This window comes from Scyliorhinus torazame, chromosome 2, assembly GCF_047496885.1.
Source record: "Scyliorhinus torazame isolate Kashiwa2021f chromosome 2, sScyTor2.1, whole genome shotgun sequence".
Taxonomy (NCBI): Eukaryota; Metazoa; Chordata; class Chondrichthyes; order Carcharhiniformes; family Scyliorhinidae; genus Scyliorhinus; species Scyliorhinus torazame.
The window spans coordinates 78,653,256-78,797,434 of NC_092708.1; the positions used below are offsets into that span (position 1 = coordinate 78,653,256).

Genomic DNA, 144,179 nt, shown 5'->3' on the forward strand with positions numbered 1-144,179 from the left:
ACATAGTCGAAGTGTGACAGAGCTTTCTTAACCTGCTGTTCAAATTTGTTTTGTTCAAATAGTCTACTGTTAGCTATGATTCCAAGGGTGGCACGGTGGCACAGTGGTTAGCATTGCTGCCTCAGAGGGTGGCACGTGGCACAGTGGTTAGCATTGCTGCCTCAGAGCTCTAGTCTCTCCCATAAGTGGAAATATCCTCCCGCTATCATCCTCTCAAATCTCCTCAGGATCTTATATGATTCAATCTCTCATTCTTCTAATCTCCAGAGGATATAGGCCCTACCTATCCAATATTTATTCGTAAGATAAGCCCTTCATCCCAGAGATGAGTCCAATGAACCTTCCCTGAACTGCTTTTAAAATAACAATAGTTTTTTTTCAATTAAGGAGGCCAAAATTAAGAACATAAGAACTAGGAGCAGGAATAGGCCATCTGGCCCTTCAAGCCTGCTCCACCATTCAATGAGATCATGGCTGATCTTTTGTGGACTCAGCTCCACTTCCCGCCCGAACACCATAACCCTTTATTCCTTTATTCTTCAAAAAACTATCTATCTTTATCTTGAAAACGAAATTGTACACAGTATTCCAGATGTGTTCTCACCAAGGCCTTGTACAGCATCAGTAAAACTTCCCTACTTTTATATTCCATTCCCCTGGCAATAAATGCCAAAATTCCATTTGCCTTTCTAATCACTAGCTGTACCTCCTTCTAAATATGGGTAATGAGGATATTTCCATCGTCTACTGGAGCTGATTGGAGACTTTTGGTGTGAGAAACAAATTTCCAAAAGAGTTGGTTATAGATTGTCTCTCCGGAGATTGCTAACTGTGAGTTGGGATAGAAGCCATTCGGCAGTTGAGAATTGTACAAATGTTCACCATGTCTGGATGCTATGGCATTGGTTAACCTGATGTCTCTGCCATTTCTTATCTTTGCATGTCCAAATGTTTTTCGTGTAAAGATTGTCTAATTATGCATTTGGTTATGTCATGTTCAACTTGCTACTTCTGACCCTGGAAGTCTGAAAATTGAACAATTATCGGGAATAAAACAATTAAGGAAAAGTAATTTTTTCACTCAAGCTTTTCATTAACAGGGGCAACCAAATGCGGTATTCCAATGTTCCCCTTAAATATCCACTACATTTCCAGTGATGGCGAATGTCGGCCATCTCAGTTATTTAAAACCCTCATTCACATAATAATAATCTTTATTGTCATAAGTAGGTATACACTAACACTGCAATGAAGTTACTGTGAAAAACACATAGTCGCCACGTTCCAGCACCTATTCGGGTACACAGAGGGAGAATTCAGAATGTCCAAATTACCTAACAGCACGTCTTTTGGGACTTGCGGGAGGAAACTGGAGAACCCAAAGGAGACCCACGCAGACTTGGCGAGAACGTGCAGACCTCTGTGGTACTTGTGAGTAATGGGCTCTTTACAGATGAAATAATTTATAACTCTCCATCACAGGCAATATATTGTGCATTTACTTATTCAGTCAATGCCAAATTGAAATTAAACATTTGTTTGAATGGTTGTGCCATATTTCTGGGTTATCAATGGATTTATGACCTTTATGCACCCAACATTTTTCCTCCAACACAGGCAGACATCTAAATATAATCAGATAAAATGATTCACAATTGAAATGTTATTATATGGAATAAGGTGAGGTAAACAATAAAGTTCGATTTGTTAGAATTGTATATAACAGACTGGCAGAATAATATCAGAATAATGGCTGAACTCCAGACATGGCATAAATCATATATATGAATTCACAAAAGTTACATTGTGCTTGTTTTGATGTGACCTTAACAAACGATTAAAAATATACAAAATTACCATTGTGATATCGCTAATTTGCGGTATGTTTTTACTTCAAGGTGCTCAACTGAAGTACAGCAAATAGCACACGTTTGATAAGTTAAGGATATTCTTCACACTGAATGTGAATTATCCAACAATCAGAATTGAGCAAGAATTGAGTTCTATGTTACACTGCACTTTATGTTAATTTGCCATTTCAGACAAGTATAACATTGCACACAGTTCTGTTTTACGTCTAGCTGCCCTTGTCTTGTTAAAGTGATAATCGGTCAATAGGAAATTATATTTCTAATTAATCAATTTCTTTATTAGCAGCAACTATAAAAAAAATGAACACATGCCAGCGATAACGGCACAGCTGTCACAGCTCGACAGGACTTAACAGATGCGCCAGAATAATATTTTTATTCTGGTTTAATCAACCAATATTTGTTTCCGGTGAAGTTGAAGTAAAGCGAGAGTCCCCCCAAAGCTCCGGGGATTCCCTCCTGACGGTTCTGATCCCAAATTTCAAGTAAGTTCGATGTTCCGCCATTCCTGGATCTCTGCACCTTTGCTTTATTATTATGATATGGATGTATTTTGATACGTATTAATTGGGAAATGTGTCGGTATAAAGAATTCAACCCTTAACAAAGCTACCGAAAACTGTCCACCTTGTGAATAAGCAAATATTGCAATCCCTTGCATTTCCCCAACAGGTTTCAATACAAGATCTAAAGGTGCCCTCTATACAAATCATTTCCATACGCAATTTTGGAGAATTAAACTGCTTTGTCGTCGTCGCCCCCCCCCCCCCCCCCCCCCCCGCATTGAGCCGCACACGTCCTGTGCAATTCTTAGTTTGCATTTACCACTCAGCACAAAGATTTGTAAGGATTTTGCCGTCGACCGTTCATAACATTGCACAGAAACAACATATTAAAAAATAAGGCCACAGAAAAAAATGTAAAAGGATACCATTGGATGATGATAACCAAAGGATGAATAATCAAAAGAGAAGAAAGTGAATATCTGACAAAAGGCAAATTCGTAAGGGGCAGCAGAAAAGAACAAGGGACAATAAATTCAGAAGTATTGAGGTAAATTCAATACAAAAGCAATTGCTTTCACCAGCGTAAAGTAGTGGGAGGCTTGATGGAGAAGCTTTGATAGCCAATGCATGGCGGAGATTTGTAGCCACTGTGTAGGTGGATAAGCAAAACTTGTCTAACAGAGCAACCCACAATGCAATTTGAAGACAAAAAGAAGTTCGAAAAAACCGAATTGCAAGATGTAAACCTTTCAAGACTGAATATATCGCGTTAGAGCAAATACACTTACTGGCAAATCAATACCAAATAAATTAGCATCAACGTTTTAACAATTTTCCTTGCTATTTTTGTACAATTGTTTGGGGGAGAGCAAGATACTAAAATAAAATAAATTCTGAACCGCAGACTAATTTAAGTAGGTCATTATAAATTAATAACTGGTGCAACACAATGTTTAGATAATGTAGTTTCAAGGAGAATGTAATTACACAACTTCCATGGAAATTGAGAGGTTATATTGTTTTTTCTTAATTAAAATTTAGAGTATCCAATTAATTTTTTCCAATTAAGGGGCAATTTTGCATAGTCACTCCACCTACCCTGCACAGCTTTGTATTGTGGGGGCAAAACCCATGCAGACACGGGAAGAATGTGCAAACTCCACATGGGCAGTGACCCAGGGCCAGGATCGAACCTGGGACCTCAGTGCCATGAGGTAGCAGTGCTAACCACTGCACCACCGTGTTGTCCCAAGAGGTTGTATTGTTATGGAATCACGGTCTTTGTATTTGGCAGCATGGTAGCACAGTGGGTAGCACTGTTGCTTCACAGCTCCCGGGTCCCAGGTTCGATTCCCGGCTTGGGTCACTGTCTGTGCGGAGTCTGCACATTCTCCCCATGTCTGCGTGGGTAACCTCCGGATGCTCCAGTTTCCTCCCACAAGTTCCGAAAGACATACTGTTAGGTGAATTGGATATTCTAAATTCTCCCTCTGTGTACCCGAACAGGCGGTGGAACACAGTAACTTCATTGCAGTGTTAATGTAAGCCTACTTGTGACAATAATGTTTATTATAACTGAGGAGAAGTATGAATGCAGGAAGACAATATGAAAAATCTCAGAAGTTAAATACCCCAATTGAGCCCATTTTTCAACAGTTCAATGCTATTTCATGATTTTATCCAATTAATATATACCTTTGGGAAATATATTAAACCTAGATTTAGGTCCACTTTGTGGTGGTTCCAGTGATCTGATCTGGTCTGTTGTTGACATAACAACAGGCATTGCAAAACCCTATGGGAAGTACCTTGCGATGTTCTCCAGAATGCAGCTTCATTTTTCTTAAAGTAACGTATTCCAAAGATCATCTTTGCCCTCCAAAAGCGAATGGAGCAAACTGTAGAAAACAAATCAAACTTTGCATCCTGCTTTATTCTTTTTAGACTAGTCCTTTGCACTGTCGCGATGTCACAACGTTCTCAGTAACTCATAAATCATTGTTACATGGAACATCCTGTTGGTCACATTGAATACTTTAGGGTGTACTTTTTGCCCTTAAAGCTGTTTCTGAAATTCTTTACCTGGGAGCCCAGGCAAATATGGGGAGCATTCAATAACCCTGGCTTGCAATTTTTCAACTGGGGTCATTATGTTCTCCTTGTGAAAGGGATAAGAGAAAGCAATCTCGCATTTTTTGTAAAACCCTGGTTAGGAAATAACGAGGAACACTGCCACACAAGATCGTACAACACAATCTCATTACTAGTTATGTTTAAAAAAAATACTACTGGACCGATCAGCGACACATACCTAGCAGTGTGTGCAAGTGTCCAGTTCAAGGATAATAGGGACGCATAAATTTATTGCTGAATGTTGGATGTTGTGTTTCTTAGTCAATTCAGCTAAAGTGGACCTGATTACCATTTTTCTTCCCAAGCTGTTTAGCTCCTGTTTCTGAAACCTCTCATTCAGGAAACATTTATAAACTAATTGTTAAATATCAAATAATTATATTAAGAATTTAATATATGTGTTGCCGTCGCTGATGCATTTTGAAAGTCTCTGAAATAAATCAAGATCTCTGTTTTATTTTCGCACTGTGGTTTGTTAATGCTAGTGTGCTGTCAATAGATCTCTATCTAACATTCAATATTAGCATAGCACCACCCATACTCTGGATAGAAATGAAAGAGCTCTCTGTAATTATCCTAATTCAAAAGTCTGTAAAATTGCTCCTTTGATATTATACTCATTAAATCTCACACAGGCAGAAAAAACAAACCTATCCGGCTGGCAGAATAGTCAGAGCAAATAACAGATGATATCATGCGGCTGTAACACAATGGCCCATTTCAAATCTGCTTAATCCCTCATGGCTGATATTTCAAAAGTTTTTTTTTAATTTCACACAAAGCAGGGAATTGGAATGAATGCAAGGTTACATTTGCGTGCTGAGCTCACAGTTGATTGCTGGCCTTGAAACATGATAATTTGCGTTCTGGCACTAATTCTGCACTTACATTTGATATTATGGTGCAGTCGAAGAATTAAATAAACATCCATTTGTAAGACTTGGGACTTTGTCCAATGAGAAAGGTTTCAGGGAGGATTAAGTGGCAGGTAAAATTAGAAAATAAAATAACTGAAAAGTTACATTGACAGGTGTGGAAAGAAGGTATGTGTCCACTGGAAATATAATTCACACAGGAGGAGCGAGGCTCACATCCACAGAAAGGTTAATTTTAAATAACAGAGAGTCCAATTTCTCAAGCACCAAGAGAACTGGAGGACTTTGTTCAGTTTGTTGCATGAAATAGACGAGGTGTTGAAACTGACGCGTTATCAATGTTGGGCTCTCTGATTCTGCTGATCAGGAGACTCGGTCCATTTTGAGCTCTGGGCTGTATTCCCATGCCACTGGCGAGCCAAACAGGCCAGGTCAATGCAGGTAGCCTGACGACTGACCGAGTTGGCAGAAAGATAGACCTGGAGGGACGATTGCGACAATGGAATGGGGTGGAACCCAGGAGGAGCAGTGGCTCACATTACTCTCGTTGTGACTTGGGCCTGCACTCCTCCTGCACTGGGCCCCACAAAAGTAATTTAAACTTACCCTTTTGGAACCTCTTCTGCCAGATAGGTCAGTAAAACAAGGCGGAGTCCGCATGGCAAATGTGCCACCAGAATTACACATGACGCCCGATATGTGCCCATTATTCGTGTTAAAATAAGCAATGCCTGAAAAAGATGGGTGCCCTGAGGGTGGTGGGGGTGGTGGTGGTTGGGGGGGGGGGGGGCAGCAGTTGGTGTAAAGCATGTGATGAGCCATATCTGGTCCCAACCTCCCCAGAGGGCCCGAGTTAAAATCCATTCACTTCTCACCTTTCTGAAGATGATATAGCTCGTTACCAACCCACAGGGAGCTCTTCTGTCCTTTATGCGTGCACAACAGATAGTGAGCAATGGCAAACCACAAGACCATAACCATAAGACATAGGAGCAGAACTAGGCCACTCGGCCCATCGAGTCTGCTCCACCATTCAATCATGGCTGATATTTTTCTCATCCCCATTCTCCTGCCTTCTCCCCATAACCCCTGATCCCCTTATTAATCAAGAAACCGTTCAGCAACAATGTGGAGCCCAATCATTTGTCATTGACTCTTGGCCAGTTATTTACATTTGCAAGGCAGATGGTAATTGCTGACATATGTCCGACTCACAGACTGCGTTCAAAGTTGATTATTTTTTGGGGGAAACAACGAATTTCAATTTGGTACATCAAAAACAAACACATTGAAGGAATAAGACAGGAAGGGAAGGGGAACAGAAGAGGTGGGGAACAGGTGGGTGTGTCCGGCCTCTTTTTATTGCCTTGTATGGAGGAATGGATAGAGTGCTCGGGGAAGCTGGGTCCCTGGCTGCGGCAACAATGTCCTTGCGGGTTGTGGCCTCAAATGCCCCTGACCCTGCTCCCTGGACATATAAGGTAATATCTGGAATCGGGTCATCCAACACGGTTTCAATGTCCTGCCAATCCCACCATGGCTCTAGACTACCTACTTGGGGTCAATTCCTGCTCTCCATGGTTGTGGTGGTGGTGTGGGGGGGGGGGGGGGGGGGGGGGCAGGTGCTGCCTCCCGGGTCAAACCAAGGGCATCCGAATGGATACAATATCTGCATCTTGATATCGCAGGAAGAAAACTATTTATGCATCTTCAGAGAGACCACTGTCTGTGTAAAGTGTTGTGGACACTGTGTCTGGCAGTATAATTTAGTCTGGGCCACCAGTTTGTCCTGATACGTGTCCCTGGTCAGTTGAAAATGTCTTTATTTTTTCAAATCTAATCTGAACCTCAGTGGTGGCGCCTTCGGTCAGAATTTATCTTCTTTCGTCCTGATATTCTCCACCCCGCCCATGTTCCTGCCAACCTGAAAGCTCCACATGCTGTTCTACATCACGATTGGTTACATTTTACTTACAAACAGATATACAAGAGATGTCTGAAAAAATCCTTACAGAGGACAGGGGAAGCAATAACTTCCAGCTCCATTTCATTACCTTCGAATTTCCTCTTCTATTACTTACTTGCATGTCACCCTTCACCAGTTGAAACTGACCTCTCACAACTATATGCTCTATTCTGTCTTGGCCTGAGCTTCGCACCCAATATCCTCTCCATCACAAAGAAAAATGACCCATCTTCGCTCTTGCCTCAGCCAACCTTCTGCCAATGAAACCTTTGTCAACTCCAGACCTAACTATTCTAATGCTCTTCCATTACAGGCCAGTGAGTCTAACATCAGTGGTAGGGAAATTATTGGAAAAAATTCTGAGGGACAGAAATAATCTCCTCTTGGAGAAGCAAGGATTGATCAAGAATAGTCAGCATGGCCTTATCAGGGGGAGATTATGCCTAATAAATTTAAATTGTTTGAGGAGGTGACTAGGTGTACAGATGCTTTTAAAAAAATTTAGAGTACCCAATTATTTTGTTTTTCCAATTAAGGGGCAATTTAGCGTGGCCAATCCACCTAACCTGCACATCTTTGGGTTGTGGGGGTGAAATCCACGCAGACAAAAGGAAAATGTGCAAACTCCACACGGACAATGACCCAGGGCCGGGATCTGAACCCGGGTCCTCAGCGCCATAGGCAGCAGTGCTAACCACTGCACCCTGTGCCGCCCCGACTAGGTGTACTGATGAGGACAGTGCAGTTGATGTAGTCCACGTGGACTCCAGTAAAGCTTTTGACAAGATTCCGCCTGGAAGACTACTCAAGAAGGTAAGAGCCCATGGGATCCCGGGCAATTTGGCAAATTGGATCCAAAATTGGCTTTGTGACAGGAGGCAGACAGTGATGGTCTATGGTTTTTGTGACTGGAAGCCTGTCCATTGGTGTATCGCAGGGATGGTGCTGTGTCCCTTGCTGTTTGTTGTGTAATGATCTAGACGCGAGTGTGGAATGTATGATCAGTATGTTTGCAGATGGCATGTAAATTGATGGTGTGGTAAAGAGCAAGGAGGAAAGCCTTAGATTACAGGATGATATAGAGTGGCTGGTCAGATGGTCGGAACAGTGGCAAATGGAATTTAAACCTGAAAGGTGTGAGGTGATGAATTTTGGGAGGACTTACAAGGCAAGGGAATACACAATGAATGGTAGGAAGAAAGGAAGTTCAAAGAGCCAGAGGGACCTTGGGGTGCATGTCCAAAGATCCCTGAAGGCAGCAGGATAGGTAGATAAGGTGGTAAAGAAGTCATATGGGATACTTGCCTATATTAGCCGAGGCATAGAATATAAGAGCAAGGAGCTTATGATGGAGCTGTATAAAATGATCATTTGGCCACAGCTAGAATACTGTGTGCAGTTCTGGTCACCGCACTATAGGAAGGATGTGACTGTGCTTGAGAGGATTGCCTGGGCTGGAAATCTCAGCTGTGAGGGGATCTGGTTAGGCTGGGGTTTGTTTCCTTGCACCAGAGAAGGCTGAGGGGGACATGATTGAGGTGTACAAAATTAAGAAGGACATTGGATTTGGATTTTGTTTATTGTCACGTGTACCGAGGTACAGTGAAAAGCATTTTACTGCGAGCAGCTCAACAGATCATTAAGTACATGAAAATAAAAGAAAACACATAATAGGGCAACACAAGGTACACAATGTAACTACATAAACACTGGCATCGGGTGAAGCATACAGGGGTGTAGTGTTAATGAGTTCAGTCCATAAGAGGGTCATTTAGGAGTCCGGTAACAGCGGGGAAGAAGCTGTTTTTGAGTCTGTTCGTGGGTGTTCTCAGACTTTTGTCTGATGGAAGAAGTTGGAAGAATGAGTAAGCCGGGTGGGAGGCATCTTTGATTATGCAGCCCGCTTTCCCCAGGCAGCGGGAGGTGTAGATGGAGTCAATGGATGGGAGGCAGGTTTGTGTGATGGACTGGGCTGTTTTCACAACTCTGAAGTTACTTGAGGTCTTGGGCCGAGCAGTTGCCATACCAGGCTGTGATGCAGCCAGATAGGATGCTATCTATGGTGCATCTGCAAAAATTGGTAAGAGTTAATGTGGACATGCCGAATTTTCTTAGATTCCTGATGAATTATAGAGCTGTTGTGCTTTCTTGGTGGTAGCGTCAACGTGGATGTACCAGGACAAATTTTTTGGAGATGTGTATCTCTAGGAATTTGAAGCTGTTAACCATCTCCACCTCGACCCCGTTGATGCACAGTACTTTGCTCTTTAGTGTGTACAGTACTTTGTTCTTTAGTTTTGCTGGCATTGAGGGATAGATTGTGTCGTTGCACCACTCCACTAGGTTCTCCATCTCCTTCCTGTATTCTGACTTGTCGTTATTCGAAATCTGGCCCACTATGGTCATATCGTCAGCAAACCTGTCAATGGAGTTGGAACCAAATTTTGCCACGCACACGTGTGTGTACAGGGAGTATAGTAGGGGGCTGGATACGCAGCCTTGCGGGGCCCCGGATTGAGGACTATTGTGGAGAAGTGTGTTGTTTATTCTTACTGATTGTTGTCTATCGGTCAGAAAGTCAAGGATCCAGTTGCAGAGTGAGGAGCCAAGTCCTAGGTTTTGGAGCTTTGATATGAGCTTGGCTGGGATTATGGTGTTGAAGGCAGAGTTGTAGTCAATAAATAGGAGTCTGATGTAGGAGTCCTTGTTGTCGAGACGCTCTAAGGATGAGTGTAGGGCCAGGGAGATGGCACCTGCTGTGGAGGTGATGCGCTTCATGACCAACCTCTTGAAGCATTTTGTTACGACTGAAGTCAGGGCCACCGGACACTAGTCATTGAGGCACGTTGCCTGGTTCTTCAATGGGACCGGCATGATGATGGTCTTCTTGAAGCAGGTGGTGACCTCGGAGCGGAGTAGAGACAGGTTAAAGATGTCCGCGAACACATCTGCCAGCTGGTCCACGCAGGCTCTTGGTGCACGACCAGGGATCCCGAACAGACCCGTCGCCTTCCGAGCGTTCACATTCAGGAAGGCCGATCTGATTTTGGAAGCTGTGATGGTGGATATGGGTGTGTTATGGGCTGCTGGGGCACACGACAGCAGATCATTGGTTTCCTGCTCAAACCGAGCATACAATGCATTGAGTTCATCGGGGAGGGGTGCGCTGCTGCTGGAGATACTGCTTGGCTTTGCTCTGTAGCCCGTTATGTTTTTTAGGCCTTGCCACAACCGCCGAGCATCTGTATCGCTAGTTTGTGACTCTAGCTTGGTCTGATATTCTCTCTTGGCAACTCGGATGGCTTTGCGAAGGTCGTACCTGGATTTCTTGTATAGGTCAGGGTCGCCTGACTTGAACACCTCAGACCTGTCCTTCAGTAGGGAGTCAATCTCGTGATTGAGCCATGGTTTCCGGTTGGGGAACGTACGTACTGCTTTCTTTGGCACAGTCATCCACACATTTGCTGATGAAGTCTGTGACGGTGGTGGCGTACGCATTTAAGTTAGTCACTGAGTTCTTAATTATGGACCAGTCCATTGTCTCTAAGCAGTCACGTAGGAGCTCTTCTGTTTCCTCAGACCAGCACTGCATGACCTTCTTAGCTGGATTCTCCCGCTTGAGTTTCTGCTTGTATGCTGGGAGAAGGAGCACCTTCTTATGGTCTGATTTCCCAAAGTGCGGTCGAGGGATGGAACGGTAGGCACCCTTGATTTTTGAGTAGCAGTGGTCAAGAGTGTTGTCGGCCCTGGTGAGACAGGAGATGTGCTGGTGGAATTTTGGCAGTGCACTCTTGAGGTTGGCCTTGTTGAAGTACCCGGCCACGATGAACAAGGCCTCCGGATGTTCTGTTTCGTAGTTGTTTATAACTGTGTACAGTTTGTCCAGCGCCTTTTTCACTTCTGCCTGGGGTGGGATGTGGACCACTGTGATAATGGCTGAAGTGAACTCACATGGAAGATAGTGTGGGCGGAACTTCACGGTCAGGTATTCCAGGTCCGGGGAGCAGTAGGTCACCAGGGTCGCGGCATCCAAGCACCAGGAGAAATTGATGAGGAGGCAAACCCCTCCACCCTTCGCTTTGCCTGATGACGCAGTGCGGTCCGCCCGGTGAATTGAGAAACCTTCAGGTTGTATTGGCACAGTCTAGTGAGGCGGGGGTGAGCCGTGTCTCTGTGAAACAGAGCACACAGCAGTCTCTTACTTCCCTCTGAGAAGTAAGTCTGGCGTTAAGTTCATCCAGCTTGTTTTCGATCGGATGTACATTTGCCAGGAGTATGCTGGGGAGAGGAGTCTTGAAACCATGTTGCTTCAGTCTCACCTGCAGACTGCCCCATTTCCCTTGCTTGGCGGCTGCCACTGGATGGTCCCAGGATCCGATGGGAGAATCAGCCCTTGTGGAAGGTAGGTGGTCGCATCTGGCGGGGGCCGGGGCGCTGGCGGAGACCAGGGCACTGGTTATGCTTCCGGGGTCGCGTCTGGCAGGGTCCTGGGCACTGGTTGTGGTAGTGGGGTTGCTGGGAGCGCATGTTTGCGTTCCGGTCGGTTGATAAGCATGGGAATACCTTGCGGCACGTTCGGGTCCTTGCGCGGGGTCTCCGTCGTGTCGGGGGTCCTGGGTTGCAGGCAGGAGCTTCTTGAGGCAGGTTGGATTGGTCCTGCGTTCTGTTCCCTCCTTGGGCGCTCCTGGGATCGGGTCTTGGAAAATCCACATGGATTTTTCTTTCCTCCATCTTCAGGTAGGTCGGGTTGCTGGGCAGGCCTCTCCTGGTCGGGTTGCTGGGTGGGCCTCTCCAGGTCGGGTTGCTGGGTGGGCCTCTCCAGTTCGGGTTGCTGGGCAGGCCTCTCCAGGTCGGGTTGCTGGGTGGGCCTCTCCAGGTCGAGTTGGTCATGTCTTGCAGTCGGGAGCTTCGGGGACTGGACCCTGGCGGCTGGCGTCAGTTCTTAGGCCGGGCCGGGCGCTCCTTGGTCCAAGTCGGGGCCAAATCGAGGTCGGTGCCTCACTTCCGGTTTGGGCCTCATCCGCGTCCAGGTCAGGTCGGGTCAAAAGGTCACCACGGGCCTCGGAGGATATTCAAACCTGCAAGAAAAGATTAAAGAGAAAGGTTAGTAATAATGTTAGTCTTGAATTAAATTTTAAAAGATTAGAACTATTATAAGTGAAAAGAGGATCTGTTCGGGAGAGCTCGCAGAGAGTTGCCACACTCCAGCACCATCTTGCTTCTACCAACATAGATAGGATAGATGGGAAGGTACTTTTCTCCTTAGTAGTGGGATTAATAACAAGGGGGCATAGATTTAAGGTAAAGACCAGGAGATTGAGAGGGCATCTGAAGAAATACCTTTTTAACTAGAGTGTGGTGGGAATCTGCAACTCATTGCCTGAAGGGACGGTAGAGGCAAGAACCTTCACAACATTTAAGAAGCATATTGATGAACACTTGAAATGACATAGCATACAAGGCTACTACTGCCCAAGTGCTGAAAAATGGGATCTGGATAGTTGCAAGATGGCCTTCGCAGACATGATGGGCCAACATAAGACCATAAGACATAGGAGCGGACGTAAGGCCATTCGGCCCATCGAGTCCACTCCACCATTCAATCATGGCTGACTTCAACTCCATTTACCCGCTCTCTCTCCATAGCCCTTAATTCCTCAAGAAATCAAGAATTTATCAACTTCTGTCTTAAAGATACTCAACGTCCCGGCCTCCACCGCCCTCTGTGGCAATGAATTCCACAGACCCACCACTCACTGGCTGAAGAAATTTCTCATCTCTTTTCTAAAGTGACTCCCTTTTATTCTAAGGCTGTGCCCCTGGGTCCTAGTCTCCCCTGCTAATGGAAACAACTTCCCTACGTCCACCCTATCTAAGCCATTCATTATCTTGTAAGTTTCTATTAGATCTCCCCTCAACCTCCTAAACTCCAATGAATATAAACAGGCCTCTTTCTGTGCTGTAAAACTCTATGCCTGTTCTTCCACCCTCTATAATTGTTGGCTTAGCTGATGGACTGGGACAGTGATATGCAGAAGGTATTACAGACAAGCCAGGGGAGGAAAATGGTGTAGAACTAATGGATCAAATGGGGGCAATAGGAATTTGGATCCCTTTCACCTGCCCCATCTGTTGCCAGATGCCAGCAAGCCCCAGCACCCCAGTGCTCAACCACACCTAAACCTCACACTGCTCACATCCCAAGGCCCACCTCAAATGTTAACAAATGTCAAGACCTAATTTTTCCGATTCCAGGACTACTTCATTGCTCCAAGAATGTCCCCAGACTTCTTCCTGTGATTCTCAGACTTCTCACAAACCTTCCTCCATCACTCGCCCAGAACACTGGGATATTATTATTGTACACTCCAAAGCCCGAGATCCCATCTCAGTACAGGCAGTGTAGATCCCTTGCTCATTGTTTCTACGTACACCCCTCACTTCAGATAAGCGCACTGACTCTGATAATATTGTTGGACATAACACCCATTCACCATAGACAATCAACTAGCATGTTATAAAAGAACTTGTGTGCATAGGAGTGCAGTGTAATTGCTTTTCATTTAATGCATTCTACAGATAAAAATGTGGCTCAGGTGGTTAATGCAACAATGATAGAAGGAAATTGAGTCTCCTGACAAAGATGTTCTTTGTTTAGTCCGAATCAGAAACCAAAAACGCTACCAAAGTACCACTATATTTTGCTATGCTTTGATCAGAACTACTTATAACAAAAGAACTAGAACAAAAATAATGAGTGCATAATCTCCCTCCCCCTTCATAAATGTTAAATGCTTTGTTGGAACAAACTTTAATTTTCATAAATACAACTGAGACAATTGTACTTGATGCTTATTTTGTTATGATTTTTGTTGTACCTGAAGGTTACATAATACTGAAATTCCATAAATCAATCGGCTATTTTTCTAGCAAAAATTAATTTTGCTGTCCGACTACACCACAAGGTGTTTCAGAATACTATTCATTTTTGAATTTTTTTTTCTGGTTTACTCATTTTGATTACCTTTATGAAACAAATCTGCCTGCAATCCCTCTTGGAACGAATCTATGTAACATTAAGCTCAATATTAAGATAACTTAACAATCTTTGTTGATGACAGCCAATTATTTTTTCACTCAATTAATAGATTGTTGATTTGTATATAGTTGTAAAATACAATTATCAAAAGGAATATTTTCTACCTATTCGGATACAAATGTTAAGTTTAATCAGGGCTGACCTTGCATTGATTTCCTTTGGGCCCCTTTTTAAGCCAGCTGGTAACATCTTCCTTCCAACTTGTTATACTATTGCAAATCGCCTTTTGTCACTTTTACCTGTCATTAGCATCTTGATCCTATGTGTCAGTTGAGGAGTCATTTTTAAAAATTGATCTTTAGGCCATCTTTATATTGTTCAAACTGATAATGCAATTTACTAAGTAGCAGCTCACAGTACAATATGTTTTTGGGTAGTCCAATACCCAGTATTTAGACTAATTGGCCAGGCCACCTTAGTTGTGCCTTTAGTATAACTTCTATTATTGGCATAATTGCTCTTTGAAGACATCAGTATCTGGAATCTTGTGCCAATAGTGAATGTTCTTTTTTTATTGCAAAAATATACTTTATTCATAAAATATCTGAAAGAACATTACAAACATTTCAAAATGGCCACCGCAGAAGGTGCAATAATATTCAGGTTTTCTACAGATCACTTTACACACTCAGGTGCTTCAATACAACCAGAAAACATTAGACATTTCAAAATGGTCAATGGTCTTTAGGTTGCCCACGAGATCATGTTGTACTCGGAGATACTTCAGTACAATTGTGATATATTTAATGAGAGTCATGCATTCGAGTGGTTCTGTTCAATTTGCAGCCTTGGTGAACGATGGCTGAAAGGTCTTTTTCCATTGCACCTCTTGTGGAGGATGCCCAAGCTTTGGTGCATCCTTTAGCATGTAGTTATTGTTGAATTTTTATGATCGCTCAGGCAACCTAGGTAGAAGTGATGAGTTTTCTGATTTGACGACTGGAATGGTCAACTATCGCATGCATCCAGGAAGAATGTGGTAACTCGTCATTTAGTAGTACAGAATTTTAGTACTGTATTGCTGAAAAAGACATGCCAAGCTTTTCAGCTTGCACTCATCGAGATCACTTGCAACTGAAGAAACAACAATTTATACTGCATGAGAGTGGGCTGATTTGTTGGCAAGTGGACTGAGGCATTGCCATTGAGAATCCAGCATGGACGAGTTGGCTGCCCAGCCTTGCTCAAATTCAAACTGGATAGGTCAACTCAGATCGGTCAGGGCATTGCTGTACAAATGAACCAGGAAAGTAATGTTCTCTACCCCTTTTTCATCTAAAGGAAAGCTTAAAGTGTGCATGTTTCTTCTGTCTGCAAAGGCAGGGCCTTGTGCGTGAATAGATGTGACTTCTAGCATGTGCAAGAACAATTGAGCCCCTCTAGTCTGCTTTGCCATTTAATATCATGGCTGCTGTGATTGTAACCTAAAATGTGCATTCTGTATACTCATGAGGTACCTCTGCCTTAAAAATATTCAGACTCCTTCCACAACCTTTTCAGGAAGAATTCATCGGAGTTTTAAATGGTAACATCTTATTTTTAAACAGTGACACCTAGTTCTACATTTGCCCAAAGAGGAAACAGCCTCTCGACATCCACCGTGTCAAGATTTCTCAGGATCTTGTATGTTTCAGTCAAGTCACCTCTTACTCTTCTAAACTCCAGCCGATAACAGGCCTAGCCTGTCCCACATTCCCTCTCAAGACAACCCACCCGTTCGAGGTATTCGTTTGGTAAACCTTCCCTGAACTTCTTTACATCTTTTCTTAAATATGACTAATGCTGTGTACGGTACTCCAAATGTGGTCTCATTAGTGCCCTGTACAACTGAAGCATAACCTCCCAGCCTTCGTATTCAATCCTCCTCCCAATAAATAACATTCGCTTTCCTAATTATTTGCAGTAGCTGCACATAATCACATCTAATATTGGACATTATGTTTTGAGTTTTGAAAGAACAGGCTTGGTTGGGTTCGGTCAGTACTTTGCCTATTACGAACAGCTGACAGCAAGTGCTGTTTGGATATGATTTGCCAATTGCCACACAGTCTGTAACACCTGGTGTTACACTGGCATTAAAATTCATATACTACATTGCTCATTGATAGGTAGAATATTACTGTGGGTGAGCATGTTTGACTGCAGCATTCCTTTAATGGAGAACACCACTCACATTACTACAGCAGAGTAACAGCATACAATAGCTAGTTTCGCCCCATTGCCCAAACTTTTGACACGTTTCCAGCATAATGGAATCTAAACTGGGCACTTTTCAGGAGCAAACGTGCTAGCATTCGGTCCATTTATGTGTTTGCACAATATACAACAAGCAATGATCTGATCAGGATAGCCATTATCCCACAGGAGGGCTTTGTTGCATCTGTTTTAGGACCAAGCTTGCATAGCGAGTAAATAACTTGGGTCCTATTAATGAGGTTGACAATCAGGCCAATCTAAGGTGAATTTGAGCACAAGATGAAGCCCATTAATATATGCAAGGAAGTTCTTATAAACAGCTCCAGATATAGTGAACAAAACGAAGCAATCAAACCTTTCCTCAAAGTACTAGTTGCAAAATCTGTCATTGGGTTCTTTATATGGTCAATATTTTGGATTCCTACAGTTCTGCTCACTAAGATTAGCCATATCAGCAACCTCATTAGTAGACCTTGTTCACTGTACAAGGTACTGAGAAAGAACCAGCTTATGAACTAATTGTCATATAATGTGCAAGTTTAAAAGGACAAACAAATTGGAGAATGTGGACAAATATCAAAGAAAACCTTATTTCAAATATATTTTTAGAACTATCTTGTTCGACAGGCAAAAGATTGAGATTGCTAGATACCCAGTAGGGAAAGTTGGCATCTAGTTGGACTACTTGATCCCATGTTCTTCTCTCTGTGCTCAAAGATTTAAGGATCATCCTCAAAATACTGTAGTTACCTTAATTCTGTTGTGATTTTTCACTGTCCTGTTTGCGTTTAGATAGATGCAACAGATTTGAACAGTAAAATTCACTGGGCGATCCCATGTGAGGTAATTAAAACAAAGGTAAAGTGACCACAAATACAACTTTTGCATGAGAAAAATAAATCAGCTAGTTAAAAGAGATTCAATTCCAACAGATAAGACATTGGGGTAACTTAATGTATCAAAAGGTCCTAAACAGGGTTAGCAGTATTGGTGGCAAATGATCTTAGTACTGGACGACCATCAAACCAGAGATAAATGGAAAGCGAGAAAGATCAGGATGGTATTAATTAAACAGATGATCACATAATTCTCTGCAAAGAGCATGTCCAATTATTATAGCAGATTAACCAAATCAAAATTGGCAAGTATTTTGGGAACAATGCTTAGGTAGGGAAGCTGGCATACACTGTTCACTGCTGAAACAAATCAATCAAACAGTTAATTTTGATGCATGACTCTTATGGCAAGAACGTTACTCTGTTGTTTGACCATTGCTGGTCTGGGAACAAGGACAGCGAGTGAATTAGCATTTATACATTGTCACAAAATGCTTCACAGCCAATAGAAACATTTAATGTTTAATGTAAACTAACTACAAAAACCAATTTTCACACTAAATCCCCCAAAACAAATGTCAATAACCAGATAATCTGTGTTTTTATATGAAATGAATTGAGGGGGTAAACATTGGCCAGGACATCAGAATCTCTCTGCTCTTTATTATTTCTTGAATATGCTTTTGAATATTTTATGTGCACGAGGGCAGAGGGGGCCTATATTTAACACAAGTGAAAGTACCTTTGACAATGTAGCATTCCTTCAGTACTGCAGTGAAGCTTAGAACATGTGCTCAAGGGCAGGATGTTCTGTGGGCAGAATTTTCTAGTCTTGCCCAAAGCCAATAGGCTTTTGGCTGCCTCTCCAAATTTCTCACTTGTGATGATTTCCCAGTACAAGTCTCTAAACCCGCCATCTTCTGACTGAGAAGCATTGAGCTATGACTGACATTAGCTGGTACAACATTAAGTCATCATTTATCATTCAGTGTTTCGGATCATCAAAGTCAGGAAATAGACAAGCAAATTCACAGACCCTGATCCTTCCTTACCCATAGAGAAGTTCAAGAATTTTAGATAAAATATAACTAACCAATACCAGATCACAACTTCTGTTCAAAGTGCACAATGATCTCAAAAAAGTTGTGCTTGATAAAACTTTACATATGGACACATTTCCCATCCTTGACATTTTAGAAATGTCAGTTTACCCAATGTCAAATTCTGTATCAAAATAAAGACAGTGTACAGAAAAATTCCAAGAACAGAAAATGCTGGAGCCACAATAGAAATTAATCTTTGAATTAAATCACCCAATTAGACTTTGCAGCATTAAAGCAACACAGATATTTTGGCAGTAAAATACTTTTAAACAAAAACACATGTCCCTGCCACATAACAAACGTACTCCTTGCCTGCAAATATCAATTCAGCTTTAGTTGTTAAGAATGCTGTAATTTGCTTAAGTTCAGAAAATATATTTTGCAATCAATTTATTATACAACAGATTGTTTTGCACAGTAATAACTGGTTTACTCAGATCATCTTATTGTGTAATTGATATACAAAATTCTCATTTGTGTAAATTACACAAAAATAAACTATGAAATGCATTCAGTTCCATCTCCTGTTCCTTGGATAAGTAATGAATTGAGGCCATCAACTGGAGGAACACAGCAAGTCCACTTTAGATCCCTGGTGAATCCATTCAGGAAGCCCCTTTGGATTGCAATAACACTTCATTTTTACGACACTCCTGCAGATTAGAGCAAATTAAATGTTAAAAAGAGGCTCAGTGCTGTAAAGAATAAATTTGTTTATAAGTACATGGCTTTATATTTATAGGACCTGACAGTTTGGAAAATGTAATTATCTGAAATGAATTTGGTCAGTGATAACATAGACCAGCGTGTTAAAAAGATTTAACTTATTTTCCCATCATCCCCAATATGTTCCCGTGCCATACTAATCATTCAACAAAGTCTTTTAGTCAGCACAGTGGTTAGCACTGTTGCTTCATAGCTGCAGAGTCCCTGTATTCGATTCCCGCTTGGGTCACTGTCTGTGCGGAGTCTGCAAGTTCTCCCCGAGTCTGCGTGGGCTTCCTCCGGGTGCTCCGGTTTCCTCTCAAGTCCCAAAAGACGTGCTTGTTGGGTGAACGGGACATTCTGAATTCTCCCTCAGTGTACCTGAACAGGCGTCATAGTGTGGTGACAACAGGATTTTCACAGTAACTTCATTGCCGTGTTAATGTAAGGCTACTTGTGACAATAATAAAGATTATATTATTATTGTAATCCTTCATAAGTCCTGTGACTTTATTTTCTCTCACCATGTCCAAAATTGAGTGTTTTGGTTCAGACTGCACATTACTTTCCTTCTAGTTATTGGATCATCCCTATTCAACTTTGATGAAAATGGTCAACTAGTGAAGCCAACTTCTCCATCCCGAATCTGAAGGAGAGTAGGTGCCTTGTAAATATTGGAAAACGTATAAATGGTCAGTGTTTTCTACCTCAGTCACTTTTTTGTTTTTCAGTGCAATACATTAGAGGGCCCGGTTTAGCTCAGTGGGCTAAACAGCTGGTTTGTGATGCAGAACAAGGCCAGCAGCGCAGGTTCAATTCCCGTACCAGCAGCTGAGAATTTTGAATTCTTTCCAAAATTATTCCCTCTAATCATATTAACTATGCAAATAGACATTACAGCATTATTGCAATTTGACAAAAGCTGATTTAGTTTACTTTTCCATAATATAATCTTTTGTTCCTTTGAACATTAGGGGCTGGTTTAGCACAGGGCTAAATCGCTGGCTTTGAAAGCAGACCAAGGCAGGCCAGCAGCACGGTTCAATTCCCGTACCAGCCTCCCCGAACAGGTGCCGGAATATGGCGATAGGGGCTTTTCACAGTAATTTCATTTGAAGCCTACTTGCGACAATAAGCGATTTTCATTTTCATTCACCCACTTGCAAATGCTTAGACATTTGACCAAAATTACCTCTTTAAATTCTTTGACAGTTTTAAAGTACAAACGCTGTTTCTCCAGCAGTTCAAGGTACTCATCATTCAATTGATCACGTCTCATTTTGTTTTCTTGCTTTTTCTTCTCCAACTTGGGATGGTGGGAATGCAAGAAAGAAAGAAAAAAAAAAAGAAGAAAAAAAAAAAATAAAATTCAAAATTACAAGCAATCAACTTTGTAATGAGGATTATATTACATTTACAACTGCAAAAGAATCAATTAAATATGGATACTATGGCACAAAAACAGAAAATACTGGACAATCGCAGCAGCATCTGACAGCATCAGTGGAGCAAGAAGGGAGCTAACGTTTAGAATCTAGATGACTCTAATTGAAGATGTAATGGACAAGTCATTTCATGTTTGTGCATAAACGTACAAACTAGACCTACAAGATAAGGACACGGAGTTAATGACCAGGTATTCTCAAGGTGGTATGAATAATCCACAGAAGCTGTGAACTTCAATCTCCTTACAGAGCATTCTGAAACAGCATTTTCTTCCATGTGCGCACTCTTGATAAAAAAAAAAAACTGCTGCTGGTCTTCACCTGCAGCTGACTCTATCAAAGTGTCTTTTAGATACTCACAAGAAGGTGGCTAGCAGAATGGGCAGACATGACAGAAAAAAAAATATCAAGTGATGCATTATCACAGAAGAGGCAAGGGGAAGCAATATAATTGAAATGGTACAATTCTACAGAGTGCACCAGAACAGAAGGACCAGTGGGTCCATGTGCATAGATCTTTAAAAGGTGACAGGACATATTGAGAGTAGAGTAGTTGGCAAAGCATGAGAAATTTTGACTTCATAAGTAGAAGTACAGAATACAAAAGCAGGAAAGTTATGCTAAACCTTTATAAAACTCTGGTTAGGCCTACAATGTATGCATCACTTCTACATTTTATGGAGTGTGTGAGGCCCTTGAGAAGATGTAGAGGGGATTTACCAGAATGGTTCCAGGGATGAGGGATTTTAGCTACAAGGTTAGGCTGGAGAAGTGAAGGTTGTTCTCCTTGGAACAAAGGAGATTGAGGAGAGATTTGACAGAGCTGCAGTTCAGTTCAGGTAGACAAGGAAAAGCTGATGGTACAAGGACTAGGGGAACACAGATTTAAAGTTTTGAGCAAGAGATTGGGGGGGGGGGGGGGGGGGGGCGGCGCGAATGAAGAAGTACTTTAAAAAAAAGGCAGAGTGTGCCAACGACCTGGAATCCACTGCCAGTGAAGGTGATGGCAGCAGAGTCGATGAATTAAATCAAAAAGAAATTGGTTGGGCACTTGAGGATAATAAACCTGCAGGAGTATGGGGGGTCTACAGTAGAGGAATGGGACTGACTGGACTGTTTACGGAGAGGCTGGCTTGAACCCACTGGGCTGATTGGCCTTCTGCACTGTAATGACTGAATGTGACTTCTTAATTATTCAGATGCATATTATTTGGTTCAGATGCCCCTTCAGTTCTGATATTTCATGCAAATCTTTATCCTTCCAATAAAGCATAGTCATTATGCTCTACACCCAACTTTTGCCTAGTTTTCTTCATCCCTGCATTCAACAATCCTATAATCGTTTTCAATTGTACCATCTAAATGTGGGACCTCTTTACCCTTTTTGTTTTCTCCAATGCCCATTTTCCCCACCAAATGGAATAGCTGAAAATAACAGGATTATTACCTTCATGCGATTCTGTTTAATACCTTCCACAATCTGTTCCATCTGGCGCAAGAACTGATCTCGAGCAGTAGTAGCAGCCATTGCCCTGAAAAATATTTTTAAAAAGTAGTTTATGAAAATACTGCACAGTTGTTCTTATTAGTGTATCTTCACATCCATACACTTTTTAAAAACCCTTTGGGGAATAGTGGGGAAAGAATTTCCAAGCTGATTATCAGCCTGTTGAACCACGTCGAACGCTCCTTCAGTGGAGCAAGCTTTATTTCTCTTCCTGTTTCTTCAAATGTAGACATTACTCTCCAGCAATTGAAATAGCCAGCTTCCTACATTGGTAACACTAAGCACCAACCTCAAAAAGACACTATTCGTCAGCTTTTCTCCAAATCATGGTTGCCCTGTGCTGAAAGATTGAGCTGGTTTGGCCGATAATCGTAGATGATGAATGAAAAGTGTTCTTATTGAAATACCGAGGGGACCTGACAGTCCGGGTCCGAGTTAGACAGATTTTTGATCGCCAAGGGAGTGTTACTTATTTTTCTTTTTAAATTTAGTGTACCCAATTCACTTTTTCCAATTAAGGGACAATTTGGCGTGGCAAATTCACCTAGCCTGCACATCTTTGGGTTGTGGGGGCGAAACCCACACAAACACGGGGAGAATGTGCAAACTCCACACGGACAGTGACCCAGAGCCAGGATCAAACCTGGAACCTCGGTGCCATGAGGCTGCAGGGCTAACCCACTGCGCCACTGTGCTGCCTGCCAAGGGAGTGTTATTGGGAATTGTGGAAGAAGGTGGTGGTGTTCAGTGAGGAAATTGGACAGCCAAAATCAGAACAGTCACAATCTTATTGAATAGCAGAAGAGGTTTGATGGGCCAAATGGTTTATTCCGGCTTCTATTTAGGAATTTATGGTATATTCCATATTTACTTAGACCAGAAATAATCCAAAGGAACTATTTTAAGAAAGAAGTTTGGATTCAAAGAGGGGAGGAGAAAGCTAAGAGACGACGATTAAGAACGCAGCCAATACTTTCTTCCCATTCTTTCTGCCACACATGACAGCAAAAGTAATGACAATATTAGAACAGGAAGGGGATTAGGAGTAGCACAAAGTACATTATCTACACAGTATGGAAATAAAGGGAGATGATCATACAGTACAGGCATGGCCAGGTTTGCAAATCTAAGTTTTTGCAATTATGCCAAATTCACCGCTGTGAAACAGGTAACTGAATGAAAAAAAAATGCCTCACTTAAGTCATAAATCAAAGGGGATTAATTTATTAGGCTGATGATTAATTGGATAATTCAATTGAATCCCTATGAGTCAAAATTGATAGAAGTTCTAATGTAGTACACTTTTACGCTAATATATTGAGAACTACATTATTTGATAATCTCATGGGATTTGACATTTAATTATGAAAATGCATACAGAGGACATCATGAGGATAAACATCTCCAAGAACTATTCAATTATTTCACTAAAGCCAGAAACGAAAATGGGCACACGCCTATTGAAAAACTTTTTTTTTGTTTTTGGAACAAATTTCCTTGAAAGCTTGAACATGGTGTATTTAGGAAGCACACTACAAGCAAGCCTATTGACTCAGAAAAAAATGTTTCCAAAGCATGATTAATAAATGAACTTTTAGAACCTCAGCAAAGGTACAAAACAGTGTACCCAACTTGCATGGTACTTACTGTTGAAAGTTATCATGAATTGAATTCAACAGGTTAACCTGGTAAAAAGAAAGTTGGATCAGTCCTTCAGACAGACATTGACACAATACTTATGGAGTGCTTAGTCCTCAATAAGGCACCAAACTTTCTATCTTGCAATAAATAAACATGCTTAAATGTCAAAACATATGTATTAGCCAGTGCTCACTAAAACGTTCAAAAAAGGGCTTTGCCTACACATAGAACACATTGGGCTCTTCAATTGGCAAAATAATTCCCCAAGCTCAGTGTTTTTCAAACGTTTCTTCCCAGGATCCAGCCCAGCCGAACTTTCGTGACCCACATCACATCTGCTTATATTTAATGCGAAAGGGAAGCCTTCTTGGTACTCACAATCTCATTTGAATCAGGTTCAAAGGAAGAGAGGACAATGCATGCATCAGGTGCAGACTTCAGACAGTTCCTTTGTGCTGTCTTAATCTTTGTGAGAAAGGAAAATCCAACCTCGCATATATAGATCACCATGAAGGACAATAGCAACAAAATGCTTGTTTTATTCAGCACTGGATAGCTACTCCAGAATGCTGACAGGCTCATAGGCTTGTAGCGTGATTTTAATGTGGTATCACTGGTCAGGTACACCTGCGTAGCCTTTTCATTTGGAGTCAGCTATAAGTTAATAACTGACTCTGGGGTCTCAACTTCAAATTTTTCATCTACCATTTCTTTTCAAAATCGGAAATTTCTCCTCACATTTGACAGTACTTCCCTGCATATAACACACATGGGCTTTGCACCTTTATTTACATTGGCACAATTGACAAAACCATACCAGAAATCAATGTTATATTGCTTTGTTCCGTAGTTAAGTTTATTTGTAGGCTGTTAGTCAGGAGGTCCAGGAGATGTGTACAGAGCTAACACTAACACTGCTCAGTCCTGTCATGGACTCTCCTACGCACGTCTTTGGGACTTGTGGGAGGAGACTGGATTACTTGGAGGAAACCCACGCAGACACGGAGAATGTGCAGACTCCGCACAGATAGTGAGGCAAGCCGGGAATTGAACCTCAGACCCTGGCACTGTGAAGAAACAATGCTAACCACTGTGCTACCTGCCGCCCAAACAAACATGGGACTCATTAAAATCCCAAATTTATGAAAACAAATTCAAAGTAACTTCATAATTGACTGCTTTTTTGAGAACCAAGTTTAACTATCCTTGTACACATTCTAATAATGAAACACTAAATTCTCTTTTTTTATTAGTCAAGTTTTACAGACTTCAAAAATACTTCACACTTGCCAAAGATAAACTTCTTTGGCAGCTTGCTTTATTCTTTGAAGGAATTTTCTTTCCCAGATACATTCACAGAAAACAGATTTGCTATATCCAGACACCTTTGGGTGAACCAGCCTTTTGCTCCCTATACATTTCCCAACCTCTATTAACAATTATTTTGAATATATCTTCCCAAATTAAGACAAATCCAAAGATGCTTAAATCACAATGCTGTAGATATAAATAAACAGATTCAGGCTCAATTGTGCACACTACTTGGGTTGTTGAACTAATGCTAACAGTCAAATTCATCACACCAGATTTCCCAAATCTATGGGATTCCCTCGCCAACTTGACATCTGGGGTACGGGGGAAGGGGGGGTTGAGTCCTCAAAACCACATAATTGAAGTTTCAAGTGGCTTGGTGGACAAGTGCATCCCTTGTGTTGCTCCGAGCGAAGATCAGGAGGTCTTAGAATTGTTGCCTGTTCTTTGCAAGACATCAGTTCAGTTACTAATCTGAGTTTAGCATCACTGAATCAGGGGCGGAGATTAAAAAAAGATTAGCCAGAATTTCTGGAAAGTGTACATAATTGTATATTGAACAAGGACGGACAGGATTGGGCTGAACTGTGATGGCTAGCAGAGTCAAATAGTTTGCCAAAATTAATCACCAGGTTTAAGTTAACATAACCAGTTCACAGGAGAACTTGCAAAATCAAAGTTCACCAGTATTTCAGGTGACAAATGAAAATTGGATGGTGCGAGAAAGGAAGAATATATATGATTATATTTTATTGCTCAATTAATTAGAATTTTATTTTTCCTTAACCACCTGTCTCATCAACAAGCAACCTGCTTCCAACTTCCTTCATCAAATGTAGCATGGAAGGCCTCATTATAGAAAAGAAAACTACTCTTTACTTATTAACAACTTTGATTTCCCCTGGGCACTGCATCATTGTTACTGGTCCACGATGCTCTGCAACTCCCCATTAAGAGGTGCAGAATAATTTGTTGGCCTTCTTTCTTCGTCCTTCTTTCTTCACCCCCCTTTCTATGGTGGTGATAGCAGTCAACATGGCTGAGATAGTAAATTCTCTGAATGTTCGTGCACACATCTCTTTGGAAGCAACAGACTTTTTCTGTCGATTTGTGCAACAACGTTTTTTTAAAAATTCATGCACGGATTATTCATTACTCTACGAATAAGGCCATATATCATTGCCCATCCCCAATTATCTTTGGGAATATGGAGGTGAGTCACCCTCTTGAACCACTCCATATGGTGTAGGTACAGCAACAGTGCTGTTTGGGAGGGAGTGCCAGGTTTATAATACAGCAATAGTGAAGGAACAGCAATATATTTCCTAATCAGGATGGTGTGACTTTGAAGGAAGTGTCTGTGCACCTTATTCATCAAGATATTAGAGGTTTGGAAGGTGCTGTTGAAGGAGCCTTGAAAATTGCTGCATGACATCTCGCAAATGTGTCAACATTATTGTTACTGTGCTCTGGCAGTGGTGGAAGTGAGTGAATGTTTAAGGTAGTGGAATGTGGTGCTGATTAGAAAGATGCAAATTGTGACTCCCTAACTTTCTCTCTCTCCAAACTAACCAAAATGCCTGTTTTTAAAATTTATTTTCAGTTCTGAGTGGCCCAAATGTAAAAATCAATAATGTCCTTTTGCAGATTTTTGACAGATCGCCTGGGTATTTCCATCTTTGTTTTGCTTTCAAACCTGCCAATGTCGAGCATTTGCAATTTTAAAAAAAAATGTTTAGATAGATGTAGAAACTTTTAATTAGCTTTGGACGAGCATGTTTGCTACAGAACTAAACAGTAAGCTTAAGATATAAAGCAAAAAGTTGATTTGGAGTTCCTTACCTCTTTTTCCAAGTACACTTTTTTATCATCAAGTGTATTATAGAGTGTAAAGAACTGTTTTGTTTCCTTGTGAGTTGCTGCAACTACAACAGAACATAGTGATGTAAAGCAGCAACATTCAAGGTTGACTGAGCAAATCCTACACTACAGAGGAAGTGCATTTCCTATAAAACGTCATCTACAAGTGATTAAAATGTTACATACTTATTTTCTATTGTTTTTGATAAGTGAAGCAGTGTTTAGAGAAATGAATGCCATGTAGGCATGAGTTAGACAATTCAATACTACCAAAGTACTAAATTATTAGCAACACTGATTCACTTAGTTTTTAAATCTTGCCTAAACCAGTTGAAACAAACCAACTGAATCTTTTTTGAAAAAGCAATTTAGGTTTTACATGTATTTTTTTTTCTTAGGATGAGCAGGAATTTTTAACATACACCTTAGTCTTGATCGCATTTTCTTTTTCCATTTAAACTAATCTATTCTATGAAACCTACTACTCCCTTAACCGATTCACACCTTCCCCTCCTCCCCACAACATGGCAGCTTCTGACCGAACATACTCTCAGATAATCAAGAGACACCTATTCTATAATCACCTCCACCACATCAGTCAACTTTGTCACACTGCTTTCAAAACTTAATATACTTTCAATGTCCCCTCCCCTACTTCTTCAACTACCACCTAATATTCAACCATTCCTTTCTTTCTCAAGGTTTGCAAATTGTTGTTTCCATCTTTCTTTCTATTTATAATAATAATAATCTTTATTAATGTCACAAGTAGGCTTACATTAACACTACAATGAGGTTACTGTGAAAATTCCATCGTCGCCACACTCTGGCGCCTGTTCGGGTACACAAAGGGAGAATTCAGAATGTCAGATTCATCTAACAGCACGTCTTTCGGGACTTGTGGGAGGAAACCTGAGCACCGAGAGGAAACCCACGCAGACACGGGGTAATCATGCAGACTCCGCACAGACAGTGACCCAAGCCATGAATCGAACCCAGTGTGAAGCAACAGTGATAACCACTGTGCCACCCTAAGCCCTCCAAATCAAGTGTTTGTCCATTGCGTAACACAAATACCACTATCACGTGGGTAACGTTCAGCAATATTCTCCCATGACAGCAACAACAGTATAAAGGTACTTTCACTATTCCTGGACTCCTCGGCAGTCTTCAAACATTGGTGACCACTCTATCCTCTTGAACATCTTCCTCTACAGTCCAACTCCATAAGCGCTGCTCCTTCTCTGTTCCACTTCCACCTACCATATAGTTATATTTCCTCAGTCTCTCCTTGAAATATTCCTCCATAATATACCCCAGTGTTCTAGTCTTGCCTCCCTCTTGCAGGTTTCTGGTCAGCATCTCAGCTACTCATCTCTCTGCTTTTTCCAGCCAACAAGCAGCTGCAGCTCAGCTGGATTCAAAGTTACCATTCTGGGATTTGATTTTTGAAACCATTATCACTAATACGGAGAGTTGAAAAAAATGTTTACAATCATTTGCATTGCCAAAACACTCATACAAAGTGTTGCAAAATCCTCCAAGGCATCTCTTCACACATGACAACATTAGAAAATTGGAAACATTTCTCAAAAATCATTCGTTGATGAGCAAAACAACTTTAGCAACTTAAAAAACAAAAATCAACTGATTCCTGGGATGAAGAGGCTATCTTTGGAGGAAAGGTTATGTCTGTATCCACTGGAGTTTAAAAAAGTGAGAGGTGATCTTGTTGAAACATGCAAGAACATGAGGAAGCTTGACAGAATGGATGCTGGAAGGATATTCCCCCTTGTGGGACAGGCCAGAACTAGGGGACCCAGTTTAAGAATGAATGGTCTCCCCCATTTAAAACAGAAATTAGAAGACATTTTTTCTCAGAGGGTCCTGGATCTGTGGAACTCTCTTCCCCAGAGTGATTGAGGCAGGCCATTGAATATCTTTATGGCTGAAGTAAATGGAGTCTTGACTGATGAGAATCAAAGAAAGTCAGCAGGACAGTGGCACTGCGGCCATAATTAAATCACATGATCTTATTGAATGGCAAAGCAGGTTTGAGCAGCTGAATGGCCTATTCCTGATCGTATAGGCAAGTACTTCTCTTCTCAGTACTTAGAAAAGTTAGTCACAATAGTATGTCTATTAATGGACTTCAAGGAGAGGTAATTAGGAAAGGATACACATTATTCTAAAAGGTTTAAAATTTGTTAGCTTAAATGCATACCTTGATTGTAGAGCTCAACAAAACGTTTCTGATATTGGTTCAATTCAGCCCTGCTTGGTACTTCATCAATTTTGCGTTGTAAAACAGCAATTTCCCTATTTCGACGGGCCTGAAAGTAAGTAAATGCATCTGCAAATTAACGGTGCGCAAAACATCAAAACTAGATAACCTATGTAGCAACTCAGTATACAACTGGCCATCAAGCAAGTATATAGTTTGATTCAGTAGTTTCATACCTGCAATTCATTTCGAACAATGGAAACATTAAAAAGCAATCCAGTCTACTTTACTGATTTCCGAGAACTTGTATCCGGAATCCTTTGATCCATAGCAATAATTTGAATACCCCAACTGGAAGTCAAACTTCTAGATATTCAAGTTTAATATTAGTTTTAGAAAAGCAAAATACTGCTGGCTTTAGAAATTTAAAATAATGCTGGCAATGCTAAGCAGGTCTGCCAGCAACTGTGGAGAATTTTAAAAAAAATTAAAGTCATGAGCTTTCACCAAAACTCTGTTAACTACATTTCCTTCTCCAGAATTGCTGCCTGATCCATCCAGCATTTACCATTTTTATTTTAGATTTCCAGCACAGGCAGTATTTTGTTTTTATATTAGGAACTTGTATTCTGTCTTTTGCAGCCATCCCCATTCATCTCATTGCTTCTTCTGGATGTGCAAAAATAGGTGTTGTATTTACAGAACGCTGGTCATTGCATTATAAAGTCAAGCACAAGTTTGAGACACAAATCAAAATGTATGTTTTTTTGAATTCCTTATAGTGTACCCCCTGCTTTGCAATGAGTTTTTTGGGAAATGAAGGATTATTTCAGTCATCACATGGATGATGTGGTGAAACCTAATGTACTATGGAACAAAATGAGTGCAGTGTGAAAGGGATTAAAAGGGATTATTAGTTTTCCTGTCAAATTGTCAATGCTAAAAATAAGAGTATAAAAAAATGTACAACATGCTTGGGATGACAGAAAATTGGTCAACTATCAATCAGGGATGAAGTGGAGAAAATCTCCACTTGAGATGATACTTTGAGCCAAATAAAATAGGAGGGCAAGATTTTTGTTATTTTCATAAATTAGTTTATTTTCAATGATGCAGAAAGGTGCGCTCGGGAGGTGATTTCTCAAGGCAGAATTCCGACCACCAGTCCTTAAACCAATAGCATTTTGGATGGTCTAATTAATTTTCTGGTCAGTGGTGACATCCAGATGGGCAGCACGGTGGCACAGTGGTTAGCACTGCTGCCTCACAGCGGCGAGGTCCCAGGTTAGATCCTGGCTCCAGGTCACTGTCCGTGTGGAGTTTGCACATTTTCCCCGTGTTTGTGTAGGTTTCGGCCCCACAACCCAAAGATGTGCAGGGTAGGTGGATTGGCCATGCTAAATTGCCCCTTAAATGGAAAAATTAATTGGGTACTCTAAATTTATATTTTTTTAAAATGGTGGCATCCAGGTTGCTGATGGTAGTGGATTCAGTGATGGTAATGTTATTGTGCATCAAGGTAAATGGTTTGTTCTCGGTTATTGGAGATGATCATTGTCTGGTACTTGTGTGGCATGAATGTTACTCACCAACAATAGCCGTATTTTCTGTAGTTTTTCTCTGTCTTCTTTATGCTGTTGCTCTATTAATGCACTGTGTTCCTAGTTGAAATTGAAACATTGGTGAAGACAAATTTTAACAGCTTTAACACAAATAACGTACCATATCCTGCAGATTCCATGCAATTCAAAATATTGTACTGATGGAAGCAAAGTAAAAAGACTACGGATATCATTAATTACCAGAGTAATTCCTGTAGAAACAATTTACACATTTCCAGAATGAACAAGTCACCCTCATTCATTGTGTATAGAATTTGCTCCAGGGTCCCTTTTTGGGGGTACTGGATTCTATCCTCCTAGGGTAATACTTTTCCCATTTGAATTTGCTAACCTACTGAAACGTCTGCCTGGAGAAATAGACCATTAGAGAAGTAATGTTTAACAAGGAAAGAGGGAAGACTTGACTAGAACTTGGATCTCAGCTCTTGTGGCAGTGCCAGTGCCAGTGAGAAGGTATCAGGAATTTGAAGCAACCTGCAAATACAGAGGAGAATCAGACAATCTGGAATTGGTAGATCAGCAGCAAGTTCTTATTAATAATTAAAGTTGTTTGAAGATTTTCATAGTGAGAGCAGTGACATTGAGGAAGACACATTTACTATTACACCATGTAAAATGTTGCTTTTCACAGCAAGATTTTACATGGTGCAATTAACTTAACCTTCCCCATTGATGTGCTCTTGACATGGTTGGTGTTTGCCAGGAAAGCAGTTGATTTGACTTCCAGCAGTTAAATCTGCCACAACAAAATTGGAGAGATGAAATACACTATCTCCCGTTTTAATAGAGAATAACTGGTCCAGTATTCCAATTGCAAATCCACATATGGTTAATGCACAGTTTGAGCAATGTGACAATTTTGGAGACAAAATAATCAAAGCACAACTTATCCTCACCTTTATAAATTATTGGTAGGCCCCAGTTGGAACATTATGGTCAATTCTAGGAGCCATATTTTATAGGAAGGATGAGGGGAGGGGGGCCCCAGTGGAAATGTAATTGAACCAGTAACCCAGGCTATTTCTCGAGAGACACAAATTTAAATCCCAACATGATAACTGGTGAAATTTAAATTCAATTAATGAAAACTGCTGTTAAAGCTAGTCTAATGGTGACTACAAAGCTACTGTTGATCGCCATAAAAACACATGTTCAACTGTTGCAATGACCTTTCCTCCACCATAAGGTAATAAATTATCACAAGTAGGCTTACATTAACACTGCAATGAAGTTACTGTGAAAATCCCCTAGTTGCCACACGCCGGCACCTGTTCGGGTACACTGAGGGAGAATTCAGAAATGTCCAATTCACCGAACAAGCACGTCTTTCGGGACTTGTGGGAGGAAACCGGAGCACCTGGAGGAAACCCACGCAGACAAGGCGAGAACGTGCAGATTCTGCACACACATACCCGATTCCCTGGTGCTGTGAAGCAACAGTGCTAGCCACTTGTGCTCCCATGCTGCTGGATATTCACAGGTAATTGTCCAATGTTCAGCATTATTTGCGACTCCTCAGATTCTCAATTTGCCCATGTCCATATATGGCAAAACCTGGGCAACATTTAGGCTTTGGCTTAAAACTGGCAAGTAACATTTGTGTCACACCAGTGCCAGGCAATGGCCATCTCCGAACATAGAATCCAACCATTGCTCCTTGACATTTAATGGCATTACCAATACTAAATCCCCTATTAACATCCTGGGGATACCACTGACCAGAAACTAAACTGGACGAGCCATATAAATACAAAGGCAAGTTAAAGACTGGCAATTGTGCAGCATGTAACCCACCTCCCGACTCCCCTAAGTCTGTTCACCATCTACAAGACCCATGTGAGTGTGAGGGAATACTTCCTGGATATGTGCAGCTCCAACAATGCTGAAGAAGTTTGACACTGTTACGACACCCTGGGCGAGTCCGTGGTCAGTTGCCCCACAGACCCTGGAGTCTCAACATAAGTGAATTAACCAATAATGTGTTTTTTCCAAAAGATCTTTAACCCTCGATTGCTTCAATGTGCCACAGACACTAGATTTATAATTAAACATTAACAAACTGTTTATTAATAATATATATATATATATATATATATATATATATGTGTGTATATATATATATATATATATATATGTAAATATATATATGTGAATATATGAATAAATGAATATATGTAGAAATACATATGTAAAAGTAAATAAAATAAATAACAGGACAATGGCCTATGAGTCTAGCTATCCCAAAACCCCGTCGCACCCGCCACCCAGACACACACAAGATAAGGGTTGGAGACGATGAAAAAAATGGGGATTGAAGGGAAAAGTTTGAGGTGAGTCTTCACTGCTGTGGTTGCGGCTTTTGGGAATAGATTTCCTCAAAAGGTCAGGTTGGCGCAGTTCCATCTTTTCGCCAGCGGATGGAGCTAGGTACAGGATGCTCAGATTAGTGCAATTCTAATCGCCAGCCACCAGATGGTGCTGTACACAGGATGTTCAGATCAATGCAATTCTGCTCTTCTACCACCAGACGGAGCTATCTTCTCCCTGTGAGATTGCAGACCTGTGGAAAACAGCTTACACTTTCCCGTTCCAGAGATCTCTTATGTAAATCTGGTTTGGCCCCATGTCGTGCAAAACCAGAACGCTCTGGATATTTTTTCCCCCCTCAACTTCACAAAAATAGATCTCATTTATAATTTATCATTACTCTTAGCAGGACGACTCTGTCTGCTATGTAACAATATTTGTCTGCCATGTTGCTATGTAACAATATTTCTAAAGTTCTTCATTGGTTGTTAAATACTTGGACTGTCTCTTGGGCATGAATACTCTTTATATACTGTATTTTGACCAGCAGGAGTACCTTACTAAGGTAAAGTAGCTACTTTTTAATCTTGTGGCTCACTTTAAAATGACAAGGGGCTACTTTGGCACAACAGGATTTACAGTATTTGGAGTACTGACTGACAATAAGAAATAAGGGATAATGGTGAAACCATTTTCGGTCATTTGGCCATTTTTTGGGATCATCTCAAGAACTGGGTGCAAAATGTTTGGAATGAATTCCAAGCTGGAAATATCGAACATGATATTTGAGAGTGAATACTTTAGGTATGGGAGCCTCCTGGTTATGGAGACCGAACGAATGGAAAAAAATTAAACAAACATTCAGGCTAAAACAATGACTTTGCTATATAGATACAGCATTAAGATAAAATGAGATGAGGAGAAGGCAGAGAAACGAATAGGATTAGTTTAGGTAGTTCCAAATGAACAACTAGCAGCACAAAAGGTGAAATAATCACATAAGCCATTGACTGCTCTGCAAATTCTTCAATTCTGTAGAAACGGATTTTTTCCAATTATTTTCTACTTAAGGGAATTATTACAAGGACAGTGTTCTTCAGAATGAGAAATAAATATACTGCAACCTCCTCTAGGCCATGTTAACTTCAGAATTCATTTAAGGCAGGAAAGGAAAATAAATGAAAAATCTGAATTAGGTGTCTCAATTTGATGTTCATCTCAACAATTCTTTTTAGATTAGTACAGATGAGCTACTCATCAAGGCATCAATTGTTTCTTACACAGTGCTACATACCTTTTCTTCAGCTTCCTCAGTTCCTGCTACAACCTTAAGACTTTTGATAACCTGTTGCAATCGAGCCATTTCTTCCTGCAAACAAACAGCTCAAAAGTCACATGAGGAAAATTGCCTGCAATCAATTCTTTTACTCAGCCATACTTTGTGACAACAGCTAGACTGATATATTTATATTTTCAAAAACACAAAAGATTCATGTCAGTAAAATGCAGCTGTTACAACCTGTGCTCGTTCTGCGGTATCTCACACTTCATCTGCTATTTGGGAAGAATGACTTGCAGGAAGTGTAACTTATTTCTCAGTCAGGTTACTGTTTGAACCGATCTCCAGGTGGGAATATCAGTCTCTGAATAGTGGGATTACAAGTACTGATACACATGGCAGTGAAGGGAGGAGATAACCTCAACTGAAGAAATTGTATGGCTGTACACACTGAAGGGATGATGACAGAAGGTGCTCAAACTTCACATCTTAGTCCTTACAAAAGAATACAAGTTTGAGAAGAAATGTTGTATTGCAGATTTTTTGGCATCACAAATTAATTGTAATAGAATGTACAACACATTAATGCCTGAAGTTGTATCTGGAGCAAATCAAAAAAGCCAGACTTTTATAAATCTGAAAAGAACACAAGAGTTTAGAGAACTACTGGTGTAGCAGGATATCCTGAAGCTTTTGACATTTCGTTACTTTGGATAGTAGTTACTCTTGAATGCTCACCTGACAAAATTCTACAATTGCTCACGGTTAACTTTCTGTAGCAACAGAATTCAAAGTTTGTAGCAAATTAAGCATTTTCTGCATACAAGACTAATCAATCCAGGCACAAAGTCTGAACAAAGTAAGTAATTTTCAGATTAAAACAAAATACCACAAATTAAAATTAAGCTGTTTGAGCTTTAAGCTGTCAGTGCTTGATGAGGATATGGGGTAGTGGGCCGAATCACAGACCTGAAGCAACTGGTTGTTTATTTGTGACTTCAGTCGCATGCTTATCTGAACAATATATACATTCACTCATACAAAACATAACTTAAAACACTTACCCTGCAATGATTCCTAAATTGCAGCTCCTGGTCCTTTAGGCCTTCATTCATGGTGACCAATGACCTCAACTTCTCCAGTATGCTAATTGGAAATAATTTTTTTTTGGTTTTTGCACTGGTATAATATAAAATACTATAATGAAAACAGAATATGTTGGAAATATTCAGCAGGTCAGGCAGTGTCGCTGGAGAGTGAACTAGAATTAATGTTCCAGATCAGTACCTGGGGAGGTGGTGGTATAGTGGTATCGTCACTAGTGTAGTAATCCAGAGTTCCAGGGAATGCTCCAAATCTGTGCAGATCACGATGCCCCAACTAAAAAAACACTTTCTTCCCTTACCCGGTTCATATTCCTCCATCTCCTCCCTATTCATGTACCCATCGAGATGCCACTTAAATATTCCTAATGTGCCTGCTTCCACATCATCCTCTGGCAGCACATCCCAGGCATCCACCACTCTGCGTACACTCCCCATAAACTTTCCCCTCACAACGTGAACCTGTGCACCCTTGTAATTGCTACTTGCACCCTTGGAAAAACCCTCTGACTATCCACCGTGTCTAGCCTCTCAATTTTGTAGACCTCTATCAGGCCTCCATCTTTCCAGTGAAAACAATCCTTGTTTATTCAACCTCTCCTCATAGCCAACACCCTCGAGACCAGGCAACACCCTGGTTAACCTTCTTTGCACCTCTCCAAGCTTCCAAATTCTCCTTATAATGTGGTGACAAGAACTCCATGCAATACTCCAAATTCAGCCTAACCAAGGTTTTATATAGCTGCAACATGATTTCCCAACTCTTGTTATCAATGTCCCGGCTGAAGAAGGCAAGCGTGTCATATGCCTTCTTAATCACCGTGGCCACCTATATTGCCACTTTCAAGGAACTGTGGACGTGCAGGCCCAGATCCCCCCGCATTTTCCAGTAACTTCACTGCACATTTAATGTAAGCCTACTTGTGACACTAATAAAAATAATGTTTTTTAAATTTAGAGTACCCAATTATTTTTTTTCCCCAATTAAGGGGCAATTTAGTGTGGCTAATCCACCTAAACTGCACATCTTTGGGTTGTGGGAGTGAAACCCACGCAGACACAGAGAGAATGTGCAAACTCCACATGTGGTGCAGTGGTTAGCACTGGGACTGCGGCGCTGAGGACCCGGGTTTGAATCCCGGTTTGGGTCACTGTCTGTGTGGAGTCTGCACATTCTCCCTGTGTGTGCATGGGTTTCCTCCAGGTGCACTGGTTTCCTCCCACAAAGATGTGCAGGTTAGGTGGATTGGCTATGATAAATTGCCCTTAATGTCCAAAAATGTTAGGTGGGGTTACTGGGTTATGGGGATAGGGTGGAGGCGTAGGCTTAAGTGGGGTGCTCTTTCTGAGGGCCTGTGCAGACTCCATGGGCCAAATGGCCTCCTTCTGCACTGTAAATTCTATAATTCTATGATTCTAAGTAAGTGCCAGGCAATGACCACCTTCAACAAGAAGGTTGTTGGCCGTTGCTGAATCTCACCCTATCAACATCTTGAGGGGTGGAGGTACCATTTTTAAAATAATCTTTATTGTCACAAGTAGACTTACATTAACACTGCAATGAAGTTACTGTGAAAAGCCCCTAGTCGCCACATTCCGACACCGACACCTCACACACCGGGTACACAGGGAGAATTTAGAATGTCCAATTCACCTAACAGCATGTCGTTCGGGACTGGAGGGAGGAAACTGGAGCGACCGGAAGAAACCCACACAGACATGGGGAGAACGTGCAGACTCCACACAGACAGTTACCCAAACCGGGAATCGAACCTGGGACCCTGAAGCTGTGAAGCAACAGTGTTACCCACTGTGCTACCCCATTGACCTAAAACTGAACTATCCATTTAAATACTGTGGTTACAAGGACAGATCTGAATTTAGGAAACCTGCAGCGAGTAAGTCACCTCCTGACTCCCCAAACCATGTCCATCAGCTACAAGGCACAAGCCAGGAATGTGATATAATCGTCTCCACTTGCTTAGCCAGCTCCAACAACACTCAGAAGCTTGGCACTGTCCAGGACAAAACAGTCTGCTTAATTGCTACTCCATCCACAAACATTCCCTCCCTTCACCACTGATGAACAGTAGCAGCAAGGTGTTCCATTCACAACATGCGCTGCAGGAACTCACCAAGGCCCTTTGGGTATACCTCCTAAACTCATGAGAAGGACAAAAGCAGCAGATACATAGGAACACCACCACCTGGGGCTTCCTCTTCAAGTCATTCCAATTTACCATCCTGACTTGGAAATATATATGGCTGTTTCTTCAGTCTTTGGGTCAAAATGCTGGAATTCCCTCCCAATCAGCACAGTGCATGTACCTGCACCACATGGGCTGCAGCAGTTCAAGGCAGCAGCTCACCATTACCTTCTCAAGAACAATTATGGAAGGCAATGAATGCTAGCCTGGCCAGCAAAGCTCACTTTCCCCGAATAAGAAAAAAAAAGGGTTGGGCCATGTATTAAATGTTCTATTCTTACTTGCCCTATGCCAATTACCAAGGACTCAGGTATTGCCTGATATATGCAAATACAAATATGAAGACAGACTGGAAAACTGACTTTTGTTGAAAAACTGATAGTGGCAGAATTACATTTTTAAATAGGCTAGATAAATGCAGATTGTTTGCACAAATGCAAGGACCGATTGTCCTATTTCTGTGTTGTAATTTCTATGCTAGAGTGATTCCAAAGAGACTCAAGTTAAGATCTCAATTGAATTTGTTCGCGAAAAAACAATAATCAAGGTCTTCATTCAAACTAAATTACTTTACAGGGTGGCCTATTAAATACACGTAGACATAAATAGGAAATTAAGTGTTACTTTTGACAGATTAGACCTTTTTCTAACAGTAGTGTACACATGAAATAGACAGAGATTGAACAATGGAGTGATCAACAACCTTCATTTATGTAGCATACTTAACATAAATCTATGTACCGTGGTACATTTTATCAATAAACATTTTTCAAATAGATGCATATCTGTTTAGGAGCATTCATACTCCAAGAGAATTAAAGACAGATAGCTGAATATGACAGCTAATTATGGTGCCTGATGAAAGGTTATCATTCTAAAATATTAACAGTTCTTTTCTCTCCACTGGTGCTTCTGAGCTGCAGTGTGTTTTCCAGCAATTTGTTTTTATTTCCAGCATTCAGAGTACTTTGCTTTCCAGACAATTGAATGATTTGTTGAATCAAATAGTCCTTGAACTGCTACAACCATGGACAAATACCAAGCTATAAAAACAACCAGGCATGGAAAAAATATCACACAGGAAGCCAGAGAGTTTACTCAATTGACTTCCTCAAAGGAAAATGCTTCCCTTGTTTCACTCTATCCTTATGATTACATGTTATGGGAAGAAGCCAAGATAGTGCAGTGCACATTATACAATTTCAGTGGTTAGAAAATTCAGTCATCAGTTTGCACTTCGTCGTTATTCGCTAACTCTCAGGCACAACCTTCTTACAGAAGAAATCATAAAATTGTTAGTCATGCGGACTCCATTATTTCTAGGTTTCTGGTCATGCTCCAGATGCCGCATCTGTTTTCATTACCTGGTAATGCAGAATCTGAAGTTGCTCTTTATTACACTAGATTTTACTGGATCTAGAATTTGTCTAGTCATTACCTGTAACTACTTCTATTTTTCTATCCATCTATATTTCAATTCAACTAGTTTGAAACCACCATGTTCAACTTTACGCTTTTTGCATCACATGCAGAACCTCAAAACTTAAATTTCTCTTGCAATCTACAAGTCACTTTTCTTACCTTGAACAAGTCTCAATGATATTTATTTCAACTACCAATTCCACTGTCCCAGAAGTCACATTTAGTAAATGGAAAATAATTTGTCCTTGCAGACACCACCAGACTTCTTGGCAATGCTACATGAACTCAAACTTGTGATTGTTGTATCAGAAAGTAAAGGTTTAGCTGTTCCTCAACAAGACCTACAAGGACTTAAAATATGTGACTAACACCTACCTGGAATCAGCTTGGGATTCTGCAGCTTCAACAGTAGACAGCTCTTTATCCAATTTCTGCCCATAATTCACAACCTATAAATACAAATCTGAAGTAAAACGATAATATAAAAAGCTAAATACTACAGATGCTGAAAATACTCAGGTCAACCAACAACGTGTAGAGAAACAAGAATGGTCTTCAACTAGAAACCTTGTTTTGCATTGATGTTGCCTGACCTGCTAAGTGCTTCCAGCATTATTTGTATTAAATAGACCTGTAATGTGTTGTCCAACTTTTTTTTGAAATGTCAAAAAATACTAACAAACATGAAAATTATAAACAATTTAAATCTCAGATTCATGACATTCTACAGTAATAGATCTGCGCAACCTTGACAGATCCACTAGCCCAACAGCAATGTTAATAGAATGAACAGTACCAGCCTCCCCGAACAGGCGCCAGAATGTGGCAACTAGGGGCTTTTCACAGTAACTTCATTTGAAGCCTACTTGTGACAATAAGCGATTTTCATTTCATTATCATCTTTCTCTCCCTTCACTAACTAGATTACTCACGACCTTTACTTCTCATAATTATAGCTGCTTTCAGAAGATATTAACTTTATTGAAATAGGCTTACTTCCAGCAAACTAAGCACACAAGAGGCATGATATGTTTAGACAGGAAGAATGAGGAGACACGATGCAAGCTAATAGTACGATTTTAAAACGTCTGTAAGAACAGAGACCTCGAGATATTGTGTATAAATCTAGAAAGATGATAGGACAGGATAAAACTGTTAATAAAGCGTATGGGCTTTAAAACGTACAAAGAAAAAAATACGAGGACATTTAGCCCTTCAAGCCCGCTCCGCCACTTATTATGATCATGGTTGATCATCAATTTAATAGCCTAATCCCGCTGTCCCCTACATCCTTTGATCCCCTTTGCCCAAAGTGCTATACCTAACTGCTTCTTGAAACCATACAATGTTTTGGACTCAACTACTTTTTGGAATGAATTCCACAGGCTCACCGCTCTCTGGGTGAAGACATTTCTCCTCATCTCTATCCTAAATGGTCCACCCCACATCTTCGGACTGTGACCCCTGGTTCTGGACACACCCTCCATCGGGAACATCCTTCCTACATCAACCCAGCCCAGCCAGGATGGAATTTATAGGTTTCTATGTGACCCCCCCCACCCCCCACATTCTTCTGAACTCCACAGAATCCTAATTGATTCAATCTATCTTCGTATGTCAGTACTGCCATCCCAGGAATCAGTCTGGTAAACCTTCACTGCACTCCCTCTATAGCTCGAACATCCTTCCTCAGATAAGGAGACCAAAACTGCACACAATATTCCAGGTGTGGCCTCATCAAGACCCTGTATATTGCAGCAAGACATCCGTGCTCCTGTGCTCAAAATTTACCTTCTTTACAGCCTGCTGCACCTGCATGCTTAGCTTCAGCGACTGGTGTATGAGGACACCCAGATCTCGTTGCACGTTCCCCTCTCCAACTTTTGGCTAGTTAATAGTCTGCCTTCCTGTTTTTGCTACCAAGGTGGATAACCTCACATTTATCCAAATTATACTGCATCTGTCATTCATGTGCCCACTCACTCAACTTGTCCAAATCACACTGAAGGATCTCTGCATCCTCTTCACAGCTCACCCTCCCACCCAACTTGGTGTCATCTGCAAGATTGGAGATATGACATTTTGTTCCCTCATCTAAATCATTAATATATATTGTGACTAGCTGGGGTCCTAGCACCAATCCCTGTAGTACCCCACTAGTCACTTCCTGCCAATTTGGAAAAGACCCGTTAATTCCGACTGTTTCCTGTCTGCCAATCAGTTTTCTATCTCAATATACTACCCCAAATCCCATGCGCTGTATTTTAACACGCTAATCTTTTATGCGGGACTTTGTCAAAAGCCTTCGGAAAGTCCAAACACACCACATCCACTGGCTCCCCTTCATCAATTCTAAGTTACATCCCCAAAGAATTCCACCTTTCCCATTTTACTTTTGTGTCAGACAGGAATATACAATTGTTGCAGTCCCTTCATGCACTCTTAAATGTTTGCCATTGCCTATCCACTGTCATCCCTTTAAGTAACATTCCCCAATCGATCATAGCCAATAAAAAGGTAAGAGGAAGTGTACAAAAGTCAATTATCCTAAACCAATATAAAACCAGCTGAAGTAGTGCATCTACTTCTGAGATCCATATTTTAGGAAGACCATAAAGGCTTTGGAGAGGATACAGAAAATAATTCTGGAATGGTCCGAGGGATTAGTTATGTGTATAGACTGGGAAAATTGAGGTTGTTCGCCTTAAGAGTGAAGGTGGCCAGGAAGAGTTTGATATGCTCAAAGCCAGGAAACAAAAGAGAAAATGTTTCCAATGGCTGAAACATCAGACGACAGTGAAGATGATTGGCAAAAGAATCAGAGACAACGAGGGTGAAAAAACACTGGATATGGATTGCACTGTCCGATAGGATGGTGGAAACAGGATTCAATAGTAGCTTTCAAAAGGCAATTGAGTAAATATTTAAAGAAAAACAATGGCAGGATATGGGCAAAGAGCAAGCAAGTGGGACTAACTGGATTGTTTTTTGAAGGAGACAGAAGAGACTTGAATGGTCGTGCTAGAGTATCATGAATGGTCGTGCTGGAGTATCGTGAATGGCCGTGCTAGAGTATCGTTCATGCTGTACCACCCAATGATTCTATAAATGATTTAAGCAAACACGGATGCTAGATTTGCTGGTTACCTAAAATGAAGTAATCTTACCTCCACCAGTTTCTTCTTTGCTTCCTCACATGTAGCTTGAATCCCACCATATTTAACTTGAAGCTGTTAAGAAAACAATAAGCTTAGACTGGGAGAGGGTGGGTGGGGAGACAGCTAAATCGAAGAGGAAGGAAAGGCGAACCACAGGTGGGGGGGGGGGGGGGGGGGAGGTCAGGAGCGGGGAGAGGGGGGGGAGGGAGGGTAGAGGGAAGTGACGGAACAATGGAGGAGAGCCAGGGAGGGGGAGGGAGGAGGCAGGGAAACGTTAACAAACTTAATGTCAACAGGAACAGAGAAAACGGGGAAGACGGGAGGGCCGCAGAAGCGGAAGTGCGCAGAAGCGGAACGAGACGACAACGGCAGCAAACTCCGTCTGGGAGAAGTAAGGGACGACAACACCACGAACAGATGCCTGCTTACGTGTGTAAATAATTTTGCCAAGGGTACAGAGCTGCTGCTGTTGAGCGGGGGCATTCTCAGGGAAAATTAAAACGTCAGCAGCAGCAGCGACTCGTAGGGGAGTGGGGGTGAGTGCTCCGTTGGGAGGGTCATGAGGCGCGTGGGGTCACGTCTAGTCAATTGCTATTGTATATTCTCTTTTTGCACTATGTTAATGTTCACTCTATTTTGCTGTGTTAGGATTACTATTTATTATGAAAAACATTGCAAATTTCAATAAAAAATTAAAAAAAAAAAAGAAAACAAGCTCATGATAACCTCAGTGCATCTATTTTGTCAGATACATGGTCACTACGGTAACCTGAGAGTTAACAGCTCAGTTCTGAATGCCTGCTGGAAATTCATAAATACCCTATTCTAGAGATCAGCAATCCTTGCGAACCCAACATCTAACCTAGTGCCTTATACTGGTGTTCCCTAGTTTACCCTAACTGACACAGCTCATAATCGTGGAAGGATCAGACAGTCCAAATGTAAAAACCTAATTATTTTGGCAACACAACCCAAAGCCCTGTTCACTTTCACAACAGCCTTACTGCACTGGTCACTGTTACATACTGAAGCTACACAACTGCTTTCAGGATGTGGACACTGTTGACTAATTCAGGGAATAGTCTATCTATCTTCCTTTTGATGGAATTTTCATCAAGGGTTCCATTAGTTTCCTCCTGGTGCTCATTGGCCCAAGGCTGTTGACATTTTCTGAACTTGGCTAAGTTAATTAATTACTGTCCAGTACTCAATGTTGACCAGTCACATGTAGTATAATCTACTGTAATGATCACAGTGGATCTTAAAACATGGATACTTTTGATCTTACTGCAGAACAAAAACAAAATGTTTCATTAGGGGCTAGTTCAATTAGGAGCTAGTTTAGCACAGTGGGCTAAACAGCTGGCTTGTAGTGCAGAACAAGGCCAGCAGCACAGGTTCAAGTCCCGTACCATCTCCCCGAACAGGCGCCGGAATGTGGCGACTAGGAACTTTTCACAGTAACTTCATTGAAACCTACTTGTGGCAATAAGCGATTATTATTATTTTTTAAAAACAAAATCACAAATGCTAGAAATTTTATGGAAAGATATTCACTTTCAAAATGGAAAACCAACACGATTCTCTGGTCAAGGCATGTACACTTGTTCAATTCAAAGGAATCCAAATTCTAAAACACTTATGATACAAAGCAGCTTCATAAGTTCTCGTTTCAGTTTTGCTCACTAGACAGCAAAGTTTTGTATTATAAACATAAGAAATACTTTCACAATACAGGAAATTCAGGACAAATTTAATTCCAGGAACCTACCTCTTCCAACTGCTTGGACTTTTGCAAGATTTGCTTGTTCAGAGATGCAACCTGTCTTCGATATTGCTGAGCGGCTCCAAGTCGTTCAGGGCGCTCCTCGGCTGAAAACTCAGATTGCTGCAATTATAAAAGTTGTCACTTAACTTCAATACTTGCTACTAATAACTGCTTGCGGCTGAGTCACAAAGGAGCTGTAGAAATGTGTTCAAATCGTCATCAAATGAATGTGATTGAAAGAAAAACTACCCAGTTAACAAGGTTTTATATAATGTAATTAATCTGCTTGTACACCTAGTTTGCCTTTTGACATACAAGTTTCTTGGCATACAATCCGATGTAGCTCTTTAAATAATGGAAGCTCTGGCAGTGTGTGCACGCTTGTGAATCCTATACCCAGAATCAGATGGCGAGGTGCCAGATGGAAAGTAGGCACAATAATCTCCTGAAAGGCTTTTCTTTCCGCTTCCATATCAATACCACTGGTGTCCCCCAAGGATGTATCCTTGGCCCCCTCCTATTTCTCAGGTACATGCTGCCCCATGGCAACACCATCCAAAAACAGTTTCCAGGTATCCGTGGACAACATCCAGCTCTACCACACCACTGCCCATCTCGACCACTCCAGAGGTCTCCAAATTAACAGATTGCTTTCCCGACATTCAATACGGCATGTGCAGATATTTCCTCCAATTAAATAGTGGGAATACTGAACCAACTGTCTTCAGACCACCACAAATTCCTTTACCTAGCCTCCAACTCCATCTCTCTCGCTGGCAACTATCTGAGGCTCAGCTAGACTGTTTGCAACTTTGTGTCATACTTGATCCCGAGATGAGCTTCCAACCATTATTTTATGCCATCACGAAGACTGCCAATTTCCACCTCCATACCATGGATTGACTCCGCCCACTTCAGTTCATTGGCTGCCACAACACTCACCTATGTTCTTGGTGCCTTTAGACTTGACCATTTCAACCCACTCCCATCCAGCATCCCACATGCTACCCTCTGTAAACTCAGCACTCATTTTGTCTCATTCAAAACTTTCCTGCATGATAGAGGAACCAGCACCAATTATGTAATCACCTTCTCCCATGTACTCACTAACATTGGCTCCCAGTTAAGCAGTACTTTGATTTTTAAATTCCTACCCATTTTTCAAAGACTTCCATGGCCGCCCCGTGTGTTTGTACACACGGGCATAAATATCTCAAGACACATGCAGTATTTTGCCAGTATCCTGACCCAACAATACTTCCATCAACAAAGAACTCTACATTTATTTAAGTTTGTTCTTTCAGTGAGCGCAAATTGCCTATACAAGGACAGTAACTTTGAGAAATACATTGGAACCCCCATAAGATACAAGGTACATTACCTTTTCGGCATATTCTGATGCAAACTGCTTAATTTCTTCTGACTGTAATCCTACAATGTGACCCACTGTACTAGCAGTCAGTTTTCCCTGAAAGTCATAAAAATATGAAGCCAATGTCAAGCAACTAACCATGGACAGCAATGGTTCAAAGGTTAGAATGATTAAATAAAGTATTTGACAATGCAACGTCTACAGGTGCTTTCTGTGATAGCAAGAACAGCTATTTGGTGCCACTGGGCTACATTTAAGCATGAAGTGTGCTTTTATGACTAATACAATCTTGCGCTGTCAGGATGAGCAAAAGGATACACATTTTATACCAGATTTTAAAACAAATGTATTAGTTTAACAAAGAACATCCTGACAGAAGACAAGTGAGTGCTCAGCCATGCAGGGTAGGTGATTCCTGACATTTAACACTGATGTTCATTAGTGGCAATGCTTTCCTGGCTCTCTGTGAACACAGGCAATGGAACACAGGCTGTGGAATAAAGAGTGCAATGAAGGTGAAGCGTAAACAACACAGCATTTTCAAATTGGTCCACACTTAACTGCAATACTTCAAACGCTAATGCATTATTTACAATGTTTTATATGAAATTCAGAATTGCTCTGCTTTAGGATCAATAAACACATCCACATTTCTGCACTTAGTCAGATTCTGCAAAAATTCAACAATACGAACCCCCCCGCAATTCTAACCTCCCTCACAAAGGGAACATCATTTCAGCATCCACCCAGTCAAGGAAGAAAATAGACAATTCTAAATCTTGTTAATTGTGGATAGGGTATAGAAATTCTATCTAGTTTCCAAACCTCTGGCTTGCATGTTACACTCAATCTTTAGAAATACAATAATACAGCTTATGAGCAAAAATCAGATGAAACAACTGTGCAGACAAGTTTATAGTCTAGAATCAATTAAAAAGAATTGAACATAATCCATTTGTCTACGGCCTTTCAGCATTTAAAATCAATTACCTCCTCAGTTGCCATCACAGCCATTCCAGTCATCAGTTTTTTAATGCGAAGCTGCAATTAAAATGGTAATCATAATTTTTAATCTCCAATTAAATATTAATAAATTGAGTCTCAACTACTCCGATCTATTGGTACAAAAATGTTAAAAGCAAATTAATTTGGAAATTGATTTTATTTGATATTATCCTAAACAATAAGATTTAAGCTATTTGTGCATGATTCAATTTGTTGACTATTGCTAAGTACACAATTCTCAAATAGTTCAGCCAGCATCTTTACATGGTGACTTCACTCTCACACCAATGTGCTCGATTCCTGAAGTGGCCTGAAAACCACTCTGTACATCAAAGTTGATTAATTTGGGTTAAGCAATATCAGTCTTGCTAGTGATCTCATGTCTCAAATGAATGAGAAATTGTGCAAACATTTTCTTAAATTAAAAGTTAGGGAGTGAGAACATCTAGGGCAATGAATTATTTTCCTGGATATAGGCAGCCTCAGAGCTGTTGTCAGCCTGGAGTGACTTTCTACTTCCTACAGTTTGGGTGGATCCCCATATAAATGGAATCTCTTAAGTGGAAATAATTAAGAGTTTTCAGGACATGACGATGTTTTAAAGTCAAATTTAAGACATTTTTCTCCCACTGACATGAATTTTTCAACTTTAATGAGTAATATTCTAGATTTTCCTTTTCTTTTCTTTTGTAATGAGAATAACATTTGGGTGCTGTGAAGTTAGCCGTCATTTTGGTGTATGGAAAATGTAACATCTCAATTCAATTAATAGTCTTCACAGTATTTACATTCTAGTGCAATCTATCCACTATAAATTGTTCATTTATTTGCTGGCATTAAAATCAGGTTTCATCAGTTAAATTGGGCTCTAATTTCTAAGTCAAGGGCACAGACAATCCATCCTTAAGTCTAGCCAACTCTGTCCAATATGCACTTGTGCTTAAATTCTGGTTTATCCTATTTGAATTACATGGTTCCAGAGGTTCGAAAAGGTTTTTTCCCCTCCAAAAGCAAAATCTAGTACCCACAATGTGAACTACATGCAAATTAAAAACATGGTATTTAAATTTCATTTGTGGCTCTCTGCTTTTAATTTGGTAATCTATCAACTGAAGAATTATACAAGCCACGAATGAAAGATGCAAAGGCAAATACTTCAAGACATTTTGCGTTACCAAGATTGTGTGCAAATAACGTACCTCTTCAACAGCCTGCAGATCATCTTCCTCAGATATGTCAGTCGCAACAGCTGTCAGTCCTGTTCCCAGGGCCCCTTTTTTGTCTTCACTCTGTAAAACACAATAGAAAATTATTGTGCAACGGGTGATGCAACACCTTAAAGCAACAATAGCATTGGAAAGGATTTGAATCTGGTCACAACTGTAAAAGACAGTGAAAACATACTTTTAAAAAATATATAAATTTTAAGTACCCAATTATTTTTTTCCAATTAAGGGACAATTTAGCGTGGCCAATCCACCTACCCTGCACATCTTTTGGGTTGTGGGGGCGAAACCCATGCAGACACGGGGAGAATGTGCAAACTCCACACGGAAAGTGATAACATCCTGAGATGCGGGAGGTTTGATTGCAGTCCGAATAAGACAATGACAGCAATTAAGGATACAAATGGTTGGCAACTTAGAAAAGAAAGTGAACACACTTCAAAAGACATCAAGGAATTATCACAAAACTAACTATTCTTAATTCCTAACCTTCTACTTACTACCCCATAAATTCTGTTGCAGTGTCTTACTGTAGGAATCTATGATTTATTGAACTAAACTCAGCATTTTCACCAATGAAAGCTCAAATCAACTGTTTATGCTGAGCAACAAACAAAAAGGAAAAATCTCAAACTAAGACAAAATTCAATTTTTTGTATTATTTAAGTTTAATTCTCACCTTTTCAGTGTTTGACTGTTTGCTGTAACCGTACTTACTGGAGAAAGAGGGAGAAAAGAATCAACATTTCTTAAATAATCAAAAATATCTTTATTAATTGGATTTAATAATCTAGAGAAGATACCAGCTTTGGAACCAAAGTGGATCATATTAATTTTTCAAATGCCATCATACACAGTGCCTAGCTATTCCATCACTTGAAAACAATAAGCCGGATTAATTTCAAGCTGTATTAAGCAGGATAGACTTGTAATACTTGTAGACCATTAACCACGATTCATAACATTGTTCATTGAATCATAGAATTTACAGTGCAGCAGGAGGCCATTCGGCCCATCAAGTCTGCACCAGCCCTTGGAAAGACCACCCTACCCAAGCCCACACCCGCACCCTATCCCCGTAACCCCACCTAACCTTTTTTGGACACAAGGGGCAATTTACCATAGCCAATCCACCTAACCTGCACAGCTTTGGGCCATGGGAGGAAACCCACGCAGACACAGGGAGAAAGTGCAAATGACACACAGTTAGTCACCCAATGCTGGAATGGAACCCAGGTCCCTGGTGCTGTGATGCAGCAGTGCTAACCACTGTGCCACACCGTGAAGCAGTCTTGGATACATATCGATGGAACAAGTGTGCAACAGAACCAAAACAACTATCGACTCAAGAGAAGAGCTTACAACAGCTAATAGTATGCCTTGATCCACTGCAGTTAAGGTTAATAAGCTCTCCTCGTGGTCAAGCGAATTAAAATTTTCAATGCATTTAATGTTGCAAACACCATAATTTAACTAGCCAGCAAGCTGAGCTCTGCACGTGTTTAAATATGCATACAGCAAACATCTCTGCATAGTTCATTGGCAGCACAGTGCAGCATTCAACTCCCAAATGTAACCCAGGTCAGTTGGTATGCATCACACAGTGCTAGTTTGAGACTACCACATTTGAATAAATGCACAAATTATTTCCTATTCAAAACTTATAACTGGTGTCAAGAATTGGAAATCTATTTGAATTTCTTAACTAAATAAATACATTCACTCCATCCCCAGATGACATTGCCAAATCTACTGAAGCACTGCAACACTGTTGTAAAAACATTATATTTTCTAGCAATATTTATTTTGGAATTTAAGGTTGGTATGTAAATGGTGGTCTGGATGCAGTTTTATTATTTGAATCGGTTTCCAAACTGGACAAAAAGTTTTCATCCCCAGCAAAGTCCTGATTAAAAGTCACAAACCATTCTTGTGGTTTTGACTGTGCTGCACTATCCCTTCTCAACCTCTCCACAGCCTTTAATAGGCCCTGCCATTCTCCTCCAAGGCCTTCTTGCCAGCAGAATAGGACTGCCTTTCCTGGTTCCACTCACCCATCTAAAGGCAGCCAGGAATCTCCTGCAATGGATTTTCTTCAGGTCCCATTATCTCAAGTTCAAAATCTATCCTGGTCCTATTTCTCACCCATTTGCTGCATTTCAAAGAAGATCTCTAAATACATGGCTTCACTTCCATATCTATAGGACAGCACCCAGCTCCAACTCACAGAAATTCAAGCCTTCCATTGCCAATGCGTCATCAAACCTGCTTGCCAACATCCGTTCCTGGATGAGCCGCAATTTCATCCAACTAAGTAAACACTGGGAATAACAAAGCCGATATCTTCAGCCTTGACCACTTTGTTTTTCCACTTGCTACCAACTCCATTCTGCTCTCTGTCTCAAGCTGAACAAGATTGTGCACAACATGGCATAAGATGACTCCAAGTTGAGCTCATATCCCGTTGAGCATTAAAAAAACCTATTTCCATCTCTATGTACGTCTCAGCACATCTGCTGCTAATATGTTCATCCACTTTTTTGTTACCACCAGGCTTGATTATTCAAACGTTCTCCTGGCCAGTCTCCCATCATTCACCTCATATAAACTCTCCTGCTAATATCCTAACCAACCAAGTTTTGATCACCCATTAATCCTATGCTTGCTGACCTATGTTGGTTTCTAGCCTAATAGTGCCTCAATTTTTAAATTTTCATATTCAAGTGCCCATGGCCCTACACTCCAAGAGCTATTCTTCTAACTTGTTCATCCTCCACTCTACAATTGGCAGCCACACCTTCTACCATCCAAAACCTAAATCAAGAAACTTCCCTCCTGCTTCTCCTCCTTTTAAAGTAGCCTCTAAAACCCAACTCTGACCAAGGTTTAGTTATTCCTTTCAAGATCTCCTTCAATTCATGTCAACATTTGTCAGATTACACTCCTGTGATGCATCTCTGAACATTTTCCCAAATTAAAGGTGCTAATTAAATGTCAACTGTTGCAGATTTATCAATAATTAAGAAACTAACAATACTAAATTCAGGTATCAATAACGAAATGCAAAGTTTTAAAAACCACATACTAGCTTTTTAAAATTGTGCAAAAGATAACTTTGAAATGAAAATTAAGACTAAATACTCACATGAAGGAATCAGGAAAGCTAGTGAAAATGAAGAACGCAAGAAAACAACAAAATAAGTGAGAAAAGAATAAGAGTTTTAACATAAAGCAGGAAGAATTGTAAGCAATTAAAAGATTTGATAGCTATAAAATTAGTATTGAAATACAAATAAAAAGAGCAGTGACAAGGAAAGAAAGTGCCTACTAAATGTGTGGAGATAAATTACAGTATAAAATAAATTCTACAATCGTTCTGAATATTTTGTAAAAAGCACTTGAATTTTGACAAATTATCTATTTTTAGCCATTTTCAATCTATGCAACAATACAATTTAGTCAAGTTTAGGTGCAGTTAAGGGATCACATCACGTTCCTCAGAGTTAACCATGTAGTCATTCTGACACAAGTTAGAATTCAACCACACCGTGTACTATTCTAGACTGCAGCACGAAAAAGCAGGAGATTCTGCTGATTCGCTAGGTTCCCCAACATTTTCATGAAGCTAGAAGGAAGGCAAAAGTGCTGTAATGAACATGTCAAATTTATTTAAATAGCACACAAAAATAAAACCAATTCATTTGAATCTCAAAGTTTTACCTCACTGAAGGATGCCACCAATTTAACTCCGATCCTACATTCACAACAACCTTTCTGACATGCTCAAATTCTGTGAATAGTTGTACTTCCCCAGCTGAGTTCAATTTAACCTCCTTATATTGTTTGTTAAAATAAGATTTACAAAATATTTTCAACAATTCACATGCAATACAATTTTCTAAACTGTTAAGTATTGAGATTGTTAAAATTCAGACACCTGCAATGTTAAACCTCAGATTCTCCCAAGAGTTATAAATTTAAATCAAATGCTGGATGAATGGTTTATGGTGGGCAACTTTTCTCAAATAGATTAATGATTGCACAATGAACATTGCATAATACTCACCAGGCAAGAAATTGATAAACAGTTAATATAACTGAAAGGTTAGTTTCTTGGTTCTCACCAAAGGAGTGGGACCTCAAATGAAATGCTGGGAGCTGGGTGAGTTGAGGGAATCTTAAAAAAACTAATATAATTTGTGCTACAAGTCACATTCAGGGGCCTAAGCAGGGAGATCGAAGCTATCCACTGTGAGCAGCTGTAGTCAATTCATTAAGCAAACCAGCTTGAACTGGTGTCTCTGTACTTGAACACAGCTAGTCCTTTTGGAACACAAATTTAAAACATTTCAGTACAACCACAACAGAGTTCTGGAAGTTTGGTGAATTGAGGAAGTTAGGGAAGGAAGGGAGAGACTCCTTTACTTTTTCATCCTGTAGGCATCAGTTCTTGCATTACTACAGGGGAAGCTGGCTGTTTGGCAGGTAACGCGAGTGGTTAATATATACCCTATTCCTAAGGTTGAAAGTAGTACAGGAATTTGTGGTAAGGTTAATAAAATAAACAACAAAATATAATAAAATAATCTAGTTAATTAAAACACAGGGCAGGCGGCGTGTAATGGTTGCATTAGTGAGAGTTCCTGAATAGCAGTGTGATTCAGGGCAAACACATCTGACGTGTCTGCGGTTTGAGGAGCTTCGGCTGAGAGTCTTGATGCTGGAGGCCGAGCCGAGGACACTACAACTGATTGGGGGCGGGGTAGAAGGAGGAGCAGAGGATGCTTTGTACCAAGAGACAGTCACATTCCTTCAGATAGGGTCTTCTGATTTGTTGGATGATTGGATGATGCTCAGGGGTGTTTGACTGCAGCTGAGGCAGGTAAGGGGACCCAGACGGCAGGAGTGCCAGCCTCTGCAATTGTCTATAGGTTTGAGGAAAGTGTGGGGCCGTATTGTTGGGATGGTCTACACCTGAACCGTGCTTGAATTGGTGTTCTAGCAAGTTGCATAACTATGGAAGTAGAGAGGGCTTTAAAATAAACGGGGGGGGGGGGGGGGGGGGGGTGTCAGATGAAGCTTGGGTAGATGTAGCAAAACAAGGAGTAGAATCAAGGGAGGAGAGTAAAAATTAATATGGGAAATTAGGTCAGAGAATGAAAGGAAGGGATACCAACAGTCAAGACTAGGTCACAAAACTAACAATGAAATGAAAAATGAAAATCGCTTATAGTCACAAGTAGGCTTCAATTAAGTTACTGTGAAACGCCCCTAGTCGCCACATTCCGGCGCCTGTTCGGGGAGGCTGGTACGGGAACAAGAGACAAAACTAAAGGCTCTGTATCGGAACACACATCACATTCATTACAAAGTAAGTTAATTGATAGCACATACTGAAGTAAATAAATATGATTGGGTAGCCATTATGGAGACATGGCTGCTGAATGTTAAGGGTTGGATCCTGAGTATATGATAATTAAGAATAATAGGAAGCTACATAATTGGAGCAATAGTTAGAGATGACCAAGATGTAGAATCAGTTTGGGTGGAGATGAGAGGGGGGTGGGGTGGGGGGCAAGAGGTCACTAATGAGGCTAGTCGACATATCCCCTAACAATTCCACCGTGTAGAACAAAGCTTAAAGAATAAATATTGGGTGTTTGTGATATAGGGATAACAATAATCATGAATAATTTTAATCTACATGGAACCTGGAAAATGCAGATTGGCAATAGTAACCTGGATGATGAGTTAATAGGATGCTTTTGAGAATTTCGGAGAGCAGCACATTTGGGAACCAACCAGGGAGCAGGTTTATTAGACTTGGTATTGTGTAATGTAAAAAGACTAGAACATAGAACAGTTCAGTACAGAACAGGCCCTTCGGCCCTCGATGTTGTGCCGAGCCTTGTTCGAAACCAAGATCAAGCTATCCCACTCCCTGTCATTCTGGTGTGCTCCATGTGCCTATCCAATAACCGCTTGAAAGTGCCTAAAGTGAATCCGACTCCACTATCACAGCAGGCAGTCCATTCCACACTATAACCACTCTCTGAGTAAAGAACCTACCACGGACATCCCTCCTATATCTCCCACCCTGAACCTTATAGTTATGCCTCCTTGTAACAGCTACATCCTCCCGAGGAAATAGTCTCTGAACGTCCACTCAATCTATCCCCCTCAGCATCTTATAAACCTCTATTAAGTCGCGCCTCATCCTCCTCCGCTCCAAAGAGAAGCCCTAGCTCCCTCAACCTTTCCTCATAAGACCTATTCTCCAAACCAGGCAGCATCCTGGTAAATCTCCTTTGCACCCTTTCCAATGCTTCCACATCCTTCCTATAGTGAGGTGACCAGAACTGTACACAATACTCCAAATGTGGTCTCACCAGGGTCATGTACAGTTGCAGCATAACCTCACAGCTCTTAAACTTAAACCCCCTGTTAATAAATGCTAATACACTATAGGCCTTCTTCACGGCTCTGTCCACTTGAGTGGCAACCTTCAGAGATCTATGGACATGAACCCCAAGATCTCTCTGTTCCTCCATATTTCTCACAACCCTGCCGTTGACCCTGTAATCCGCATTCAAATTTTTCCTACCAAAATGAATCACCTCGCACTTATCCGGGTTAAACTCCATCTGCCATTTTTCGGCCCAGCTCTGCATCCTATCAATGTCTCTTTGCAGCCTACAACAGTACTCCACCTCATCCACTACTCCACCAATCTTGGTGTCATCAGCAAATTTACTGACCCACCCTTCAGCCCCCTCCTCCAAGTCATTGATAAAAATCACAAATAGCAGAGGACCCAGCACTGATCCCTGTGGTACACTGCTGATAACTAGTCTCCAGTCTGAAAATTTTCCATCCACCACCACCCTCTGCCTTCTATGTGATAGTCAGTTACTTATCCAATTGGCCAAATTTCCCTCTATCCCACAGCTCCTTACTTTCTTCATGAGCCGACCATGGGGAACCTTATCAAACGCCTTACTAAAATCCATGTATACAACATCAACTGCTCTACCTTCATCTACACACCTAGTAACCTTCTCAAAGAATTCAATCAAATTTGTGAGGCAAGACTTACCCTTCACAAATCAGTGTTGTCTATTCCGGATTAATCTGCATCTTTCCAAATGGTCATAAATCCTATCCTTCAGGACCTTTTCCATTAACTTACTGACCACCGAAGTAAGACTAACCGGCCTATAATTACCAGGGTCATTCCTATTCCCTTTCTTGAACAGAGGAACAACATTTGCCACTCTCCAGTCCTCTGGCACTATCCCCGTGGACAATGAGGACCCAAAGATCAAAGCCAAAGGCTCTGTAATCTCATCCCTTGCCTCCCAAAGAATCCTAGGATATATCCCATCTGGCCCAGGGGTCTTGTCGACCCCAAGGTTTTTCAAAATTGCTAATACATCCTTCCTCAGAACATCTACCTCCTCAAGCCTACCCGCCTGTATCACACTCTCATCCTCAAAAACATGGCTCCTCTCCTTGGTGAACACTGAAGAAAATTATTCATTCAACACCTCTCCTATCTCTTCTGACTCCATGCACAAGTTCCCACTACTGTCCTTGACCGGCCCTAACCTCACCCTGGTCATTCTTTTATTTCTCACATAAGAAAAAAAAGCCTTGGGGTTTACCTTGATCCGACCCGCCAAGGACTTCTCATGCCCCCTCCTAGCTCTCCTGAGCCCTTTTATTGGCTCATTCCTTGCTCCTTGTAACCCTCAAGCGACCCAACTGAACCAATTAATAATCTGAGAGTACAACCACCCCTAGGTATCGATTACCACAATATGATTAGATTTTACATCCAGTTTGAAAGGGAGAAGAGTGGATCAAAGACCAGTATTTTAAACTTAATTAAGGACAACTATGTGCACATGAAAGCTGAGCTCGATGTAATGAACCGGGATACTAATCTAGACGATAAATCAATAGAGAAGCAGTGGCAGACCTTGGGGATATTTCAGAATGCTCAATTTATTTTTACTGTGGGAATATATTTATTCTAAGGGAAGGACCCATCATCCGTGGTTAACTAAAGTAGTTGAGGAAAGCAGCAAACTTAAGGGAAAAGCATATAACTGTGCAAAGGTGTCAGGTCAGACAATTGGTCAGAGTATGAGGGGAAGCTACTTAGGAATGTAAAAAGAGTTAGCAAGAGTTAAATAAAGTGAACTTTGGTCAAACAAATATTTTGCTTCTGTCTTCACCTTTGAAGATACAAAAAAAGCATTCCAGTAATAGCTGTAAAATCAGGAGTTGGAAGGGAGAGAGGAACTATGTGAATCACTCGGGAAGTGGTACTGAGCAAACTGATGAGAGCTGCAGGCTGACGAGTCTCCAGGTCCTGATAGCGGTCATCCCAGGGGTTTGAAAGAGGTGGCTAATGAGGTGGATGCGCCGGTATTAATTTTTCAAAATTCACTACATTCTGGAAAAGTTTCATCCGATTGGAATGCAGCCAATATAACCCCTCTATGAAGCAGGAAATTATAGGCCAACTGTCATGGGGAAGGTTATGGAATCAATCATTAAGGATTTTCTAGCTGGGTAGTTAGAAAAACTCAAGGTAATTGGGAAGTGTCAGCATGGTTTTGTTAAAGGGAAATAATCTTTAATCGATTCATTTGATTTCTTTGAAGGAATAACGTGCTGCGGATAAAGGAACTCTGTAGATGTACCATACTTAGAAGGGATTTGAAAAGATGCCACATCAAAGGTTATTGCAGAAAATAAAATTCCATGGCGTAGGGGGTAACATATCAGCATGAATAGAAGACTGGCTGGCAGAAAACAAAATGTATGCATAAATGGTACTTGTCAGGTTGGCAGGATGTAACGAGAGGAGTTTCGCAAAGGTCTGTGCTGAGGCCTCAAACTTTTTACAATTTATTTCAATACCTTAGATAAGGGGACCAAAGGCATGGCTAAATTTGCAGATGACACAAAGATAGGTCGGCATGTTCTGAGGACAGTAGTTGCAGATGGAAATGGATAGATTGAGGGAGTGGACAAAAATCTGGCAGATGGGAGTATAATGTGAAGTTGTTCACTTTGGCAATAAAAATAAAAAAGCAGAGAATTACTTCAACAGAGAACGACTAGATTTCTGAGGTGGAGTTCCTAGTTTTTGTGTATGGCACAAAAGGTTAGCCACCAGGTACAGCAAGTAATTAAGGTGGCTAATGGAATGCTCTTCTTTTTTATGAGGAATTGAACATTGAAAATAAGAATGTTATACATCAGTTACAGAGGACATTTGCGTGCAGTTTTTGGTCCGAAATGCTGTTAATACATTGTAGGCAGCTTGGAGGAGTTTACGAGATGGATGACAAAGCTTTGACAAAGTCATCAGACTCAAAACGTTAGCCCTTTTCTCTCCCTACAGATACTGCCAGACCTGCTGAGATTTTGCAGCATTTTCTCTTTTGTTTCAGATTCCAGCATCCGCAGTAATTTGCTTTTATTTTTTACTAGATGGATACCTGGAATGAGCCAGATGTCTTATAAGGTTGGATAGACTGGGCTTGCTTCCATTGGAGTTTTGAAGAGTGAGGGGTGATTTGCTTGAAATGTACAAAATCATGAACGGTCTCGACAAGATCGAGGTGGAACAGATGTTTCCTCTGGTGGGTGAATCCAGAAGGAGAGGACACAGTTTTAAAATTTGGGGTTATCCTTTTGGAAGAGGAGGGAAAAAGATTTGAGGCATGTGGTACTGTGGAACGTTCTGACTCAGAACGTGGTAGAGGTGGGGGTTATAGAATATTTTTAAGGCGAAGGTAAATGTGTTCTTGTTAGGCAAGGGAATCTAAGGTTATCAGGGTAGATGGGAATGTGGAATTTGAAACATAACCACATTAGCCATCATTTTATTGAATGGAGGAGACAAAAGGTTGAATGGCCTACCCTGCTCCCATTTAGATGTTTGTATGCAGACCTGAGTATTTCCAGCATGTTGTTGTAGTTTTAGTAACATGTCTGTTGGCAGCAATTGTTTTAAAATTAAACCACACAGTCAAAATCATAGATTCATAGAATCCCTACAGTGCAGGAGGTGGCCATTCAGCCTATTGAGTCTGCACCGACCCTCCAAAAGGGCACGCTACCCACCCCCACAACCTAACCTCGACACATCTTTGGACACTAAAGGACAATTTAGCATTGCCAATCCATCTAACCTGCATATCTTTAGACTGGAGGAGGAAACTGGAGCATCAGGTGGAAACCCATCAGATATTTGGAGAACGTGCAAACTCGACAATAACCGGCATCGAAGGCTAGAATCGAACCAGAGTCCCTGGCGCTGTGAAGCAGCAGTGCTAACCACTGCCACTCGATTGAATACAGATCAATTGGGAAGGTAGTGGCATAGTGGTATTGTTGCTAGGCTAGTAATCCAGAGACCCAGGGTAATGCTCTGAGGACATGGGTTTGAATCCCAAGGTAGATGGTGGAATTTGAATTCAATAGAAATCTGGAATTAAAAGTCCAATGACGACCATGAAATCATTGTCAATTGTTGTAAAAACCCATCTGGTTCACGAATGTCCTTTAGGGAAGAAAATCATCCTCACCTGGTCTGGCCTACACGTGACTCCAGACCCACAGCAATGTGGTTGACTCAAACACCCTCAGGGATGGGCAACAAATGCTCGCTCAGTCAGCGACATCCACATCCCGTGAACGAATAAAATAAAATAAAATCTGAGACAATTAGGCAAAACCAAAGCGATTAGATGGATGTAAACTATGTTGAAAAAGCTTGTGTTACTGGGATATACGTATAACCACAACCCATAACAAATGGGATGATGAAAGCAATCTCAGGCTATTGCAAGTTCTGAACTAAAAGGGTTTTGCAGCCTCAATTTACTATGTAATGGGATAAACTCAATACCAAATAAACAAACTGGCTCAAAAGCATAGCAGAGGTTGAAAACTGTAGAGGGTGCTTATATACATAGCCTTCCTATATCTTTACACAAGAGAAAATCACTTCTTACTTGCGCCTACAGCATGTGACTCAAGCTTATTGTCTGCATTAGTGACGACTCAAAGTAACTTTGCACCCGTCATTGATTCATCTTCCAGTCGTCCTTGACATTTTCATTATACTGTCACCTTTAGCATCAAGATCTCATGGAAGACAGAAGATTAAAAGGCCACCTCTGCATTTGCCATCCCATTAAGGAAGAATGGACAGGCCACAAACAAGCAAAGCTCAATTGGCAACCCCACTTAGAGAGCAGGGGCAATATTGATGCAGAGAGGAAGTCATATATATAAATATATATATATATATATATATAAATAAGAGAGAAGGGCACACAGACACAAATCACAAAGGGAGAGGAGAAAAGAAAAAAAAAAACAGTAACAACACGAGGGAAGTACAAAATCAAATAACGTAACTGATAGGGTATAATGCACCCGCCCTATACTGCAGCAACACTGTACACGTGGCAAAATTATTTACACACTTAAGTAGTCATCTGTTTGTGGGGAGGGTGGTAGATATACATTTGGGTGCCGGAGCGACAATTCCGGAGGGCAATCCTCAAGTGGGTCTGGTGCTGGTGTTTCCCCTTGCTTCTCCCGGACGGATTTCACTGCCGCTGTAGTCTCGTGCTCACTACTGCTTCAGCCGGTCCTCCAGTCTTCTGCCTGTATTCTCCTTTTTGTGGATGCAAAGTTAGTTAACATTTCCCTGCTCTCTCTCCCCCTCCCACCTACCTCCCTGGCTCTCCTCTATTGTTCCCTGTCTCTTCCCTCCTCCGCCTCTCCCCCCCCCCCCGTGGTTTGTCTTTCCTTCCTCTTAGATTTAGCTGTCCTCCTCCCCCCCCCCTCCCGGTCTATCTCTCCCTCTCATGCTTTGGCTGCTTTCCCCTGGTACTTGGCTACCTGGCTATTCTTCTGCTTGTTTGTTGGCCACAAACAGGTCCTGGAACAATTGGGTGAATGGCTCCCATGTTCTGTGGAAGCCGTTGTCTGACCCAGAGATGGCGAATTTGATTTTCTCCATTTGGAGAGATTCCAAGAGGTCGGACAGCCAGTCTGCAGCTTTGGGTGGTGCTGCTGACCGCCAGCCGAACAGGATTCTACGGCGGTCGATCAGGGAGGCAAAGGCAAGGGCGTCTGCCCTCCTCCCCAGGAATAGATCTGGCTAGTCAGAAACCCCAGAAATCGCCACTTTCGGGCATGGCTCCACCCTCACCCCCACCATTTTGGACATTGCCTCGAAGGCGGCAGTCCAGTACTCCCCAAGTCTGGGGCAAGACCAGAACATGTGGGCGCGGTTGGCCGGGCCTCCTTGGCACCGTTCACATCTATCCTCCACCTCCGTGAAGAACCTACCCATACGGGTTCTTGTTAGGTGGGCTCCATGTTCCACTTTTAGTTGCATCAGGCTGAGCCTTGCGCATGTGGAGGTGGAGTTGACCCTATGCAGTGCTTCGCTCCAGAGTCCCCACCCTACATCGATCCCCAGGTTCTCCTCCCATTTTATTCTTGTTGCGTCCAGTACGGTGTCGGCCCCTTCTACCAGTCAGTCATACATGTCGCTACAGTTTCCTTTCTCGCGTATGCTCGCGTCCAGGACCTCTTCCAGTAATGTCTGTCATGGCGGTTGTGGGTAAGTCCTTGTCTCCTTTCCTAGGAAGTTTTTGAGTTGCAGGTACCTTAGCTCGTTCCCCCTGGCTAGCTGCAATTTCTCAGTCAGTTCGTCCAGTGTTGCGACCCTGCAGTCGGTGTATAGGTCCTTGACTGTCAGTGTCCCCCCCCCGTCCTGTCTCCACCTTTTGAAGGTGGCGTCAGTCAGTGCTGGTGTGAACCTATGGTTGTTGCAGATGGGAGCTTTGTCCGACATTTTGCTCAGGCCAAATTGCTGCTGTAGTTGGTTCCAGGACTGGAGGGTGGCTATTACCACCGGGCTGCTGGAGTGTTTTTTGGGTGGGGATGGGAGTGCCGCCGTGGCGAGGGCCTCCCGGAGGGAGGTCCCCTTTGGGAAGGCCTCTTCCGCGCACACCCACTTGGCCTCTGGCTTCTTGATCCATCCCCTTATTCGCTTGGCCGTCGCCGCCCAGTGGTAGAATTGGAGGTCTGGGAGGGCTAGCCCTCCCCTTGATTTTGTTTTTTGTAAGACCTTCTTTGGGATCCTAGCATTCTTTCTTCCCCCCCCCCCCGCCCATCCAAACGCTATGATTAGTTTGTCTAATGCTTTGAAAAAGGCCTTGGGGATGTAGATCGGGATGGATCTGAATAGGTGGTGGTACCTGGGCAGCACGTTCATTTTGATCGTCTGGACTCTCCCCGTGAGGGAGAGTGGGAGTGTGTTCCATCTTTGCAGGTCCTTTTTTACTTCCTCTGTCAGACTGCTGAGGTTCCATTTGTGGATCCTTTTCCAGTCATGGGCTATTTGGATTCCCAGGTAGTAGAATTTGTGTCGGGCTTGTTTAAACGGCAGTCCCGTTAGTGCTGCCCCACCTACTTATGGGTGTACCGGAAGATCTCGCTTTTGCTCATGTTGAGTTTGTAGCCCAAGAAGGCGCCAAACTCTTTCAGGAGCACGATGATTCTGTCCATGCTGCTTTGTGGGTCCGAAATGTAGAGGAGCAGGTCATCTTCATAGAGTGAGACTCTGCGCTCTCTGCCGCCCCTTTGGATCCCCCTCCAGCTTTTTGCTGCTCGGAGCGCAATTGCTAGTGGCTCGATCGCTAGAGGGAACAGCAGCGGGGACAGTGGGCATCCTTGTCTGGTGCCCCTGTGCAACTGGAAGTGTCGGGAGTTGGTGTTGTTTGTCCGTACGCTCACCATGGGAGCATTGCATAGGAGTTTTACCCAGGAGGTGAATCCTGTTCCAAGCACGAACCGCTCCAATACCTCTATCAGGTATTTCCATTCGACTCACTCGAAAGCCTTTTCTGCGTCTAGGGAGATGATCACCTCTGGTGTTCTCTCCCCGGATGGGGTCATTAATACGATCAGCAGGCGCCTAATGTTGGATAAGCTGTCTACCTTTGACAAAGCCCATCTGGTCCTCTGCGACCACCTCTGGCACGCAGTCCTCTAGCCTTTTGACTAGAATCTTGGCCAGTATTTTGGCATCTGCGTTCAGCAGTGAGATGGGTCTGTATGACCCACATTCCGTTAGGTCTTTATCTTTCTTCGGTATCAGCGAGATTGAGGCCTGTGCTAGCATGGGTGGCAGTGTGCCCTTAGCCAGCGAGTCTGTGAACATCTCCCGCAGGTGCGGGGCGAGTGCTGTCGCAAATGTTCTGTACAAGTCCGCCGGGAACCTGCTTGCGTGGAGCAAATGCTGTCTATGATCTCTCCCAGTGCTAGTGGTGGCTTCTAGGCCCCGTTTTCTGCCCTTCCCCACGACTGGTATGTCCAGTCCATCAAGGAACCATTTCATCCCGGACTCCCCCATTGGGGGCTCTGAAGTGTACAGCCCTTGGTAAAAGGCCCTGAAGGCTTTGTTGATCTTTTCTGGCTCTGTTTCTAATGTGGCTCTAGTATCCCTGATGGCTGCCTGCTTTCTCAGCTGGCTTTGTCTCCATGTTCGTATGGGGTCCCACATGCCTGGCCGAGTTGAAGCCCTGCTTTCCTGGTGGAGAGCAGATCAAAGTTCCTTTGTAACTCTTTCCTCTCCGCCAGGTGCTCTACGGTCTGGGCCTCGGAGTATTTACGGTCTACCTCCAAAATGGAGTCGACCAGCTGCTGCCTAGCCGCCCTTTGCTCCCTATCTCTTCACGCTTTGAAAGCGATGATTTCCCCTCTTAGTACGGCCTTTAGTGCTTCCCAGAACGTGGAGGGTGAGACCTCCCTGTTCTGGTTGTTCTCCGTATACTCTGCTATGGCCCGCGATATCTTTTCGTTGAAGGCCTTGTCAGCTAGTAGGGGAACGTCTAACCTCCATGTGGGGCGTTGGGCCCTGCCCGTCTCCAGCCTCACGTCCATGTAGTGTGGAGCGTGTTTGGATATCACAATTGCGGAGTATGCCACTTTGTCCATTCCTGGAAGCACCGTTTTCCCCACCACATAGAAGTCAATTCTGGTGTATACGTTGTGTACTGGGGAGAAGGAGGAAAACTCTTTCTCCCCTGGGTGGGCGAACCTCCAGGGGTCCACCGCACCCATCTGTTCCATAAATGACCGAGTTCCCATGCCATGCTTGAGGTTTTCCCCGTCTTGGGGGTTGATCGGTCAGTCGTTGGGTCCTGTACACAGTTGAAGTCCCCCCCCCCCCCCCCCCCCCGCCCCATGATTAACCAGTGCGTCGCTATGTCAGGGATTTCTGTCATGGTCTTCTTGATGAAACTCATGTCGTCCCAGTTGGGCATATACACGTTAACTAGTACTACCGGTGCCCCATTCAGGTCCCCGTTGACCATGACGTACTGTCCCCCTGGGTCAGTAACAGTCTTTGTCGCCCTAAACATCGTCCATTTGCTGATCATATTGCCACCCCCTGGCCCTCGTCCCGTAACAGGAGTGGTAGGTCTGTCCCACCCAGCCCTTTCTTACCTGCAGTCGGTCCTGCTCTCTCAGGTGAGTCACTTGGAGGAAGATTATGTCTGTCTTCATGTTTCTTATGTGGTTGAAGACTCGGGATCTTTTCACTGGGCTGTTGACTTCCCTTCGGTTCCAGGTGACTATCCTGGTGGGGGGTTTCTGTCCCCTCGCTCCTGTGGGATTAACCATATTTACCTGGTGGACGCGCCCCTGCCCTCCGGGGTTCCCCCTCGTTAGGGGGCCGTTCAGGATGGCTGCTTTCACTGCTCTCTCCTTGTGGTCGGGGCCTTCGCTCCGGGGTTTCCCTTAGTCCAGGGGGCCCCCGGCATGGCCGCCCGCTGTGCGACCGCCACGCAGGTAGCCCCCTGCACTCTGGGGTCTCCCTTTGCCCAAAGACCGTACTAGGTGGATGCTTGCAGCGATTCCTTGTTCCGAGCCCTTGGTTATGGCACTTTGTAGCCCTATTACTGTTCCTTTTCTAGCCTGGTTTGTCCCTCCATCCCAGTGTTCCACCCCCCGGTCCGTCTCTTCCTGTGCTTCACCCCCCCCCCCCCTTTCCTCCCCCTCTCCTGTATATCCCTCCTTTGTCCCACTTTCCCCTGCTCCTATCCCCGTTTGCTCTCCCGCCTTTGTTGAGTGGTTCCCCCCCCCCCCCGGGCCTGGCGCCGTTCCCCCTGTTGGGGGCACGCTGCGGCCCTGCTTTTTTGCATGTCCCTGGTGCTAGCTTTCTTGCGAGTGCGGTGACCCCCCCTCTCGGGAGTTACTGTCTCGCTTCTCCCCTGCCCAGCATCTGTGTTTTTCTGCCCACTCTTCCTCATCCTACCCTGCGCCCCCCTCGTTTGCTCTCCCTCCTCCGCTACTCTTGTACCCTCGTGCTGGTCTCCCACCTGTGGCGGTCTCTCGGGTAGTGGTTTGCTTTTTGTTCAGGGTGCGCTCACCTGGCTTTGCCTCACCCCTCCCCCTCGGAGTGTTGTTGCCCCTTGCCAGGGGCCCAGTATTTCTACCCTCGTTGTTGGTTTTCCAGTCCGTGTTCCGCGATGAACTTGTTTGTGTCGGAGGAGGCTATGAAGAAATACTCTTTTTCTTGGTATGTGACCCAGAGTTTCGCTGGGTACAGCATACCAAAACGCACATTGTTCTTGTGAAGGGCTGCTTTCGCTCTATTGAATTCGGCCCGTCTCCTGGCGAGGTCTGCCCCAATGTCATCGTAAACCCTAATGAAATGTCCTTCCCATTTGCAAGTTCTGTTTTGCCTGGCCCAGCGCAGGATTGTTTCCCTGTCTTAGTACCGGTGCAGTTTAGCTATAACTGCCCTCGGGTGGTCACCCGCCCTGGGCTTCAGGCGCAGTGACCGGTGTGCTCTGTCCATTTCTGGTGGGTTGAGGAAAGTTTCTCTCCCCACTAAGTTGCCCAGCATCTCGGCCACGTAGGCCATGGGGTTTCTACCCTCGATCCCCTCAGGTAGGTCCACGATCCTGACATTTTGTCTTCTTGAGCGGTTTCCTGGTCGTCCACCCTGCCCTTTAGGCTCCCCTGCATGTGCCCAGTCTCGCCACCTCTTTCTCCAGGGCCGTGATCTGGTCACTCATGTCAGTCGCGGCTTTTTCCAGCTCCTTAACGGTCGCCTCTTGGGTTTCCAGTTTCGCCTCTTGGGTTTCCAGTTTCGCCTCTTGGGTTTCCAGTTTCGCCTCTTGGGTTTCCAGTTTCTCCTCTTGGGTTTCCAGTTTCTCCTCTTGGGTTTCCAGTTTCTCCTCTTGGGTTTCCAGTTTCTCCTCTTGGGTTTCCAGTTTCTCCTCTTGGGTTTCCAGTTTCTCCTCTTGGGTTTCCAGTTTCTCCTCTTGGGTTTCCAGTTTCTCCTCTTGGGTTTCCAGTTTCTCCTCTTGGGTTTCCAGTTTCTCCTCTTGGGTTTCCAGTTTCTCCTCTTGGGTTTCCAGTTTCTCCTCTTGGGTTTCCAGTTTCTCCTCTTGGGTTTCCAGTTTCTCCTCTTGGGTTTCCAGTTTCTCCTCTTGGGTTTCCAGTTTCTCCTCTTGGGTTTCCAGTTTCTCCTCTTGGGTTTCCAGTTTCTCCTCTTGGGTTTCCAGTTTCTCCTCTTGGGTTTCCAGTTTCTCCTCTTGGGCTTCCAGTTTCTTCTCTGCTCTGCCCAGGGTGAGCTGCACCTCCGCCAGGGCCTTGGTCACTGCTGCCTGTACTGCGGCCTCTATGTCTGCTCTGGTCCCTGCCTTGTTTTCCTGCTGGTGTTCCCTCAGCGCCTCAGCAAAGGCTGCCTTCCAGTTCCCCTCTGGCTCAGGTGGGAAATACTCCTGTCTGCCCAGTTCTTTTTGTTGCGGCGAGGCTTCCATTCTGCCACTGTGTGTGCCGATTAGCTCGTCTGAGCGGGCTTGCGTATTGCCCAGTTTGCTTTTGGTGTCCTTTCTCCCTCTGCTTTGGCTCCCTTCTGGCATTTTTCCCCCCTTTTCTTCTACCCCCCTCCCCCTCTATTTTTTTAATTTCTTTTTTCTCCCCCCCCCTCCCTCAAGACTCTTTTCCGGTAAGTTTTTTTTTAAATGTGGAAAAAGAGAAGGAATTTTCTGTCCCTTTAACAGTTTTCTTTTCAAAGTTTTTTTTTCCCCCCCAAAAAAGGGGAAGTTCTTCTTTTCTTTTTCTCCTCCTCACTCACCCAGGGTCGAGAGAGCAAGAGAGGGGCTTCTGGTCGGGCCGGGAGCCCCCCTCTGTTCCGCTGCCTCCTAGTGGTTGGTCGGTCCTTGTTGATGGCTCGGTCCCCGCTTTGGCTCGGGCCACCGCTCTTCCTGCCCCGCGTTCTGTTGCCCTAACCCTGCTGCCGCGCGTGGGGGGGCCTTCTCCTCGGCCGCCCACGTTCTGCTGTGCTGGGGGGGTGGTGGCTCGGTCGCACCGGCTCGCGCTCCGATGCGCTAGCTCCGTTCCGGGGAGAGCGGGGGGGTCGCGACTCTCCCTGGCCGCGTCCAAGTCTCCGACCCCGGCTCCTCTCACACAACTTTCCCTCCTTTCCTCCCCCGGGCCACAGCTTGCGGCCTCTTCTCCTTTTCCCCTGCTCGTACCTCGCTGTATAATATTTTGAAGGTTTATTAAAAATCAAGGACCTGAACGACCAAGGCCAGTGTGGAGGAGGAGCCCCTCCACACTAATGCTTTAGCTGCTGCTGGGCCTCAAGGTGGTGGTAGTGAGCCACCTTTTTGACAACTAAGTGATCTGCTAAATTATTTCAGAAGCCAGTTAAGAATCAACCACATTGCTGAGGGCTTGCAGTTACATCCATGCATCTTTAACTTCGCGGACATCGTCAACCTGTCCTTACTCCACTCCGAGGTCCCCACCTGCTTCAAGAAGACCACCATCATACCGGTGCCAAAGAAGAACCAGGCAACGTGCCTCAATGACTACAGTCCGGTGGCCCTGAAGTGCTTCGAGAGTTTGATCATGAAGTGCATCACCTCCATACTCCCAGAACGCCTTGATCCACTGCAATTCGCATACCGTCACAACCGGTCCACAGCAGATGCCATTTCCCTGGCCCTACACTCATCCCTAGAGCATCTCGACAACAAAAGTACTCCTACATCAGACTCCTATTTATGGACTACAGCTCCGCCTTCAACACCATAATCCCAGCCAAGCTCATATCAAAGCTCCAAAGCCCAGCACTTGGCTCCCCACTCTGCAACTGGATCCTCGATTTTCTGACCAACAGACCACAATCAGTAAAAATCAACAACACCTCCTCCACAATAGTCCTCAATGCCGGGTCCCCGCAGGGCTGTGTATTTAGACCCCTATTCCACTCCCTGTACACACACGACTACGTGGCAAAATTTGGTTCCAACTCCATCTACATGTTTGCTGACGATACGGCCATAGTGGGCCGGATCTCGAATAACGACGATTCAGAATACAGGAGGGAGATAGGGAATGTAGAGGAGTGATGTAGCAACAACAATCTCCCCCTCAATGCCAGCAAAACTAAAGAGCTGGTCATTGACTTCAGGAAGCAAAGTACTGTACACACCCGTCAGCATCAACGGGGGGGACGAGGTGGAGATGGTTAGCAGTTTCAAATTCCTAGGGGTGCATATCGCCAAAAATCTGTCCTGGTCCACCCACGTCGACACTACCACCAAGAAAGCACAACAGCGCCTATACTTCCTCAGGAAACGAAGGAAATTCGGCATGTCCACATTAACTCTTACCATCTTTTACAGATGCACCATAGAAAGCATCCTACCTGGCTGCATCACAGCCTGGTATGGCAACTGCTCGGACCAGGACCGCAAGAACACCGCCCAGTTCATCACACGAACCTGCCTCCCATCGATTGACCCCATCTACACCTCCCGCTGCCTGGGGAAAGCGGGCAGCATAATCAAAGACCCCTCCCACCCAGCTTACTCACTCTTCCAACTTCTTCCATCGGGCAGGAGATACAGAAGTCTGAGAACACACACGAACAGACTCAAAAATAGCTTCTTCCCTGCTGTTACCAGACTCCTAAACGACCCTCTTATGGACTGACCTCATTAACACTACACCCCGTATGCTTCACCCGATGCCGGTGTCATCTAGTTATATTGCATACCTGGTGTTTCCCTATTATGTATTTTCTTTTATACCCTTTTCTTCCCATTTTCTTAATGATCTGTTGAGCTGCTCGCAGAAAAATACTTTTTACTGTACCTCGGTACACGTGACAATAAACAAATCCAATTCAATCCAATCCATACATACATACACACCATGCCACTCCCAAAAAATGAGCATACGAGGCAGGTTTTTTCCAACAATCCAGTAGGCACATGGCCACAAATATTATACAAGCTTTCTATTCCAGAATCATTAAAAGATAACTGAATTTTCCAGCTTGCATGTAATAGAAACTAGTGATTCGGATATCAGTCGACGACTGAATTATTAGTCACTGATCCTGATCTTCAATTTTTAAAAAAATTCATTCATGGGATGTGGGTGTCGCTGACTGGGCCAGCATTCATTGCCCAATCCTTGGGGCAGTTAAGGGCAACCACAGTGCTGTGGGTCTGGAGTCACATGTAGGCCAGGCCAGGTAAGGACGGCATATTTCCTTCCCTAAAGGATACTAGTGAACCAGATGGGTGTTATGACAATGGATAAGGGTTTCATGGTCGTCATTAGACTTTTAATTACAGATTTTTATTGCATTCAAATTCCATCAATTGCCCTGGTGGGATTCAAACCCAGGTCCCTAGAGCATTACCAAGGGTCTCTGGATTACTAGTCCAGTGACAATATCACTATGCCACTGCTTCCTCTATCCACTGTGTTGTCCATTGTCATGTGTGCTTTTGCACCACATGGTGTGGCGTTTATTTGGAGGTCATGTAAGAGCATCCGTGCATCTATGTAATCACATTAATGTTCAACTTCAGATTTGAATAGCAGTAACCAATGGGACAATTTTCTTTGTTCCAAATAAAATAGTCGGTGAGATTTGATATCAAAGCTCCAAGACAGACCCAAAGCCCATCCAAATATCACTGATTCAGAAGCTGAATTATATTTAGGAAATTCTCCAGAATATACTGAAGATAGACCAACAGACATGGTCGTACACTTTGTAATAGGCTTTTTAATGGATTCCTTGCAGGGACCAAACAAAGGATTGAATCATGTTTTCAGTGGCAGGTTTATCAACAAGATGGATTGGGTTTCAGATACAGTATTTGTCATTCCAAATGAAAGTACAGATTTCGCCTCAATGCAACAACATCCTCAAGTCATAATTGAAAAATATGGTCTGCAAGGCAAAGACCATAAGATCAAAAGGCATGAGAGCAAAATTAGGCTACTCGGCTCATTGAGTCGGCCTCTGCCATTAAATTATGGCTGAAATTTCTCATCATCCCCATTCTCCTGCCTTTTCCCCATAACCCCCAGATCCCCTTATTAATCAAGAATCTATCTATAAGACACTGATTTGGCCTCCACAGCCTTCTGCGGCTAAGAGTTCCACAGATCCACCACACTCTGGCTGAAGAAATTCCTTTTCATCTGTATTAAAGGATCGCCCCTTCAGTCTGAGATTGTGCCCTCTGCTTCTAGTTTTTCCTACTGGTGGAAACTCCTCTCCAACTCTATCCAGGTCTTGCAGTATCCTGTAAGTTTCAATTAGATCTCCTATCATCCTTCTAAACTCCAATGAGTACAGATCCAGAGTCCTCAACCGTTCCTCATACGACAATCTCTTCATTCCAGGGTCATTCTTGTGAACCTCCGCTGGACCCTTTCCAAGGCCAGCACATCCTTCCTTAGATACGGGGCCCAAAACTGCTCACAATACTCCAAATGGGGTCTGAGCAGAACCTTATACAGCCTCAGAAGTACATCCCTGCTCTTGTACTCCAGCCCTCTTGACATGAAACATTACATTTGCCTCCCTAACTGCCGACTGAGCCTGCACATTAACCTTAAGAACATCGTGAACAAGGATGTGCTTTTCATTTTCAAACATTACATTGAACTCAATCATGTTATGATCACTATTTGATAAATGCTCACACACAATTATTTTACTAATTAAATCTGGCTCATTCCTAAATTCAATACAGCTTGTCCCCTTGTTGCCTCCAGGACATATTGCTGTAGGAAATTATTCCTGACACTTCAGATATTCACTAGCTTTTTGATAGGTGCTTGACTGCCTCTCCCAATCTATGTTAAGTTAAAATACCCCAGTAATACTACTTTGCCTTTGCAACACACTTGCCCAATTTCTGCATTTATACCAATCTAGCACTTCTGAGCTGCTGCCAAGGGATCAATACAAAACACCTATTAGTTTTAGATCCTTTACTTATCCTCAGTTCCACCTACAACATCTGCACGGGATGCGTTCCCCTCATTATATCCACTCTCACCAATCTAAGGCTACTCCCGGGGGCAGCAGTGGGTTAGCACTACTGCCTCATGGTGCCGAGGACCTGGGTTTGATCCTGCCCCGGGTCACTATCTGTGTAGAAACTCTACATGGACATTCTCCCTGTGTCTGAGTGGGTCTCATCCCCACTACCCAAAGATGTGCAGAGTAGGTGAAGCCACACCAAATTGCACCTTAATTGGAAAGTAAATTAAGGTTACTCCCCCTCCTGCCAATTTCTCTATCCGTCCTGTAAACTTTATAACCTGGTATATAAAGTTCCTAGTTCTGACAATCTCACGGCCATCTCTCAGTAATGGCTACATCATATTATCCAATTTGAAATTTGCCTCAAGCTCATTTAATTTATTCCTTCTACTCTGTGTAATGTATATAGAGCTCTTAGGTGGACCATATGCTTTATTCACCCATTTATTATTACTTGCTTCTGGTTAAGGTAGGATTCCTAACTTTACTCTTGGTCCTGTGACTTGTTTTTGAAACTGTATTGACCTCCCAGAGCCCTCCCCCCATTTACCAAAGTCCTTGTGACCATCCTATTTAGCCTTAGTCCCAACAGTACAGCTCCTTTCTATCCCAATACTGATGCAAGTGGCCCACAAAACAGAACTCCACCTTCGCTTTTCATTCCTTTCGCAGCAAGGTGCTCAACATAATGCAGCAAGTTTTCTGCACCTGTGGGAATGAGGATACCCAACTGGCTTTGGCTTGATTTATTGCTTACTAATGTGCTCTGAAAGAGGTGGCTTATGGGAGCCAGAGGCAAATTGTTGCATGTGGGATAGCACTTTGAAAAATGATTGCTGTATATAATCATGTTACAGAAGTGACTACAGTTAATAAAAAAGTTCATTTCTGTGAACACAGTTTTACCACACTAAGATTATGACACTACACAAATGAAACTTTCTAGCTTTGGGTATACAGTTGCGACAAGGACTACGTTTCCTGATTGCTGAAGCAAGGATGTCCATTATTTTCTCTGCAGAGTTACAGATTCTGATAACTCCAGACCATAGGAGTTTGGTCACATGCGTCTCCTTCTAAATTTACAAGGCAATGCTTTATTAATATAGGGTCCCATTAAAAAAATAAGTAACATACACCCCCGCCCCTTTGCCGTTGTTTACAGCTCGTGTGTCTGCCCATCTCGTTCATATTCATGAAATGATAGCACTACTTAGATTTTTTTTGTTTTAATAAAAGGTAGAAGTAATCACATTGATCATCATTGTCATTTGGATACCTGGAGTTGCAACTATTCTAAATATAGGGTAGAAATTAATTGTTAATATACCAAACTGTCTTACCTGTCATTTAATACAAAGTTAAGTTATTTTATTTTATGTTCTTCAACATACCGGCCAAATTCCAACAGGGTAGAGTGGACTCTGGATTCTTCATCCACCAATTCTCCTGCTGCAACCAATCGTTTGTACTTGCGCTGCGGTTTATAAACATCCTTTGAAAGCAAAATAATTCAACATTCTGGTGAACACAGTCTACTCTTAAAACAACATGCTGGTGTAGCCTTCAACATACTAAAACATGTCAAGGCACTTCACAGGAGTTTTAATAAAAAAGTTGAGACACAGAAACACAAAAGAATATAAGGGTGGATGGCCAAACATTGTCAAAGGAGGTGGGAGTTGAAGGATGAGAATTTTAAATTCAAGACATTGTTCATACAAGAGTCAATGGAACTTGGGTGCGAATAAGGATAGGAGTAACAGATTGGGCGATCTTTTATGGAGGGCGGAAGATGGGAGGTAGGCCAACAGTGTGTTGAAATGGTCAAATTTATAGGTAACAAAAACATGAATGAGGAGTCAGTTGATGAGCTGAGGTTCGGGTACAGTCAGGCAATATTACATAGGGGAAGGACCTAATCTTAGTAATGCCATGGATGTGGTCAGAGCTTCACCACCGGGTCAGATACAACACTAGGTTGCAAGAAGTCTGGTGTAGCCCCACAATATTTGCCAGAGAGAGAGAGATAGAGTTGGTGGATATAAAACAGGAGTTGCGACAGGGACAAAAGGGCATGGCTTTTATCCTCCCAATATTATACTTATCCAGTGGCAGGAGTTAGAACAGAGAACATTACAGCGCAGTACAGGCCCTTCGGCCCTCAATGTTGCGCCGACCTGTGAAACCACTCTAAAGCCCATCTACACTATTCCCTTATCGTCATATGTCTATCCAATGACCATTTGAATGCCCTTAGTGTTGGCGAGTCCACTACTGTTGCAGGCAGGGCTTACCACACCTTTACTACTCGGAGTAAAGAACCTACCTCTGACATCTGTCCTATATCTATCTCCCCTCAACTTAAAGCTATGTCCCCTCGTGCTAGACATCACCATCCCAGGAAGGCGGCTCTCACTGTCCACCCTAACCAATCCTCGGATCATCTTGTATGCCTCAATTAAGTCACCTCTTAACCTTCTTCTCTCTAACAAAAACAGCCTCAAGTCCCTCAGCCTTTCCTCAAGATCTTCCCTCCATACCAGGCAACATTCTGGTAAATCCCCTCTGCACCCTTTCCAATGCTTCCACATCCTTCCTATAATGCGGCGACCAGAATTGCACGCAATAGTCCAAATGCGGCCGCACCAGAGTTTTGTACAGCTGCAACATGACATCATGGCTCCGAAACTCAATCCCTCTACCAATAAAAGCTAACACACCGTACGCCTTCTTAACAACCCTCTCAACCTGGGTGGCAACTTTCAGAGATCTATGTACATGGACACCGAGATCTCTCTGCTCATCCATACTGCCAAGAAACTTACCATTAGCCCAGTACTCTGTCTTCCTGTTATTCCTTCCAAAATGAATCACCTCACACTTTTCTGCATTAAACTCCATTTGCCACCTCTCAGCCCAGCATTGCAGCTTATCTATGTCCCTCTGTAACTTGTAACATCCTTCCGCACTGCCCACAACTCCACCGACTTTAGTGTAATCTGCAAATTTACTCACCCATCCTTCTACGCCCTCCTCCAGGTCATTTATAAAAATGACAAACAGCAGTGGTCCCTAAACAGATCCTGGTGGTACACCACTAGTAACTGGACTCCAGTCTGAACATTTCCCATCAACCACCACCCTTTGTCTTCTTCCAGCTAGCCAATTTCTGATCCAAACTGCTAAATCACTCTGAATCCCCATGCCTCCGTATTTTCTGCAATAGCCTACCGTAGGGAACCTCATCAAACGCTTTACTGAAATCCATATACACCACATCAACTGCTTTACCCTCATCCACCTGTTTGGTCGCCTTCTCAAAGAACTCAACAAGGTTTGTGAGGCACGACCTACCTTTCACAAAACAGTGTTGACTATGTCTAATCAAATTATTCCTTTCCAGATGATTATACACCCTCTCTCTTATAAACCTTTCCAAGATTTTGCCCACAACAGATGTAAGGCTCACTGGTCTATAGTTACCGGGGTTGTCTCTACTCCACCTCTTGAACAAGGGGACAACATTTGCTATCCTCCAGTCTTCTGGCACTATTCCTGTAGACAAAGATGACTTAAAGATCAAAGCCAAAGGCTCAGCAATCTCCTCCCTAGCTTCCCAGAGAATCCTAGGATAAATCCCATCCGGCCCAAGGGACTTATCTATTTTCACACATTCCAGAACTGCTAACACCTCCTCCTTATTAACCTCAAGCCCTTCTAGTCTAGTAGCCTGAATCTCAGTATTCTCCTCGACAACATAGTCTTTTTCCTGTATGAATACTGACGAAAAATATTCATTTAGCACCTCTCCTATCTCCTCGGAGTCCAAGCACAACTTCCCACTACTGTCCTTGACTGGCCCTACTCTTACCCTAGTCATTCGTTTATTCCTGACATATCTATAGAAAGCTTTAGGGTTATCCTTGATCCTAGCTGCCAAAGACTTCACATGTCCCCTCCAGGCTCTTCTTAGCTCTCACTTTTGGTCCTTTATGTCTCATCTTTACATAAGCCTCCTTCTTCATCTTGACAAGTGTTTTGACTGCTTTAGTAAACCACGGTTCCCTTGCTCGACCACTTCCTCCCTGCCTGACAGATACATACTTATCAAGGACATGCATTAGCTGTTCCTTGAACAAGCGCCACATTTCCATTGTGCCATCCCCTGCAGTTTTCCTCTCCATCCGATGCATCCCAAGTCTTGCCTCATCGCATCATAATTACCTTTCCCCCAGATATAACTCTTGCCCTGCGGTATATACCTATCCCTTTCCATCACTAAAGTAAACGTAATCGAATTGTGGTCACTATCACCAAAGTGCTCACCTACCTCCAAATCTAACACCTGTCCTGGTTCATTACCCAGTACCAAATCCAATATGGCCTCGCCTCTCGTTGGCCTATCTACATACTGTGTCAGGAAACCCTCCTGAACACATTGGACAAAAACGGACCCATCTAAAGTACTCGAACTATAGCGTTTCCAGTCAATATTTGGGAAGTTAAAGTCCCCCGTAACAACTACCCTGTTGCTTTCGCCCCTATCCAGAATCATCTTTGCAATCCTTTCCTCTACATCTCTGGAATTTACCTCTCCTTTCCTGTTTCTAACCTCAGCCCATACTACCTCAGTAGACGAGTCCCCATCAAACGTCCTTTCTGCCACCGTAATACTGTCCTTTAACAATGCCACCCCTCCCCCTCTTTTACCACCTTCCCTGAGCTTACTGAAAAATCTAAACCCCGGCACCTGCAACAACCATTCCTGTCCCTGCTCTATCCATGTCTCCGAAATGGCCACAACATCGAAGTCCCTGGTACCAACCCATGCCGCAAGTTCACCCACCTTATTCCGGATGCTCCTGGCATTGAAGACGACACTTTAAACCACCTTCCTGCCTGCACACTCTTGCAACTTTGAAACCTTACTCATGACCTCACTACTCTCAACCTCCTGTATACCGTATACTATAGCTACAATTCAGGTTCCCAAGCCCCTGCTGAACCAGTTTAAACCCTCCCGAAGAGCATTAGCAAATTTCCCCCCCAGGATATTGGTACCCCTCTGGTCCAGGTGTAGACCATCCCGTTTGTAGAGGTCCCACCGACCCCAGAATGAGCCCCAATTATCCAGAAATCTGAAACCCTCCCTCCTGCACCATCCCTGTAGCCACCTGTTCAACTCCTCTCTCTCCCTATTCCTCGTCTCGCTATCACGTGGCACAGGTAACAACCCAGAGGTAATAACTCTTTGTCCTAGATCTAAGTTTCCACCCTAGCTCACTGAATTCCTGCCTTACATCCCTAGTTGGACAATTAAACAACTGTGGAAGGCTGAGAGTTTTTTTTTTTAAGTTTGCAAATGGCAAGTGGAAGGACTTTTAAGTAGTTAACTCTCAATATTAAAAGTTTGAGAAAGGGCAAATTGAAGCCTTAGCTTCAATTTTTCAGATTCAAGAAAAATATTGCAATGAGTAGCTACCAACAATCAGGTATGTAATTACAGCTGAAATGCACGTGGCAAATTTCATTAATCTGCCCCCAAAATTCCAAATTAATGAAAAAAATCTATCTCTGGAGGCGGCACTGTAATTTTCATGCAATATTTTAGCAATGTGTATTTATTTTAACCACTTTAAAAAAAAATTGCGAACTAATTTTCTTCGACAATTCGATGCCAAAAGCAATGTTCAGATGTAGATGTACAAGATAGTTTCCTGCACTGAAACTGTAGAAGTGTGTAATGCGGTGTTGACGGAGGCAAATGCCAGATTAAAATTGTAGCTAGGAACAGAATTGAAAGTGGAAAGGAAACTGTGAAGTATTCTATGACAACAGCATGCTACAGAAAGTAAACGGAATATCAGTTTTATGGTTTTACTTTGGTGGAGATTTGCTTTAGAAGGCAGAGGGAAAGTTCACATTGTACTTTGGGAGATTAAATTGGGTAAAGCTGGGTAAAGTCAGCAATCACTCATCAGAAAAATATTCTTTCAATGCAAACCATACATAGCCCAACATATTGTCAACAGTAAATCAAACATCACATTTTTTACCTTTAAAAAGGCAGTTACTTCTGATTCAGCATTAAAATAAATTAGATTAATGTATTTACATTATTTAAGTGTCTAAATGTGATTACTTCTTCAGACAGTTGGAGCACTCCAGAAGTAGAACTTCTGGGGGATAAATCTCTTGTTCTATTTCTAGCCTCAACACGCTGCTCTTCCAGTGCATTTGCTGTCAATCCCTCCTCTTCCTCCACCTTCCCAACGGCCCATACAACTGTCCCTTTTTTGTCCAATTAATTAGCTTTGTGCTGGACTTGAATATCTGCAGTTGTTTTTTGGCTTATTTCAGAATGAAGTGTTTCACTTCTCAAAAAGTATGCAGGCTTTGCTGACAGGGCCAACATTCATTGTCCACCCCTAACTGCCCTTGAGATAATATAGGAACATCGAAACAGGAATAAGCCATTCAGCCCCTTGAGCCTGTTCCACTATTTAATGAGATCATGCCTGTTCTGTGGCCTAAATCCATATACCTACTGTTGGCCCATATCCCTTAATATCTTTGCTTAACTAAAATCAATCCATCTCAGATGTAAATAAATTGTTCTAACTTCAACTGCTGTTTGTGGGGAGAGTTCCAAATCTCTACCACCCTTTTAGGGAACTGCTTCTTAACACCACTCATAATTGGTCTAGCCCGAAGTTTTAGATTATGCTCCCTATTTTTAGAATCTCCAACCAGTGGAAATAGTTTATCTTTATCTAGTCTGGTCATTATCCAGTCAAGATCTCAAAGAAGTCAATCAGATCATCCCTTAACCTTCTAATTTCTAGCGAAAACAGGCCTAATTTGTGCAATCTCTCCTCATAACTTAACCCCTGTAAAACCAGGTATCATTTTTGTAAAACGATGTTGCACTCCCTCCAAGGCCAATATATCCTTCTTAAGATGTGGTGACCAGAACTACTCAGTACCAAGTGGGGTCTAACCAGGTTTTGTATAGCTGCAGCTCGTGTGTCTTTATACTCCAATCCTCTAGATATAAAGGCTAGCATTCCATTAGCCTTTTGGATTATTGTCTGCACTTGTTAGTGGCATTGTAAAGATCTATGCAGCTAATCTCCTCCCTCTCAAAGTCTCTTTGAACAGCCGCTGTACCTAACCTCTTTCCATTTAGAAAGTATCCTGCTCTATCCTTTTTTGTTCCAAAATGGAGAACCTCACACTGGTTTACATTGAATTCCATCTGCCACAATTTTGCTCATTCACTTAGTCTGTCAATATCTCCTTGCAATTTTATGCTGTCATCTAGGCTGTCTATAATGCCACCTACCTATGTATCAGCATATTTGGATATATGACCTGTTACGCCATCATCCAAGTCATTAATGAATAATGTAAATAATTGAAGCCCAACATAGAATCCTGGTGGTACACCACTAGTCACCACCTGTCAATTAAGAGTAATTACCCATTATCACCACTCTCTGTCCCCTGCTACTCAACCAATTTGCCCTCAACTCCATGGGCCTCCACCTTAGTTAATAGTCTCTGACGTGCACTTCCGCTTGTGACCATGGAGTGATTGGTCACATAAAGGGCTGTTCCTGTTCAAAGTCACAGAAAAGGGCTCTTTTTACCCAGATCCGAGTTGAATTTTGATGAAAAGGCGGAGGTGAATGTTAGAGTAGTTTACCCCTGGAATGGTATGTCTTCTGATCACCGGACCCGGCAGAAAACAGTGAGAGGTTTAGCTGGAAAGTTGAAACAGTGTTGTGCTTCACAGACAGACAGTCTCTTCCAGCATACAGGCGGGGGGGGGGGAGGCAAGCTGTAAGGCCCCAGATACAGGAAGTGATGACTTTTATCAAGGAGGAATTCCATAAACAGAGGAAAGAAATGCATGAGGATCATGCAAAGGCCATTGCAGAAGCTGTGGCACCCCTGAAGAGTACTTTGGAGCAGATGGAGAGGTGTTTGGAGGTGCAGGGGTCACAGATTCGGGAGACTGAAGGAATTATCTCAGACCACAGCGATCACGTGGTGACTCTGGAGGCGGAGGTGGGGCTCCTAGGAGACCTTTGTAAAACGCTGAGGAGCAGGAGAATACCTCAAAGACAGAACCTGCGAATAGTGGGCCTGCCTGAAGGAATGGAAGTGGGAGTGCCACGAGGTTCGTGTCGAGGATGCTGGCGGGACTGGTGGCAGAAGGGGTGCTAGATAAGGCACCTGAAGTGGACCGAGCGCATAGATCTCGGAGGCAAAAGCCTAGAGCTCGGGAGCCGCCGCGGGCAGTGATCGTGAGACTCCATAAATTTGTGGAGAAAGAGAAAATTCTACAGTGGGCCAGGGAGAAGCGCAGCTGCGACTGGCAGAGAAATAACGTCTGGATTTATCTGGACATCGGAGCAGAGTTGGCAAAACGGTGGGTAGGTTTCAACAAGGCCAAGGCGGTGCTGTACCAGCGGCAGATCAGGTTTGGGTGCTCTACCGGCGAAATTGTGGGCGCGTTAGGAGGCCGGGAGTATTATTTTGAGAACCCAGAAACGGCCAAAGACTTCATTAAAGAGCATAAACTGGGGGCGAACTGGGTGGACAATGCTTGGGAACTGGGGGGCTGGCACTAAGAAATGGTCGGGGGCATGTTTGAAGTGGGTGTAGGGATTGGGGGATCTTTGCCTTTTTTTGGGTGGGGGGGATTCTGTTCAATGTTGAGATTGTAAGGAGTTGTAGGGGTGAAAAGTTTATGTGGGGATGGATGTTCCCATCCCTCCTCCTGTTTTATGGGATTGTTTGTGTTTAACATCTGTTCGTTTGCTTTTGGAGAAGGCTACCTGGAGTTCAGGAGAAGTCCTTGTTTGGGTGGGGGAGGGCAAGGCCAGCAGGAGGTCGTCTTCTTCTTTGAGCTGGGGGGGGGGGGGGGGGGGGGGGAGAGAAAGAGGAGAGGGGGAGGTCATTAGGGTGTGCCTTTGGGCAGGGGCAGCCGCGCTAGCAGTTTATGCTGGTGAACGGAAGTGAGGTGGTGGGGGAGAAGGCCAAGAGGGGTGGCCGAAGGGAGGGGGGGGGGGGGGGGGGGGGGGGGTGTTCTGCAACACGACAGGGGGTAAGAGATGACATGGTCAAGGGCGAGGAAAGGTGCCATCTGGGATGGGCTAGATACAGAATGGAATTAAAGGGGCAGGAGTTAAGTGGGGAAGATGACAGACAGTAGAGGGGATTGGAGGCGCAAGCCTCTGGTAAGGTTGGTAACATGGAACGTCCGGGGACTGAATGGGCCAGTTAAAAGGTCGCGGGTGTTCGTGCACCTCAGGAGCTTGAAAGCGGGGGCTGTCTTTTTGCAGGACACACCTCCGTGTGAAGGACCAGGGCAGGTTAAAGAAGGTGGGTCGGGCAGGTTTTTCACTCGGGGTTTGATTTGAAATCGAGGGGTGTGGCGATTGTAATGAGCAAACAAATGTGATTCGTGAGTGCAAAGGAGGGGAGAGATCCAGGTGGAAGGTATGTGATTGTGAGTGGGGTATTGGAAGGGGCACCGGTAGTGTTGGCAAATGTGTATGCCCCAAATTGGGATGATGTGGGTTTTATGAGGGGGTTGCTGGCAGCAATCCCGGATTTGGCCATGTACCAGTTGATCATGGGAGGAGATTTTAACTGTGTCCTGGAGCCGAGGGTGGATAGATCGAGCCCCAGATCGATGGGTAGGGTATGAATGGCAAGGGAGCTGGGTTTTTTTTTTTGGAGAGGATGGGCATGGTTGATCCATGGCACTTTCAGAACCCAGGGGAAGGGATTATTCCTTCTTTTCACACGTCTATAAGGTGTATTCGAGGATTGATTACTTTGTAGTGAGTCGGCAGATTTTGGTTGGGGTGGAGGGGGGAAAGAGTATGGGGGGGGATAGTTATCTCAGACCGTGCACCCCACTGGCTGGATAGTCGGTTCAGTACGGGACGAGAGCAGAGACCGTGGTGGAGGTTTGACTCGGGGTTGTTGGCGGATGGAGGTTTTTGTGATAAGGTGTGGCTAGCGATTAGGGATTATGTGGAGTTCAATCAGAATGAGGTGGGGTCGACGGGCATTTTTTGGGAAGCACTGAAGGCAGTGGTCTGGGGAGAAGTTCTCTCATTTACGGTTTGTGCGAATAAGGAAAGGAGGACAGAACATGACCGTTTAGTGAGCGAGATAGCGGAGGTGGACAGGGAATATTCGAGGGTGCCCACCGTGGAGGGATTGGGGAGGAGGAAAAAGTTGCTGGGGCAATTTGACAGGCTGACAACGGGGAGGGCGGTAGGGCAACTGCGTAGGGCAAGAGGGGTGCAATGGGGAGAAGGCGAGCCGCATGCTGGCGCATCAGCTGCGGAGGCAGGCTGCATCCAGGGAAATATTGAAGATCCGGACTGGGGCTGGGGATGTGGTGTCGAAGCCGGGTAATATAACCAGGGACTTTATGAGGCAGATCCAGGAGGAGAGGAGGGGGACATGGGGTGGTTTCTGGACGAGCTGGAATTTCCCCAGGTGGAGGAAGCAAAGAGGCAGACGTTGGAGGAGCCCCTGGGGCTGAGGGAGGTGCTGGATGGTATCAGGGGTATGAAGGTGGGGAAGGCCCCTGGGCCGGATGGGTACCTGGCAGACTTTTATAAGAAATTTGCGGCAGACCTGGCACCACATTTGTTGGGGGCGTTTAATGAAGTACTGGAGAAGTGAGAGTTGCCGGAGACGATGAAGCAGGCAGTAATCACACTAATCCCCCAAAAAGGGAAGGATCCGGTGGAATGTGGGTTGTATAGACCCACATCACGATTGAACACGGATGTGAAAGTATTGGCTAAGTTGTTGGCAGGGAGGATGGAGGATTGTGTCTCGGGAGTGGTTGCAGAAGATCAAACAGGCTTCGTGAAGGGCAGGCAGCTCGCGAGTAATATAAGACAGCTGTTGAATGTGGTGTTGAATCCGTCAACAGCTCTGGTACCGGAGGTGGTGGTGTCCATGGACGCCGAGAAAGCATTTGATCGGGGAGAGTGGCGGTACTTGTTCGAAGTTTTGGGAAGCTTTGGGTTTGGGCCGAGATTTGTGGCATGGCTGCGGATGCTGTATATGGCACCAAGAGCGAGGGGGAGGACGAATGATATGAGCTCATGAAGCTTTGACTTACACAGGGGTACGAGACAGGGGTGCCCGCTGTCGCCGCTGCTGTTTGCGCTGGCCTAGAACCATTGGCGATGGCTCTCAGGGGGTCAGTAGAGTGGCAGGGGATAATGAGGGGACAGAGGGAGCATCGGGTGTCACTCTATGCCGATGACCTCTTGCTGCATGTTTCGGATCCGTTGGAGAGTAAGGGAAGGATTATGGGCCTGTTGGGGAGGTTTGGAGGGTTCTCGGGATACAAACTGAATGTAGGGAAAAGCGAGGTATTCCCGGTGAATGAGCTGTCACAGCAGGCTAATTTAGGTGGGGATGCCATTTACGTTCGCGAGGAATAGGTTTAGGGACTTGGGGATTCAGGTAGCGAGGGAATGGACGGGGCTCCAAAAGTGTAACTTAACGAAACTGGTGGAGGAGACCAGGGAGGATCTTAAGAGGTGTGATACACTGCACTTAACGTTGGCGGGGAGGGTCCAAGTGGTGAAAATGAATATTCTGCCGATGTTCTTGTTTATCTTAAAGGCTCTCCCGATCTTTATACCAAAGGCCTTTTTTTCGGAAAGTGGACACGATCATTTCTGACTTTGTATGGGCGGGAAAGGTGCCGAGGGTGGGGAGGACCCTGCTATAGATGCAGAGGCAGCAAGGGGGGGTTGGCGTTTCCAAACTTGCTTCATTATTATTGGGCGGCGAATGTGGACAAGGTGCGGTGGTGATGGGAAAGAGAAGGGGTAGAGTGAGTTAGGATGGAGAAGAAATATTGTAAGGGGTCTAGTTTGAGGGCTATGGTGACAGCAGCATTGCCAATGGCTGAGTAGGTATTCAGGGAGCCCAGTGGTGCAGTCCACGGTGAAGATATGGAATCAGCTGAGGCGGCATTTTAGGGTAGAAGGGATGTTGGTGTTAACGCCGCTGTGCGAGAATCATGGGTTTGAGCCAGGGTGGATGAATAGTGTATAAAGGAGGTGGAGGGAAGTAGGGCGTGGGGCTGGTCAAGGTGAGGGATTTGCATTTGGAGGAAGGGAGAGGGTATAGCTGCCGAGGGGTAGCGAGTTCAGGTATCTACAGGTTAGGGACTTTGCACGAAAGGTCTGGAAGGGGTTCCCTAGATTGCCGGGATACACCCTGCTGGAGCGATTGTTGCTTCCGGATGTGGGAGGGGAGGGAAGAATTGGGGATATACACAAGTGGCTAGGGGAGCAGGGAGGCAAGCTGGTGGTAAAGATCAAGGAGAAATGGGAAACGGAGTTGGGAATGGAGATCAATTGGGGAGTATTGAGTGAGGCACTGCGAAGTGTAAACGGGACCTCCTCTTGTGCAAGGATGAGCCTGATACAGTTTAAGGTGGTGCACAGGGTGCATATGACTCGGGCGAGAATGAGTGGGTTCTTTCAGGGGGTAGCAGATGAGTGAGAGGGGTGTGGGCGGGGGCCAGCGAATCATGCGCACATGTTTTGGGGTTGTGAAAAATTGGGAAGATTCTGGGCGGGAGTGTTCGCAGTCTTAGTCAGGATAGTGGAGGAGGGAGTGGGCTCCGACCCTTTGGTGGCGATATTTAGGGTTTCAGAGAAGCCGGAGCTCATGGAGAGGAGGAAGGCCGATGTCTTGGCCTTCGCCTCTCTGATTGCATGGCGACGAATTTTGTTGGAGTGTCGACATCGCCACCGGGGTAGCAGCATGGTTGGGTGACCTGTATGACTTCCTGCAGTTAGAGAAGATAAAGTATGAGTTAAGGGGCTCAGCAGGAGAGTTTGAGAAAAAGGTGGGGGATGTTTGTGACCGTGTTTGAGGAGCTGTTCGTCGCAGGGGTTGGGGGTGAAAAAGGAGAAAAATCTGTACAAACTGTATAGTTGATTGTTGGGAAGAATGTTTCCCGGGGTGTTTATTTGCTGTAACCTACTTTGATACAAGTTTGAATAAAATGCGTTAAAAAAAATATATAAATATATATATATATATTAGAGTCGCTTACGTGGGACTTAAGCAAATGTCTTCTGGAAGTCTATTTAAATAACATCCATAGATGTTTCCGTGTCCACTACCTTAGCCACCTCTTCAAAAAATTCAACAAGATTAATCAGGCATGATTTTCCCTTCACAAATCCATTCCGTCTCTCCCTGATCTACCAACATTTTTCAAGCTATTCAGTTACCCCATCCCGGATTATAGACTCCAACCATTTCCCACCACAGATGTTAGGCTAACCAGTCTGCAATTCCCTGGTTTCCCCTTTCACCCTTCTTAAAAAGTGGAGTGACATGTGCAATTTTCCAATCCAGTGGTACTACACTGGAATCTGGGGAACTCTGAAACATTATCGTTAGGGTAGCTACAATGTTCTCCCCTACTTCCTTTAACACCTGGAAACTGTCAGGTCTTGGGGATTTGTCACTCTTTAGTTCAATTAATTTCCTAGTTACTTATGTTGTACTTATTATTATATTTAGGGACGTCCAGCAAGTTTGCGTCAGTATTTACAGTTGAAAAAGAGGATAAGTAATTGTTCAATTTGCCTGCCATTTCCCCATTATCATTGAGAATATCTCAATTTTCAGCTTTTATTGGGCCTACATTGCTCTTCACCACCTAATTTCCCTTTATATAACTATAAAAAGAGGTGGTGGCATGCTACCTTCTTGAACTGCTGCAGTTGCATGAGATGTGGGTACACCCACACTGCTGTTTGTGGAGTTCCAGGAATTTGACCAGCGTCAGTGAGGGAAAAGCAAGATATTTCCAAGTCAGGATAGTGAGTTCCTGAGATGGGAAATTACAGGTGGTGGTGGTCGTCCTTCTAGATGATAGAGGTCATGGGTTTGGAAGATGCTGTCGAAAGAACCTTGATGAGTTTCTGCAGTGTGTCTTTCGATGGTACACACTGCTGATACTGCACATTGGTGGAGGGAGCGAGGTGAGTCTTCACTAATAAATGCATGCAATTCTTTTGGTTAAAATGCATTGGGCCATAACTTGCTCGGAATGGCAATCAGCATCAGATTACCATTCCACAGCCACTTACTCATGCTCAATTTCTTCAGTGCCTGTCTCGCCCAATCTTCCCGACTCAGACTGGATGAGATCCAGGCAGCGAAGCAGGTCCATTGTTGGAGTCCAAAAGAATCACAGCAAAGGAAGACAAACCTGCTTTTTTATAGCACTAGCTGCCTGCGGGTTCGGGGGGGACACATGAAGTCTCATCCGAGGTTCAGTCTGGATATTTAAAATAGTTATGCTGAAGTTAGCCCTCTCTTCACACTAACATACCCTCTCCTTATTCCCTGAATAATGTACTCGCTAATGACTCAGTGTGACTCAGTGGCTGATCAACTAATCACTTTAAAGCATGAATACAAATCATGAAAAAGATAAATAGACATAAATAGCAACTGAAAAAAACAGAAATGTATGCAGTTATTTTGTTTTATACTAGCACGATTCGGCAATATTAACATTTCATCAAAAAATGCATGAGTGAAGATAATCGATAATCAAGTAGAATTTAAAAAAGTTAAGGAATGGGCGGCATGGTAGCGCAGTGGTTAGCATTGCTTCCCCACGGCGCCGAGGTCCCAGGTTCGATCCCAGCTCTGGGTCATTGTCCGTGGGACGTTTGCACATTCTTCCCGTGTTTGCATGGGTTTCGCCCCCACAACCCAAAATGATGTGCAGGGTAGGTGGATAGGCCACGCTAAATTGCCCCTTAATTGGAAAAAATGAATTGGGTACTCTAAATTTATTTTTAAAAAGTTAAGGAATTAATTTAGAAATTCAAAAGAAAAATATGTTAACTATGTTGGCTGCATAATACATTTTTCTCAGTACTGGAATTAGGAATTTAAAAAGATTATAGTAATCAACTGTTCTCTTAACAATTTTTACTCACAGAAACTTCTACAATTGCATTCATAGCTTTGTCTTTCCGTTGCTTGAAATCATCATCCTATTACAAATAAAAGTTGAAAATTGAAATGCAGTAATTCTAGCTGTAATATTTTAAAAAGTTTACTAGTTATTTCTAATTATACAAGCAAATCCGAAACTTCAAGTTGTGTTCTTTTGCGCTTCTCTTTATTTGGAACTAATTTTGAGATGAGGACCTTCCTACAAATAAATGAAAATTACAGTCACAGCAGCTCAATGTGGTCAACAGAAAGACGGGGTTGTTTTGGCTTTGTGAGCTACCACAGTCAACGCAAGGGACTGAAGGTTCATGAGATGGATCTTGTGCCAATCTATGTATTCCAGATTTGTCCAGGCATGGACAGGAGAGGGAAGAATCAATGAAAACTGGCTTCACTGCTGGAAATTGATTTAAGAAACTCTACAAAAATTAAGGAAAGTGCCTGGAGACGGTCACTCAAGTTACTACCCTGTGAAACGGAAATATGGGAACCCATTCGAAGCTGGGAGCAACTGTGGACTGTAATTCCACGAAGAGTGTGGTTTGTGCCAAGTGTAAAACAGGAGTGTACCTCTCTGAAGATCATTAAGCTGCTAAAAAGAAAATATCACATAAAAGGCATACTGTTGAAGCTTTTTATCTTGCACTCATCATGTTGGTTGCAAGAAAGCCAAATTTCAAAGGGAGCAACAATCTGTAATGCATGAGAAACAGCTGCTGATTGGTTGGCAGTATAAATTTTTGCTTCCTTCAAATTTGGTATTCTTTGGTTCCAAGATGGTGCCGGAGTGAGGCGACTCTCTGCGAGCTCTCCCAAACAGATCCACTTTTTACTTAACCTATACTCGTTCTAATCTTTTAAAAATTAACTCTAAAACTAACATTATTACTAACCTCTCTCTCTTATCTTCTCTTGCAGGCTTGAACATCCTCCGAGGCCCGTGGAGACCTTTTGACCCGACCCGACCTGACCTCTGCGACCTGGAAGATGATCGGGCCCATACCGGAAGTGAAGCCCCGACCTCGATTTGGAGCCGACCTGGACCTCGGAGCTCTCAACACAGCCTAACGACCGACGCCAGCCCCCGGATCGCATCGCCCAGTCCCCGGAGCTCCCGACCCGACCCCCCGACGTCAAGACCCGGCCCAACGTGACCCCCCAGAGACCCGCCCAGTGACCCGACCCGGAGAGGCCCGCCCAACAACCCAACCTACCTGGCGATGGAAGAAAGAAAAATCCACGCAGAGGCTCGACCGGGCCTACTTCAAGATCCAATCCCAGGAGCGCCTAGGGAAGGAACAGACCACGGGACCCAGCCCAACCTGCCTCAGGATGCCCCTGCCCACGACCCAGGACCCCAGAAAAGGCGGAGACCGCGCACGAGGACCCGAACGCGCTGCAAGGTATTCCCACGCCCGCAGGACGCCGGGGCCCATCCGGACCGCAAACATGCCCCCCTAGCAATCCCTCTACCTCAACCAGTGCCCGGGACCCTGCCAGACGCAACTCCAGATACGTAAACAGCGCCCTGTTCCCCGCCAGCGCCCTGGACCCCGCCAGACACGACCACCTACCTTCCACAAGAGCTCACATTTGCCATCGGATCCCAGGATCATCCAGCAGCAGTCGCCGACCGAGGAAGCGAGGGAAACGCAGCGGTCTGCAGGTTAGACTGAAGCAACGTGGTTTCAAGACCCCTCTCCCCAGCATACTCCTGGCAAACGTACAAGCGATCGAAAACAAGCTGGATGAACTTAACGCCAGACTTACCTTTCAGAGGGAAGTAAGAGACTGTGTGCTCTGTTTCACAGAGACATGGCTCACCCCTGCCTCACCGGACTGTGCCATACAACCTGAAGGCTTCTCAATTCACTGGGCGGACCGCACTTCATCATCAGGGAAAGCGAAGGGTGGAGGGGTTTGCCTCCTCATCAACTCCTCCTGGTGCTTGGATGTGGCGACTCTGGCGACCTACTCTCCCCAGACCGAGAATACCTGACCGTGAAGTGCCCCCCATATTATCTTCCATGTGAGTTCACTTCAGCCATTATCACAGTGGTCCACATCCCACCCCAGGCAGAAGTGAAAAAGGCGCTGGACAAACTGTACACAGTTGTAAACAACTACGAAACAGAACATCCGGAGGCCTTGTTCATCGTGGCCGGGTACTTCAACAAGGCCAACCTCAAAAGTGTGCTGCCAAAATTCCACCAGCACATCTCCTGTCTCACCAGGGCCGACAACACTCTTGACCACTGCTACTCAAAAATCAAGGGCGCTACCGTTCCATCCCCCGACCGCACTTTGGGAAATCAGACCATAAGACGGTGCTCCTTCTCCCGGCATACAAGCAGAAACTCAAGCGGGACAGTGGACTGGTCCATATTTAAGAACTCAGCGACCAACTTAAATGAGTATGCCACCACCATCACAGACTTCATCAGCAAATGTGTGGACGACTGCGTGCCAAAGAAAGCAGTACGTGCGTTCCCCAACTGGAAACAATAGCTCAATTGCGAGATTGACTCCCTACTGAAGGACAGATCTGAGGCGTTCAAGGCCTATACAAGAAATCCAGGTACGACCTCCGCAAAGCCATCCGGAATGCCAAGAGAGAATATCAAACCAAGCTAGTCACAGACAGACTCTCGGCAGTTGTGGCAAGGACTAAACAACATAACGGGCTACAAAGCGAAGCTGAACAGTATCTCTGGCAGCAGCGCACCCCTCCCCGATGAACTCAATGCATTCTAGGCTCGGTTCGAGCAGGTAAGCAACAATCCGCTGGAGAGTGCCCCAGCAGCCCATAATTCACCCATACCCACCATCACAGCTTCCGAAGTCAGATTGGCCTTCCTGAAAGTGAACCCTCGGGAGGCGACGGGTCCAGACGGGATCCCTGGTCGTGCACGCAGAGCCTGCGCGGACCAGCTGGCAGAGGTATTCACAGACATCTTTAACCTGTCCCTACTCCACTCCGCTTCAAGAAGATCACCATCATACCGGTACCAAAGAAGAACCAGGCAACGTGCCTCAATGACTACCGACCAGTGGCCCTGACTTCAGTCGTAATGAAGTGCTTAGAGAGGTTGATCATGAAGCGCATCACCTCCATACTCCCAGAATGCCTTGATCCACTGCAATTCGCATACCGCTGCAACCGGTCCACATCAGACACCATTTCCCTGGCCCTACACTCATCCCTAGAGCATCTCAAAAACAAGGACTCCTACATTAGACTCCTATTTATTGACTACAGCTCCGCCTTCAACACCATAATCCCAGCCAAGCTCATATCAAAGCTCCAAAACCTAGGACTTGGCTCCTCACTCTGCAACTGGATCCTCGATTTTCTGACCAACAGACCACAATCAGTAAGAATGAACAACAACATCTCCTCCACAATAGTCCTCAACACCGGCGCCCCGCAAGGCTGCGTACTTAGCCCCCTACTCTACTCCCTGTACACACACGATTGCGTGGCAAAACTTGGTTCCAACTCCATCTACAAGTTTGCTGACGATACGACCATAGTGGGCCGGATCTCGAATAACGATGAGTCCGAATACAGGAGGGAGATAGAGAACCTAGTGGAGTGGTGTAGCGACAACAATCTCTCCCTCAATTGACTTCAGGAAGCAAAGTACTGTACACACCCCTGTCAGCATCAACAGGGCCGAGGTGGAGATGGTTAGCAGTTTCAAATTCCATGGGGTGCACATCTCCAAAAATCTGTCCTGGTCCACCCACGTCGACGCTACCACCAAGAAAGCAAAACAGCGCCTATACTTCCTCAGGAAACTATGGAAATTCGACATGTCCACATTGACTCTTACCAACCTTTACAGATGCACCATAGAAAGCATCCTATCAGGCTGCATCACAGCCTGGTATGGCAACTGCTCGGCCCAGGACCGCAAGAAACTTCAAAGAGTCGTGAACACCGCCCAGTCCATCACACAAACCTGCCTCCCATCCATTGACTCCATCTACACCTTCCGCTGCCTGGGGAAAGCGGGCAGTATAATCAAAGATCCCTCCCAACCGGCTTACTCACTCTTCCAACTTCTTCCATTGGGCAGGAGATACAGAAGTCTGAGAACACGCACGAACAGATTCAAAAACAGCTTATTCCCCCCACTGTCACCAGACTCCTAAGTGACCCTCTTATGGACTGACTTCATTAACACTACACCCTGTATGCTTCATCCGATGCCAGTGCTTATGTAGTTACATTGTATATGTTGTGTTGCCCTATTATGTATTTTCTTTTATTCCCTTTTCTTCTCATGTACTTAATGATCTGTTGAGCTGCTCGCAGAAAAATACCCTTCACTGTACCTCGGTACATGTGACAATAAACAAATCCAATCCAATCCAATCCAATCTTGCAGCTGTCCCGATGAATCAAAATGAAAAGCTTCAACTGCAAATCACTTTTTCAACAATACTTCTGGACTCCCAGAAGACTAAAGAAAATAGTGTTTAGTTAACAGTGCTTTCATTCATTTGTTACAGTAAAAGTTTAAAAATGTGAAATTGTGTTGTGTCATTCTTTCAGTTAACAACTGAAAGTACAAATCCTTTTAAAAATCATGATCTCTAGGAAGATCTTTGAAAGGATCTCGTCACACCTCGGTCTTAAAAATGACCGCCATTATAATGGCGTTCCAGCTTTGATGAAAATGTTATTTTAATATGTTTGAGGATATTGTGCTTGTCTGTGGAAATGGTGGGTGTGTGTGTGTTTGTGACTACTTTAATTAAGTTGGGGATTGAGTGTTAATTGAGAATTAAGGAAATGGGCTCAGTGTGTACGGTACCGTCGGCATTTGAGGTGAATTGGGGCAAGCATGTTCTACAAGTAAAGGTAGACAAATCCCAAGGGCCAGATGGCATCTACCCCAGATTACTGAGGGAGACAAGAGATGAAATCGCTGGGCCTCTAACAGGAATCTTTGTGTTGTCATCGTTGGCCACAGGTGAGATCCCAGAGCATTGGAGGATAGCCAATGTTGTACTGTTATTTAAGAAAGGTTGCAAGGATAATCCGGGTAATTATAGTGAGCTTGACATCAGTAACAGTGAAATTGTTGGAAAAGATTCAGAGAGATAGGATCTATGCACATTGCGCATTTGGAAGTGAATGGTCATATTAGCGACAGACAGCATGGTTTTTGTATGAGGGAGGCCATGTTTCACTAATTTAATTGAGTTTCGACAAAAATGATTGACGAGGGAAGGGCTGTGGATGTTGTCTACGTGGACTTTAGAACATCATTTGATAAGGTCCCGCATGGCAGGCTGGTGCAAAAGATTAAATCACATGGGTTCAGGGGTGAACTAGCTGGGTGGAGTTAGTACTGGCTTAGCCATAGAAGACAGAGGGTAGCAGTGGAAGGGTGTTTTTCAGAATGGAGGTTTGTAACTAGTGGTGTTCCGCAGGGATCAGTTCTGGGACCTCTGCTCTTTGTAATATATATAAATTACTTGGAAGAAAACGTAGCGGGTCTGATTAGCAAGTTTGCGGATGATACTAAGATTGCAGGAGTTGCGGATAGTGATGAAGATTGTCAGAGAATACAACAGGATATACACAGGCTGCAAATGGCAAATAGTATTTAACCTGGACAAATGCGAGGTGATGCATTTTGGTATATCCAATTCAGGTGGGAGCTTTAAAATAAATGGCAGAACCATCACGGACAGATCTGGGCGTGCAGGTCCACAGATCCTTAAAAGTGGCAGCACAGATAGAAACGGTGGTAAAGAAAGCATGGTAAAGAAAGCATATGGCATGCTTGCCTTCATAGGACGGGGTATCACGTATAAAAGCTCAAAAATTGTGTTAGTTATATAGAACGTTGGTTAGGCCACATTTGGAATACTGTGCCCAATTCTGGTCACCATACTACTAGAAGGACGTGGAGGTTTTGGAGAGAGTACAGAAAAAGGTTTACCAGGATGTTGCTTTTATGGAGGGAGATTGAATAAACTGGGATTGTTCTCCCTAGAGACGGAGGCTGAGGGGCAACCCGATAGACGTTTATAAAATTATTAGGGGTATAGTAGGATGAACAGTTGGGAGGCTATTTCCCCCAAGGCGGAATTGAAAATTACAAGGGGCACAAGTTCAAGGTGAGGGGGATAGGTTCAGTGGAGATGTGCGAGCGAAGGTTTTTTTTTTTTATCCACAGAGGGTGGTGGTGGCCTGGAATACACTACCAAGTGAGGTGATTGAGGCAGATATGTTCGTGACCTTTAAGACTTATCTGGATAGACACATGAACAGACGGGGTATAGAAGGATACAGTCGGTTTGTCTAGATAGGACATGTGATCGGCGCAGGCTTGGAGAGTCGAAGGGCCTCTTCCTGTGCTGTTTTGTTCTTTGTAAACACATGGGTAGAAATTTGCACCAGGAGATAAGGGAGGATTTGGATTTTTAGCTATGGAATTTCAAATAGAGGCAAGATAGAGTTTACATCTTATATATAAAGTAAACTTGCAAAAGGCCATAAAAGTTTTATTTGATTGAATAGTGGGGCAATTGAAAGCAATGAAAGATTTTTATATTTTGAAGACAGTTAAGTTCAGAGAGATATTGCGAGCAATGGTTTTAAAGATGAAAGAGGAAGAACATACTTAAAAGGAAAGGTTGGGAGTTGTGTTGAGGGGCGTGGCCATGTATGAATCTTATGGTGTACTCTGTGCTAAAAAAAGATCTGTGACGAGGTACAATGTGCTGCTTGTAGGCAGCCTAGAAAAGGGTCCATTGTTTCCAAAAAGCAGGGTTTTGTTTTAAAGATTTTTGGAATTCTCAAAAAGTGGAGTCAAAGTTTTGTGACATATCTTCCCTGCACCAATAGTGGGTGTCTTATCCTACTATTACTGGAATTTTAATAGATTAGAGACCTATGGGACTGCTGCTTAAAGGGGTGTTTGTTAGTCGAATCTAGTAGAAATGTTGATGGGTTAATGTTCTGTAAAACCAATTTTAATTGTATAAATGTAATCGTGTGTTTAGATTTTCTTTCGTTATTAAATGTTTTAATTTATTATTCAAAATCACAAAAAGTGTTATTAGAGTTTCTGATTTCAGTACATAGATCGTTTTATATTAAAATACAAATGAAAAATCATTGTGATAGCTTGCCAAGTTAAGTTTCCCTTTGGGATTTGGTTAACACTGCAATTACTACTTGCCATATCGTAACAGTGAATATAAGTTTTCCCAAGTAAATTGATGTACGAGCAAAAATATTGAAGCTACACATGAATTGGCTATCTTTTAGATAAATCTTGCATTTCAGATTAAGATCCTTCATCAAATCTGAATGCTCAGACGAGGAACTCCCAACAGGCCTGGATGAAATAACTATTCAAAAGTTCATGTACTTGATTAAACATAGGTTCAATAATTTACCACTTAGATCCTCACTCATCTATTAGTTATGATTTTTAGCATTCAATATCTTAACTTTTGATTGTTGATACTCCTATATCCTAGCATTGCTGTTGCTGCTCTTCTTGGTTTTAACACTACCATTTAACAAGTATAGAATGTCTAAATTAAACATAACTACATCTTAGATATCTAGGTAACTAGTTGCATTCAGTGCTTTTTCAAAGATCAACTTAATTCCTGGTCAAAACAATACTGTCGGTGACAAATTTATCCTTAGACCCAAGCTGAACATCTCCAGATTTTGCTTTATTCAGACAACTCCAGATTTTGCTTTATTCAGACAAGACAAATCAATCTGATCTTGTGACTAGGATTTAAAAAGTAACAATATAAAAATTCAATATATCTATTAAAATATTCAAGTCCCAAAATTCAAATTAGTTTCAAACGTCTCCAAAAATTGTTAGTATTCCAATTTCCTAGTCAAGTATCAAAACTACATTGGAAAGAACCAAAATGTAAATTGCAAACTTCATACAAATATTTTCATAAGTTGCCTGTAGACAAGTACATTCCACATTAACAACAATATTCGATAATTTAAACATACTGGGAAACTCACCTCAAGTAGACTATGGGTTTTCTGAAATTGAGATACTGAAAAGGATCGGACATAATCTCCCATCTCTTCCCTGGTCTCAATTGCACGTTTTACCAACCACTTAAAAAAATGGAGATGGAGTATTACTTGGTAATAAGCATCAATATTTCTAGTTTGCTCTATAATCTACTCAAAAATTACAAAATAAATCTTAGCGGTCACCTGCAAGATTTCAAATGAAAAGTCTGGCTTCAAAATAATTATTCTAATAAAATGGGGGAATTGGGATGAAGGCAGCAAAATCCAGCCTAAAGTTTGTGGTTCATTAAAAAGTAAAAATAATATCTTATCACTTAAATGAAATTTACCTACAGATTTTCACATACGAAGAGAAAATGAGCCTTAGCAATAGTGTCCTAAAGAACAAGGTATTTTCTCACCAGAGAATTGTGAAGTTAACTCATTAAACAAGAAGCTGGTTGTGAAAAACCCTTCAATTTGATACAAAAACCATCTTCCCAAAATTAGACATTCATTTCTTTTCTGGCAATGATGACATGTGATTTGAGATGAAGGTTTCTCAAAACTTTTTAATAAATGCAATTTTCAAATGTACATTAGTAGAGGCTCAAGAAAGCATGGTCAATGATGCAAACTGAAACAAAATGGAGTGATTTAATAAACTGAATGATAGCTCACAAAAAGAAAAAACATGCGTTCTCTTATACACTGGCTGTTGGTTGATAGCTTTTGCTATCTGATTAGTATATAAAAGTGCTTTTAATTTGAGATTACTTGAGCTAATCACAATTTTATATCCATCTGATGCACGTTAAGCATGAATCAATTGTGGAGTCACTTAAAATTTCCCTCTGAAAAATGGCTGTTACTCTTAAAATGAACTAAATATACTTGTGTGGGGAATGGTAGTTATGGTTACATTATTTCAACATTTTAAAAGATCAAAGAACAATACAGCACAGGAACAGACCCTTTAGCCCTCCAAGTCATGATACCAACCTTGCCAAAACCCTCAGCACTTCCTTGTGCCTTATCCCTCTATACCCATCCTAGCCTGTATTTGCCAAGACGCCTTTTCAACGCCATTAATGTATCTGCTTCCACAACCTCCCCTGGCAAAGCGTTTCAGGCACTCACTACCTCTGCGTAAAAAAACTGCCTCGCTCATCTCCATTCAACTTTGCCCCATGGACCTTAAACCTATGCCCCCTGGTGACTGACCCCTCCCCCCTGGGAAAGAGTGCCTGCCCATGATAATCTTGTAGACCTCTGTCAGGTTACCCCTCAACCTCTGTCTTTTTAATGAAAACAGTCCAAGTCTATTCAGCCTCTCCGCATTGCTAACACCCTCCAGTCCAGGCAACATCCTGGGAAATCTCCTCTGCACCCTCTCCAAAGCCTCCACATCCTCCCGGTAGTGTGGCGACCAGAATTGTGCACAATATTCCAAGTGCTGCCTTACCAAAGTTCTATACATCTGTAGCCTGACTTGCCAGTTTTTATACTCTATGCCCCATCCAATGAAGGCAATCATTCCGTTATGCTTTCTTGACTACCTTGTCCACGTGTTGCCACTTTCAAAAGATCTGTGGACCTGCACATTCGGATCTCTCTGACTTTCAATATTCCTAAGAGTTTTGCCCTTTACTGTACATCTCCCCTCTGTTAGACCTACCAAAATGCATTACCTCACATTTGTCTGGATTAACTCCATTTGCCATTTCTCGGCCCAAGTCTCCAACCTATCTATGTCAAACCACATTCTGCAGCATTGGGTAAGTAACAAGAATGCTGTGATAGTCAGAAAAATAGTGTCTAATTTTAAGACCATCAGATGCCAAAAAATGTCAAATTATTTTTATTGCTATTTGACAATTGCTCAGAAACAAAATTCTTACCTGTACAACAGGGAAGATGTGTATGAAATCTAGACCCTGGATTTGATGTGGTTCTAAGCGATGAGGACACTTCATAATTGGCAAAACTGATACAATTTTCTCAGTCAATGCTCTAATGCATAAAAAGGTAATATTTTCAGATGAGTCAAAACATTTCATTGGATGTTCTTAAAAATATTTATATTTTAAATTCCATCCTGCAATATCACGGTAATTTCAAATGTCAGGGGAGTGGAAATCCGAAAGAATACTTGTTGAAAGGTAATTGTACAGCTCAAAATTAAAAACCACAAAGGAATTATGGACACTAGTTAAAATATCTCATGCAGTCTTTCAATTTTCAAAAACGTAGCGACTCAAAGCCCTATATTCTCACCCACAGCCCCCTAATGTTGCTAATCCTGTCCTCACTAGTTGACAGAAACTACCCAAGTCCATTCCTCAATTTATCCACTTTACTTCATCCTGCCTTCAAACCTTTTGCAAATATACTTTCAGTCAACTGTTTCTTCTAATATTGTTCGGTGCAGTCTCGCCTGAGCAAAGCATATTGGGGCAATTTATGTTAAAGGTGGTACAGTAAGGCAAGTGATTGCTGGTCATTTCTTTTTAAATTTCAACTATTACATTCCATTCAACCATCAAGATCAAAATGTTTTGTGCAAATTTTCAAGCAGCTTACATTTTTTGACCAATTGTAGAATTTTCTTGAAAAAGTAAATCAACATCAATATCAAAGTTGCATGTTGTAATACACCAGGTCATGCCACCCACTACCTGTGAAGAAAATAAAAGTCTCAATGATCAATAGCAAACTGGTTTTAAACAGATTTAATAAACAACATTATTCATTTGATATGAAACAATAAATAGGATGGTCTTGCCAAGGGCCGGTGCAGACTTGATGGGCTGAATGGCCTCCTTCTGCACTGCAAATTCTATATATCTATAATAATTTTATTCCTTTTTATATTTCTGTCCATCACACAAAAAATCTACAAAGTGGCAACAGCAACTCCAAATAGAAATTGACTAACAAGATACCCAACCTTCCACTTAGAAAATTGTGATTCCAACTTCTCTCCCGTACAAACTGTCACTCCATTGATTAAATCATGATCTCTAAATTTCTGGGGCAATTGACCATCATGATGTGGCTGTCTGGCACAAAAGTCAGGTTCAATTCTTACATCATTCCAACCCATGCATTTAAAAAATATTTAGTGACCATAACATATATTAATGACAGGACATATTTGCTACAGTCAAATTATTAACCTGGTACAGTGGTATAAAAGACTTGGATTTGTAGTTCTCACCTTGTCAAATGGTGATAATCCCTTAATTCTTGCTCTGAAGTATCCAGCAGCAACTAGCAATTCCAAAATTTCTGTCAATTTAATACTTTGTTCCTCATCTTCACGAGTTTCAACCTTTAAATAGAAAAATATCATGATTACCACAAGCATTCCATTTAGTCCCATTATTTTAAAAATGTAGAATATTACTGATAAATAAGATTTAAAAACAAAATTTAGAATACCCAATTAATTTCTTCCAATTAAGGGACAAATTAGTGTGGCCAATCCACCTACCCTGCACATCTTTTGGTTGTGCAGGCGAAACCCACGCAGACGCGGGGAGAATGTGCAAACTCCACATGGATAGTGACCCAGAACCGGGATCGAACCTGGTAGTCATGAAGCAGCAATGCTAACCACTGTGCCACCGTGCTCCCCTGACAAATAAGATTAATGTATTTGGTCATAATCAACTCAAACTTCAGAAACTCAGGGATGTATGTGACACTAAGCTTGTGCATACAATCACTCAACATGATTTGGTTTAGAAATATTAAGATTTAAATTATCCAAGCATCCTAAACCCTCGTGTCAGCTATTGCAGGAATAGATTAAGAAACATTTTCTATAATACTGATAACATTGTGAAATGGTGTGTTCCGTTGGAAGGAAGTCACAAAAAAAAAAAACTCTCAAATTCTCCCTCATGGATAAAAGCAATTAGGTTATTAGAAACTCTACCATACAATCAGGTTTAATTCTCAGTCAGGGATGGGTTCGCTACATGCTGAACAGGCTCGAAGGGCCAAATGGCCTACTCCTGCTCCTAGTTCTTAGGTTTTCAGCACCCATAGAATCGCTACACTGCAGAAGGTGCCATTCGGCCCATTGAGTATGCATCAACCCTCTGAAAGAGCATCCAACCTAGGCCCAGTCCCCACCCGATCCCAATTACCCCACCTAACCTGTACACCTTTGGACACTTAGGGGCAGTTTATTATGACCAATCCACCTAAACCTGCACATCTTTGGATTGTGGGAGGAAACCGGAGCACCCAGAGGAAACCCAAGCAGTCATGGGGAGAACGTGTAAACTTCAGTCACCCAAGGCCAGAACTGAATCTGGTTTCCTGGCACTGAGAAGCAGCAGTGGTAACCACTGTGTCACTGTGCCTCCTGTAATACGCAGATATAGGCTATTAAACAAAGATAAAATCTTGGTTCTGATCTTTGATTTCCGTTTCTCCATTCTCCTGGTCAAAAACTTGCCACTTGTGGAGCATTCAAAGAGTCATAAAAGTTAATCAATTGAGAAGCATACTGGAGGATGAAATTGGTGATGAAAAATTAATTTGGACGGCGAGGAGGGAAAGAGAGCCAAGAGACAACATTTAAATTAGCAATAGTCTGTAAAGTATGTTCTCAGCAGTATTTAACGGTGTCATTATAATCGCTAAACATTAAAATTGTTCTTTGATCCACAGCTTAAGCTCAGGCCAAGTTGTACCAAACATAATATCCAACTAACCAGAAGAAAATACACACTGTCTGAATACAAATGTCAGAAGAGGTATCAAAATGACAATACCAAATAAAACTGAAAATGTCTTAACCTGAACCTCAATTGTTCTGCATATAAAACTGGTGCTACATTTCTGATCTTTGCAAGATCTCAGGCTTTGATGGGAAACAGAAAGAAAACTAATTTTGCATTCTACATTACTCAACATTCAACATTAATTTGCAATGCTCGGGCTTTGTACAGAACTCCCCCAGAAAAATCAGGGAGCGTCAACCTGTTGAGCCAAAAGATCAAAATAAACTTTGAATATAAGGTTACTCCACCTGTAAGGCAGTGCAGTCAGGTTAGTCCATGTGAAGAAAAGCTTTATTAGTAGGTATTTCCTGGAAACAGAGAACTTTCTGAACAAACTTGTAGAGAAACGTGTCTGAAAGCCTCAACGGTTTTGGTCTACTTGGTCAAATTTTATTCAGGAAAATACATTGCTTCATAAGCAACTAAAATGATGCCCTAGAGATCAAAGATATCCTTGGTATCCATAGGAAAAAATGGTCATATGGAGCAACAGATTCTGTAGCCTGCAGTACTCCTATATTGTAAAATGGAAAGGTTGAATGGTCATTGCTCTTCAAACTTTCAACATTGTTAGGAAATCTATCAACACCAAAATTATTATATCCTGGAAGATTTTCTTGGAGGAAGTTAAGGAATACCTGGCACGGCCGCACTTGGAATATAGTGCACAATTCTGATCACCATACTACCAAAAGGACGTTGAGGCTTTGAAGAGGGTGCAGAGGAGGTTTACCAGGATGCTGCCTGGTCTGGAGGGTGTTAGCTATGCGGAGGTGCTGACCAGACTTGGACTGTTTTCATTAGAATGACAGAGGTTGAAGGGTAATCTGATAGAGGTTGACAAAATTATGATAGGCATGGATAAGAGTGGATGGGCAGGCACTCTTTCCCAGGGTGCAGGGGTCAGTCACTAGAGGGCATAGGTTTTGTCCATGGGACAAAGTTTACCGGAGGTTTATTTTATTTTTTATTTATACACTCAGGGGGTGGGGAGTACCTGGAACGTGTTGCCAGAGGAGGTTGTGGAAGCAGATACATCAACAGCGTTAGAACATAAGAACTAGGAACAGGAGTAGGCCATCTGGCCGCTCGAGCCTGCTCCATCATTCAATGAGATCATGGCTGATCTTTTGTGGACTCAGCTCCACCTTCCGGCCCGAACACCATAACCCTTAATCCCTTTATTCTTCAAAAAACTATCTATCTTTATCTTAAAAACATTTAATGAAGGAGCCTCTACTGCTTCACTGGGCAAGGAATTCCATAGATTCACAACCCTTTGGGTGAAGAAGTTCCTCCTAAACTCAGTCCTAAATCTACTTCCCTTTATTTTGAGGCTATGCCCCCTAGTTCTGCTTTCACCCGCCAGTGGAAACAACCTGCCTGCATCTATCCCCTTCATAATCTTATATGTTTCTATAAGATCCCCCCTCATCCTTCTAAATTCCAACGAGTACAGTCCCAGTCTACTCAACCTCTCCTCGTAATCCAACCCCTTCAGCTCTGGGATTAACCTAGTGAATCTCCTCTGCACACCCTCCAGTGCCAGTACGTCCTTTCTCAAGTAAGGTGACCAAAACTGAACAATTGCAGCATAACCTCCCTAGTCTTAAACTCCATCCCTCTAGCAATGAAGGACAAAATTCCATTTGCCTTCTTAATCACCTGTTGCACCTGTAAACCAACTTTTTGCGATTCATGCACTAGCACACCCAGGTCTCTCTGCACAGCAGCATGTTTTAATATTTTATCATTTATCCCTTTTGCTGTTATTCCTACCAAAATGGATAACCTCACATTTGTCAACATTGTATTCCATCTGCCAGACCCTAGCCCATTCACTTAGCCGATTATCCTCTGCACTTTTTGCTTTACCACTCATCTTAGTGTCGTCTGCACTAGATTTAATGGCCACTAAATCATAGTCATTCACGATGATTTGCGCCATCAACTCATTTACCTTATTCCAAATACTACGAGCATTCAGGTAAAGTACACTTATGTTGGCTTTTATACCTCTGTTTTGAATCTTAACACCTTGATCAGTAACCTCTCCGAAGTTATTTTTCCTCTTAAATTTTCTCCTAATTTTCCTTGTCGTTGAACCCATATCTTCATGTAACAACCTGCTCCGTCGCTTACCATTAATGTTTGTACTTTCCGTTTTATTCCTTTTAGTATTCCTGGTCCTATTCACTGAGCTCCCCTCAAGTCACTGTACCTTGTACTGTCGCCCTTTTTGATTTTTGACTATGGCTTCTCTGCCTTACACTTTCCCCCTTACTGCCTTTTGTTTCTGTCCCTGTTTTACTACCTTCCAACTTCCTGCTTCGGTTCCCATCCCACTGCCACATTAGGTTAAACTCTCCCCAACAGCTCTAGCAAACACCCCCCCTCTGACATCGGTTCCAGTCCTGCCCAGGTGCAAACCATCCGGTTTGTACTGGTCCCACCTCCCCCAGAACTGGTTCCAATGCCCCAGGAATTTGAATCCCTCCCTCTTGCACCATCTCTCAAACCACGCATTCATCCTATCTATCTTGACATTCCTACTCTGACTAGCTCGTGGCACTGGTAACAATCCTGAGATTACTACCTTTGAGGTCCTACTTTTTCATTTAACTCCTAACTCCCCAATTCAGCTTGTGGGACCTCGTCACGTTTTTTTTACCTATATCGTTGGTGCCTATGTGCACCATGACAGCTGGCTGTTCACAATCCCTCCCCCCCCAGAATGTCCTGCAGCCACTCCGAGACATCCTTGACCCTTGCACCAGGGGGGCAACATGCCATCCTGGAGTCTCGATTGCGTCCGCAGAACCGCCCGTCTATTCCCCTTACGATTGAGTCCCCTATCACTATAGCCCTGCCATTCTCCTTCCTGCCCTCCTGCGCAGCAGACCCAGCCACGGTGCCATGAACCTGGCTGCTGCTGCCTTCCCCTGGTGAGCCATCTCCCTCAACAGTATCCAAAACGGTATATCTATTTTGCAGGGAGATGACCGCAGGGGACATCTGCACTGCCTTCCTACTCTTGCTCTGTCTTTTGGTCACCCATTTTCTATCTTCCCCAGTACCTTTCGCCTGCGGTGTTACCAACTCGCTAATCGTGCTATCCACGACGTCCTCAGCATCGCGGATGCTCCAAAGTGAGTCCATCCGCAGCTCCAGAGCCGTCATGTGGTCTAACAGGAGCTGCAACTGGACACACTTCTTGCACGTGAAGGTGTCAGGGACAGTGGACGTGTCCCCGAGCTCCCACATCGCACACGAGGAGCATGACACGGGTCTGAGGTCTACTGCCATGTCATAAACCTTCGGTTAACTTCAACTACAATTTCCAAAAAAAATTAAACAAAGAAAAAATAAATAAATATACCAATGAAAAGAAGAAGAAATCAGAAAAATGACTTACCAGGGATAAAAAGCACTTCCTCCCCACCCAGCTTCAAATTCCCACCTAGATTCAAATTCCCAAACTCACTCTTTGCTGTGCCTCATTCCGGCTGTCTTCTCTCTGGCTCACTGGGAGAACTCACTGGGAGAGAGTTACAAGTTGCTCTTTTTAAATTGGCCTGAGTTTACTCCCCTCCCCCACCTGCTTTTAGATCAAGGTAGATTTAAAGTGGCTGACACTTAACTGCCAACCAGTTATGAGTGTGGGTGGGGCAGCCCTTGTTAACCTACACTGCACAATTCTAGATTAATTTAAACTCCTGAAATTTAAAAGGAGCTGCCTTACTGATTTGATTCAATTCCCACCTGGATTCAAATTCCCAAACTCACTCTTTGCTGTCTCATTCTGACTGGGTCTCCTCTGGCTCACTGGGAGAACTCCAAAAGGCCTCTCAACAAATACATGGATAGGACGGGTATAGAGGGATACGGCACTTGGATGTTCTGAGCGTTTTGGCCAAGGGTGGTATCGTGACCAGTACAGACTTGGAGGGCCGAAGGGCCTATCCCTGTGCTGTATTGTTCCTTGAATAGCCTTAATCTGCCATCTTATGGCGAATTGTGTCATCTAATTTCATGTTAACATGTGATGCAGAAATTGGAGCTCTTTGCTCCGACAGCATCAAATTATTTTTTCCTTACTGGTTATTTAGATGCGAGCAAGAAACTAAACACTAAAAATCAATTACTTTTTGTGAGGTCGCATATTAACCTTGTTGCTTTGATATGGTCAACTGCGAAGCCATCAATAGCTGGAACAGTTGCAGGATTCCAAAGTACTCGTGTGAACCACAGGATAAATGTATGCAAATTAGTTTCACGAGGATGCACAAGACGGTCATTGCTCCAAAACAGAGAATTCAAATTCTCTGGAAGAGGTTTGAAAGCGAGTCACCTGACGGCAAATATTCCTGTAAATGTTCTCTATTGCCCAACCTTAACAACAGGGGAACAAGAATGTATTAATTTCAAGGATGAGATCCTCCTCAATTGTCGCTGACATGAGCAACAGGATAAATATGTTTCAACTTCTCAAAAATAAATACCATAAATTGACATCTCCTTCCCACAACCAATTAAAAAAAATAATTTAGAGCACCCAATTCATTTTTTTCCCAATTAGGCGGCAATACCCACGCAAACACGGTGAGAATGTGCAAACTCCACATGGACAGTGACCCAGAGCCGGGATCGAACCTGGGACCTCGGCACCGTGAGGCAGCAGTGCGAACCACTGCGTCACTGTGCTCCAATCCCGCAACCAATCTTAACAATAAACATCCAGCTATATTACAGCAAATGAGAAGCTTTGAAGTGAAATTTTCTGAAATCATCTCTAATGTGACCAATAAAAATTCAAAAATTGTAATAATCAAAGCAGGAAACAAGCATTGGAATTTTTTAATTTTTGTCTCAAGTAATGTAAATCCCACATTAACTCAGTTGGCACTATAAGCCACAGTAATGTATGTACATTAAGCAAATAATCAGTGGAAACAATTGATTTAATGTAGAGCAGTAAAAAAAGTGAGGTATTTTGATGAAGTATCAATTACTTATCATCGCAATTCATCTGCGTCGAGTGCTGGAATACTTCATTTGCTTCAGTTGGCGATTGCAAATTTTACAGATGGTCTGATATTGTGATCTAACACATAAGGTGACTAATTTTATAGGTGTTAGTGGTGGCTCAGTGGTTACATTCTTATCTGAGTCAAGAGGCTGTGGGTTCAAATCCACCTCCAGAAACATGAGCATCAAATCCAGGTTGATATTCTGATGCAGTCCTGAGGGAGCACTGCACTGTCAGTGGTCCCGTTTTCCAGATCAGACCTTTAACTCTAGTCCCATCTGCCCTGTTTCAATACAGAGAGAGAGAGAGAGAGAGAGAGACAGAGAAGGCTGCAACATGCCTGGAGTCACTGTTTCAATACAGGGTGAGAGAGAGAGAGAGAGAGACACACACACAGAGAAGGCTGCAACATGCCTGGAGTCACTGTTTCAATACAGGGTGAGAGAGAGAGAGAGAGAGACACAGAGAAGGCTGCAACATGCCTGGAGTCACTGTTTCAATACAGGGAGAGAGAGACAGAGAAGGCTGCAACATGCCTGGAGTCACTGTTTCAATACAGAGGGAGAGAGAGAGAGAGAGACAGACAGAGAAGGCTGCAATATGCCTGGATAGTCACTGTTTCAATACAGAAAGAGAGACAGTTTGTTACAGAAAAGGCTGCAAATACTGAACTATCACCCGTGGGAAGGCTGAAATAATCATTCTGGAGCAAATAGTTCCCCGATACGGGTTGGTAGAAAATATAGACTCGGACAGGGGAAGTCACTTTACCTCTAAGGTCTTATCAACCGCAGTGTCAGTTCCCTGTCCGGCAAGTTCCCAATATAGCATACAACCCTGCCAACCGCAGGGGCCCAACAACCAGGTATTTCAAAATAATTATTATAATTAATAAATTAATCAAATTTGATACTACTGATTCAGTATTAATAAATTATACAATATAATACAGTCAAACAGTTGATTGATCAGTAACATTTCAATAATAGTATTTCAGCTCAAATTCATCGATTGTAAGGGTTGGAATGCTGCCAAATTCCCGTTATCAGATGTCCTTGAACGATCTGTTTTTTTAAAATCAAAGTTGTTTGGGGTTTTTTTTTTTAAGACCAGCTTCCACATGGTTTGAAGTTTTGATTTCCAGGCTAATTCTAAACTTTTATTTTAAAATATCAAACACAATAACTTATTAAACATATAGGTTTTCTGTAGATGAATTTGTCGATTCTATTAAAGAAGTCACTACTAGAAGTTTGGAGATAAATTGGGACTTCCACACTCCTTGGCACCCCCCCTCATCAGGACAGGTGGAAAGGATGAATCAAACTCTTAAAAATCATTTGTCAAAAATAATACTAGAAACTAGGCTCCCCTGGACAAAATGCTTAACGATAGCCCTTCTAAGAAAAGATTTGGGGTTGCCCCCATACGAAATGTTGTTCGGATTGCCATACCTGGGAACAATGGGAGAATGGCCCATTGCAGAATGTAAAGCGATCTATGTAAAGAAATATATACTGGCACTGTTCCTCATTTTCATTCCTCAGGAGACAAGTACTGCTAGCGCAGACACCTCCCCTTGAATTCGCAGTCCACAAATTTAAACCAGGAGATTGGGTACTGGTGAAATCGTGGAAAGAAAACAAGCTTCAACCCACTTGGGACGGGCCGTTCCTGGTTTTGTTAACCACAGAGACTGCCATACGAACTGCTGAAAAAGGTTGGAGTCATTACAGCAGAACGAAGGGTCAAAGAACAAAGAAATGTACAGCACAGGAACAGGCCCTTCAGCCCTCGCCGACCATGCTGCCCGACTAAACTACAATCTTCTACACTTCCTGGGTCTGTATCCTTCTATTCCCATCCTATTCATATATTTGTCAAGATGCCCCTTAAATGTCCCTATCGTCCCTGTTTCCACCACCTCCACCGGTAGCGAGTTCCAGGCGCCCACTACCCTCTGCGTAAAAAACTTCCCTCGTACATCTACTCTAAACCTTGCCCCTCTCACCTTAAACCTATGCCCCCTAGTAATTGACCCCTCTACCCTGGGGAAAAGCCTCTGACTATCCACTCTGTCTATGCCTCTCATAATTTTGTATACCTCTATCAGGTCTCCCCTCAACCTCCTTCGTTCCAGTGAGAACAAACCGAGTTTATTCAACCGCTCCTCATAGCTAATGCCCTCCATACCAGGCAACATTCTGGTAAATCTCTTCTGCACCCTCTCTAAAGCCTCCACATCCTTCTGGTAGTGTGGCGACCAGAATTGAACACTATACTCCAAGTGTAGCCTAACTAAGGTTCTATACAGCTGCAACACGACTTGCCAATTCTTATACTCAATGCCCCGGCCAATGAAGGCAAGCATGCTGTATGCCTTCTTGACTACCTTCTCCACTTGTGTCATCCCTTTCAATGACCTGTGGACCTGTACTCCTAGATCTCTTTGACTTTCAATACTCTTGAGGGTTCTACCATTCACTGTATATTCCCTACCTGCATTAGACCTTCCAAAATGCATTACCTCACATTTGTCCGGATTAAACTCCATCTGCCATCTCTCTGCCCAAGTTTCCAAACAATCTAAATCCTGCTGTATCCTCTGACAGTCCTCATCGCTATCCGCAATTCCACCAACCTTTGTGTCGTCTGCAAACTTACTAATCAGACCAGTTACATTTTCCTCCAAATCATTTATATATACTACAAAGAGCAGAGGTCCCAGCACTGATCCCTGTGGAACACCACTGGTCACAGCCCTCCAATTAGAAAAGCATCCCTCCATTGCTACTCTCTGCCTTCTATGGCCTAGCCAGTTCTGTATCCACCTTGCCAGCTCACCCCTGATCCCGTGTGACTTCACCTTTTGTACTAGTCTACCATGAGGGACCTTGTCAAAGGCCTTACTGAAGTCCATATAGACAACATCTACTGCCCTACCTGCATCAATCATCTTAGTGACCTCCTCGAAAAACTCTATCAAGTTAGTGAGACACGACCTCCCCTTCACAAAACCGTGCTGCCTCTCACTAATACGTCCATTTGCTTCCAAATGGGAGTAGATCCTGTCTCGAAGAATTCTCTCCAGTAATTTCCCTACCACTGAAGTAAGGCTCACCGGCCTGTAGTTCCCGGGATTATCCTTGCTACCCTTCTTAAACAGAGGAACAACATTGGCTATTCTCCAGTCCTCCGGGACATCCCCTGAAGACAGCGAGGATCCAAAGATTTCTGTCAAGGCCCGTTAAATCACCGCCAGGACAGGAACAATGGCATGTGGAGGCCACTGAGGAACCATTTAAGATAAGATTGAAAAGACACTAAATCCTGAACTGTTCAATAATATGACGAAACTACAGCTAAAATGGACTATGCAATATTTAATAATATTAATGATGTGGGAGTTCGGAATCGGTCGTATGATTACATTGACAATCCCAGAAAGTCGGTACCCTCAGGTAATACGAACTGATCTGTGCACCCTCATAGGCTGCGTGTCAGCGGGGCTGGGAAAGGAGTTTAGGGTAGATTCTCTTCATTATTACCGAGGGGGGATGATTATGGAGAGGGAGGGTTGGTTGAAACGGTTCTGCCAATTGCCCAGAGGGGCACCACCGGTCGTCTTCATTCACCAGATTAATGGTTATTCCCCCTCAACGTGCAATGCTGGTACTTGTCACCCTGTATACATCACCGTAAAACACACGGCCTGGATGGAGTCAGGCAATAGGGCTTGTTCACTTAGAAATGAGATATTCGGGGTGATCATGAGAAATAGCAAGACTGAATGCTGCTTCCGTATTTTATTAGACCAGGGAGCAACTCCCACTAATGACACTAGGGGCGACATGGCGGAGAAAGAACAGGGAGTCAAAAAAATTGAAGTAAAAGATTTAGAGCAAGCCTTTGAGATAGAGACCGGCTATGAGGAACAGAATGCGTGGATTGAGTGGGTGAGGTATTCGGCCCAGACGCTGAAGAAAGACAATTGTTATGCTTGCGCATCAGGTAGACCACAGGCCCATATGGAGCCCTTTCCACTGGGGTGGACAGAAAATAGAGGGAGCATGGAATGTATGATGGCCCTGTACCAAGATGCGACAGCCTGGGGCAACAAGACCTGCACTGCCCTATCTCTGATGTTTCCTCCTGTTAATAAGAAACTATCAGCAAACCCTCCCTCCTTCTTGGTTACCGTGACGCATCACAAATCGTGTATAAGTCGTTCTGATACGGGGCTAAGTAAAAATATGGGAGACCTCAAGACTTGTATTGAGACTAAGAACGTGACCACCCAGGGCAATTACTCATCACTAAAAATACCACGTGCAGATATATGGTGGTATTGCGGAGGAAAGATTCTACGACCCACTCTACCCCCCCAATGGAAAGGGACATGCGCATTAGTTCAGCTCGCCATTCCGTTCAGTATAGCCTATGAAAGACAAGAGGAGAGGGGGAGTGTGAAAGTGGGACGATCTAAACAGGGCATACCTACCTCATTTGATGACAGGATTTACCTGGACTCCGTTGGCATTCCCAGAGGAGTACCAGATGAATTCTAAGCCCAAAATCTGATTGCAGCTGTGTTCGAGTCCCTCTTCTGGTGGGTTACGATCAATAAGAATGTGGATTGGATAAACTATATATATACTATAATCAACATAGGTTCATCAATTATACCAGGGACGCCGTGAAGGGCATAGCAGAACAACTGGACGCAACCAGTAGAATGGCCTGGGAGAATAGATTGGCTCTGGATATGATTTTGGCAGAGAAAGGTGGTGTATGCGTTATGCTTAAGGGACAGTGTTGCACGTTTATCCCCAACAACACGGCACCCGACAGATTGATTACCCGTGCGCTACAAGGGTTAACCACTCTGGCTGAGGAAATGGCAGACAACTCAGGGGCAGACACATCCATGACTGGGTGGCTTGAATCATTGTTTGGGAAATGGAAAGGGTTAATTGTATCCATCCTCACCTCCATCATCGTGGTGATAGGAGCATTGGCGGCAATAGGCTGTTGCATCATCCCGTGCGTAAGAGGCTTGGTACAGAGGCTCATCGAAACAGCCTTGACCAAGCAGATGCCCCTTGGTCAGGATACCATTTGCCTACTAGAAAGTGGGGAGAATGAAGGGGGGGGGACGGCCCCATAGAAAGGGAAGTTGAGAGGACGTTGGACAATTTTGGGGTAGGTTAGAGGGGGCTACGAAGTGTAAAAAGCAACAACAGTAAAAAGAAAAAAATGGGGATTTGTGAGAAATGAACATGGTGTTGTTTTTACATGTATAAACTCGGGTTCACAATTAAGATGTCAACAATGAAGCATGATGGGAAAATTAACATGTCAAGTTCTGAGTAAGCTATAGTGAGCGAATTATTATAACGATGTACCAGGATGACCTGCGGGGAAGAACGGGATGTACAATAACAGAACTTGATAAGCAAGGGGGATATAGGAGGTGCAAGCAGGGGGCCTCATTCTTATCTTTAACTGCCGGTCCAAGGATATACCAGGAGCAGACAGAAATCACTATGCAAGGGGAGGCCAAATAAGGGATCACTGATAAGGGAACTGTCCTTTCTATAGTTTGTGGGATGTGTTTCCCACGGATTGTTTCCCACGGATTGTATTTTCATGGATTGTATATAACGAAGTGATGCTGTGTGAATTCTTTGTGTCTGCTGTTGCTTACTGGAGGCACCCGCTCTTGCAAAATCGATAATAAATGCTTCTTCAGAATTTGACTAAGTGTAAATCTTTTATTAAGTGAGCAGTGTTTCTCACACCCTCTTGCTCCATGTGGCATGCTGGGGACAGTTCCAGTCCCCAGTTGCAGCTCCTGGAAGCTCAAGTTTCAGAGCTGGAGCAGCGGCTGGAGACACTGGAGCATCCGCGAGTCGGAGAGCATCGTGAATAGCACGTATAGAGAGGTGGTCACACCGCAGGCTCAGACTACGCAGGCAGGAAGGGAATGGGTGACCACCAGACAGAGCAAGAGAGTGAGGCAGGTAGTGCAGGAATCTCCTGTGGCCATTCCCCAGCAGAACAGATACACTGCTTTGGATACTGTTGAGGGGAATGGCCTCTCAGGGGAAAACAGCAACAGCCAAACTCGTGGCACCACGGTTGGTTCTGCTGCAGAGGGGAGGGGTAATAAGTGTGACAGTGCAATAGTTATAGGGGATTCAACTGTAAGGGGAATAGACAGACGTTTCTGTGGCCACACACGAGACTCCAGAATGGTGTGTTGCCTCCCTGGTACGAGAGTCAAGGATGTCTCGGAGCAGGTACAGGACATTCTGGAGGGGGAGGGTGAACAGCCAGTGGTCGTGGTACACATCGGTACAAACGACATAGGTAAATAAAGGGATGAGGTCCTAAAAGCAGAATACAGGGAGCTAGGAAGGATGTTAAGAAATCGGACCTTCCATTTTGGTAGGAATAACAGCAAAAGGGATTATCGCTTATTGTCACAAGTAGGCTTCAAATGAAGTTAGTGAAAAGCCCCTAGTCGCCACATTCCAGCACCTGTTCAGGGAAGCTGTTACGGGAATTTCAGATTCCCAGCATCATCAGTATTTTGCTTTGAGGCTGGTATTGGGGCCATTTTAATAGGGCAGTATAGTAGCAGTGGCTAGCACTGTTGCTTCACTGCACCAGTGACCCAGGTTTGATTCCCAGCTTGGGCCACTGTCTGGAGTCTGCACGTTCTCAGTGTCTGCGTGGGTTCCTCCGGGTGCTCCAGTTTCCTTCCACAAGTCCCGAAAGACGTGCCTGTTAGGTGAATTGGACATTCTGAATTCTCCCTCAGCGTACCTGAACAGGCACCAGGAGTATGGCGACTCAGGGATTTGCAGTGTTAATGTAAGCCTACTTGTCACACTACTAAAGATTATTAAATTTACAGTCACCTATATCGTGAACAAAAGTCGTCTGCAAGCCCAACGCAGAGTACCATCAGATTGCCTTAATGTGACATTAACCCAGCAGGAACCCGGCTTCATTCAACCAGCTAGCTGAGTGGCAGGCAGGGAAGCACCAGGCTCAAAATAACGACCAACACCGCCTCATGTGGGGCTAAAAACTGTGAACGGATATCAGGTCACATTCAAAAAGCAGCAGCCTCAGCCCTTCCCGTTCGGGCTGATCCAACCTCAATTCCCCCTCCCTGCAGCCCATAGTCCGGAGAGTGCATTTCAGTCAAAAACAAACAAGTTCTTGAATCCTGGAGGCCCTCCGGCTGTTGAAGGGAAGAATTTATCCCACGGAAAGGGGGAGGCTCAGTTACCTCGATGATGTTGCCCTCCTGGTCAAACTGCGGCCCTAATTTCGAACCCGACCGGAGCTGCCGGAAAACCGAAACCGTCGCCATCGTTTCCCGTCACACCACGTGACCATCCACCGCCGCATTGGATTGTGGGATACCGATGGTCACGTGAACATTTAAGCCCCGCCCTCCTCGCTCACGCGCGCGCTGCGGAGGCCCCCCGGGGGGGGGGGGGGGGGGGGGGGGTCAGGGTGAGGGCTGCACGCGCAACCTCAGTAACGGAGCAGCTGGTGTGGGGAGTCCCTGATGTGAGTTCTGCTCCACAGCCTCATTTACCTTCAACATTGAAACACTAAACAAATCCAATCAGAATAATGATTGGTTTATGGTAGAACTTTTTCCCCACAAGGTGCAAACCATTAATCTTAAAAATGTAGTTTTTGAAATTAGATCTCTTGAGCTCTCTCTCACCACCTCTCCACAAGACTGTTAAAAATGTTCAGAAAGGATTTTGACAAAACTGTAAAAGCTTTGTCGTTCGATCACACAGCCCAGAGTCCAACAAAACGATCCTGTAGCATGGATAAAACTCACAATAAATGGGGACGTGGAAATTTAAATTGTGCCAAAAATGTGAAAACTGGAAAGTAATGTGCAATAAACAAAGTGTATGAGGTGTAAAATTGTTAATATATTACTGGATTGTCTCCAATGACATTGCATGTGGTAAATCAGGGAATTAGAGAACAGAGAACATACAGTGCAGAAGGAGGCCATTCGGCCTATCGAGTCTGCACCGACCCACTTAAGCCCTCACTTCCACCCTATCCCCGTAACCCCTCCTAACCTTTTGGACACTAAGGACAATTTAGCATGGCCAATCCACTTAACCTGCACGTCTTTGGAAGGAAACCGGAGCACCCAGAGGAAACACACAGACAGAGGGAGAACGTGCAGACTTTGCACAGACAGTGAACCAGCGGGGAATCGAACCTGGGACCCTGCCGCTGTGAAGCCATAGTGCTAGCCACTTGTGCTGCCCAAACCGTTGCTTTCATTATTCTGATTATAGGTGCTTTCTTGTCGTCTTTCTGTTTGCTGACACCAAATATTATCCCACAATTACCTTTTTGGACCCCTCCACTTGGCAGTCTGCTTGTTTAATGCAGTGTTTTGAAAGAGTTGCAATTTGCCTACCTAAACATTGGGGAGACTGCAGTCATCCTGACACAAGCTCTGTATCCTTGTCATTGATTTTATCTGCCACCCTGGCCACTTTTTCAGACTAAACCATAACTTGGCATCACATTCAATCCCACACTGAACTTGCAAACTTATTTCCTTTCATACAAAATGCTTACTCTCACTTCGATAACATCACCCAACTCTACTTCTACTCAGTCCATCTACAGCTGCAAACTGCAGATCTAAGTCCCACTTCAAGTGCAGGATGAGGGAGTGATGCAGTGTCTGAGGTGCTGGATTTTGGATGAGGCTTTAAACCAAGGTCTTCTCAGGATGGAAAAGATCCCATGGACCCTTTTTGAAGAAGAGCAGGGGTTTTATCCTAGTGTCACATTACTGAAAATAATTAACTTCTTACGTATGTCATTGGTGTTGTGGGAACTTGATGTATGAAAATAGCAGTCACATATCCTACATTATGGCAGCAACTGCAATTCTGAATGTTAGTGGCTAAAGAGCAAGGTTGTTCTCTTTCTTTAGCACCACTAGTCACAACTATTCAATGTTGTTAGTCATAGAAACATAGAATTTACAGTGCAGAAGGAGGCCATTCGGCCCATTGAGTCTGCACCGGCCCTTGGAAAGAGCACCCTACCTAAGCCCACATGTCCATCCTATCCTCACACCTCCACCCTATCCCCAGTCCTCCACCCAATCCCCGTAACCCCACCTAACCTTTTTTGGACACTAAGGGCAACTCAGCATGGCCAATTCACCAAACCTGCACATCTTTGGTCTGTGGGAGGAAACAGGAGCACCCAGAGAAAACCCACGCAGACACGGGGAGAATGCACAGAGAGTGACCCAAGCTGAGAATCGAACCTGGGATCATGGAGCTGTGAAGCAACTGTGCTAACCACTGTGCTACCGTGCTGCCCTAAGTCTCCCATTCTCTTCTCATATTTTGAAATATTTTGTCTTTTAAAGCTCATCAAAAACACTGCTGCCTGCACCCCTTCCCCTTTGCACTTTGTGTATTTATCGTATATCCTATGTTTTTCATGTATGGAATAACTGTCTGGACTGTATACAGAACAATACTTTTTAGTGTACCTCAGTGCACCCAACTCACTGTGGGTGCAAGTGCACTGACTCAGAGGGCCCTAGTACATTTATATGCTGTATTGTTCTTTATTCTGTGACAATAAATCCAAATTCCTTCACTTTGCCCCTTTTATCAATGACCTACATTATCTTTCAGTTCTCTAATGCCTGAAATTTAAAATTCTCATCCTCATACCTAAATCCCAACATGGCTTTGTCCCTCCCCATCTCTGAAAAACTATTAGAGCATTACAATCTTCTCACCCCATCCCATAACCACACTCCAGAACTCTTTGATGTGCCCCATCTCAAACCCAGATTTGATGATGCATAGACAGCACGTGCACCAGTTAAGATACTTACAATTGGGCCTCAAGCCTCATTAGCATTGTTATAGCCCCTCAGAGGCCATTGGGTGTGTACCATTCGTTTCCCATGAGCTCCAATTAATATGAACGTCCAGGTAATGGGGCGGGGCTCCCCTTTAATGAGAGGAGCCCTCACAGTATAAAAACACATATTAAACCATGAGCAGAGTTCTGCTCATTGTCTGTCTGTTGTAAAATGTCTGATGTAAGCAAACAGTATCAGTGGTGCATTTGGGTCACTAGAAATCCAAAGATGATCAAGTGGACAACCCAAGCTCACCAAATCTCAATTTTAAAATGGTCTGAGATTCTCATTGAGGTGGTCCTATCCTCAATATTGAACAGATGTGAATTAGTTATACTGCATTTTTGTGTGCCCTGCAATGTTTTTCTGGCAATGCTGAACTGGACTTGAAATTCATTCTGCTTGCCCATATAAAGAGTTAGCGTGATTTAGTTAAAAATTGCACGTAATGAGTTCCACAATATAGTTATGTTATTCCAGTGGTGTTTAATCTTTAAAAAATCTTTTGCCGCAGGTAATTTTGTAGATGTTTTATGTAAACAGTTAAGGTTTTTGCACGCTAACTTTGCAGTGATTGATGGAAACTTGCAGCTGAATGGGTAGCAATTTTAATCAGCATGGGAAGTTACACTTCCCGCAGGATCAAAGAGCAAGCCCTGGCACTGGACTGAACCGTCAATCAACTTCACCTTTGAAGGAATCTTTGGATGTCACAGAATATTCCACACACAAGACACTGGTGGACTCTAACACAAGTTTATTTCTCAGGAAAGAGTAAGTAAAAGCGTACGCTCTGTTCATTATACTTCAAAAGAGTTACTCAATTGCTGTGGAGATATGATGCAAAATCAGGAAACCTGATCAAATCAGAAATTGCTTTTGATTACAGTTCAGTCCTATCCTGACAATGTGATCTCATCAGGTTTTTAACCATGCGCCTTGTATATCTCGGATTATTAAAATTCATGCCTAGAGTGTTAGAGACAGGGTAGCAGTGATTGACATTTTCCCACTGAGACAAAATGCTACTAAAGAAATCAGTTTTGCTATTTGTCATGAGTGTCAGACAATTTAAAACCCTGGAGAGGAAAAGTGCTTGAGGGCAGAGTTATGAGGATCTTATAGGCTGAGTGATAAGGAATAGAGACTGCATCCAGCTCTTCTTAAAAATATATGCAAATGACACAGCTGATGCATATGAGACATAGGATATTATGCAGACAATAATTGGAAAAGACAGGCCACGTGGTGTTTTCCTGCTCATCCTCTTTGGGTCTAATGGAAGAACTGCCAACAATGGAAAAATGGCAAAAAACAAATTTTGGAATATGAACAGGAAAATCTCCTGGAAATTCACCATACCCTATGTTATTAATTTCAGAATTTAATATGCCGATATATTCTCATTGCAATGTTATGCACAGATCAAACAGTGCAGTGAATTCTTACAAGCACACTCAGTTTAAGGTATCATCTGGGCATTTTTGTTTGCAGAAAATTTTGAAATTAAATGTTTTGAAGGGAATGCTTGTCATATTATTTTGATTATTAATATTACTGTCTGACATTTAAAAAAAAGATATTTAAAATAATAACTTGCCTTGTCAGTTATTGAATATTACTTTGCTCACCTACTTGTACAAATTATCCAATTTGCTATGGAGTTATCATGACCATCAGTAAAGTACAATTGGGTAAAACTACGCAATTCCAACAAAGTGTTTTCTCTTCCAATATTATTATCATGACAGCAGAAGGTTCTATCAGATAATAAATCTTGAAGTACTTTATAAAATTGATTGTGAAAAATAACTTTTTCTGTTGCCTATTTCAATTTTTGATGCAGTGGTTTACACTTTATTTACATTTCTTTCAACCCATTAAATGGAGTTCTGCTGATTATCTTTACAATAGCAGTAATTCATCTCCAAACAATATCACATCTAGTCATTCATTTCTTTTTATTTATTCATATGATGTGGATGGGTCGCACGGTAGCACAGTGGGCAGCACTGTTGCTTCACAACTCCAGGGTCCCAGGTTCGATTCCCGGCTTGAGTTACTGTGTGTGTGGAGTCTGCACGTTCTCCCCGTGTCTGCGTGGGTTTCCTCCGGGTGCTCCGGTTTCCTCCCACAAGTCCCGAAAGACATGCTGTAAGGTAATTTGGACATTCTGAATTCTCCCAGTGGAAGTGGAAATGAATGTTTAAGGAGTTGCGTGGGGTGTCAGTCAAGAGACCTGCTTTGTCCTGGATGCTGCCACGCTTCTTGAGTGATGTTTGAGCTTCACTCATTCAAGCAAGTGGAGATTATTCCATCACGTTCCTGACTCGTGTCATGTGGATGGTCAGTACTTTAGAGGTGGAGTCACTCACCATAGAATACCCAGATTCTGATCTGCTCTTGTAGCAACAGTATTCAGATAGCTGGCCTTGTTGAAAATGAAATGAAAATGAAAATGAAAATCGCTTATTGTCAAGAGTAGGCTTCAATGAAGTTACTGTGAAAAGCCCCTAGTCGCCATATTCCAGCGCCTGTTCGGGGAGGCTGGTACGGGAATTGAACCGTGCTGCTGGCCTGCCTTGGTCTGCTTTAAAAGACAGCGATTTAACCCAGTGAGCTAAACCAGCCCCTAAGGTTAAGGTTCTGGTCAGTGGTGACCCCCAGGATGTTGATGTTCGAGCATTGGTAATGCTATTGAATAGCAAGGAGAGGCTGTAAACATCACTCTCATTGATAATGGTCATTCCCTGGCACTTATGTGGTGCAAATGTTAATTGCCACTCGGCAGCACTAGCCTTCATGTTTAAAAATTAATTCATGGGACTTGGGCGTCGCTGGCTCAGCATTTATTGCCCATCCCTAATTGTCCCTGAGGGGGCATTTAAGAGTTAACCACATTCCTGTGGGTCTGGAGTCACATGTAGGCCCAATTGATCTCTCTGTGGGGCTCGTGGAATAAGAGCTCCCCTGCTGAGGGGCGGAGGCCCAACAGCAGGGCTTGTTAATGTCCATGATGAAAGCCGGCCCAGAAGGGAACCAGCATCTTCGGATGGTTGGGCCTCCTGAGTCTTTTTTTACACCCCGTCACATGGTCATGTGCTCTATGCTGATTGACGAAAACATGACCATCCTATACAGCAAGGATCTCATCAATCCCTCATTTTAATGTACCTATTCTGCACTTCTCTCTGGATGTATGTGCATTATCAACAAGGAAATAGACATTTGTTAGCAATGACATGAACGTCTTCTTCAGTTCTCTGCCTGAAGGCAGGTCCTTGATGATTATTTGTTAAACCACGGCAGTATGTCATGATTCTTTACTATACGTGGAACAAGGAGGCAGGCCCCGTGTCTACCTCAGACAGAACATGGAGCCCACGCAAAACCCACGCAATCAGCATTAATCTGATCCACATGCTGGCCATTTTGCCAACTGAGCTAACGGGCCTTCCAACATACAATGAACGGACCAATGATTGAATGAATTGGTCTACAGGGGAGATTACACTCTTCTGATAGAGGTAATATCGTTAAAATTCAGATTTATAATTTTCCTTGGTCTTCTGGTAAGTGATACTATAATAATACTTATTACTTGCTGTTTACACTGCACCCTGAAGTGGATCAGTAGGAAGTTACAAAGGTTGGAGCATCGAGCTTATCCACTGTTGGGAAAATAAAAGATATCGGTCATTGTGATCTGACAGGGTAAGAGCAACCTCAGTGAAGAGTGTTGCTAAATAAGAATAAACTGGGAAAATATTTTAAACTAGTTGCTCATATGTACGTGATGCGCAATCAATTACTCTCAAGACGAAGTGATTCATAACTGAAGGCTTTAATCTGCTAGAACTCTTCCCCAGTAGCTTCGATACAGAAAGTGAAGGCTGCTGGGAAGGCACCGGTTCTTATACGCCGCCTCTCAGGGCGGAGCTACGTACATCAGCCAATGGTAGACTCCTGGGTCTAACCAATGGTCATCCACCTCTCAGGTACCGCAATACCTGGTATTACCACAGTACGGTTTAAAGCATTTTGTTTAAATCACACAGTGACGAGATGTTTCTAAAAACAATGCGTACCACCTTTAATAAATTAATGCAGTTAATAAGTTAAAGGCTATTAGGGATTTCCGGGTGGTCGGGGACAGGGCAGTGTGACAACCTGCCCCCCCTATGGTACCCAGGCACCTTGGCACTGCTGGTCAGGCACCCTGACTGTGCCACCCTGGCACTGCCAGAGTGCCTGGTTGGTACTGCCAGGTTTCCAGAGGTATTGTCAGGGTGCCAGGCTGGTAGTGCCAATGTGCCCAGGTGCCAGGTTTGCACTGCTGGGGATGGGGCCCGAAGGCCTTACCAGGTAGAGGGGGAGTGAGGTGGCGTTCCTGGAGATCTCCCCAAGGTTGGGGGGTGAGGGGCCTCGTAAAGAGGGAGGAGGGGGAAGATCGGGGCAACCGTCCAAAATGGCGCCCTGATCTGCGAGGAGCCTGGGAAATCACTCTGCGGCCTCGGCAGAGAGAATCTCCCCGAGGTAAAAAAAAACGACAAAGTGCCGTTGCATAGCAAGGTGTGTCACGGTGCTGCAGCTGCCACGAACTGACCATGTAATATTCATAAAGTGATGCAACTCATCACAATCAAAACTGGTAATAAACTTTAATGTTACATTCAAATGGTCCGAAATCTAACTTGGGAATGAGAGAGACACTAAACCTTGTACACCTCAAATTCAGTGACAAAATGGATCTCCTCAAGTTGCTTTTGGACCAGAACAAATTTGGGAATGTCTTTTCTCTCAGTAAAGGCATTCTTTCTCTGCTGAAGCTTTGCAATCATCAAAGTGTAGATGTTGGCGCTAGGAAACAGGTTAGGCACCTGATTACAGGGTAAAGCCTTCACAAGTAACATAGAGTTAAATTGTAATGAAAGTTTAAGCTCATTATACCCTGCATCACGCCACACGGTAGCACAGTGGTTAGCACTGTTGCTTCACAGCCAGGGTCTCAGGTTCGATTCCGGCATGTGTCACTGTCTGTGCGGAGTCTGCACGTTCTCCCCGTGACTGGGTGGGTTTCTTCCGGGTGCTCTGGATTCCTCCCACAAGTCCCGAAAGACGTGCTGTTAGATAATTTGGATAATTTTCCTCAGTGTACCCGAACAGGCGCCATAGTGTGGCGACTAGGGGCTTTTCACAATAACCTCATTGCAGTGTTAATGTAAGTCGACTTGTGACACTAATAAAGATTATTATCATAATGTACTTTTGATGATAAAACCTCAAAAAGCAGGCGTCCCAATATGCATTTCTGAGTTTTGTTCCCAAGTTCGTCTCAAGTTAGGGCAGTTCTGTGCTGTGGATCGACGTTCATGAGCTAAAGAGTTGAGATTTTACCAGCAGAGATTTCTATCCTTAGTTTCAGTTAGTTAGACAACAGGTAACAAAGGTGAAAGGAATGTGTGCTAATACACTGCAGCATTTCCAGACAGTCGTTTTGGAGTAATACATTGCACTGAAACTAAAGTCCAACATTAATGTAGAAATCAGAATTTGAATGCAGGCTCGGTCACAGACACAGTTAAGGTTGTGTCAGTTTGGCCAATCAGAAAACAGTATCAAAGGAACCTGGGAAATTGCCATGGGGCAGATCATTGCACTCAATAAATTGCATAAGAAATTTAGGAAATGGAGGGATTTAAATTTAAAAAAATTATGCATTCTCACTAAATTACCACAATATGCACAACATTTCAGTGAGAAATTGTCAAGAAAAATGTAAGAAATCTGAAATAAGGGAGGTATATAATCTTATTAGGGTAGTATATTGGTTTGACTGCATTGTAGACATATAAAAGATTGAAGGTTAATACTGGGAATTGATAAGGTAAGAAACACATTTACCAATGTGAGAAGTTATGATAGAGTTAGGAGTTGGAGAAAGGGAGTGAATGGAATCATTATTGTTTCTAATTTACATAAAGGTATTTAGAAACATAAGGATTTGAGCAGAACACACCAGTTAAACTTACTTCAGACGAGTATAAAGTGCTATACATAGGAAGGAAGCAGAGAGGTAATATATGTTCCATGAATGATGTTGAAATAGGTGAAGTGAAGCTGAAAGATGCTGAACAATAACGATATTTAACCAATTAACTGCCAATCTATCACCTTGAACCTGCCACCCCACCACCTCCCATTCACTCCTCTGATTGTGACTGTTTCCTCCCATCGCCAGTACCCTGAGGTTATCCCCAGCTCTACACTGTCAACACCACCTACTCTGCCTTCATTTAAAAAATATATAATTTTTATTCAAAATTTTTCACATGTTATCACAACAGAGAAATAGAACCTTCCCTTTACACAAATAATCAAACAACAAGAACAGCCTTTGCTCCATCCTAACCTCCCTTCCAGCTTTCACATGCATCTTGTGCTCAACCTTGGCTCAGCCTTTGCTACAGGCCAGTGATATGAGTCAAGTGATGCGTGATCCTCAAAAAGGCGAAAGCAATGTCTACTGACCTCAAAGTCATGGAAGAAGTGAAGCTTGCCAGGTGCACACAACTTGGTCGTAAAACAGAGCATTTTAGGAATATCAGGAAATTTCAAAAGTCACTGGAGTCAGGGAAAGTCCCAGAGGATTGGAAAATCACAGTTGTGACCCCCCTGTTCAAGAAGGGAACAAGAAAAAAGATGGAAAATTATAGGCCAATTAGCCTAACCTTGGTTGTTGGCAAGATTCTAGAATCCATCGTTAAGGATGAGATTTCTAAATTCTTGGAAGTGCAGGGTCGGATTAGGACAAGTCAGCATGGATTTAGTAAGGGGAGGTCGTGCCTGACAAACCTGTTAGAGTTCTTTGAAGAGATGACAAATAGGTTATACCAAGGAGAGCGAATGGATGTTATCTATCTTGACTTCCAAAAGGCCTTTGATAATGTGCCTCACGGGAGTCTGCTGAGTAAAATAAGGGCCCATGGTATTCGAGGCAAGGTACTAACATGGATTGACAATTGGCTGTCAGGCAGAAGGCAGAGAGTTGGGATAAAAGGTTATTTTTCGGAATGGCAACCGGTGACGAGTGGTGTCCTGCAGGGTTCAGTGTTGGGGCCACAGCTGTTCTCTTTATATATTAACGATCTAGATGACGGGACTGGGGGCATTCTGGCTAAGTTTGCCGATGATACAAAGATAGGTGGAGGGGCAGGTAGTATTGAGGAGGTGGGGAGGCTGCAGAAAGATTTAGACAGTTTAGGAGAGTGGTCCAAGAAATGGCTGATGAAATTCAACGTGGGCAAGTGCGAGGTCTTGCACTTTGTTAAAAAGAAGAGGCATGGATTATTTTCTAAACGGTGACAAAATTCATAATGCTGAAGTGCAAAGGGACTTGGGAGTCCTAGTCCAGGATTCTCTAAAGGTAAAGTCCGTAATTAAGAAAGCAAATGCAATGTTGTCATTTATCTCAAGAGGCTTGGAATATAAAAGCAGGAATGTACTACTGAAGCTTTAAAAAGCACTAATTAGGCCCCATTTAGAATACTGTGAGCAATTTTGACCCCACATCTCAGGAAGGACATACTGGCACTGGAGCGGGTCCAGCGGAGATTCACATGGATGATCCCAGGAATGGTAGGCCTAACATACGATGAACGTCTGAGGATCCTCGGATTATATTCATTGGAGTTTAGGAGGTTGAGGGGAGATCGAATAGAAACTTACAAGATAATGAATGGCTTCGATAGGGTGGACGTAGGGAAGTTGTTTCCATTAGTAGGGGAGACTAGGACCTGGGGGCGCAGCCTTAGAATAAAAGGGAGTCACTTTAGAACAGAGATGAGGAGTAATTTCTTCAGCCAGAGAGTGGTGGGTCTGTGGAATTCATTGCCACAGAGGGCGGTGGAGGCCGGGAAGTTAAGTGTCTTTAAGACAGAAGTTGATAAATTCTTGATTTCTCGAGGAATTAAGGGCTATGGAGAGAGAGCGGGTAAATGGAGTTGAAATCGGCCATGATTGAATGGTGGAGTGGACTCGGTGGGCCGAATGGCCTTACTTCCGTTCCTATGTCTTATGGTCTTATGGAAATTCCTGTTCAAAGAAAGACTGATATATGTGTGGAGCCGAATGCCTTGTATTAATTTAAGAAACCATTGGAAGACACAATTGTGTGTAATGTTAGGGTGTCGCTCGATGGATTAATTAAGATGGGCTGAATGGCTTTCCTCACATGTATATTGCAACCAGGAAGTACATTCCCTGGGGTTACTTGGGCCAAACTGCACATCATAATTGTTCCTTTCTGTGGCCACTAGAGGGCACTACATTCCAGCAATATCTGCATCATTTAGCTGTTACGTTTGCCAGAATATAAATTTACCAAAATATGTTTTCTCTGTCAATTTGTAAGGAAAGAACTGTATTAAATGTAGTTATATCCCTGAGCAATTGAGAGTTCAATAAGAATCCAAATTAGATGGAGGAACAAAGGGATCATGGGGTACAGATTCAAATCTCTAAAAGCAGCATTACAGGTTAAAGCTGTAAAATAAAACAAACGCTGAGATTACTTTCTAGAGGGATGGAATTCCAAAGCAGAGAATTAATGTGAAGCTTGTAAAACACTTGTTTATTACAAAGAGGATATAGAGGCACGGAGAATATGAATTTTTTTTTGATTTACCCAGATGATACCAGAATTGAAAGGTATGCCTATCAGGAGGGATTGAACAAACTGGCATAAGGCCCAGTGAAACTAATGTGAGAAATGTTTTTGAAAGATAGACACTAAACATATGTTTCCTTTAATAATTTTTATGCTTGCGCTCTTCATTATTGTGTGTCTTTGTACAATGCTACACTTAATTACTATTTGAATATTGAATTGACAATTTTGGGGATTGAGTCCTATTACAGACGATTTTGTTTCACTCGTACTGGATAAATGTACAGGACACAGAATAATTTAATAGTATGGAAAGTTGGAAATATGATTGACCCTGGCCGAAGTTTTCATGCCGCTCCTCCCGGCGGGATCTTCCGGTGCCATCGTGCATACAACCCATCGTGGGGTTCCCAGCGAGGGCGGGTGCATACAAACCAATCGTGGGGTTCCCAGCGAGGGCGGGTGCATACAAACCAATCGTGGGGTTCCCAGCGAGGGCGGGTGCATACAACCCACTGTGGGGTTCCCAGCGAGGGCGGGTGCGTACAACAAGAAACCCCGCCGACAGCAGTGGGACCAGATGATCCCGCCACTCCCAATGGTGGGCCACCTCTTTCTCCCTGAAACATGCGGCGGGGTGTGTGGAACATCCTGCCCTACAATTAAATATGAGGAAACATTGAGCAGAATTAGAGTTGATCTCAATGAAATGTATAAAATTCTTTGAAAGCTTCACATGATAGACGTTGAGAGGCTGTTTTCTTTCTGAAAATGTAGCTACCATACATTCAATCCATTTGTCCAAGTCATTGATGTAGATTGTAAATTGTCGAGGCCCGGGTGGCATGGCGGTGCAATCGTTAGCACTGCTGCCTCACGCCGCCAAGGACGCGGGTTCGATCCTGGCCCCGGGCCCCTTACTATGACTGTAACATTATATTCTGTTCTCCTTCCTTCCCTATGTACGGTATGCATTGTTTGTACAGCATGCAAGAAACACTACTTTTCACTGTATACTAATACATGTGACAATAATAAATCAAATCAAATCACTGTCCACTGTCCGTGTAGAGTTTGCACATTCTCCCCGTGTCTGCGTGGGTCTCACCCCCACAATCCAAAGATGTGCAGAGTAGGTGGATTGGGCACGCTAAATTACCCCTTAATTGGAAGAAAAAAGAATTGGGTACTCTAAATTTATATTAAAAAAATTGTTGAGGCCCCACCATTCATACCTGATGCACATCCACTAGTTACAGCTTGCCAACCTGAAAATGACCCATTATTTCCTGTCAGCTAATCAATCCTCTGTCCATGCCAATATGTTACACCTTATGTGCCATTAGGTCTTATTTTGTACAGTAACCTTTGCTGTACCACCTTAGGGAAAACCTTTTAGAAATCCAAGTACACCACACCTACAGTAGAAACTTTATCCCTCCTGCTTGTTACCATTCAAAGAACTCTAATAAATTAGTCAAAATTGATTTCCCCTTCATAAAACCACATTGACTCTACCTGATTGTATTATGATTTTCTAAATCCCCTGCTGTTACCGCTGACCGATGTTAGACTGACCGACCTATAGTTTCCTGCTATCCGTCTCCTTCTTAGATGTATCAGAACAGTTCTGATGAAAGGCCATCAAGCTGAAACTTCTGTTTCTCTCCACAGATGCTGCCTGAGTGAGTTTTTTTCCAGCTTTTCTTTTGCTTATTATAGCAAAATAATCAGCAATGCCTGAATCTTTGAGTTAGCAACCAATTCTATGCAACCATGGGCCTGGAAAGCAATGTACTTATAAAGCATGCCTTTTAAGGAAACAATGGCCCAGATCTCCAGAGTAGCAGCAATGAACAATGGATTTCTGCTGCACTCAAAATTTCCTCCGACTCTGCACTGCTGTGCATTTCTACTAGTGACGTCCGAGCCCAGCTTTCACAGAAATGTGCCACTCAGTGTCCATCAAGGAACTCTGTTGGAGAGTGTGATATGAGTCAGGTTAGACAGGACGTCAAGACTCCTTTCTATGGCACTCGCTGCCCATCTGGTATGTTTAAAGGTCCAGTTTGAATGTTAGTGAATGGATGAGTGAATGAATGTCAGTGAGTGGGCAAGTGAATGAATGAGTGAATGGGTAAGTATGTAGAGGAAGGTGGGTAATTGAGTGAGGTGGGTAGGTGGGTGAGTTGCATAGGGGGTAAGTGGGTGAGGTGGGTAGGTGGCTAAGTGAGTAAGTGGGGTAAGATGTGTAAGTGGGTAAGTGAACGCTTCTAGGTAATGTGTAAGTCAGTAAGTGAATGGGCACCATGGTAGCACAGTGGTTAGCACTGTTGCTTCACAGCACCAGGGTCCCGGGTTCTCCCTGTGTCTGCGTGGGTTTCCCCGGGTGCTCCGGTTTCCTCCCACAAGTCCTGAAAGACGTACTGTTAGGTGAATTGGACATTCTGAATTCTCCCTCTGTGTACCTGAACAGGTGCCGTAGTGTGGTGACTAGGGACTTTTCACAATCACAGTAACTTCATTGCAGTGTGAATGCAAGCCTACTTGTGACAATAAAGATTATTATTGAATAGGCGAGTAAGTGGGTGAGATGGGTAAGTGGGTAGATGGTGAGTTGGGTAGGTGGATGAGGAGGTTAAATAGGTAAGTGGGTTAATGGGTGAATCGATAGATTGGTAAGTGGGTGAAGTGGTCAAATGTGTGAGGTGGGTGACTGGGCCGGGTGGGTAATTAGCTCATGTTGGGGGAATAGCTGCGTGGTTGGAAGGATTGTTGGGTGGTCTGTGGTGCTGTAGCTGGGTCAGAGGTGTAGTTGTTTTTTTTCAGGGTGTCAGTCAGGTTGGGTTGAGTCGGGGGAAGTTGGGTCGGGTGGGAGTTAGTTGAATGGTTGTGGGATTAGACGTGGGGGGGGGTGGGGGTGGGTGGGGGGGGGGGCGGTGTGGGGGGCAGTCAAGGAGGGTGTTTGGAGGATCAATTGTGGAGTTACCAAGATGTTGGACTAGGGTTTAATCTGTCTAACATTTCCTGGGTAACTGCTCAGCTATATCCCATAGAACTGTCTGAAGTTTCCGACTCTTAACCCAGAATTGGAGACTTTGAAGGAAAGTCGTAGGCACCAGGAGAATGCTCATCAGAAGTTGAAACTTCCCAGGAAATTCACATAGAGGTCCTCACATCATGGCTTCACTGACATCTTCAATCATATGTCCAGCCCCCGACAACTCAGTGACTGGACGATTTGGCCCATAGAATGAAGCATTTCAGCAGGCAATTCTTAAAAGGCATAATTTTGTTTAAAATAACAAGCCCTCTGTGTCATTAGGTTCTGAGTTCAAGTTCCACTCCAGAGTTTGAGCACAAAAACCAAGGCTGGCATTTTAGTGCAACACTGAGGGAATACTGTACTGTGGAGATGCCATCATTCCGATGAGACATTAAACCGAGGCCCCATCTGCTTGCTTGGAACCATTTTGAAGAAGAGCAGGGGAGTTACCCCTGAAGTCTTTCAGGAGTTTAAGCTTTCGCTTAGATGCTTCATCCTTCTACGCTTGCAAGGGTTTTCTCTGGCATGGCTTCTACTTTCTTTGTAGCTTCAAGCTCATTTCAAATATATGGTAAAGATGTGCCATGCACTCACTGGTTTTAGAACAATAAAGCAATCCTTTACTTTAGCAGTGAAAGAGAGGGAGAGAGTTCCTTCTTAGTTCAAGGCCTAATCACTTCTGCCCAGCTCTCTCAGAAGCATTCCACAGGAACCAATCACTGACTGTTATCAGCCAGACCACTGTCCCTGGCCAACCCACAGCCAACTGAAACAACTTCCTCCAAAACTGGTCCTTAATATTTCCTCGGTGCTGACAAGTCTGCATTCCCCTCTCCAAAAGACACACTGTCCTGTGTGCCTCAGCTTAAGTCCACAGTTTAAAGGCACATTCCGATTATAAGTCCACAGACTAGAAATAATTAAATAAAAGCAAAGAAATAGGAACAAAGGGAAATCGAACGGAATGATTCTAACAAATGTATTTATTAGAAAGTGTCATTTTTCCAAGTCGTGTACAAATGGCAAATATTATATTGTTATTTCTAGTGTAATTACTAGACTTAAGTAACAAATGAAAAATTGCACCTCTATGAATTTAAAATTCTTGTGTCAGCTGAAGTTATTTGCTTACAATAGTTCATTATTGCATTGCTATTTTTGCACTTCACCTGATCTTTCAGCTGGCTCCATCTTTCCTTTTGCATGGATCTTGCACAGGTAAGATCCTCTGGCCTTGAGACTAGTTTTAACTGACGATTTAGCTTGCCAGCCAATGTTGCATTTTGCCTTGTCTTAATATCTCTGGATTTCATCACTTGCAGGACAAAACCAAATGGATTCCAGTGTGATGTGCAGTCGACCTGACGCCACAACCTGTGACAAATCCACGCTTTGTTTCAACCTTCACATTGAACAGAGTACTAATCTCAGGGGTTGGATGTCATGCTTGTCAATGTGAAATAATAAATCAGTGCATAGAAGAAAGTTTAAAAAAAACCAAATCGAAGATCAGAGTTTAAGATAAGATAGTAGTCTGGCAGAAAACTGCCTTTCAAATCCGTCTGTAAGAGTTGCATCTTACTAACTGAATCATTTATGCAAGATTATTTTAGACTATGAACTTCAACAAGTGTCCAAAGTTAGATCAATATTACAGATATTACTTCTTTCTATTTTATGTATTCACACTGACTAAACCTTCCTTTGCAAACAAGTTACTTATATTATAATTCAGTGAATGTTGTGGTACGCAGAAATAATGCAATAGTTATTTGCAAATCACTGTTTTTATGACTGTGATGAATGGTTATTGTACCCTTAACACCATGTAGGTGATGCCCCTTTAAGACCGGGTTTGGAACCCTTAGGGACACCGCCTCCGGCTCCACCCACCAGGGAGCCGTATATAAGGTGACACCCTGTAGGCGGCACTCAGTAAGCACACGTCTCTGTAGCTGGCTAGTTCTCTGCTTATTAAAACCTTCATTTACCACTCCACACTCTCGTGTTGTTATTGAGGGTACTACAATGACTTTGAAAAAGCATTAAAACTATGTTTAATGACTCTCTGGTACATTCACTGTGTGCCAATAGATGATATTAATTTTATAGGATGTGATTTAAACACTGACATTCTTATTTGATCAGTTGCCCTGCTATTTTGAATAGATGCTGATTATCCAGATGCTACAAACAAATAAAAGTGAAGTCGTCATAGTCCCAGATGACCATAGGCTGCTTTCCCCTTTGAGCAGGAAAGTTGACTGGTGGTGATTTCACCTGAGGATCAGTGCACCTCAGGCGAGGGGCAAGGTTGACAGGGCAGGACTTCATGAATAACCTCAGCTGGTACGGGAATTGAACTTACACTGCTGGCCTTGCTCTGCATCATGAGCCATCTGTCCCGCCAACAAATAAATGCATATCAAAAGAATACCAGTTCCATCTGTGGATTTCAAATTAATAGATAATCTGGCAATTACTTTTGATCATTAATACTGAAACAGACAATAAGCATCAAATAATTGTCACGTTTCTGAATATATTTTGTGGTAGCTGAAAAGTTACATTTTTCTTAGCATCAGTTGTGCCAACACTTTCTCGCAATGGAAGTTGCTTAAAAGTGGCATTTGAGCTTTATATACATGCATTGTTTTACTTGTTGAAAATAAAGGAGTTATTATTGATTTATAATTTGAATATCTTGTCCTTTATTTGCATGTTTGTTTTACTAATAAAAGAGATAGTATTAAAGGCTGATTTTCATAGATACTAAAAGGGTTCAACAAGTATGTGTTATAATCAGGCCCTGCATTCTCAACCTTGCCCCTCACCTGACCCTCAGGTTAAATCACACCAGTCAGCTCTCAAAGGGGAGAGCAGCCTATGGTCCTCTGGGACTATGGTGACATTTACATTATCATATAACATTTCTTGAAAGAGAAAAATATTTGATTAATGTGCCATCAATACCTTTTTTAAATGTTTGACATAGGTTGAGCCAAATCTGCAATATGTTTGTTATAACCCGTACCGGTCTTACGCGGTAGGGGTATCCTCTACCCCGTGAAGCTTGCGGAATATGAGCTCACCCGATAAGGGGACAAGGTACTCTTAACTAAGTCAATGTGCTTTTGTATAAATACAGGCTGGTTTAGCTCAATGGGCTAGATAGCTGGTTTGTGATGCAGAACAAGGCCAGCAGCACGGGTTCAATTCCCGTACCAGCTTACCTGAACAGGTGCCGGAATGTGGCGACTAGGGGCTTTTCACAGTAACTCCGTACTTGTGACAATAAAAGGTTATTATAATATTATTATTATTAGAGTCGGCCAGTCAGGCACCGACTAGAGAAGACCCAGGAAGGAACTAATGGGGCTGAATGAAGTAGTAAATGTGTTCAATAAAAGTAAGTTTTGTTTTGCTCTACAACTCGCTGTGGACTCCTTTCGTTGCCCCTTTCAAAAATGTTATATGGCAGTTTTGCAACGAAGGAGTTGAAATTACAAACTGAAAATCAAATTGTGAAAAGTTTAATATCGTTCCCTCAAATCCATGATGTATTACTTCCTCGGAAAGTGCACAAGAATATATTATTACCCTTTAGCATGTGGAGAAGCAATTGTGATTTCTTTCTGTATGATGTTCTTTACCAGAATTGGTAAAATTGTGAGATTTAAGTTACAATTGAATCAAATGATTTGAAAATGAAATTTGTGCCGAGATTTAATATCAATGACATTTGGGCTCTGGGTTTGATACAGGAGATTATCATAGACAACATATTACAGTGCGGTCACGTAATTGCAAAGTGAAAATATAGATAAGCGATGAAAGTCAGACGTACTACCCTCCGAGTAGTCGGATTGTGCCTGGAGGGACAAGAGCTGGACTTTGTTACAGGTAGATAATGGGCCTACACCTACCAAAGGCTGTAGCCACAGGGAAGAAAGCCATACCAGATAATGCTAGATAAAAGTAATTGATCACAGATTATAAGGTTACATTCAGAGTATAAATTATCATGAGAATATTTTGGTCTAGACTTTAAGACTACAGTTTGACATAAAATGTGCTCTGCTATGGAGGTTCTTTGGACGAGGAAACAGGAAAATTATATAGTACTATGTGCTTGTTCTTTGTCTTCCAAACCAATTATTTACTTTTATCTTTATCGACAAATTATATTCAGTATCACACCATTAAAGTAGGGTTCAACTAAAGTAGCTACGAGGCAGAAGTGTAAATACTCTTGGTTTCTTGACCTATTCAAAATTGAAAATGTCGGTATAGTTTGAATTCATTTGATCTTAGCATTGAAAAGTATAAAAATAAAATAAATTTTACAGTGTTAAAGAAGACAACATAAAGTAGTAAAATTCAATATATCCTATACAGGGAAACACTTTAGGTGATGTAATAGCTTAAAAACTTTTCCATAATGTGTATTAGCATATTTAATGTTGTCTTGTATTTTCTGGATATTCAACAACTTTTCTGGATTTTAAACTGATTCCTGAACATTTCTCGTGTGCATTCATGTTATTCACATCATACAATATTTGACTTTCAAAAGACTAAATTGGTAAGCATTTTCAGTTGCACATGAAGTCGCCATCTGTTGTTATCAGTAACATTTTATCCAATTTTCTCTCCAATACACTATCAAATGAAAAGCATCATAGTTATGATTTTTTTCTAAATTGATGTTTCTGCCGATCGATTGCCAGGTCCCCTATCATTCCACGGAAATTTCCGCTCTGTCTGTGGTCTTTATTGACTGTTTTCTCCCTTTTCTCTACTTTTTGTTGGTTTTTCTGTCTGCTGTCATTCCGAGCTTTTTGGCTCTCAGCTGCATGCTTTCTCAGCTTTATCATATTCTAATGTTACGCAATTCAAAGCAATCACGACTGAGTTTCAGCTGTTTTCTCCATCATTGCACACATTTTGAGTCCAATACTAAGGTAATCAAAGTAAGACTTCATAATCCTTTTGCATCCTAGTGGCGGAATTAATGAGAGGTTAATATAAAAAACATTTTTTTTTTTCGGGTATTTGTAGTTTTTATAATAATAACAATAACAGCAACAGAAACATGGTTTCCATCCCTAACGCGTTCTTCGCACCCCCAACAATGAAACAATAGCCTAACCCCCCCCAGATTTCTGCTTCTGCTGATATTTTAATTTTCTCTGAGAAAGTCGACGAACGGTTGCCACCTCCGGACGGACACTAACATTGACCCTCTTAAGGCGAACTTTATTTTCTCGAGACTGAGAAACCCAGCAATGTCACTAACCCAGGTCTCTAATTTCGGTGGCTACGAGTCCCTCCACATTAACAGTATCCGTCTCCGGGCTACCAGGAAGGCAAAGGCCAAAATGTCAGCCTCTCTCGTTCCCTGGACACCCGGCTCTTCCGACACTCCAAAGATCGCCACCTCTGGACTCGGCACCACCTGTGTTTTAAGTATCGTGGACATAGCATTAGGAAAACCCTGCCAAAACCCTCCAAGCTTCGGACATGCCCAAAACATATGGACATGGTTTGCTGGACCTCCCGCGCACCTCGCACACCTGTCCTCTACCCCAAAGAACTTGCTCAGTACAAAGGCTAATATAATGAAGGTTGTGGCAGGCTTCTATACGCTGCATGTTCAGTTTCTTCTGATCATGGACTGGTGCAAAATACCATAATGTAGATATTACTGTTGTGGTGATATAATGAATAGATTCAAATCAAATTCATCTCTTTTGATAGAAACATATTCACCCACTAAAAATATATGATTAATGGAGCAGTGGGAGGAATTTGGTACAGACTTATTTAGCATTCTTGTGGTAACACCAATTGTAATTTATTGCATTTGTTTAAAATAAGAGATTCTTGCGGTTTGTATTGTTATTTTCCTGTGCGACTCTGTATTTAAGCCAGAAGTTCATACTCAATGAACACCATTCCATGCTCTTTCAATGAGAGGTAAGTGTGACCTATGCCTGTATTTGCATGAAAAGCATTGTGGCCCAGCACACCAAGGTCGTCTTACTAGCAGCCTTTAGTTAAAAACACCTGATAAGTTGTTTCTGACAGTGGCAGATGTGATGAACTGACAGGTGGTCCTGGAATTTGCAGGTAATCATTCTACCCCTTGTGCCAATAGGCTGCCCACACCTGTTGCAAAAGTAGTTTACAAAACAAGTGTAAATCATATATCCGAAGAGGAAGTAACTTTAATAACAGGTTTGAAGGAATGAGTTAACTTATGCATCCGAGTACAATTAAGGAGTCTTGCCCTGTAACCAAAAAAGAAATCATGTTGGTTATATTAACATGTAGAGGTCAAGAAATATTGTGAAATAGTTTCCTAGAGGCTAGTAAGATTAATAAGGTTCTCTGGGGAAACAATCCTGTTCCAGTCAGTCTGGTTTTTCCAGCAATTAAATTAAATCACTCATTTCACAACCTGCTTCTCAATTGTAATAATAATAATCTTTATTGTCACAAGTAGGCTTACATTTACACTGCAATGAAGTTACTGTGAAAAGTCCATAGTCGCCACATTCCGACACCTGTTCGGGTACACAGAGGGAGAATTCAGAATATCCAAATGACCTAACAGCATGTCTTTCGGGACATGCCAGTTAGCTTAATCAATTCTGAATCAATTGACCAATGACCACTATGTACTCGTGCTGTGAAATAATCCACCTTCTCCTGTTGAAAAACATCCTTTACCTCTCAATCCTTGAAGACTACTTCGCCACCTACAACTTTCCTCTCAAAAGTTCTTCAACCTGCTCTTGTCTGTCAAATCTGTGCTCATCTTTACCACAGCTCCAAAGCCCGGAATCTCATCATAGCTGCTCTAACTTTGCCACCATAACATTGCTGGAAGTGCAGAAGAAATTGAAATATCCTGCACAGGACTTATGGGTTCGGAACGATGATCCCCCCCATGGTCCTTGAGGAGTATGAGCTCCCTTGTTGTATAAAAGGTCGGCCTAAGGCCGAGAGATCAGAGAGGAATCCGGTAAGGATGTATAGGGCCGTGTACATATCGTATTGTAAGTAAAACTAAGTTTCTTTATTTTATTCAGTGTGGACTCCCCGTGTCCTCATTAAACTGGCGATGAGGAGTAAACTGGTTTGCTGTCGATGATGCAACCTACTCGGCTGAGCCACCTCCCCGATTTTCTGGATCCAGGTTGGATCCTCTTATTTCACCATACCTCTATTTGGGCGGTTAGATGCATTTGGTGCCATTGTTGAAGACTGGAACCAGTACGCAGAGAGGATGCCAACAACATTACAGAGAATGAGCGGCAGATGGTCATACTGTTGATGGCCTGTGGAGCATACACATTTGGGATGATCCGTAGTCTCATGTACCCGGCAGCACCTGATACTCAATCGTTAGACAAACCCGTTGTACTTGTGGCAGAGCATGGTAGCATAGTGGTTAGCACTGTGGCTTCACAGCGCCAGGGTCCCAGGTTCGATTCCCTGCTGGGTCACTGTCTGTGCGGAGTCTGCACATTCTCCCCGTGTCTGCATGGGTTTCCTCCGGGTGCTCCGGTTTCCTCCCACAGTCCAAAGACGTGCAGATTAGGTGGATTGGCCATGCTAAATTGCCCTTAATGCCCCAAAAGGTTAGGAGGGGTTATTGGATCAGGGGGATAGGGTGGAAGTGAGGGTTTAAGTGGGTCGGTGCAGACACGATGGGCCGAATGGCCTCCTTCTGCACTGTATGTTCTATGTTAACACTTTAACCTGACCCCACTGTAATGATATGTATAATCTAAGGAGAGAAAATGGTTAACAAGATGATGTTCATGCATATCAACACTAGATAGCATCACTGAGTAATCTTAGAAAAGACTGCGTCTCTAGGCATTCTGGGAGAAGCTGTTGGAGAAGTTGATGAAGAAGGATAGTGTGCGGTTGAGTTAGAGTGTAGGTTATATTAGTGAGAGATAATTAACTACTGTAACATAGATTCAATACTGTTATTTTGTTAGTTGTTACTCAATAGAGTGTGCGAACCATTTCAAGTAGTGTAAAATAAACTAGCTTTGATTTAAACATATAGCTTTATGTTCTTTGTAAACAATACAACTTTGGCTATCTTGGAAAACAATACAAGGAACATAACATGGTACCAGGAAATTACTGAAGTAATTTCGCTAGAAATTAGATAGAATCTAGAAGAAAGAAAGCCAGCACGCGCTCAGACTTCGACGGCAAGACTGCTTCCAGACTTGTTACTTCAACGCACACAGACAAGTCCAGACCTAATGGAGAAACTGCAAACAGTTCCGGAGTTCTGGTAAAATTGATGTAAATTGGAAAATATTTAAGCAGCAATTTCAATTATACCTCTCTGCCTCAGATGTAGATAATGCTAGTAATAACAGAAAACTCATGTTATTTTTACCAATGGCTGAACCACAGGCTACACAGGCTATTGAACTACATAACTCTTTCCAATTCTCCATGGAAGATGACAAAAATAAATTTGGTATAGTTATTGACAAATTTGATCTTCATTGCAAAGCTCAAATTAATGAAATGTATGAACGGTTTGTCTTTAAAACAAAAGTGCAGAAAGATGGAGAATCCATAGATTGCTTCATTACTGATTTAAGATTAAAGTCACAAACCTGTAATTTCTTGATTTTGTCAGACCCAATGATCAGGGATCAAATTGTTTTTGGCATCAAAGATGAGAAGCTCAGAGAATGTTTATTAAGGCAAAAAGAATTCAAATTGGAAGATACAATTGAAATGTGTAGAGCAAATGAAATATCAAAAAAATCAGTATTCAGAAATGTTGATTAAAGAAAAGGGCGCGAAAATGCACCTCGAGGCTGACTGAGTTGATACTGTGGCACAGTTGAGAAAAATGCGCATTTTGGATGGCAACTGGATTGTGCATGTACATAATGCATCTACACATGTGCACTTCAACAAACTACACGACTTGGATGAAGCCCGTTCTACGCATGCGCGCAACCAATTTGCGCATGACGAAAGCAACGTTACAAGAACATAATATAAGAACATAAGAACTAGGAGCAGGAGTAGGCTATTTGGCCCTTTGAGTCTACTCCGCCATTCAATGAGATCATGGCTGATCTTTTGTGGATTCAGCTCCACATTTCCACCCAAACACCATAACCCTTTATTCCTTTATTCTTAAAAAACTATCCGTCTTTATCTTGAAAACATTTAATGAAGGAGCCTCAAATGCTTCACTGGGCAGGGAATTTCTTAGATTCACAACCCTTTGGGTGAAGAAGTTCCTCCTAAACTCAATCCTAAATCTACTTCCCCTTATTTTGAGGCTATGCCCCCTAGTTCTGCTTTCACACGCCAGTGGAAACAACCTCCCCACATCTATCCTTTCTATTCCTTTCATAATTTTATATGTTTCTATAAGATCCCCCCACATCCTTCTAAATTCCAACGAGTACGGTCCCAGTCTACTCAACCTCTCCTCGTAATCCAACACCCTCAACTCTGGGATTAACCTAGTGAATCTCCTCTGCACACCCTCCAATGCAAGTACGTCCTTTCTCAAGTAAGGAGACCAAAACTGAACACAATACTCCAGGCGTGGCCTCACTGACACCTTATACAGTTGCAGGATAACCTCCCTAGTCTCAAACTCCATCCCTCTAGCAATGAAGGACACAATTCCATTTGCCTTCTAAATCACCTGTTGCACCTGTAAACCAACTTTTTGCGACTCATGCACTAGGACACCCAGGTCCCTCTGCACAGCAGCATGTTTTAATATCTTATAATTTAAATAATAATCCCTTTTGCTGTTATTCCTGCTAAAATGGATAACCACACATTTGTCAACATTGTATTCCATCTGCCAGACCCTAGCCCATTCACTTAAACTTTCCAAATCCCTCTGCAGACTTCCAGTTTCCTCTGCACTTTTTGCTTTACCACTCATCTTAGTGTCGTCTGCAAACTTGGACACATTGCACTTGGGCCCCAACTCCAAATCATCTATGTAAATTGTGAACAATTGTGGACCCAACATTGATCCCTGAGGGACACCACTAGCTACTGAATGCCAACCAGAGAAACACCCATTAATCCCCACTCTTTGCTTTCTATTAATTAACCAATCCTCTATCCATGCTACTACTTTACCCTTAACACCATGCATCTATCTTATGCAGCAACCTTTTGTGTGGCACCTTGTCAAAAGCTTTCTGGAAATCCAGACATACCGCATTCATTGGCTCCCATTGTCTAATGCACTGGCAATGTCCTCAAAAAGTTCCACTAAATTAATTAGACACAAGCTGCCCTTTATGAACCCATGCTGCGTCTGTCCAATGGGACAATTTCCATCCAGATGCCTCACTATTTCTTCCTTGATGATAGATTCCAGTATCTTCCCTACTACCAAAGTAAAGCTAACTGGCCTATAATTGCCCGCTTTCTGCCTACCCCCTTTTGTAACAATGATGTCACGTTTGCTAATTTCCAATCCGTTGGGACCACCCCAGAGTCTAGTGAATTTTGGTAAATAATCACGAGTGCATTTGCAATTTCCCTAGCCATCTCTTTTAGTACTCTGGGATGCATTCCATCAGGGCCATTAGCCCCATTAGCTTGTCCATCACTACTTAGTGATAACAATCGTCTCAAGGTCCTCACCTCATTTTCATCAGTCACTGGCATGTTATTTGTGTCTTCCACTGTGAAGACGGACCCAAAAAACTTGTTCAGTTCCTCAGCCATTTCCTCATCTCCCATTATTAAATCTCCCTGCTCATCCTCTAAAGGACCAATGTTTACCGTAGCCACTCTTTTTTGTTTTATATATTTGTAGAAATGTTCACTATATTTCTATATTCTGAGCAAGTTTACTCTCATAATCTATCTTACTCTTCTTTGTAGCTTTTTTAGTAGCTTTCTGTTGCTCTCTAAAGATTTCCCAATCCTCTAGTCTCCCATTAATTTTTGCCACTTTGTATGCTTTTTCCTTCAATTTGACACTCTCCCTTATTTCCTTAGATATCTACGGTTGATTTTCCCTCTTTCTACCGTCCTTCCTTTTTGACGTGTGGACGTTGTGGACACGCCCACCCACATAAAAGATGCCCAGCACATGGAAAAATTTGCAACAAATGTGGCAAACTGAATCACTTTGCTGTTCAATGCAGAACTGCATTAAAAGAGAGACACTTTAAAACTTCAAATTTAATGAAGAAACACATGAATGTTCAGAGTGTTAATTCAAGTGCAGCCACCTCCAAAATGGATAACCCTAATGTTATTATAGATGCTTATTGTCTTGAAGATTCTTTCTTTGTGGGAATTGTTGAGAAGTTCCAGACAACTGTAAGGAACACTTCCTATCCACAGATAATGCATCCCATACAATCGATTAACACAGAATCTGAATGGAACACTCCATTACAAGTCAATAGTCCTGTGATTGTGTTGAAATTGGACACTGAAGCATCTTCAAATTTAATAACTACTCATGATTTATCACAACTTTATCAAAGTCCGAAGATTCAGAAAACTGACTGCCAGTTACGTGACTACAATGGTAACACGATTATTTTTTTAGGGTCATATTTTCTCTTAGTTACGAACAACGACACTGTGATATCCTTGCAGTTCCAGATTGTTGAAGCCAAATGATATTCACTATTAGGTGCACAAGCCTGTCAAGACTTACATCTTGCAAAACTAATCTACAGCACCAGCAAACCTCTTCCACCTGTGCAGGGAGATATTGAAAACATCCTCACTAAATTTCCTCAGGTATTTGAAGATATGGGTACTTTTCCTATCCAATACAAAATCCAACTAAAAGCGAATACTAAACCAGTGGTACACTCTCCAAGAAGAGTTCCTGCTCCGTTACGTGGCCGTCTCAAGCAAGAACTGGAACACATGAAGCACCTTGGAATCATTTCCAAGATCACAAAACCGACAGATTGGGTCAGCTCGATGGTGTGCGGTAAAAAACCCAATGGTGACCACAGGATTTGTATTGATCCAAAGGATCTGAATATGAACATCAGACGTGAACACTGTCCAATACCGAAACGTGAAGAGATAACGAGTGAGATGGCTAATGCCAAGATATTTTCTAAACTAGATGTTTTCAGAGGTTTTTGGCAAATGCAAGTGGATGACACAAGCAAAGAATTATGTACATTCAACACACCATTTGGTCGTTACTGTTTTAACAGAACGCTATTTGGCATAATCTCAGCATCTGAGATATTCCATCGTGTTTTGAAACAAATGACAGAAGTCGTAGATGGAGTTTGTGTGTATGTTGATGACATCACCATATGGTCATCTACTTGTGAAGAACACAATGCAAGACTACTGCAAGTGTAACAGGGAATACACAAATACGTATTGAAGCTCAGTCGATCTAAGTTCAACTTTGGTATCTCAACTTTAAAATGTCTGGGTGACCGAATCTCAGAACATGGTGTGCAACCAGATAATGATACGATTGCTGCCATTCAGAAGATGACAATCCCAGAAGACAAAAAAGCAGTTCTGAGATTCCTTGGTATAGTGAATTTCCTAGGAAAATTCATCGCCAACTTTGTTTCACGAACAACTGCCTTGCGTAACCTCATTAAGAGGAACACATTATTTTTGTGGACTGCAGATCACAAAAGGAATGGTTAGATGTCAATTCAGCATTGACTACCACACCTGTCCTTTACTTCTTTGACCCTGGGCGAGAAACAAAGATTTCCACAGATGGGAGTCAAAATGGGATTGGAGCAGTTCTCCTTCAAAGTAATGATGATGCTTCTTGGAGACCCATTGCACATGCATCTAGATCTATGACTGCAACAGAGCAACGGTACACTCAGATCGAGAAAGAGTGTTTTGGTTTGCTTATGGGAATACAGAAATTCTATGACTATGTATATGGACTTCCAATGTTCGTGGTTGAAACAGATCAATGACCATTCGTTCATAACATAAAGAAAGATTTGAATGAAATAACTCCAAGACTGCAATAAATAATCATGAAACTAAGAAGGTACGATTTTCAACTGGTCTACACTCCAGGTAAAGATCTTGGGCGGGATTCTCCCCTACCCGGCGGGGCGGGGAGTCCCGGAGGGACGGAGTGGCGTGAACCATTCCGGCGTCGAGCCGCCCCAAAGGTGCAGAATCCTCCACACCTTTAGGGGCTAGGCCCGCACCTTTCGGGGCTAAGCCTGCCACGGAGTGGTTGGCGCCCCGCCGGCTGGCGCGAGTCCACGCATGCGTGGGAGTGTCAGCGGCTGCTGACGTCATCCCCGCGAATGCGCAGGGGGGGGGTTCACCTACGCGTGAACCCCCTGGCGGAGGCTGATGGTTGGCACGTAGCAAAAGAATGCCCCCACGGCACAGGCCCACTGTGGGCCCCGATTGCAGGCCAGGCCACCGTGGGGGCACCCCCTGGGGCCAGATCGCCCACGCCCTCTCGAGGACCCCAGAGCCCACCCGCGTCGCCAGGTCCCGCTGGTAAGGGACCTGGTTCAATTTACGCCGGTGGGACTGGCATAGAAGCAGTGGGACTTCGGCCCATCGCGGGACGGAGAATCGCTGGTGGGGGGCCTGGGGGGGGGGGGTGGCCCGCCGACGGGCGCGGTTAGATTCCCACCCCCGCCGAATCTCCGGTGCCAGAGAATTTGTCGGCCGGCGGGGTGGGGATTCACGCCGCCCCCCGGCGATTCTCCGACCCGGCGGGGAGTCGGAGAATCCCGCCCCTGATCATTGCCGATGCATTATCGCATGCGACAGAAACAGATATACAACAACCAGAGATAGTTCAACTAATAGAAGCTCAAGTAGAACTTCTAGATGAAAATTTTCCTGTATCTGATGAAAAACTCAAGCTCATCAGAACGGAGACTGAAATAGATGTCATATTACGAGTAATCAGCCATATGAAAAATGGTTGGCCGATCGTTGCCCTGGCAACCTTTAATCCCCCCCCCCCCCCCCCACCGTTGCTCCCCAAGGAAGGTGGGGGGATCGAGTGAGTACGCAGCCGCCGCGCGTGTTTCACGACCGGCCATACCACATTAGTTCCACGCCGTCGGGAACTCGGCCGGTCGGGTGCAGAGTATCGCTGGGAGGGCCCTTGGAAATGGCCCCCCAGCCGCACGGCGTAATTCGCGTACGAGCGAATCTCCAGGACCCGGAGAATAGCCAGAGTGGCGCAAGGCCCGATTCCGTTCGGAACTTCGATTCTCCGTCCCCGCGCCAAACGCAATTTCGGTGCGGGGCTGCGGAGAATCCAGCCCTACGACTTTGGCTGTCTTAGAGAACAATACAAGGGACATAACACCCGCCAGTGATTATTCAAAGATATCGGTTTAATACAGCAGAGAGATCCCCCGGTGAGTCCATCACTGAATTTGTATCACAGCTACGCATCACTGACACCAGGGTTGATTCAATATTACACCTACCACGTGGATTGCAGCAACTGGTTAGCCAGTCTGGGTAGCTATAGTAGGATTAGCTGTAGTGTCGAACCCGAGTAATAGAAGTGTAAATAGATTAGTGAACGTGTTGAAGTTATCTTCACGTCTGAACCTTTGTCAAGTGCACCACAAGGAAGCCGCTTATGTTACACCTACAACATAACAAATCATGGTTCCAGGACTGAACTGTTTCAATCCAGATAGCCATACCTCAGCGTACAGTGACAGCCAGCAACGATACCCAGGCAGGATATTCAAAATCCGGGTTCCGCAGCAGCTCCAGTGCCATGGCGATCTCTACGAAAACTGGCGGGCATTCTGGCAAAAGCTTGAAATCTTCCTGGTGGCAGCCGAACTAGAAGAAGTGGCCGATCCTGAAAAAACAGAGCTTCTCCTCACCATCGCTGGTGCCAGAGCAGAAGAAATCTTGAAAAAATTCAAGTTCTCCAAGGGGCAAAACAGGAGCAACTTCCAGACAGTCCTGGACAAATTCGGCAAATACTGTGAGGAAAACACACTTCAACCAGTATGAAAAGGTAAGAGAAGTGCGAGTACTCACCTCGAGGCTGAGATCCCGGAGCTGAGAACGATTTTGGTCGGCGGCCATCTTGCCAAAGGGACTGCACTTGCACAGTTGCGCGAGAAGCGCACAGAACGGGAAGGTCTGTTTGCGCATGCGCGAGATGCTGCTCATGCCCAATCACGAAAACGGCCATCGGTTAAGAAACAGCGATCTGCGCATGCGCAATCGCTTCCTACGCACTATGTCACACGTGTCATGAAGTCAGAGGCCCCGGAGCACACCCATTTAAAGGGGAAACGTCCCAAATCAAAGAAAAAATCTTTTAAAGCCGTAAAGCAACCTTCCTTCACCTGGAATGACAGCACAATGCCTCAAATTGAACCAGGAAATGAAATTAACCTCCAAAGAACCCTGCAACAAGCAATTACCTACGCCCAAACCGAGGATTCTAACCTTGAGTACTTCGATACCGACCTTTACATTTTCTCTGGACCTCGTGAGCCCAATGTCAGTTCCGACGCAAATACTGATGATATGGTCCTAGAGGACTACGACTCGGACGAATCTTTCATCTTGGGAGACTACCCCAGTACCAAATCCGAACCGCAACTAGATGTGTTGCACATTGGCGACCCCCGTATTGAATCCGACGCAGACGCGGATTCGTTCTTCGGATTTGAGGATCTTCAGCCCAGCAGATATGACATCCCAACTCGTGGGTGCAGGATGATGCTGCAGCCTGAAACCACGAGACAGAAAGCGGTACAAGCCCACAGAGAGGGGCCTGCTGCCACACAGAGCGTGGTCCACGCTCTGCTCAGGGTTCCCGACTCTACGAAAGAAGACACGCAAGACTCCAAACCACAGTCCTTGCACGAACAAGAAGTGACTCCAGTGTCACAAGCCTCTACAGTGAACTTGTGGACAGACTCCACGATAGAAGAAATGCAAGACTCCACACCGCAGTCCTTGCATGAACAAGAAGTGACTCAGGTGTCACAGGCCTCTGCAGCGAGCTCGTGGACAGCCTCCACGATAGAAGCAACGCAAGACTCCGACACGCAGTCCTTGCAGGAACAAGACCATGAGGGTCTAGCAACCTCCTCTGACCAACTAGCGGCAGACGATGCAATTCTGCCATGCTCCAGTAAACAGCAAGAAGACTATGACAGTCTACCACGCTCCAGTGCACAGCAGGACGACCATGACGGTCCATCATGCTACAGTGAAGAACAAAGCGACGATGACAGTCCAAGCCCAAATGAAGGACAACAGCAAGACAATGACAGTCCACCCACATTGTTTGCACCACCTGATGAAGACTCTGACAATTTACCCAACCCAAGTGAACAACAAGCAGCTACTGAGGCTCTACCCACTGTATGTGAGACGAGTGACGACAGCATCCCACTTCCCATGCAAGATGTGCAAAGTGACAGACCTCAGCTAGTGTGCACAGAGGCACTCGACGATCACTGTGAGACCACTGGTGACTCCGGTGACACCATGATACTTCCACCCTCATTCGCTCGAACCTCTCCACAAGTCAATGCATTCCTGCATGTTTCGACTCCAGACGTGCAGCTTCAAGAAATCACAGCTGACTCCAGTGAACCTGCTAAGACTCCAGACGGGGAGCATCAACAAATCAACCCTGACTCAGTTAAAACAGACCACACTCCAGATGGGGAGCAACCAAACGACGACTCTGATTCACGTAAGCCGGACTTTACTCCAGACAGAGAGTGCCACAACCTCAGTGATGGCACGCTCAGGGTGACAGCAGATGCCACAACGACAGGAGATGGATCACTTAACAATTACACTGGGTCAGTAATAACAAGCAGTGGCTACAGTCCAAGAGGAATACACCAATATTCACGACAGCTATATCCTCACAGTTGTTCCACACCGATAGTGCGGCCAATGACAGCTCATGCTGGACAAACCCAGTATTCAGGCATGCAGCAGCCAGCAGTCTATGCAGCATATTCTCAAACAGGCCAGCACTACGGATTGCCCACTAATGGAATCAAGACCGAAGGAGGACTACCGCAAGCGCAATCTGCACTACAGACTGAATGCCCAGGATTTGCTGCACACCAGCCTGGCCAGACGGCATATTCATATCAGATGCAAGGTTCTAGTTTCACACCATCACCAGGTATTTATGCGAGCAGCAATTCTGTTTCCAATTCGACAAGCTTCAACGGTTCTCAGGAGGATCACCCTTCCAGCACAGCACGTGACCAGAACCAGTATGTACAGTCTTATCCAACTTCAACATATGGCACATCCATGATCTCGAATGATACTGTTGATGGTACCTCTTCAACGTCAACACCTTATCAGCTACAAGATGCCATCCGACAGCAGCATCACAAACATCGGAAAAAGAAAAGGACTGCAAATCAGACAGCGAAGTGATTTGACCACTTCTTGGTTCCTGTGGCACAGGGACGTTGATGGCGTTCATAACCAAGAGAGACATTTGACCGTGATAATTGATGGGTTTTGGACTCACACAAATGATTTGGATTTATTGTTTAATCACTGTTCCCATGACTTGTATATATCTTAACCTATCTGCCTGTTTTTTGTTCAATTTTCTCAAAGTGTGCAGAAAATATGTAACATATAAAAAAAGGGTGGATGTGGTGATGTGCACCAATGTAAATACATGTAGACTAGCTAGACACTAGAGGGAGCACCAGAAACATCACACACACACACTCAACCAATAGATCAGTTAGATAAGATGCAACCAATGGACATTCACGGTACACAAGGAGGTGACACGACCACAGGGGGGCATTACACCAACCCATATATAAAGGACACCACACACATGATTTGGCTCTTTCCAGTGGAGACAGTCAGTGAGTAGAGACACAGGGTTGATTCAATATTACACCCACCACATGGATTGCAGCAACTGATTAATCAGTCTGGGTAGCTATAGTAGGATCAGCAGTAGTGTCGACCCGAGTAATAGAAGTGTAAATAGTTTAATAAACGTGTTGAAGTTATCTCCACGTCTGAACCTTCCTTTGTCAAGTGCACCACAAGGAAGCCGCTTATGTTACACCTACAATATAACAAATCACACCCTGTCACCGAGAAAATCAGAGCCATCAAAATGGCCTCCACCCTACGTGATGCCACAGAGATTCGCTCTTTTCTTGGACTGGCCAATTACTATGAGCAATTCATTCCAATTCTGGCGACCGTCCTGGCTCCCCTTCACTTGCTCCTCAAAAAGCTCCAGCCTTGGGAATGGAGCAAGGCACAGGATGAGGCATTTATGAAGGTGAATCGGTGGTTGTACCTCTTCGGGGATGTTGTTGTATTTCGATCCTTCAAAACCATTATTTGTCGCGTGCGATGCATCGCCATATGGGATTGAGGCAGTCCTCTCTCGTCGGATGAGCGATGCCCGTAAACATCCTTTGCCTCATGGACACTGGCTGTGGCTGAGAGAAAATATGCCCAAATCAAAAAAAAGGTCTGGTGGTCATATTTGGTGTAAAGCAGTTTCATCAGAAGGTCGATGGCCACCATTTCTTTATTATCATAGAGCACAAGCCATTGCTGGGCCTCTTTCGCGAAGACAAGGCGATCCTGCCAATTACTTCCGTGAGGAATCAGTGCTGGGTTTGTTATTGGCTGCTTATCAATACTATTTCAAGCTCCACCCAGGGACCAACATTGCGCATGCTGAGCTGTCTTTCCCTGCAGACTGAATCCGCAAACCCCCCTACGGCGGACAAAGTGGTCACAGTCCTGAAATTTATGGGCTCCTTGCCTGTCATTGCATTGTATATACGTGACTGGACGCAAACTGACCCTGTACTTGCCAAAGTGTGACATCTGGTGCTCTATGGTGGCTAGCATCGACATTTACCATGTTGCTTTATTATATTGCTACTTCTGGAAGCATGTTATATTACTGAGTTTAAAGTAATATATGTCGTTACTAACTGTAGATGATGTTGAAGAACACTCGAGTATTCAAAGTAAACTGAAAGAATTTATTAAGTAACGATAAAACTATAAATGAGTCAACACTTTACTGAACTAACTCTAGCAATAAAGTAAGGATAACTAACTGTACAAACTGTATGTAAGATACATGTGGTGGCTAGGCTGAGATCTCTCTGCCACACTGCTGTTCTCTGGTAACTCCTGCTGGAAAGAAAGCTAGAGCTTCTGGGAACTCAGTTATATAGTGGATCAAGTAATGCCCTCTAGTGGTAGTGTTACAGCTAGGTGTTGTGATTAACCCTTTAGTTACATGTCTGTCTACATATCATTACACAGGGGAATTGAAGGTATTCTCCTCAAAATACTAGGAACTGACCGTGGAAGCTGATATCCTCCTGTGGGG

General features: G+C 43.3%; 1 protein-coding gene across 1 annotated transcript; it reads right to left on the minus strand.

Moving 5' to 3' along the window:
* Nucleotides 1-14,941: 14,941 nt before the first annotated feature.
* On the minus strand, nt 14,942-110,525 carry ccdc93 (CCC complex scaffolding subunit CCDC93). The gene is made up of 23 exons (XM_072473028.1): nt 110,400-110,525; nt 96,489-96,602; nt 95,852-95,946; nt 95,170-95,281; nt 93,272-93,370; nt 85,224-85,280; nt 71,577-71,677; nt 48,427-48,463; nt 47,721-47,810; nt 46,507-46,557; nt 45,526-45,612; nt 44,148-44,264; nt 42,386-42,448; nt 39,594-39,667; nt 35,551-35,632; nt 34,502-34,576; nt 30,868-30,939; nt 29,279-29,387; nt 27,037-27,119; nt 23,890-23,927; nt 22,183-22,267; nt 20,483-20,596; nt 14,942-19,238 (listed from the first exon to the last, which is right to left on the minus strand). Exons 1-23 carry the CDS (start codon nt 110,481-110,483, stop codon nt 19,191-19,193), a joined length of 1,887 nt encoding a protein of 628 aa, XP_072329129.1. The 5' UTR covers nt 110,484-110,525; the 3' UTR covers nt 14,942-19,190.
* Between the last annotated feature and the right edge of the window lie 33,654 nt (nt 110,526-144,179).

What these genes read in the sequence shown, in the direction of transcription:
- ccdc93 (XM_072473028.1), bottom strand. Translation starts at nt 110,483, where the DNA reads ATGGCGACGGTTTCGGTTTTCCGGCAGCTCCGGTCGGGTTCGAAATTA. An exon ending in AGTCCAAGCAGTTGGAAGAG is followed by an intron (nt 42,449 to 44,147) that starts GTAGGTTCCTGG and finishes TTTTCTTAACAG; the next exon opens with CTTCAAGTTAAATATGGTGG. An exon ending in CTGAGGAAGCTGAAGAAAAG is followed by an intron (nt 30,940 to 34,501) that starts GTATGTAGCACT and finishes AATTTCAACTAG; the next exon opens with GAACACAGTGCATTAATAGA.